At 37.9% G+C, this 144,179-nt stretch overlaps 6 protein-coding genes and 1 long non-coding RNA gene across 8 annotated transcripts; 5 read left to right on the top strand and 2 right to left on the bottom strand.

Annotated features, from left to right (window-relative positions):
- The first annotated feature begins 19,958 nt into the window (after positions 1-19,958).
- On the top strand, positions 19,959-24,455 carry LOC121741965 (hsp70-Hsp90 organizing protein 1-like). Its single transcript, XM_042134956.1, has 7 exons — positions 19,959-20,983; positions 22,807-23,095; positions 23,176-23,261; positions 23,351-23,574; positions 23,679-23,745; positions 23,829-23,888; positions 23,968-24,455. The coding sequence occupies exons 1-7, from the start codon at positions 20,075-20,077 to the stop codon at positions 24,079-24,081; spliced, it is 1,749 nt and encodes a 582-aa protein (XP_041990890.1). The 5' UTR covers positions 19,959-20,074; the 3' UTR covers positions 24,082-24,455.
- Positions 24,456-31,999: 7,544 nt separating this feature from the next.
- On the top strand, positions 32,000-35,507 carry LOC121742434 (hsp70-Hsp90 organizing protein 3-like). Its single transcript, XM_042135567.1, has 7 exons — positions 32,000-32,982; positions 34,006-34,294; positions 34,378-34,463; positions 34,548-34,771; positions 34,864-34,930; positions 35,012-35,071; positions 35,160-35,507. Exons 1-7 carry the CDS (start codon positions 32,113-32,115, stop codon positions 35,271-35,273), a joined length of 1,710 nt encoding a protein of 569 aa, XP_041991501.1. The 5' UTR covers positions 32,000-32,112; the 3' UTR covers positions 35,274-35,507.
- A 3,210-nt stretch (positions 35,508-38,717) lies between these two features.
- On the top strand, positions 38,718-41,528 carry LOC121741847 (red chlorophyll catabolite reductase). Its single transcript, XM_042134775.1, has 2 exons — positions 38,718-39,091; positions 40,792-41,528. The coding sequence occupies exons 1-2, from the start codon at positions 38,777-38,779 to the stop codon at positions 41,392-41,394; spliced, it is 918 nt and encodes a 305-aa protein (XP_041990709.1). The 5' UTR covers positions 38,718-38,776; the 3' UTR covers positions 41,395-41,528.
- A 3,730-nt stretch (positions 41,529-45,258) lies between these two features.
- LOC121742555 lies at positions 45,259-49,950 on the top strand. Its single transcript, XM_042135721.1, has 2 exons — positions 45,259-45,402; positions 49,109-49,950. Exon 2 carries the CDS (start codon positions 49,132-49,134, stop codon positions 49,654-49,656), a length of 525 nt encoding a protein of 174 aa, XP_041991655.1. The 5' UTR covers positions 45,259-45,402; positions 49,109-49,131; the 3' UTR covers positions 49,657-49,950.
- A 12,520-nt stretch (positions 49,951-62,470) lies between these two features.
- On the bottom strand, positions 62,471-66,800 carry LOC121742352 (primary amine oxidase-like). Its single transcript, XM_042135468.1, has 5 exons — positions 66,048-66,800; positions 64,424-65,094; positions 64,172-64,285; positions 63,165-63,712; positions 62,471-62,786 (listed from the first exon to the last, which is right to left on the bottom strand). Exons 1-5 carry the CDS (start codon positions 66,676-66,678, stop codon positions 62,576-62,578), a joined length of 2,175 nt encoding a protein of 724 aa, XP_041991402.1. The 5' UTR covers positions 66,679-66,800; the 3' UTR covers positions 62,471-62,575.
- Positions 66,801-69,509: 2,709 nt separating this feature from the next.
- Positions 69,510-74,473, bottom strand: LOC121741046 (primary amine oxidase-like). Of its 2 annotated transcripts, XM_042133730.1 has the most exons (6): positions 73,939-74,216; positions 71,207-71,880; positions 70,960-71,073; positions 70,660-70,764; positions 70,217-70,590; positions 69,510-69,952 (listed from the first exon to the last, which is right to left on the bottom strand). In XM_042133730.1, the coding sequence occupies exons 1-6, from the start codon at positions 74,069-74,071 to the stop codon at positions 69,748-69,750; spliced, it is 1,605 nt and encodes a 534-aa protein (XP_041989664.1). In that variant the 5' UTR covers positions 74,072-74,216; the 3' UTR covers positions 69,510-69,747. The 2 variants fall into 2 exon arrangements, with proteins under 2 accessions (XP_041989664.1, XP_041989663.1); XM_042133729.1 differs by having other exon boundaries at positions 70,217-70,764; positions 73,939-74,473.
- A 5,212-nt stretch (positions 74,474-79,685) lies between these two features.
- Positions 79,686-81,779, top strand: LOC121741216. Its single transcript, XR_006037808.1, has 3 exons — positions 79,686-79,866; positions 81,216-81,275; positions 81,747-81,779. It is a non-coding gene; the product is annotated as an uncharacterized LOC121741216 (long non-coding RNA).
- The last annotated feature ends 62,400 nt before the right edge of the window (positions 81,780-144,179 follow it).

The following is a 144,179-nucleotide window of genomic DNA, read 5'->3' on the forward strand; positions in this document are numbered from 1 at the left end:
AGTTAGATTAGCTCAATCTGTATTCATCTTCCCCAATTTCTAAGATTCGAGAGCTCTAAAAAATCAGGAATAAGAAATCATTTTACTGCTTTAGTTTTGTGAGTTTTGATTTACATTTTAGCACACTCGTTTTACAACAAGTGGCGCCGTCCGGTGGGAATTCTTGAGTGTGGATTCGAACTCACAATTACTGTAGTGTGTGAATGTGATGGCATAAGAGAATAAGAGAAGAGGTGGAGTTGTGACTGCATGCGAAGTGAAGTTCAACTCAAAAATGTGGATAGTCAGCTCGGAAGGAGTCCGGCAGCTCGGAAGGAGTCCGGCAGCTCGGAAGGAGTCCGGCAGCTCGGAAGGAGTCCGGTTATCCACGTCAGCTCGGAAGGAGTCCGTTTGAAGTAAGGATCAGGAGTAACAGCACGAGTTTGTTACTAGAGAATCCAACCTCTCTATGATTCTGTTGTAACCATTCACATATAAAAAAGCAGTCGACGCACACACACATACAAGTTAGTTAGCTCAATCATTTTTCCTCATTCTTGTTGTATTCATCAAGAGCTTCTTGCGGTTTTGCTCATTGAATAATCAAGAGATAGTAGATAGATTGAGAGATTGTAATCTTGAGAGTGGAGTGAATAAAGATCCATTTTGTTGTCCGTGGACGTAGATCATCTTTGATCGAACCACGTAAATCCTTGGTGTGTTTTAGTTCATCGCGTTATTGTTGTGTTTGTCGAGCTTCAAACCGCAACAACTGGCGCCGTCTGTGGGAAGCGGAGCGATGGCGACGACGAAATTGGAAACCGAGAAATTCACCGGGCGCAATGACTTCGGGTTATGGCGCATCAAGATGAAGGCCGTCCTTGTGCAGCAGGGTCTGGCGGAGGCGCTGAAGCCTATCGATAAAGATGCTGCAGTGGTGGAAGAGGATCCGAAAGCTGCGATCAAAAGGCAGGAGATGCTTGATCGCGCGCATAGCGCAATTATTCTCTGCTTGGGGGATAAGGTTTTGCGCGAGGTGGCCAAGGAGAAGACTGCCGCTGATGTGTGGTCTAAATTGGAGAACTTGTACATGACGAAATCTTTGGCAAATCGGCTGTTCATGAAGCAGAAACTATACTCCTATCGATTTCTTGAAGAAAGGGGCGTAGAGGAGCAGCTGGAGGAATTCAACAAGGCCATTGATGACCTTGAAAATATTGATGTGAGTTTAGTTGATGAAGATAAAGCTATTCTCCTTCTTAATGCTTTGCCAAAGTCTTTTGATCATTTGAAGGATGCGATGTTGTATGGCCGGGAGAAAACCATCACTCTTGATGAAGTGCAATCGGTTTTGAGAGCCAAACAATTGCAGAAATCCACCATCAAATCCACCACTGATCATTCAGCAGAAGCCTTGAATGTCAGATTCAAAGGCAAGAAGCCCATGCAGAAAACCAAGAATGCAAGGCTAAGTATCAGGGGAGTAAAGATCCTCAGAAAAGGGAAACTAGGGAATGTTTCTACTGCAAAAAGCCGGGACACTTAAAGAAAAATTGTCATTCCTGGAAGAAGAAGGTTGCTGAGGAGCAGAATGGTGCAAACGAGGCAGATATTGCTGAAGATCTGGAAATGCCTCAGATAATGAATGTAGTTGAGCAAGACATTGGCAACTCTTGGATTATGGACTCGGGATGCAGTTTTCATATGAGTCCTCACAAGTCGTGGTTCTTGAATCTAACCAAGAGTGATGGCACCGTTCTGCTAGGCAACAACCAAATCTGCCAAGTGAAGGGAATAGGAGACATCAAGATCCGAAATGAAGATGGCTCCTCTCTGATTCTTACTCAGGTAAGGTATATACCTGAGGTTAAAAGAAATCTGGTGTCCCTTGGTGTTCTTGAAGCAAAGGGGTGTGTGTTCATGTCAAAAGCTGGGGAGATGATAGTGTCCAAAGGAGGCAAGGAATTGTTGAAGGCAACAAGAATCAACACCCTCTATTATTTGCTTGGTGAGACTGAAGTCAGTTCACAGGTAAATGCTGCTACTAGCTGTGACTTGGATTTATGGCATAGGAGGCTCGGGCATGTCTCAGAGAAGGGCCTGAAAGAGCTCATCAAAAGGGGATTGATAAGATCTGGAACTCAGCAGAATCTGACAAGCTGTGAGGATTGTGCATTAGGAAAGAGCAAGAAGCTTCCATATCAGAAAGGTATTCATACTTCTTCCTCTCCACTTGATTATGCACATTCAGATTTGTGGGGGCCTTCACCTACTGTTTCTGAGGGAGGAGGGAGGTATTTTATGTCAATTATAGATGACTATTCAAGAAGAGTTTGGATATACATCTTGAAAGAAAAATCTCAAGCTTTTCTAAAATTCAAAGTTTGGTGCTCTGAAGTTGAATTGGAAAAGGGCAGATCCCTCAAGTGTTTGAGAACTGATAATGGATTAGAGTTTCTTTCGAATGAGTTTCAGAGTTATTGTGCTCAAAAGGGCATTAGAAGACACAGAACAGTGCCTAACAATCCCCAACAAAATGGCACTGCTGAGAGGATGAATAGAACATTATTGGAGAGAGTTAGGTGCATGATTCTTGGCTCGGGTGTTCCTAAGAGATTCTGGGGAGAGGCAGTGACAACAGCAGCAGTCTTGATCAACAAATGCCCCAGCTCAGCTATTGATTTTGATACCCCGGATTACAGATGGTATGGCAGGGACAGCAGCTACTGCCAGCTTAGGAGTTTTGGGTGTGCTGCATATGCACACATAAAGCAAAGCAAGCTTGAAGCTAGGGCCTTAAGGTGCATTATGTTGGGGTATCAGCCTGGTGTGAAGGGCTATAGGCTATGGTCCATTGAGCCCGGGAATCACAAATTGGTGATAAGTAGAGATGTCAAGTTTGATGAAGGCAAGATGCCATTCTCTGAGATTAAGCAACCTGCAGCAGGTATCTCTGATTATGGTGGTACTTCGACTGAGGTGGAGCTGGGCAGAATGCATGGTAATGATGATGATCAGTCACAAGAAGGAGCAGAGGAGCCAGCTCCAGTAGCTGCTGAGGGTCCTATTCCAGAAAATAATGAAGAGCCAGCTCCAGTAGCTCAAAATCTTGATAACTATTTGCTTGCAAGAGATAGGCCAAGGAGAGTACAGAAGCTACCTACAAGATACAGCCAAGCTGATATGATATACTATGCTTTGTGTGTTGCTGAAGAGATAGAGTATTCAGAGCCACTGACCTATGCAGAAGCCATCAAGAGCAAGGAGAAAGAAGCATGGAAGAAGGCCATGATTGATGAAATAAAATCCTTGTTGAAGAATGGAACATGGATCCTTGTAAAGAGATCTGATCTGCAAAAGCCCATTGGATGTAAATGGATTTTCAAAAGAAAGGTGGAGGTCACTGGAATTGAGAAGCTTAGATACAAAGCAAGGCTCGTAGCTAAAGGGTACTCACAAAAGGAAGGCATAGACTTCAATGAAGTCTTCTCTCCGGTGGTAAAGCATGCTTCTATCAGAATCTTGATGGCTCTCACAGCACAACTCGACTGGGAATTACACCAAATGGATGTAAAAACAGCTTTCTTACATGGGAGCCTTGAGGAGAAGATTTACATGCTTCAACCAGAGGGTTTCATAGCTCCGGGTGATGAGGATAAGGTGTGTCTCCTCAAAAGGAGTCTATATGGTCTGAAGCAGTCAAGTCGACAGTGGTATCTCAAATTTGATGAAGAGATGCACAAGCTGGGATTTATAAAGTCCAAGTTTGATGGATGTGTGTACATCAGATACAGGAATCAGGGAGCTGTGGCATGGTTATTGCTGTATGTAGATGACATGCTCATAGCTAGCCCTGATATCAAGGAAGTAGACTGCATAAAGAGGCAACTCAGCTCAGTGTTTGAGATGAAGGATCTTGGTTGTGCCCAAAGAATCCTTGGCATTGACATTGTCAGGGATAGGAAGTCTAAGAGGCTGTGGCTGATGCAAGGAGATTATCTTGGGAGGATGTTGAAGAAGTATCAGATGCATGAGTCGAAAGGTGTCTCAACTCCTCTGAGCCAGCAGTTCAAGCTCTCTGGAAACCAAGCACCTAAGGATGATCAAGAGAAGAAGCAAATGGACATGATCCCATACTCAAACATTGTGGGCAGCCTCATGTACACTATGGTGTGTACTAGGCCGGACATAGCTCAAGCAATGAGTGTAGTTAGCAGGTATATGAGCAATCCGGGCAGAAGCCACTGGCAGGCTGTGAAATGGCTGATGAGATATGCTAAACAATCTCAGGGCATTGGCATTGTGTATGGAGGAGTGGATGATGTGGGATCCGAGCCCTTGGTGGGATTTTGTGACTCAGATTATGCTGCTAATCTGGATAATAGAAAATCACAATCCGGTTATATCTTCACTCTATTTGGTTCAGCCATCTCTTGGAAGTCTGGATTGCAGTCAGTGGTGGCCCTCTCCACCACAGAGGCCGAGTACATTTCACTCACAGAAGCAGTCAAGGAGTGTAAATGGCTAAAGGGGATCCTTGAGGATTTCGGTGTGAAGCAGAAGGCTGTGGAGATCAACTGTGACAGCAGTGGTGCTTTGTGCCTTGCAAAGCATCAAGTATTCCATGAAAGAAGCAAGCACATTGACGTGCGTATGCATTTTGTCAGAGACGAAGTTGACAAGGGAGAAGTTAAAGTGGTGAAGATCAGCACAGACCACAACCCAGCCGACATGCTCACAAAACCATTACCAACTGCCAAGTTCAACTATTGTCAGGAGTTGGTAAATATGGTTGAGAAATGAATGCAAGGAAAGGTTGACAGCAAAGTGTTTCTATGCTTCACATTCAAGGTGGAGATTTGTAGTGTGTGAATGTGATGGCATAAGAGAATAAGAGAAGAGGTGGAGTTGTGACTGCATGCGAAGTGAAGTTCAACTCAAAAATGTGGATAGTCAGCTCGGAAGGAGTCCGGCAGCTCGGAAGGAGTCCGGCAGCTCGGAAGGAGTCCGGCAGCTCGGAAGGAGTCCGGTTATCCACGTCAGCTCGGAAGGAGTCCGTTTGAAGTAAGGATCAGGAGTAACAGCACGAGTTTGTTACTAGAGAATCCAACCTCTCTATGATTCTGTTGTAACCATTCACATATAAAAAAGCAGTCGACGCACACACACATACAAGTTAGTTAGCTCAATCATTTTTCCTCATTCTTGTTGTATTCATCAAGAGCTTCTTGCGGTTTTGCTCATTGAATAATCAAGAGATAGTAGATAGATTGAGAGATTGTAATCTTGAGAGTGGAGTGAATAAAGATCCATTTTGTTGTCCGTGGACGTAGATCATCTTTGATCGAACCACGTAAATCCTTGGTGTGTTTTAGTTCATCGCGTTATTGTTGTGTTTGTCGAGCTTCAAACCGTAACAATTACGGCATGGCATTTCGCTTCGAAGCAGAGAAATTCACCGGAGATAACGACTTCGGATTGTGGTGCATGAAGATGCGGACAATGTTAATCCAACAGGAGTTGTCCACAGCGCTGACGGCGAAGGATTCAAAGGGGAAGGAGAAAGAGGATGACAAGGCGCAGACTAAATTGGATGAAATCCAGGCCAAAGCCTACAGCGTTGTGATCATGTGCTTAGGCAATAAAGTGCTCCGGGAAGTGACCGAAGAGACTACAGCAGTTGGTGTGTTGGCTAAGCTCGAGGAGCTTTACATGACCAAGTCGTTGGTCAATATGCTGTATATGAAACAGCGACTGTAGTACAAATTTTCAGAGGAAAAGGAGATATGCGAGCAGTTGGGCGAATTGAACAAAGTCATTGACGATCTTGAGAACATTGATGAGCATATAAAATATGAGGACAAAGCCATCATGTGGCTCAACGCACTCCAATAATCTTGCAGCCAGATCCGAGACGCCATGGTGTATGGCCGGGAAAAGACCATCACCCTCATGGAAGTGCAGTCAGCACTTAGGGCGAAGGAGCTTCAAAAGGACCCTCCTAAGTCCCAAGAACGAGCTGCATAGAGCCTTCACATCAAGAAGATGCCGAAACAGAAATTCAAGAAAAAGTTCGATGAACCAAAGGTCGGTAAGTCAGAGCCGAAGGAGACAAGGTCTTGCCACTGGTGTAAAAAACCAGGGCACCTTAAGAAAGACTGATTCGCGTACAAGAGAAAGCTTGCTGCCAAAAATAAGCCGCAGAGTAGTGTGGATTGCACTGAAAGTGTAGAGATGTCGCACATCCTGAATGTGGTTGATGAAGGAATCAAGGAGTCGTGGATAATAGACTCGGAAATGGTTCTGCGTCTCAAATATTGTGTGTGCATGCGTGCATGCAGTGAGCGAGCGAAGAAGCTTCCAGATCCTAGCTCAACGGTCGTCAGCTCAACGGCTACTTTTAGTTAGTTAGTTAGTTACTTGCTTGTATGTAGTTTGTAGACGATGAGATCACCAAGTATATAAGGTGAGTTCTCTCTTTGTATTCAAAACTTTTCAATCAATAAAAACAACACAAAGCTTCTTTTCTTTTGGCTTAATCATGTTGGGATCATGAACTTTTCATGGTATCAGAGCAAAATTTTTCCTTCCGCTAGTCTCTCTGATTCGATCTAATCTGCTCGGATCTGCTCCGATCTACTCCGATCCACTCCGATCTACTCCGATCTCTTTTTGCTCCGATCTGCTTTCTCATCATGAATACACGAAATCGTGCTCCGATTCCTCCTTCGGATGACACCTCAAGTCCTTATATCCTACATCCAAGCGATAATCCTGGTGTAGTTCTCGTTCCACAACTGCTAATTGGATCAAACTACTCAACGTGGAGCCGCTCCTTCATCACGGCTTTACTAGCTAAGAACAAATTTGTTTTTGTGGATGGATCTATACTTCGACCGAATGGTGATGATCTGCTCTACCACGCATGGATCAGGTGTAATAGCATGGTCATTGCGTGGCTACGTAACTCTGTTTCTACTCAGATATGCTCAAGCATCATGTTTTTGGATAACGCTTATGAAATCTGGTCAGATCTGAGAGAACGCTTCTCAATCAGTGATTCAGCTCGTTTATATCAATTGAGGCAGCAATTGATGACTCTCAATCAAGGAACTTCTGATGTCAGTAGCTACTTTACTAATTTGAGAACCGTTTGGGATGAATTCAAAGATTCTCAACCTCACTCTTGGTGCAATTGTAATCGATGTACCTGCAATTCTGCTGCTAGATGGCATCAACACCAGGAAAATAATTGCACAATGCAATTTTTGATAGGCTTGAATCCTACTTTTTCACAGATCAGATCCAACATTCTAGCTAACACTCCTCTGCCTTCACTCTCTAAGGTTTTCTCCTTAGTTGTTCAGGAAGAGAGGCAACGGCGCATTGATGGAAAAACCATATCATCAGCCTACTCTTCATCTCCTATTCCAACATCAAGTGAACAACCATTTGCAAATGCTGCTTCAAACTTTGGCAGAGGAGGATTCAACAAGTTTCTATGCAGTCATTGTAGTAAAACTAACCATAATGTGGATAAATGTTTCTTTCTTCATGGCTTTCCACCAGGTTATGGCCGAGACAAGCCCAAACCTACTGGTTTTACTCAATCTGGTCCATATAAACAGAGATCTGTGAATTGTGTTGAAGAAGGTTCTGATTCTTCTAACTGGAGAGGATCACAGCTTGGATCTCAGCTTGTTCCTACAAACTTACCTAGCATGGACCAATATCAACAGCTTGTGAATCTCTTGCAGAGTCAGCTCCACACTCAAAGTTCTCTCACCAATCCAGAACCTGCTGCTCAACCAAATTTTCAGCCTCAAGCTCAAAATGCTCAATCACCTTTTTCTGGTACAGTTAGCTTCTCATCTTCTATTTACACTTTATCTTCATCATATTCTAGCATTTCTACATGGATTTTAGACACAGGTGCCACACACCATGTATGCTATGATCCATCACTCCTCACTTCAGCTTCACCAACTTCCAATGCTTCTGTAAATCTACCTAATGGCCAAACAGCACCCATAACTCATATAGGTACTGTCAATCTCACTCCAAACATCACTCTCACCTCTGTTTTACATGTCCCTTCCTTCTCTTTCAATTTGCTCTCTGTCAGTGCTTTAACCAAGAATACCTCCTTCACTGTTACTTTCACTCATAGTGATTTCCAAATCCAGGAAGCTTCACGGGGGATCATGATTGGGAAGGGTAAACGCATTGGAAACCTCTACATACTTGATCTATCTCAACCTCCACATCCTGATCCAAGTGTGCCTAAATTTCTCAGTTCTGATACAGTCAGTTCTGATACAGTCAGTTCTGATAAAGCTCTTCAACCTTCTGTTTTTGTCAATTCTGTAATCACTTTGGATGTATGGCATCAACGCTTGGGTCACCCTTCACTAAATAAACTCAAGCTTTTATCTGATTTCTTATCACATTCAAATTCTCAGATTTCATCTTGTCATATATGTCCTATTGCCAAACAAAGAAAGTTGCCATTCTCAGATTCTTCTAATAAATCTACTGCCATATTTGACTTAATCCACTGTGATGTATGGGGGCCTTTCCATACCCCTACACATAATGGCTTTAGATACTTCCTTACAATTGTTGATGACTACTCAAGGTTTGTTTGGACGTTTCTGCTCACTCAAAAGTCCGAGGTCCCTTCTGTGATGTCTCAATTCTTCTCTACCATCCATACTCAATTTTCTAAAAAGATAAAGGTGTTAAGAACTGACAATGCCCCTGAATTCAATCTTACCTCTCTTCTCTCCACCTATGGAACTATTTCTCAACACTCTTGTGTAGAAACCCCCCAACAAAATGCAAGGGTGGAGAGGAAACATCAACACCTCTTGAATGTTGCAAGAAGTCTTCTCTTTCAATCTCATCTTCCCATTGAATTCTGGGGAGAGTGCATCCTTACAGCCTCTTTTCTTATCAACCGGATTCCCTCATATGTTCTGCCTGATAAACTCACTCCCTTTCAACTCCTGTTCAACAAATCCCCATCCTATACCAATCTGAGAGTTTTTGGATGTCTTTGCTTTGCCTCTACTTTGGACAGAAGCAAAGATAAGTTCTCACCAAGGGCAGTAAAATGCATTTTCATTGGCTATCCTTCTGGATACAAGGGTTATAAGGTTATGGATTTAGACAACAACAACATTTTTATCAGCAGAAATGTTGTGTTTCATGAGAATGAGTTTCCACTTTCATATCAGAGACCTATAGTCTTACCAGATTTTCCTCCTCATGAGTCAGGGGATGTTCTGCCGCAGCAAAACACTTCTCTTCCCATTCTGCCGCAGCAAAATACTTCTCTTCCCATTCTGCCGCAGCAAAACACTTCTCTTCCCATTCTGCCGCAGCAAAATGCCCAGCTATCTCAGCCTGAGCAAAATTCAAACACCAACCACTCTACTTCAGGAAGAGTTCTCAAAACCCCAGCACATCTTGCTGACTACTTTTGCAACTCAGTGGTCTCCAACTCCAAATATCCCATCTCAGCCTTTTTCTCTCTAGCTAAACTATCCAAGCCTTACCTCAAATTCATCATTCTTCTCTCCACCCTCACTGAGCCTAACACCTACAAACAAGCCTCCCAACATCATGAGTGGGTGCTGGCTATGCAAGAAGAGTTGCAAGCTTTAATAAGGACAGAAACCTGGATAATTACATTGTTGCCTCCAGGAAAGATTCCTATCTCCTGTAAATGGGTCTATAAGATCAAGTTCAAGGCTGATGCAACAGTAGAACGGTATAAAGCTAGGTTAGTTGCCAAGGGTTTTACACAACAGGCTGGAGTGGACTTTCATGATACTTTCTCACCTGTTGCAAAGCTTACAACTGTCAAAATGGTGCTTGCTCTTGCTGCTATACATGGGTGGAAACTTGCACATCTTGACATCAACAATGCCTTTTTATATGGAGAGCTTGATGAAGAAATATATATGACATTACCACCAGGCTTGCTTGTTCCAGAGGGTTCCCCAGAGTCTGGACAACTTGTTTGCAAGCTTAAGAAGTCTCTCTATGGCCTTAAACAAGCTTCTAGGCAATGGTATTTGAAGTTTTCACAAGTCCTATCTGGTTTTGGCTTATCCCAATCCGCATCAGATCATTCTTTCTTTTACAGACATTCAAAGAATGGATCTTTCTTTGGGATTGTGATCTATGTGGATGATATACTTGTGGCTTCGAGTGATGATACTCAGATTGCTGATTTCAAGGAATTCCTTACAGATCACTTCAAATACAAGGACCTAGGCACACCCAAATATTTCCTAGGAATTGAAATTGCAAGAAATGACAGTGGCATATTCATCTCACAACACAAGTATGCATTGGATCTTGTCACTGACGCAGGTTTACTTGGCTGTAAACCCTGCAACATTCCTATGGATGCATCAAGAACTCTGCAACAAGATGAAGGAGAACCTCTTTTAGATCCTACTGCATATAGAAGGCTCATTGGTCGATTGGTGTATCTCTGCATCACCAGACCTGATATTACCTTTGCAGTAAATAAATTGAGCCAATTTCTATCCAAGCCTTGCTCAGGGCATATGCAAGCAGCTGAAAGAATTCTCAGATACCTGAAGTGCACACTAGGTCATGGCTTGTTCTACTCAACACGGGCGGTTCCATCCCTAAGCATTTTTTCTGATGCTGACTGGGCAGCTTGTCCAGACACAAGAAGAAGTATAACTGGTTTTTGCTTATTCTTGGGTAGTTCTCTGATTTCTTGGCGTTCAAAGAAACAACACACAGTCTCGAGATCCTCGGCCGAAGCAGAGTATAGGGCCATGGCTTTAGCATGTTGTGAAGTGGTGTGGATTTTAGCCTTGTTGAAGGATTTTGGAGTTTATGTGAAGCAGCCGGTTCCTCTCTATTGCGACAATCAGGCTGCTGTATATATTAGCTCCAATCCGGTTTTTCACGAGCGCACCAAACACATAGAGATAGACTGCCACACTATTCGAGAAAAGTTGCTTGAAGGAATCATAAAACCAGTACATGTGCATAATAGCCTTCAACTTGCTGACATTTTTACAAAGCCCTTGGCATCTACACCTTTTCACAATCTCTTGTCCAAGATGGATTTCACAACCGTGTATAGTCCATCTTGAGGGGGGCTCTCAAATATTGTGTGTGCATGCGTGCATGCAGTGAGCGAGCGAAGAAGCTTCCAGATCCTAGCTCAACGGTCGTCAGCTCAACGGCTACTTTTAGTTAGTTAGTTAGTTACTTGCTTGTATGTAGTTTGTAGATGATGAGATCACCAAGTATATAAGGTGAGTTCTCTCTTTGTATTCAAAACTTTTCAATCAATAAAAACAACACAAAGCTTCTTTTCTTTTGGCTTAATCATGTTGGGATCATGAACTTTTCACTGCGAAATGGAGGAAGCAACTGGCTCTGTTTTGTTGGGCAATGACCAAATATGTAAGGTAAAGGGGGTCGGTAAAGTGAAGTTGAGGATGTTCGATGGATCTGTTCTTATCCTTAGTAATGTGAGATACATCCCAGACATCAAGAGAAACTTAATATCTCTCGGGATGTTAGAATTGAAGGGCTGCACCTTCACGTCATCGAATGGAAAAATAGAAGTAAGCAGGGAAGGGCGGACTATCATGATGGCTGAGAGGAAGAACAATCTTTATTATCTTCAAGCTGAAGTGATAACTGGGGAAATTCTTGAAGTAAGGAAAGATGATATGAGATCTTGGCATGAAAAACTTGGCCATCCGGCTGAGGGCAGCCTCAAGGAATTGATGAAATTGGGGCTGATTTCTGGTGACATGAAGCGACCGTTGGGTCAGTGCGAACAGTGCATCTTGGGAAAGGCTAAAAGAGCTTCATATCAGCCAGGTAAACACACTTCCACTTCCCCTCTTGATTACGCCCATTGCGATTTATGGGGGTCTGCGCAAGTACCAATTTTTGGTAGGGGAAGGTACTATATGTCAATGATAGACGACTACTCGAGAAAGCTTTGGGTATATATTTTGAAAGAAAAGTCCGAGGCATTTTCAAAGTTTAAGGAGTGGTGTCTTGAGGTGGAGTTAGAGAAGGGCACTTGCTTAAAGTGCTTGAGAACGGACAATGGCATCGAATACCTGTCAAATGAGTTTGATGAGTATTGCAAGTCAAAGGGGATGAAACGACATAGAACTGTCCCTAATCACCCTCAACAAAATGGCGTTGCGGAAAGAATGAATCGAACAATCATGGAGAGGGTGAGGTGTATGCTCCTTGCTTCTGGTCTGAGTAACAGGTTATAGGGTGAAGCGGTTTACACTGCTGTCTACCTAATCAATAAATGCCCGACAACTAGCATCAAGGGAGAGACCCCTGACTACAGAAGGTATGGTGTGTGGCAAAGCCTTTGCTCATGTGAGGCAAGGAAAACTCAAAGCTAGGGCCTTGAGGCGTGTAATATTGGGATACCAAAAGGGTGTCAAGGGATATCGGTTATGGTGTGTGATAGAAATTCATGGGTTCCATCTTAAAACCAATTGGTGATAAGAGGAGAGGCCCATGAGACTTATATAGTGGATTAAACTCTTTGTGTACACTGATGTGGGATATTATTATATTTATTTTTATATTTCAATTGCCAACACCCTCCCTCAAACCCTTCAAGATGAATCTTGGAGGGGTTGGACTTTTTTATGATCGATTGAACAATCGGCCTAATTTTTTTTCGATCGGTTGGACCACTGACGTAAATTTTCAGCCCAGCTATACTGCTGGGTCAGTCATTTTTTTCGATTTCAGCCTAGATATACTGCTGGGTCAGTTAAATATGACCCACAGTCGATGACCCGCTCTGATACCATGATAGAAATCCATGGGTTCCATCTTAAAACCAATTGGTGATAAGAGGAGAGGCCCATGAGACTTATATAGTGGATTAAACTCTTTGTGTACACCGATGTGGGATATTATTATATTCATTTTTATGTTTCAATGCCAACAGTGTGTGGAGCCTGGTAAGCAGAAGATGATAGTGAATAGGGATGTCACTTTTGATGAGAAATGCATGCCTTACTTGATTGAAAAGGATGAGATAGTAAAGGAAAAAAATGACACAGCTCAGATTGATGTGGAGATATCCCCAGAATATGGCCAGAAGGAGGTGGAGTTTATAGAGCCTGATGATGAGGGAGATAGTCATTCACCAGCAGAGCCAAACTTATAGCAAGAAGCTGATTTGAGAAACTATCAGTTTGGCAGAGATCGGGTAAGGAGAGAGATCCCGCCTCCTGCTAAATATTTAGAAGCTGATATGGTGTTTTATGCTTTGTGTGTGGCAAAACAATTGGTGTTTTGGGAACCTTCTTCTTATAGAGAGGCCATGATGTGCTTTGAGAAACATAAATGGTGGGTAGCTATGGTTGAAGAGATTGATTCCTTGATCAAGAATGGCACTTGGGTTCTCATTGATAAAGACAGCTCGAGGAGAGTAGTGAGCTGCAAGTGGCTATTCAAGAAGAAAGTTGAAGTGTCAGCTGAGTCATAAACCATCAGATTTAAGGCTCAGTTGGTTGCGAGGTGATTTACTCAAGAAGAGGGTATATAATTCAATGAAGTCTTCTCTCTGATAGTCAAGCACAAATCAATTAGGATGTTTCTTGCAACTGTGGTGCATAAGGATTGGGAGATTCAACAGCTCGACGTCAAGACAACATTCCTCTACGGGGACCTTGAAGAAACAATCTATATGGAACAGCAGGTTGGATTTGTGAAACCTGGCGAGGAAGGTAAGGTTTGCTTGCTAAAGAAGAGCTTATACAGGCTGAGACAGAGTTCTAGGCAGTGGTATAAGAAATTCGATGAACATATGAGCAAATCTGGGTTTCAGAAATCGAAATATGATGCATGTGTATATATGAGAAAGAAGAAAGGGGTTCATGTGGTGTATCTACTGTTGTAGATAGATGACATGCTCATTGTTGGGCCGAGCAAGCTTGAAGTGGAGGCTGTGAAAACAGAATTGAAAACATACTTCGATATGAAAGAGTTGGGGGATGCGAGAAGGATTCTCGGGATGGATATAAAGCGAGATAGAGGCAAGAGGAAGTTATGGCTACACCAAACGGACTACATAAAGAAGGTGCTTAAGAGGTTCAACATGGTGAACGTTAAAGAGACTGCAACCCTATAGTCACAGGGGTGCAAGCTGTCTCGAGATCAAAGGCCGAAGACTGAGAAGGAAAGGCAGGAAATGAGCTTAATACCTTATGCAAATGTGGTGGGGAGCATAACATACACTATGTTGTGCACAAGGCCAGACGTGGCATATGCCATAAGCGTGACTAGCAGGTATATATCTGACTATGGACATGACCATTGGAATGCATTGAAATGGATCATGCGATATTTGAAGGGAGTTGAAAGGTGTGTGATTCTGTTTGAGCATACTGAGGTGGAGGAAGGAAGTGTCTTGGTTGGCTACTGTGATGCCGACTATGCCGCCAACATTGACAACAGATGCTCTCAAACGGGATACATATTCACAATGTATGGTACAACCATTTGCTGGAAGTCGAATCTTCAGGATGTGGTCGCTCTGTCCACAACGGAGGCCGAATATATGGCGCTAACATCCGCAGTGAAGGAAAGTTTTTAGCTAAAATGGTTAGCAAGTGACTTTGGTGAAAGGCAAGAATCGGTGACAGTGCATTGTGATAATAATAGCGCGATATCTTTGGCGAAGCACCAGATGTTCCACGAGCGTAGCAAACATATCGACGTAAGACTTCACTTCATTAGGGATGAGATTGAGAAGGGAAAGATAAATGTTGTGAAGATAAGCACAGATCATAATCCGGCAGATATTTTGACGAAGTCACTCCCAAGAGAGAAGTTCGAGCACTGCAAAAGGTTGGTGAGTATGTTCTGAGGCTTTGAATTGTGTGCTCAAGGTGGAGATTTGTGAAGAATGAGCGCACATTTAAATGCGCGAGTATTGAAAGTGCGACTTCTACTAGCCGTTGGGTTGCTAAGTGCTGTTGAGTTTGATACGAGCAGTTTTTGTAGCTGAAGTATAAAGCATGTGAGGGAGAGTTAGATTAGCTCAATTTGTATTCATCTTCCCCAATTTCTCAAGATTCGAGAGCTCTCAAAAATCAGGAATAAGAAATCAGTTTACTGCTTTAGTTTTGTGAGTTTTGATTTATAGTTTAGCACACTCGTTTTACAACATAAATAATGTATGATAACTCACAAATAATGTAATGATTCACTAGTCAATAATGTGGGCATTCACTACCTGCACGAATGTTCAAACTCCCAGGTCTTTGTGATGGTTTCATTTTTGAGTGGGTACTACAACGTGCATAACGGATTGTTAAACCCAAAAGGTTTGGATTCAACTTTCTTTGAACATTATTCCAGTAAATATGTACATCATTTTCAGTTACGAATGTACATTATTTACTGTATGAAATCAAAAACACAAAAAATTGAAATTTAATGCAAGTGGTGGTACTGCATCCTAGCCCTATGGAATGCTAAACCCTAGGGGAATGATTTAAACTCCATAGCCTTTGTGATTATTTCGTTTTTGAGTAGATACTACAACCTAGCCGATTGGATTGATAAACCCAAAGGGTATGGTTTCAACTTTCTTGGATCAGCTGATATAAGAATCGTGAATTAAGGAGTTGATTATTAATCCAAAACAGTAAAAATTATCCTACTATATTACATTATTTCGTGAAACACGTACATTATTCATCATTCGGACTGTACATTATTAAACATTATGCGTACATTATTTACCATTTGGACTGTGCATTATTACACATTACGCGTACATTATTTACCATTCGGACGGTACATTATTTGCATTTACGCATACATCATTGACTGAAAGCATCCCTAAATAAAAATTAATTACTTTCTTCCATCGTTGTTAACACCGAAAGATATGGAATGAAGAACTCCTATGCTTCAATTATGGAAGCCAAAAAATATTATGAATTGAAGCATAATCGTCCAAATCGTGTTACTTAAATGGAGTGAATCATGAAAATTCTTTGCATCGAAAATTGTGGAGGCAGGAAATTCTTTGCAATGAAAATCTATGGTGTAAAACATATTGTGAATTGAATCACCGTGATTATGATATTTTTTAATTAAGGAAAAAAATTAATCAAATATATTATACAACCATAAAGGAGGGAAACTAGAAATGACATTATCCGTGTAAAATATTAACTCCCAACAATGCCCTTTTCAGTTTTTATAAATATTAATTTTAATTACACATGGCAAAACAAGGGACCATTAGATTATAAGATCCAACGGATGGGAAGTGTTTTCTATTTTAACACTATTTAGCATAAGGATATGAATACACCCTCTATAGTAATTAATCTCAAATCAACATAGGAGTGTAATTGAACGTGAGAAATAACAATCAATCTCTTCCTTTGGATATCAATCTTATATTATGTGTCGCTAGAGCATTTTTATTTTTATTTTTATTTTATTTGAAAAGAATACTATTATCAAAATGTCGGCACTATTTTACACCTAAAATGAAACCTATATTATGCAATAAGATAATACATGCTCTTCCATAGATATAAGTAATTTAGAATTGACACATATTTTAATGTATAATTAGTAAAATAAAAGAAAATAAAAAAAAGTTATAGAAATTGTGTAGTGAAAGGTAGGACACATAAATGATAAAGTAAAAGAGAAGAAGAAAAAAGATTGTCATAATGGTCTATTTCTGTGAAACGAAGAGAGTATTAGTTTACAATGCAAAACATGTAATTTTACAATGCAAAACATATCAATTCTCTTTAATATCAACTAATACATTTTTAACATGTTTGGTAACATTTTTCTCATATTATTACACGACATTATTGGAGATGTCAGTTTACAATTAATATCAACTAATACATTTTTAACATGTTTGGTAACATTTTTCTCATATTATTACACGACATTATTGGAGATGTCAGTTTACAATGCAAAACATATCGGTTGACAATGCACAACATATCAAAGGGAGTATTTACTAAAATTCGTGCCCATATCAAATGTGACTCTTATTGTCGGACGGAGCGAGCAATATGGTACTTTTCAAAAATATCTAAACATGATACAATGTTTTCAAAATTCTTGACCTAAAGATATCTAATTGGGATCTCCTTAGATTCCTCACAAAATTACCTAAAATTTTATATTTTAGAGAAAAAATAATTTAAATCGAGAGAGTTAAGTTAAATTCAAAGTTACAAAATACTCCCTCCGTCCGCGAACAAGAATCTCATTTCTTTCCGGCACATATTTTAAGAAATGTTAAGAAAAGTGAGTGAAAAAAAGGAGTGAAATGACCGAAATGAAAAACGGGACTCCTATTCGCAGACGGAATGAGTACTTTTTTTTTGGAGAGAGAAGATAGTTACTAACTACGAACTATATTTTTCATTTTTTTATTTGACTCATGAACTGATATTCTTGTAACTATTAACTACTTCCTCCGTCCGTCATTAGGAGTCTCATTTCTTGGCGGCTCGAGTTTTAAGAAATGTTAAGAAAAGTGGGTGGAAAAAAGTTAGTAGAATAAGGGTCTCACTTGTATATATTAGTTTTAAATGAAATGTGAGTGGAATGAGTAAGTAGAATGTGAGACCATATTACCATTTATAGTAAAAGTTAACCGGGACTCCTATTCGCGGACGGAGGGAGTAATATCCAGAAAAATAGATCTACATTATCTATTTTTTAATCTAACTATCTAAAGTATAGATCTACACTATCTATCTATTTTCTAATCTAACTATCTAAATTGGTTCTTAGTTCTAACATTAATGGTTGATCTTAGGATACACACACCATAATTTATGAATAAGTAACTATTAGTTGTTTTTTAGCCTTTTTATCCTACTTGGCACAACTAAATAACGTGGCTTTCTACGTGGTATTTTATCCTACCATTATATATAGAGGACCACCAATTTAAAGGCTTGTTCAGTTTCTTAGAAATGGTCAGAATTTGGGTTATTTCGAGGCAATAAATAGTGTTTTGTATGCTTGACATAATTCTCACAAGTCTGAGAATTTTTTATGAAGCTCGGACAGTTGTGTGTTGAAATGGTTGAAATTTCAATTCTTCCACCAGAGGTGGTTTATGAAACTATATTGATTTTAGTATCAAGAAATGAAGGCAAAATTACTTTAGGATCCCTCCCAAATTCAAGCCCCCTCCCCCTCGAATTCCCAGGGCATGCTAGAATTTGTCAAAAGATATGAGGCATTTCCGTCAACCCACCAAAATTAGTGTCAATTAATAAAAGGGAAAATTGCCTGTAAAGTCATGTACTTTCAACATAGTTTGGTTTTCTCGTGAACTTTAAATGTTGCATGAAAAGTCATGAACTTTACCGGATTGTGTAAATTTCTCATCCGACCCGATCCGATAGATTTCCGACCAGATTGTCGGGTCGGGTCGGATAGAAAATTTACACAATCCGGTAAAGTTCATGGCTTTTCATGCAACATTTAAAGTTAACGGAAAAAACCAAACTATGTTGAAAGTTCGTGACTTTACTGGCAATTAGCCCTTAATAAAATAATAAATGTAAAACCTACAATCTTGACTTATTTATTGCACATTGAACGTCAGATTTCTGAAATAAATCTATGGGAATCTAGGGCTGGCAAATCGTGCAGATTTAGTCGTTATCAGGTTGACCTGATAACAACCCAACCCAGTAAGGCCTAACCCGAACCCGACCTGTTAAGGAAACTGTAAATACGAACACGACCCGCTACCTTCAAATCCGAACACGATCCGCACCCGACACGAACCCGTTATCGACACGATATAATATGGGTTGACACGACACGATAACGACCTGAACCTGATAATACACGATTAAAATCTGATATTACATGATTGAACCTTAATTTTAACCTAATTTACACAATTAAAATTCATTTTATACTATTTAAACCTAATTTATAAGAAGTTACAAAATTAAAGTAATACTTCCTCCGCCCCAGCCTAAGTGAGACGTTTTACTTTTTGATACGTCCCAACCTAAGTGAGACGTTTTCTTTTTTTGGCAACAATCAACTCACTCCTCTCTCCTACTTTTTCCTCTTATCTCTTATTTTTTCCTCTCTCTTACTTTATTGTCTCTTTCTCTGTCTTACTTTTTTCTCGCTCTATTACTTTATTCTCTCTTTTTCTTTCTTACTTTATCATCTCTCTTACTTTTTTCTTTCTTATTTTACTCTCTCTCTTACTTTACTATTAATAATTTAATTCACTAAACACCACTACCTAAATTCTTGTACCAAAATAGAAACGTTCGCTTAGGCCGGGACGGAGGGACTATATATTTTTTAAAATAATAATAATATTATTTTTTAATGGGTTACTTGTATCCGACCCGCATCCAACCCGAAATTATCGGGTTCTTACTGGGTCAACCCAATAAGGACATGGGCCTAATAATACTTGACCCCAACCCAATACTTTTGTGCGAATTCGTGTCTGATTATCGTGTCGTGTCGAAAATTGCCAGCCCTATGAGAATCAGACTCTTAAATCTGAACCTGATTCCTTTCTTTGCTTTCCATATTAACAAAGTTGAACAGGTCTTCCATATCGCACCAAATTAGTTCGATTTGATATCATTGAGTAGTATGTCTTGAGGACTGAAATTTTTTGTGGTATTGACGGGCCTGTTACCGCATCTGTTTCCATATCGCACCAAATTAGTGTGATTTGATATCTGCATAAAAGGAGAGGTCAAGCGGGCCGACCGAGTTATATAAATAATGCTACCAAACACGAGTTAAGCCCACATAACTCCTCTATCTGGGCTTCAGCAGGCCTAATTATTATTGATGGGAGGAGGAAATATCAAAATTAGTGGATTCGGAACATTCTAGAAGCCCATTTCAGCCTCTCAACTCTAATTTCGTCGTCTCTCCAATCCCAACTTCCTCTTTTCCCTTCTGTATAAACCTCAATCTCCGATTTCTTCTCCCCCAATTTAAACACTAGATTCCTCTACCTGAATCAGAATCATCCATCATGGCCGACGAAGCCAAGGCAAAAGGCAACGCCGCCTTCTCATCCGGCAACTTCTCCGACGCCATCCACCACTTCACCGCCGCAATCAACCTAGCCCCAACCAACCACGTCCTCTACTCGAACCGATCCGCCGCCTACGCTTCCCTCAACCAATTCTCCGATGCTCTCTCAGACGCGGAGAAGACCGTGGAGCTCAAGCCCGATTGGGGCAAGGGCTACTCGCGGCTGGGCGCGGCGCATATTGGCCTCCAAAGCTACAACGATGCCCTTTCCGCCTACAGAAAGGGCCTCGAGATCGACCCCAACAATGAGGCTCTCAAGTCTGGCCTCGCAGATGCCGAAGCCGCCCTAGCCAGGAGCTCCAGGCCTCGCCCCAGCCCGGGAATGAGCCCTTTTGGAGCTGCTTTTGGGCCCGAAATGTGGGTGAAGCTATCTAGTGATCCTACCACCAGGGGATTTCTTCAGCAGCCCGATTTCGTGAAGATGATGCAGGATATCCAGAAGAATCCGAACAATTTGAACATGTATTTGCAGGATCAGAGGGTTGTGAAGTCATTGGGGGCTTTGTTGAACTTGAAGTTCCAGACGGGGCCGGAGGAGGACGGTGCGGAGGCGCCATCGGCCTCGGGTGATGGATCGCCGGAGAGGAAATCGAATTCGGAAGCTGAGGCTGTGAAGGAGGATATAAGGCAGGAAAGGGAAGCCGAGACAGTGACGATACCGGATGAGGAGAAGGAGAAGAAGGGAGTGAAAGAGCAGGCTCAGAAAGAGAAGGAAGCTGGAAATGCTGCGTATAAGAAAAAGGATTTTGAGACGGCGATTCAGCATTACACTAAGGCCATTGAACTTGACGATGCCGACATATCATTCCTCACCAATCGTGCTGCGGTTTACTTGGAAATGGGCAAGGTACAACTTCTCTTTTCACCCAGTATCTGTTTATTGTTTTTTAAGGCTTCTGGTTAATCGTTTATGAATATTCATTTATTGCTGAACGTTGTAGACAGTAGACTGTCTTTCTATTTCATGTTCTCCCAGTCTACATTATGAGGCCTGTGTATAGTATTGCTATTGGTTGAGTTCTAATTTGGTGAAGTTGCAAAAGATGTTTGCATTGTCTTCTGTATACCTGTTTTCTATTTGGATGCTTAAAACTTTGACATTTGCATCCAGTGTTCTTTTTTCTAGGTTAGGATAGTCTTAGCAGTGGCAGTTTGACATCTTAAGGGCAATTGCAACTGGTGTAAGACACAAAACATTTTGCTCAACCATACCCACATTTTGGCCCTTATCTCTCTGTTGTTGGATTTCATTATGCCCTTCACTCTTTCAGTTAATACTGATATGTGCAAAGGAGTAAGTATTAACGCTATCCTTTCTTAGCATAAAGGGAAAAAGTGAATGCTTGTAAGTACGAATTCATTAATCAACATCTAGCTAGCTGGAAACTTGTGATTTGCCTTTATATTCCTTTTGAAAACATCCTGTTATTGTTGTTATCCTATTGTTTCTTTGTTTTAGCATAATATATTTCACTTTGTCTATCATCTTTTGTGAATATCAATGTTATCAATCTCGTATGGCGGCTTATGGCGGTTCGCCTAAAAACCGCCACAGGGATATGGCGGATATGGCGGTCAATTATTAAATAAATAAAATAATACTTATATATTTATATATAATTCAAAAATTAGAAAATAATAAAAATATAACATCTAAAACCATTAAAACAATTAAAAAGCATAAAATACAACTCTAATCTCCATGTTTCTTGCATAATGCCCCATTCCTAAATGCAGTACACACGCAATGTTGTCAAATGGCAGATATGGCGGTGCAATGGCAGCGCCATGGTACTATGGCGTTTCCATCACCGAACGCCATGCCATAGCGCCATGGCACCGCCATATCTGCTATTTGATAACATTGGTGAATATAAGATTTTCTAAGATTGTAGTTCACATTTCACTCTTCAGTGGTTTCATATTTAGGATAATATGAACCTTAACTTATTCTTTGTTATCGCATGAAATATAATTAAACTTATTATGGAAAAATGCAACTTAACTTATTCTTTGCTGTCCGGCTGTTCCATAAATTTTTGTTTGAATTTTAGAGTCTGAATACCTTTTCTTCACCCCTGTTTCAATTGCAGATAGCTACTTTTTGTAGTTCAATAATAGCAATGTAGAATTCTTTGTACTGGGTTGATTATACTTGTCTAAGCTTGCACTGCTGATGAACTAGTGTGAACCTCAGTTCATATTGAGTATGGCGCAATAGCAAGAGATGATATATTGGGTTTTCTTTTTCTCTTAATGGGTACCGATATGAACAGTTGATGGGTGGCTTTTTATGACCTGTATAATGCATTGGAAGTTAGGATACAGATACCTACCTGCTGTTATTGGTTTGTCACCCCTAGTAACTGTGATATTGCGTTATCAATTTTTTCTTGCTAGATGTTCTTATTCAGAGATCAACTTATTTATCGTTTTAGGTTGGGTTTCTCATTTTTCATTGCTGAATCCGCTTTGGTCATTCTTTATCTCTATTCCATTAATTAGGGCTGGGAAATCCCTTACTTCAAAAATTTTAGTTAGTAGTTGTAGTTAACTAGTTATGTGTTAGTATCTTTTATTTTTGTCTCTGCATTGGAGGATGTTGTATTTGGTCCAACACGGTCATAATTTTGGTCTGATACCATTTTCCATAATCAATTTTATATTCAGTATGAGGACTGCATTAAGGATTGCGAGAAAGCTTTTGAAAGGGGTAGGGAACTGAGATCAGATTACAAGATGTTAGCTAAGGCCTTGACGAGAAAGGGTACTGCCTTGGCAAAGATGGCCAAGTGTTCTAAGGATTATGAGCCTGCCATTGAGACATTCCAGAAAGCCTTAACTGAGCATCGTAACCCAGACACACTGAAGAAGCTCAATGATGCTGAGAGAGCAAAGAAAGAGCTTGAGCAGCAGGAGTACTTCGATCCTAAAATAGCCGACGAGGAACGTGAGAAAGGTACTGTAGCTTTTTCTTCCTTGTTGGTTACTCGTCTAGAAATCGTGTTGTGCTAAGTGTTATTGGCACGAAATCTGTAGGTAACCAGTTCTTTAAAGAGCAGAAGTACCCAGAAGCTATCAAGCACTATTCTGAAGCAATAAGGAGAAACCCAAATGACCCAAAGGTATTTATTTATTATCACAATTCACAACCTTTTATGTAAGACCTACAAACTTGGTTCTTTTGCTATGATACTAAATATTGAACTTCCAGGCATTCAGCAACAGAGCTGCTTGTTACACAAAACTTGGTGCAATGCCCGAGGGGCTCAAAGATGCTGAAAAATGCATTGAACTTGATCCGACATTTTCGAAAGGTTATACCAGGAAGGGTGCAGTCCAATTTTTTATGAAAGAGTACGAGAAAGCACTGGAAACATACCAGGAGGGTTTGAAGCATGATCCTCAGAACCCAGAATTGCTGGATGGCATAAGGAGGTAAAAGGAATAAAATATGTATTTCCATTTTTCTTAGATTTTTGGTGTGTATAACTTTACTGTGTTTTATATGATTACATTGAGTTCCTACCATGTTTGTGCAGATGCGTGGAGCAGGCAAACAAGGCTAGCCGTGGAGATTTAACCCCTGATGAATTGAAAGAGCGACAGGTTTGTTCTTCATCTTCGTCAGTTGTAATGTGGCTGTTAAGCTGGTATTACACAAGGGTATTAATTACTGCCATTCGTTTTAGGCTAAGGGAATGCAGGACCCAGAAATCCAAAACATCCTAACTGATCCAGTAATGAGACAGGTATGATAAAAAGTCGACCACTTCTATTATTGATTTTATCTTGATATGTTGTTTCTCATGCGTGATTTTGTTTCAATAGGTCCTGACTGACTTCCAGGAGAACCCAGTCGCAGCACAAAAACACATGAAAAACCCTGGTGTGATGGACAAAATACAGAAACTTGTCAATGCAGGAATTGTTCAAGTAAAATAAACCAAGCGCCAAAAGACGAGCATTTACAGTTCTTTTATGGAAAGAAAGCAATTGCTGATTGGATTAGTATCTTTTTGGCATTCTCATGTTATGGTGATGATGAAATGTTCTCTCTAGCTCTCAAGAGCATTGTTTCTTTGGTTGTACTCTGGTGCTAAATTCATTCTCTGCCTACAAAACCGTTTGAACCATCATTTCTTGGACTGAAGTCCTCTTTTGTCAATCTGATTCCATTTTTTGCTTATAGGATTCACTGTGTTGGTAAGATTGTTGGTATCTGTCTGTTGCTACTTAACTGTAAACAATTGGGATCCCCAGAAGACAATCGTGAGATAGTTTTTCGATATGTGATATCACGCGCTGTTTTGATCTTATGAACTTTAGTTCCGCTGGCGAGATGATGAAGATTGCTTGGACAATTTATATTTTGGTTGTTAATGTATGATATGTTTTGATGCATTGGAACATGGATGGATGAGCTATATCTTACAAGTTACATCTTCAGATTGAATGCAACTACTACTAGTTAGGCAAAGAAAACATTAGATTCCTACATTAGTTGTAGTGTACATACCATGTAGCCATTTTCTAAATAATTCTTCTCATTTACTCATGGCATAATTATCAATAACTTATTCGTCGATGCCGGGCACCCAGGGTTCGTCGACGCCAGGGGTACCAACCACCCAATTTTGATGTTGATGCATACGCCCGTCCCTCTGCCCCACGGTATTCGCATGGATTATCCCAGATTCGAGAGGATTATCCGGTTCAACCCACTCCGGAAAAAGGCCGAGGCGGGGGAAGCTCCAGGACAGAGGCCGAGGAGGAGGAGGATTTAGGCCGGCATCCGTACGGCCGCAAAGAAACGTTGGATGTGTACAACGCCTGGATCAGCGTCTCGTACGATCCCATCGTCGGGAATCAACAACCCCGGAAGTGCTTCTGGGAAAAGGTCACCGAGGCAGCGGGTCACAAGAGTTTGCCTCGCAGGAGGTTGAGACCTCGGCGAACGATGCCGGGGGATCCTCCCGTGGGCGCCGTCGGCCGCAAGGGAGAAATGCGGCGAAGGCGGCTAGAGGGAGGAGGGGCAGAGCCGAATCAAGCCAGGCGAGCTCTGGCTCGGGCTCGGGTGGACCCCCCAACTCCCTTATGGCCATGTACATGACCTCCACAATGGCGGACACTTCCCGCTTTACGCCCGCCCAATACCAAGCCTGGCTTAACGGAGTTGCGTTTATGGCGGCACAACTTGGCATTCCGCCTCCTCACGGCTTCAGTGCACCTCCACCGCCTCCGGGGGATGATTCGCCGGCGGAGTAGTTTTTTTTATTTTCTGTAAAATTGTATTTGAAATTATGTCATTTTTATTTTTTTAGGATTTTAATTATGTCTTTTTTATTTTTTGAATTTTAAGTTGTATTTTTTTATGTTGTAATTTTATTTTATTTTTAATGAAGTGTGTTTTTTTAATTGAATTTGGTTGGAAATAAAAATAAAAAATGAAATTGAATGAATAGTAATTTAAGGGACGGAGGGTTGCAGGTTTCGTCCCTTAGTTAAGGGATGGAGTAAAAAAGTACAGTGGGGGCCCGCAAATAGTAATTTAAGGGACGGTTTAGTGACAGTGTTGTGGATGTCCTGTCCAGAGCCTTTGTCCTAGCAGCAAGGAGCTTAGACATTATTGCATGAAGTGCCGAGTTACGAGCCCTTTTGACATCAGTAGGGGTGTACATTCGGGTTTCGGTTCGGTTTTTCGCCATAACCGAACCGAACCCGAAAAATCGAATTTCGCCTAAAACCAAAACAGAAAAACCGAAAACCGAACTTAAAAACCCGAACTAAACCGAAAAACCGAAATTATATAAAAAACCGAAAAAGCAAAAAATCTTAAACCTAAAAACCGTTTATAATAAGAAATATTCCGAGATACTTAGCAATCAATTTGCAACTTAACAATACATAATCGCCTGGAGCCATATGATGTCAAGGTAAGAGAACTGAGGGAGTAGCGGCGCTGGAATTCGGTGTGTGAACAGCAGCAGTTACTCAAAGCAGCGGGCTGTGCGGCGATGGCGGCGGCGGACAGCACCAGGCTGAACTCAGCAGCAGCAGGCACAGCTGCTCGGCTACGCGGTGGCGGTGCTTGATGCATCAGTGAACGGCGGCGGACAGCAGCGTCGGCGGAGAACGGTGGCAGCGGCGATGCCGAGTTTTGCCGGAGAGAATGAGTTTTAGAACGTGAAAGGGAGAGATTGTTTCTCTGAATTTGGGAATTTCAAATGAGAAGTAAAAATTGAGAATAGAGAGAGAAAGTGGTGACGTGAATTGGAGGTAGAAGAGAGATAGGGAGTTGTTGCTTACTTTTATTCAAAATAAGCGGACTCTTTTGGTAATTGGGCTACTGTACCAAGTATTTTTATTTGGGCCAAGTTGTTGATGAATTAAGTGGGCTGGAGTATTAAATAATAGTAACATATATATATAAAATAATTAATTAAATAAATTCGGTTATTCGATTATTTTCTTCACCCGAACCGAATCGCACCGAAAAATCGAAATTTTTGTATTTTCAAAACCGAACCGAACCGAAAAACCGAAATAACCGAACCGAATTTCAAAAAAAAATTTTGGTTCGGTTCGGATATTCGGTTTCCGATTTTTTTGCTCACCCCTAGACATCAGTTGTAATTTCCTCATATCTATAATATAGGAGTTTATTTGTAATATATCAATATCTAAATGGACAATTTTTGGGAGTCTATGTGGCACACATTTGAGCGGGAAAACTATTTATTGGGGAAAAAAAAGCAAATATTATTGGATAAAAATTGGCACAATGAGATGCAGAAAAAAATGGCTTCTGTGAGAAGTTTAAGACATTTATAAACTTAACCATTCACTAACCCTGGCCCTCATTCTCTCTCTCTCAACTGGTTTTCTCCAAAGACTGTGTTTATTCATTCATGTGAACTAATGTAAACTATTTTTTTGATTGCAGCTTATCTCATGGGAGTGAGTCAGCCCGGAATCCGTCGATCACTCCGGCGATAGACAAAGGTAGTATTTTTCAATCTACCTGTTTCTGAAAATTTGAACACCAAAATATCAAGTTTATTTTACAAATTCTGTAAAACATGAATATAATTAAGAGAAAGATTTCTCACCGTGAACAACGACAACGCCGGCATGAAGGAACAGAGAGTGACGGCAGCAAACCCAGCCACCGAATGCAGTAGCTGTCGGGGGCCGCAGCGGCAACAACTGGGGTGGGGCGTGAAACCGAGAGAGTTATGACACAATGGCGAGAAGAAGAAAAGTAGACGAAGGAGAAAAAGAAAAGCAGCGGAAAACGGTAGGCGGCTGACCGAGAGAGCTGTCGGAGGCGGCGGCTGGCCGAGGTTGGTGCGAAGCAAGCAGGCGTGAAGTACGGCGGATGAACCGGCGATGCAGGGCAGTGGAGCGATGAGGCGGGTGGAAGGAGCGGCTGCGCGTCGGGGCGGGTGGAAGGAGCGGCGGTAGTAGCATATTCAATTGGGAAGAGAGAGAGTGAGAGGGGGTAATGGAGGCGCCTCTTGTGTGTGAAGAAGTATTAGGGTTAGATTAAATATTAATTTATGTAGTTAAATATTTGGGCTTTTTTTCAGGCCTTTTTATGTATTTTCTACAATAAATAATAATAGTGATATAATAATTTTATACTAATTGATATTCTCTTTTTTAGTGAAGGGGGTTTAATTTGGTTGTTGGGACTTGGGACGATTAATTTATTTTATATCTGTCAAATTTTTAATAAATTAAGCAATATCCATGGCCAAAATAATTGTTAATAAAATATACTCCATGCAATAATAATTTGTTTTTTACTAAATAATATAATAAACTTAGTTAATTTCTCAATTAATATTACACACTAATATTAATTTTATGATAATAAATTTAATATTAAACTAAAGTACATAAATTAATTTTAATTATTCTTGAGTTTAACTGAATATTAAAATAATACTCCTACTATTTTTATATGAAGTTGTAGTATGTCATTGAAGTGTTTTTGCTCTATATGTATTATATATTTTAAAGTGTTTAGTTAATATTTATTTAAAAATGTATAGTTAATTAATTAAAATATTTTTTGAATTATCTAATATGAGTATATTGTTATTGTACGTTTCTTATTCCAATTTCTACTCTTTGATCTTTACTCACACATATTTTCTTTATTTGTATATTTATTCTAATTAACTTATATTCTTTGATCCTTAGTTACACATACTCCCTCCGTCCCGGACTACTCGCACATTTCCTTTTCGGCACGGAGATTAAGGAATGAGTGTATAGCAAAGTCAACAATTGCGGCTGTAGGTGATAATTTTTACTAAAAATGGAAAGAGTGCAAATAACTTGGGACGCCCAGAAAGGAAATAAGTGCAAGTAGTCCGGGACGGAGGGAGTATTTTTTTTGTCATTAATTTTATTGTTTTTACTCCACTTGGATCATAAATTAAAATTGTATATAGATAATACATCCATTAAGGAGTAGTACATTTTTTTAAAAATCTTCACATTGCTTTGAGTTCTTCTTTTCTATATTTTTATTATATTTTGTATTCATTATTTGGGCTTTAGTTTAGCCTTTTTAGGTATAAAGTGGGTTTAGTGGGTTGGATCTAATGGAGGATTTTAGATTTAAATAATTTGTAATTGTAAATTTTTATTTGAATAGAGTTTTAGTTTGGGTGTTGGGTTCTATTATTATGTATTTTAAATTTTTTATGTATTGGGCTTTGTAAATATATATTTTTTAAATTAAATTCTTTTTCATTAACTTTGATTTAATTTATTAGATTATATAATATTTTTAAGAATCTTACTTATATGTTTTTTAATACTTCTAATTTATTGAAATAAACATATATATAATATAATGTATATAGTATTATGTATTAAAATAATAATGATGAGGAAAATCGAAATCCTTTATTTCAATACTTATTTCCATATTACTAATCAAACTAAATGACAACACAAATATATAATCCTTTGTCTCATCCTATATTTACTTAATTGGAAATTTTAATATATTTTAGATAGTCGTATATATTTTCATAATATATTTTAATTAGTTTCCAATTTAATTAAACAATACTATAAAGTTTATCGAATAAATTACGAAATTATATGAAATTATAAATATTTAAAATTAATCCAAAAAGTTTGTATGAGTAGGAGTTCAATTAATGTTAAATAAAACTCCATTTGTAATTTAGACTAAAGATAATACTAAAATGAGATTTTACAAATATGTAAGAATAAAAATTAAACACAAAAAGTTGAATTTTTATTCTTACAAATTTGTAAGAATAAAAATTAAACACAAAGTTTGTATGAGTTCTTATAATATAAAGTGTAGTATAAATTTTAAGTGATGAACTGTTATCACTTATTTTAAGTGATAATTAACTTTTTATATGTATACATGGTGGAAATAAAAAATTATTTTTTTCGTGTGCAAAATTTGCATTTAATCTTTGGTCATGCATATCAAGTTATTCCATAGTCTGAAATTAAACATAAGAAAATAAGTAGTCAGCTAAGATGTAGTAATTAATTAAGAAAATATTTTAAAAAATCAACTTTTTGTGTTTAATTTTTATTCTTACAAATTTGTAAAATCTCATTTTAGTATTATCTTTAGTCTAAATTACAAATGGAGTTTTATTTAACATTAATTGAACTCCTACTTTAGATGTAGTTTGATGAAGTTAATTAGTTTATAATCTTTTTGGATAAATATGATGTTCGTGTTTATTTGATTGAGCTCTGATAGTATATCCAAGTTTGATACAATCTCTAATTATTTTGCTGAATAATTTGAAGTCGTTTTGTATTCCTAATCATGCATAGCTTTTGAAGGTTGGTTTTCATGTTTTGTTGATAAGGAACATTGATCATTCTAATGAGTTGTGTAATGGAACTTTGTTGATAATCACACGTTTTGGTAATCATGTTTTCGAGGCGAAAGTTTTGATTGGTCATAACGTTGGTGAAAAAGTTTTGATTCTTATAATTTCTTTAACTTCTGATCCAAAATTGTCATTCAAGTTTTACGCACTGTCAATTCCCTTTGACTATTGTCTCATGGGTGATTTAATTTGAAATATTTTAGTACGCAACCGTTGTGATTAAAGACATTAAGGTTACTATTGTTAATATTTTAATTATAATATCCGTGTTCCAAATTATTCATCATTTTGTATTATCATTTGCATTATGGGTATATAAAGAGGATAATATGGAAGCGATTGATAATTTTTTTTATGTCAACGTATAGATAGAAATATTTAAGTGTGCAAATGTGATTATAAGAATTTTGTTTAATGCTACATAAGATTACGTAAATATATATTTCCACATGCATAGAATTTATTTTTTGAATACATATGTTTTGTTGATTAAAATTAATGAACTATTTATTTATTTAAACTATATGATTTTTTCGTCTCATATCCTCATTTGCACATATATTTTCTTTTATTTATATATCTTATTCTAACTAACCCACTATTTATCATTAATCGTGTATCTCATGTTTGTCATTTGTTTTATTTTATTTTACTCCACTCATATCATAAAATAATATTGCATAAAATCGTTTGCCAAACATAAATATTACATTTCTCTTTTTGTTACTGTTTATAATATTTTTAATCCTTTATAATGTTATGAATACTTATTATAATTAACACATTTTTTTAATCATAAATATTATTAATTCTCTTTATCCACTTTTTTTTTTCTTCTTATCTTAAAATTTAACTTTATTATTTAAAAATCTTATGCCCCGTGCATAGCACGGGTGATAATACTAGTTTCCTCCTTATATAGGAGTTAATTTAAAAAAAAAAATCCTCCTATCTATAGTATAGGAGTTTATTTGTAATTTTTTAAAAAAAAGTGTAGTGGATGGCCAAAGTTTGAGTGTAATTTTTTAAAAAAAAGTGTAGTGGATGGCCAAAGTTTGAGAGAGAATTAAAATAGAGAGAGGTTTTTCATTTTAATAATGGGTTATCCAATCATTTTGGCCGAATGAAAATATGGCATTTGGAAAAACAATGCATGAATGAGCTCGAAGGTTCCAGAAAGCTAAGGAGAAGGTCTCCGAATACTGTGCATCCGTTGGGGTCGATGTGTGCGAAGAACCGGTGGAAAAATCAAAAGTCGGCCGATAGGCGTTGTCCCCCCCGTGCGTCGCCTGCGACTGTGGAATCATATGTTGCGCCGGTGGCATCATCTGCTGCGCCGGTGGCTGCATGCCGGGTGCCCACCCCGGCATCATCTGCATAGGGGGCTGCATGCCGGGTGCCCACCCCGGAATCATCTGCTGCCACGGGTACACGTTGTAGTACCCGCTCATTGGAGGCCAACCACCTCCCCCAGGAGCCGGGGAAGTATGGGACCCTGCCCCGGGAGTCGGGGGCGTCTGAGACCCTACACCGGGAGCCGGGGGAGTCTGAGACCATCCCCCGGGATTAACTGGAGTACCTTCGTAGTTGTTCTCCATTGCTCGTTATTGATCTTGTACAGAAAGTAAGGTAGAGAGAGAGTACTCGTTAAAACAAGTGGTGCGAATGAAAATGAGGTTCAACGCGCGTATATATTGTGTTTTGCGAAAAAAAAAAAAAAAATATTTAAATCCGACGCCGGTTTGGCGCCGATCCGGGAGCCACAATGGCGCCCGTGAGGATCGGCGTGGGAACCGGCGTCAGCGCGGGAATCGGCATGGCGACGCCGATTTTGACGCCGATTTCGCCCACGCCGGTTCCAATGGTTCGGCGTCAAACCGGCGTGGGCGAAAAATCGGCGCTCCGGTGGTGACGCCGACCATTGGAGATGCTCTAAAAACTCGTAGAAATCTCTGGTCTCTTCTTTCCCCTTTTATCTCCCTTGATCAATTATTCCATTCTCCTACCATCAGATTCAGTGATTCACTCTCCATAATCATCATCATCTGATCTCCAACGCTAAATTATGGCCGACGAAGCCAAAGCCAAAGGCAATGCCGCCTTCTCCGCCGGCAACTTCTCCGACGCCGTCCCCCACTTCACCGACGCGATCAACCTCGCTCCCACCAACCACGTCCTCTACTCCAACCGCTCCGCCGCCTACGCTTCCCTCAACCAATTCTCCGAAGCTCTTTCCGACGCGGAGAAGACCGTGGAGCTCAAGCCCGATTGGGGCAAGGGCTACTCCCGCCTCGGCGCCGCGCACATGGGCCTCCGCCGCTACGCCGACGCCGCCTCCGCCTACAGAAAGGGCCTCCAAATCGACCCCGCCAACGACGCCCTCAAATCGGGACTCGCCGACGCCGAGGCCGCTCTCGGTACGACGAGCCCCTTCGGTGAGGCGTTCGGGCCCGAGATGTGGGTGAGGCTGGCGAGTGATCCCAGCACGAGAGAGTATCTCCAGCAGCCCGATTTCGTGAAGATGATGCAGGATGTTCAAAAAAGCCCCAATAATCTGAATTTGTATTTGAAGGATCAGAGGGTTATGCAGGCGCTGGGGGTTTTGCTGAATTTGAAGTTTCAGGGGAGGGAGGAGGATTCTCAGGAGAGGAAAAGGCCTGCTGCTGAGCCTGAGGGTGATGATCCTGTCAAAGTGGAGAAGAAGATGCATCCTGATCCTGAGCCTGAGCCTGAGCCGATGGAGATTTCGGAGGAGGATAGGGAGAAGAAGGAGAGAAAAGCAGAGGCTCAGAAAGAGAAGGAAGCTGGGAATGCTGCTTATAAGAAGAAGGATTTTGAGACTGCCATTCACTGCTATTCCAAGGCGGTGGAGCTAGATGATGAGGACATCTCCTTCCTTACAAATCGTGCTGCTGTCTACTTGGAGATGGGCAAGGTAATTAATTTCCTTTTCTCATTGTTATTTCAATAAATCTTTGATTTTGAATAAGAAGAATATGATCATCGTGGCTTGTTAATTGGCTAACTATGGTGTCAATCTGTTTTTAATTGGCCTGACTTTGAGGCCTATTTGTTGACGTGGGCAGTTTTCTTTAATGACTCTATGATTTGTTGGTAGGGACTTTGGTGATCAAGAGATATATTTTGGATATAGTGGGATTGATTTGTTGGTAGGTAGTTTAGTGGTCAAGAGATATATTTTGGGTACAGTGGCATTGATAGTGTATAATCTGCTAGTGTACATTTCTTATCCACCAAACTAAACTAAGGCTGAGGCTTACTTGGAGCTTATGAGTTTGGTATGTATCACTCATTCTGCCCTAACTCTATCATTTGGGATGTGCCAATTTTCTGACCCTGCTCTTGATGGATGTTAAAGTAAGAAGTTTCATATTGGACTTTGGAGATTGTATAACCTTCTTGCGGTAGTTGATTGTCATATCTCTTCTTTTCTGTCCGCCGCCACCCAAGAAACTATAATAAAAACTTAAGGATGGTTAGCAGCTCTCTCAGTCTCTACTGGTTCTTCTGTCAGTTTCATAGTGCAGCAGGGAGGTGGTTTTTTTGGTGACATTGACTATTAGCTTCATGGAATTTTGTTAAATCGATTCCAAATAAACTGTTTGTTTTCTCCATGATTTGTGTTTCTTTACTTCCTGTAATGCTGCACCTTGTGTTGTTAGGATCAGGTATATCCAGACCTTTATTTTCTTTATTAGCAGTTACTTTCTGATTCAGATTAATAAGATAACGCTCTCTGTAGAGGTTCTGTTATTTTTATTCTGTAGCTCTTCTCGTTACTCTATCTTCGAATGGTATTGTGATACACGGGAGTATTATATTTTTTAGAAATCAGTTCAATGTAATTGTAGTAATTACAGTTATTGTGCAATGCATTTTATTGGGTGTTACTTGTTTCTTCCTACTCTGTATGATCGTCGTTTCTATTCCATGGCAGTATGAGGACTGCATTAAAGATTGCGACAAAGCTGTTGAGAGGGGCAGAGAACTAAGGTCAGATTTCAAGATGATAGCTCGGGCATTGACACGAAAGGGAACTGCCTTGGTGAAGATGGCCAAGTGCTCAAAGGACTACGAACCTGCAATTGAGACTTTCCACAAAGCCCTCACAGAGCATCGCAACCCAGACACACTGAAAAAGCTCAATGATGCAGAGAAAGCAAAGAAAGATCTAGAGCAACAAGAATACTATGATCCTAAATTAGCTGACGAGGAGCGTGAGAAAGGTATTGTAGCTCTTTTCCAGCACGCTGTATTGTTTCACCTTTGTAGTTCAAGGCATCTTAATTCGATAATATAAACTTCACAGGCAACCAATACTTTAAGGAACAGAAGTACCCGGAAGCTGTCAAGCACTACACCGAAGCTTTGAAGAGGAATCCAAATGATCCGAAGGTAGTTGAGACCGTATATGTATGTGCCCAACACAATGAGGTTCTTGTTTTTTTGTTGTTGATTGTGGTGTCACTGAATGTGCAGGCATATAGCAATAGAGCGGCTTCTTACACTAAACTTGGGGCTATGCCAGAGGGACTCAAGGATGCTGAAAAATGCATTGAGCTTGATCCAACCTTTTCGAAAGGATATACTAGGAAGGGCGCTATTCAATTCTTCATGAAGGAGTATGATAAAGCATTGGAGACGTACCAAGAGGGATTAAAGCATGATCCTAACAACCAGGAACTGCTAGACGGAATCAGGAGGTTTGTTTGTTCATTGGCCAATTGATCTCTCTTATTCTGTCTCTGAATAACGAAGGAGCCAATATCTTGACATATTTCCCATTTCTCTGCAGATGTGTACAGCAGATAAACAAGGCTAGTCGTGGAGATTTCAGCCCAGATGAATTGAAAGAGAGACAGGTTGGTCATCCTTTACAAACTGCAGAGTTGTGATTGTTTAGGTTGATACCGATTTTAAAATCAACTCGATATCTGTTTCAGGCCAAGGCGATGCAGGATCCGGAGATCCAAAACATCCTGACAGATCCGGTGATGAGACAGGTAACCGAGAGTTGTTGCATTGTTGATGGTTTTGAGATTTGAGGGTTGTTATCATGGTTGGACTTACTTTGGATTGGTGTGGGGATAGGTACTGACGGACTTCCAGGAGAACCCGAAGGCGGCTCAGGACCACATGAAGAACCCTCTGGTGATGAACAAAATACAGAAACTTGTGAGTGCAGGAATTGTACAAGTCAAATAGATATAAGCCTTGTTTTGTATGTCATACTTTTGGTAGGTTCGAAGCTTGCAATTTGCCTATACAACTTTTCCAACCTTGCTGGGATCTGAGCTTACACATTATTTGTATTTGGATAAACACAAGTTAGATTTCTTGTGATTTCGAAATTTCATCATCTGACCTGTTTGTATTGGCACATAATTGTTGGTTGTTTTAGCCTTGTGGTTGGAATGCTAGTGCAAAAAATATTATGCATTTGTTATTTTAAGCACAATTTAAATAATTAGATTAAGATTTTTTAATAAGTTATTATTTTATAATATTATAATAATAAACGGTATTATAATAACATTGAGCATTGAGTTGATTTGCTTGTGCTGCAATCTAGTTTCATCTCTTTTGTTTGATTTAGCATATTAACTTGTGTTTTTTCCTATACACTACAATTTTGGGTATTGATAAAATTAAACCTAATTTTTGAGATTGACAAAGTTAAACCTTAATTACCCCAAAATCAAACTGAAAATTAAACCTAAATTCTCAAATTGGTTACATGCTAAAAACCAAAATTGGCTTTAATGTATTTTTTACCATATTTAAACTTCTTAGCAAAGACCAAAATTGGCCAAAATGTAATTTTCGTCTATTATGCCAAATTAAAATTGTTTAACCAGTAACACAACCATTTTAGAATCCTCCAATTTCTTGGCATTCCTATTACTAATCTTTACAAACTTAGGCTAATTTATATTTTCAGAAAAGCCCAAAACTCTATCGTTTTTCTGGCCCAAGACAAAATTTTATATTTTCTGCCTAAGGGGTGTGTTAGAGTATCCACTATGGTTGAGGCGCGGCTATAGCCCCCGTCGGGGCGATCTCGGGGTGGTTATAGTGGAGGTGACATCCGCCCCCGGGGCGGACGAGGAGTGTGGGCACGGTAGGCGGCGGACGGGCATGCGGCGACTCTGGGGCGAGGACGCGGCGACTCCGGGGCGGACGCGGCGGATAGGCGGGGCTCTTATAGTGGCGCGGTGTCCGGCGCGGCTATAGCCCCCGATTTTTTTTATTCAATTTAATTCACCTATAAATACACCCCATTCCATTCATTATTTTCACACCATTCCAACTCTTCATCACTCAAAATTTTTCTCACTAGAATTTGTGGTCAGAAACGGACAATTTGTGGAGAGACACGTGGAATGCTCTGATTCAACAGGTGCAACACCAGGCCGCCCAGGAGGATGCGGCGCGCTTGGCAGAGGAGGCGGAGGCTGCGATCCCTCGTGCGATTACTCATCGGCGGACCATCCCACGAGACCACGTCGGTGCGCACCAGCGTCTAATGGCTGATTACTTTGTGGATAACCTCTGTTATCCACCCGAGATATTCCGTTGGAGATTCAGGATGTCGCTACTGCTGTTCAACCATATAGCGACGAATTTGGCAGAGCGTTACCGGTGCTTCACCCTCCGACGTGATGCCGCGGGCCGGATCGAGCTGTCTACGCAACAGAAGTGCACCGTTGCACTCCGGCAGCTTGCGTACGCCAGACCAGCCGGTATGTTCGATGAATACCTACAGATGGGTGAGACGACTGGCCTCACGGTACTTAGGCAGTTTTGTAAGGGGATCAGAGAAATTTTCGGTGGGGAGTTTCTACGGAAGCCCACCCTTGATGAGTGTCAGAGCCTGCTGGATATGCACGGTTCGATCCACGGGTTCCCAGGAATGTTAGGAAGCATCGATTGCATGCATTGGCAGTGGAGGAACTGCCCCGTGACATGGAAAGGCCAGTTCACAACTGGATTCAAAAGCAAACATCCAACGATGATTCTGGAAGCCGTCCGCCGTTTGAGGATCTGGCATGCGTATTTCGGTGTGACAGGTTCGAACAACGATATCAATGTTCTTCAGTCATCGCCGCTCTTCAACGATGAGTGTCGGGGGAGGGTCCAGAAATCAACTTCGTAGACAACGACACGCAGTACATTAGGGGCTACTATTTAGCAGATGGGATATATCCGCGGTGGCCCGTATTCGTCAAGACTGTCCGCCAACCGGTTGGACCAAAGAAACAATATTTTGCGCGCAAACAAGAGGGTGCTAGGAAGGATGTTCAGCGGGCTTTTGGTGTCCTCCAAGCGCGGTGGGCCATTATACGGTGCCCGGTACGAGTTTGGCACGAAGATGATGTCGCGAATATTATGTTAGCATGTATCGTATTGCATAATATGATAATAGAAGATGAAGGATTTGCGGCAGAGCGCTAGGCACCGGAAGAGGGCGCAAGTACAAGTCACGGTGTTGCCTCCGCGCCGATCCAGATGGGCGTATCACGGAGCAATGAATATTTGATCCAACGTTTCGTTGATATGCGCCGGACCACATCACATACCACACTCCAAGCCGATTTGATTGAAGAAGTGTGGGCACGTAGGGGAGGTGGTGGCGCAGTGTGAACACCTTTGTGATTTGAACTAGATTAAATTTTTGTTGTATATTTGATCTAGTTGTATTTTATTTTAAATATTCGTTGTATAATTTTACCTTTTTGCAATACAACGAATATTCGGGTCCAATTACCTCGTTTTCTAATTATTTACATTGCGATGATTTTAATTATACTTGATTGAAACTAAAATGAAAATTGATTATAAAATTTGGGGGCTATTAGAAGTGTCCACCATAGTGGTGGAAACAAAATTTTGGGGCAATGAACAAAAAAACTGCGGCTATGGACAAAAACTGGGGCGGGGCTATTGGGGTGTCCGCCTTATCGTGGACACCCTTATATACTCTTAGATTGCTAACTACAAACAACTAAATGATAAGCATTAGATCATTAAATCAAGTTACAAGATCATTCAACCACGAATATCAATACAGTGTATAAAAAATATCAATTAAGGGTATTAATGTCATTTAGCAAAAAGTTAGTTATAACTAACTTTTAAAAAATATATCAAAATTTTAAATGATTATAACTATCTCAATATAAATTATTTTTTAACACAATTTATATCAAATTAAAGATAATTTAATAAGGATTCTAACGAAATCTCACTTGCATATGTTCTGATGTCAAAATTTTAAAAAAAATCTTGATTTTTCGTGTTTTTGAAGAGCCAGCTTAATGTCAATGTAGCTATCATAATATGTCAATGTAATGCTTATACAATGTCAATATGAAATTGTATTGACATATTCAATTAATCGTATTGATATGTTTAATACTCTATATTGATATCCCGATCCAAAACCCTAATTTTATAATTTTCATATCTTTTTAAATTTAAATAATAATAAAACAAAATTACACATGTCAATTTATAAACCACTAGATCTCTATAAATCTTATGGTTTAAAACTAGAGGTAGTTAGCCATTAAACATAGACTTAGCAATGGATGACAACCCAACTGCGTAATATATTTAGAAGGCCGTATATAATCTAAAGCACGATTTCTATTATTTAAAGATAGGATTCTTGTTGGAATAAGACAAATAGTGAATGAACATATTTTATGGCTGTCATCTCACCAAATGTGTTGGTACATTTTCCGGTGATTACTACTCCAAAAGTCCGGTTTACAGGTTCAAGAAGTAAAGTCCGTTGCTCAAATTCCATGGATTATGGCAAAGCAAAAATGATGGAATTCCCTTATGCATCTGCTCCCATCAAGAAGCTGATGGTGGAACTGCTTTCCACTGTGGACGACAAGCTTGGATCCTCGCTGCACGCCACTTCTACACTACCCTCTCACGTTCAACATTTTGGGAATTCCACCCGCACCGCCCAAGCTTCACTCCACCTCAGATCCGGCCTCCCTTCTTCTCAGGTGCCCTTCCCTTTTTTTTTAATTACTAAGTAATTGATTTAAAGCAATGGAGGAGCCGTAATTTTCCTTACAGCTATTGATTTTGATAGAGCAGTTTTTAAGAATTGAAGAAGAGATATGTGAAATTGAGTTTGAGAATTGAAGAATGGTATGCGGGAAATTGATTTTGAAGAAATTCACAGAAAAAAAAATATGAAAGATGAGATGATATGTTGATCGCTCAGGGGATCAATTCTCATCCGACCCTCCGTCCACGATTAATTGCCACCAATTTCCTTTTTCGTTGATACCTTTATTTTTCACTCCCTCCGTCCCAGCTAAGATAACGTATTTATTAGTTAGCACGAGATTTTAGAGAATTATTGGTTAATGTAGTTAAGTCAGGTGTATGTATTAAATGGAGAGAGAAAGAGAATTGATAATTAAATTAGAGAGAGTAAAAAGTGGTTGATCGGAGAGAAAGTTACCAATAATAGATACCCACTCTGTCCCATATGGCCATTCACATCCTTGCCTCAATACCGTCTCATCCGTTCACTATTCATGGGCCCCACTGCACTTTTTACCCTGTCTCTTAACTAAGAGACAGCACATGCAACCCTCCATCTCTAAACCATCTCATCCCTTAACTATTCATTTAATTTTATTTTTTATTTTTTATTTTTATTTCCAACAAATTCAATTAATATTTCATTGAAATATTAAATTAATACTAATAATTCATAAAATCATTAAAAACCACGAAAATTACAACATCCGAAAATACGAAAATTACAACCGAAAATACGAAAAATTTGGGAGAAGATAATGTTTTGAGATAAAGAATGTAGAGTGTTTGAGTGAGAATAGAGAGTTTTTTTATGGTGGATAATTTGTGGGAATGATTTGATATTTATAAAAATGATTGGGGGCTTTAAAAAAATAGAAAAAAAATTAAAATATTGGAAAAAACAGATAAAACGACTAGTATTTTTGGAGGATTTTTTTTTCGGATTTTTTAAAAAAACATTTTTCAACGGATATAAACGACGCCCACTCGCGGTCCGGCGAGTGGGCGTCACGGATGCACGGGAGCTCGCCAGCCTCATCTCCGCGGAGTGATGTGGGACGCGACGGAGCATCCGCATCGCCGTCTCGATGCTGACTCATCTCGCCGAGACGAGACTGAGCCCGCATCGAGACAGCGATGCGTATGCTCTAATAGATGTCACTACTTTCATTTTTAATTTGTCCCATAAAAAGATGTCAAATTTCCATTTTTGGAAAAAGTTAGGACAAACTAAAAAGGAAAGTGTGTCATCTTAATTGTTTTTCAATCCAATTTTCACAATAATTTTTAAAATCCGTGCCAAGTTAAAAAGATTTAATTAATCGTGGACGAAGGGAAGAGAGTATATTATTGTTAAAAAAATTGAAACTACAATTTGGTTTTAGGATGAGCTAAATTCAACTGATCTAGCTGTACATAGGGACTGAAACTGAATTTATATTTAGGCCGATAGAAGCCTAGACATTTCAAAGAGTTTGAGGTCTGAAAAGTATGACCATTTGGTTCGACATGGATTTTTAATATATTAGGGATATAGTTAAGCTGAGGTTCAGTTACACATCCTTAGCTGATCATATATAAGCTGAGCTTCAATTACACGTTCTTTGATGGTCAAATTGTCAACATCTTGTAAATTTAAAGCATTTATCAGATTGATTTGGTATTGGGAGGTTGGATACACTGCAAATTGCCATCAGGTGGAGCTCTCAGCATAACGAGCCTCTCGGCCTACTTGACATCCTCGACTGACGCGCCACACTTTCTGCTGGAGCTCATCCAGAGCAGTCCAACGTCCCTCGTGCTCATCCTAGATCTCACTCCACGAAAAGATCTTATCCTCTATCCCGAATACCTCAAAAACTACTACGAGGATACTCAGCTGGACAGACATAGGCAACGCCTTCAAGCTCTGCCAGAGGTTACACCTTACTACTCTCCATCTCTTTACATACGAGCTGTTCTCTCTCCAACGGCCATTCTAGTCACCCTCGCTAGTGAATCCAAGAGCATAGAACAGTTGATTGAAGATGACATTAGTCCAATTGCCAAGGACTTGCTGCATTTTTGGATCGAGTCGTGTGCTTGTTTAGCGAGGGAGGTGGATGCATCCGAGAGGGCATACCTAGCCGAAAGGGATCGAGTGATTAAGAACAAAACTATTGAGGTGGATCTTGGCTCAAGTTTGCCAAGGTTGTTTGGGCAAGAAATTGCTGATAGAGTGTTGGATGCTTTAAAAGAATATTACAATAAGTAATCTTCTTTTGTAAATTGTCAATGTAGGGAAATGAGATATTCATCTGCATTTGTATTAAGTGTATGGTGTAATGCTTTGTATTAGTTCATATTTATGTAATGCTTTGTATTAGTATTCCATTCAAGTTATGCACAGTTGATGCCTCATTCATAATAGCAATTCATTTTATTTAGGGGTGCTTAAACGGTTCTCCGGTTCTCGGTTAACCGGAACCGGCCGGTTAATTGAGGAACTGGAACCGGATTCAGATTCCGGTACCGGTTCCAACTTTTTAAATAAAACCGGTTCCGGTTCCAAACCGGAACCGACCGGTTCCTAACTGGGAACAGGGTTATAATTCAAATTTATTTTTTTATAATTTAATATACTAATAAATCTAATTTAATTGAATTAATTTTGAAATAAAGTAAAATAATTTGAAACGTTGAGTGATTTTTAGATTTAAACAGTGTTAGATTTGCGAGCTCTGTTTTTTGAAGTATTTAAAATGTTTAAACTGTGATACATTGAATCTACAATTATTTTCCCAATCCATTTTTGATGAACTAACTACAATGAAAGTTTGTTTTTAATTTCCAAAAGAACTTATACAAATACAATATCATTTCATATGATAGAAATTTAACTTTATAACAAATTTATGTAACAATTCATTTAACATACGATTTTTACCTGTTTGTGAATAATTTATTAATTGTTCCGTTATAAATCAAAAAGTCACAACAAGACCAATTAGTATTGGAAATTCTATTGAATATTTGTTTAGCAAAAAGGGAAAATGGAATTAAATTTTAAAACTCATTTTTTAAAAAAATTGCTAAAGTTTAGAACTCCTATTTTTGTATTAAAAAATTGCTAACATAAACTAGTGTGCCCTACTACACTTTGCATCACTCTTACCCATATATGAATATTATTGTATTGTTGGTTTGTATTTTTTGTGTATTTATTTGAATTTTTAGTTATTATTTGTTATATTTCTAGATGTTGGATTAATATTATTTTAGCATTGAGCTATTTAATATTATAAATAAATTCGGATTAAAATTACATATCGGTTCCGATTCGGAACAGGAATCGACCGGTTCTTAACCGGCCGGTTCCAAATCGGAACCGATTCTAGGATTTATGAAAATTTTAAACCGGTTAATCGGTCAACCGGTTCGGTTAGAACCGGAACCGGTCGAATAAGCAGGCCTAATTTTATTATACTAATATTCTGCGCACTGATTTTAAACTGTTAATCATATAAAATTAAATAAATTTTGAAATAAAGTAATACGAATACTCATGTTGCTTAAAATATTTTTAAAAAATGACCAGTATTTTTATCTTCGATACTCACTCCTATTTAATTTTACATTACAAATAATCAAATTGCAATTTTAAAATCTAAAATAGCACATCCAGTTGCAAATTACCAACTAAAATAATGAATACATGACAATATCCAATAAAATGACAATCTATATTAATTAAGAGATAGATTAAATTATTGAAAAAAAATAAAAACTAATTATTCCCATACAAAATAAGGTAGCTAAAAAAGGTTTAAAAATAGCAAAAATTTTATTTCCACATATTTTAGATACACTAGGGTATTAAATATAACCTCCGTCCACCGTTTAAATAATCATTTTGATTCGGCACGAATATAAAAAAATTGTTTAACTATAAAGGAAAGAGTTAGTGGAAGAAAAGTGAAAGAAAACGTGAGTTCCATTTTTAAATACTCCTATTAGTTTTATAATGAATTGTGGCTTAGTTTTATAATGAATTGTGGCTGAAAAAGAGTTAGTAGAATGTGGAGTTTTTTGCGTACCAAAAGTGAAATCAAGTAGATAGTTCTGTAGTGAATATTTCAAAATAATAAAATGGTTCTTTAAATAGTTAACTGAGGGAGCATGTGTGTAGTGGCAACATCTACATGGCAGACAACCATGCATTTCAATTCTTTCTCATCCAACTCATACCATTTTATTTCAATCTATTCATCCATTTTAGTTTTTTTTTTTACTTTTCTCTCCCCAACCTCAAGGTTCATATCCTTCTTCACAATCCTTACGCCCTAAATTTAATGCACAATTAAAAAAATAAAAGAAAAATTGAAAGAAATAAATAATTGAAATATTGTTAGTAGAAAATAAGGTCTACCTCAATAAAGAGATAAAAGTTATCATAAAAACTGACTATTTAATAGGAGGGACCAAAATGAAAAAGAAAGTGTCAATTTTTATGGAATAGCGATATTGTAAATATTTAAACAATTATTATTTAGAAAAATAGTTAATTTATGAAATAAATTATAACTGAATAATTGCGTCATCCATTGTTATAAAAAAACACAAAATAAAACTAAATCAATGAATACTATATTTAATTTTTTAATTATTTTATTTATGAGATATATTTTAAAATCAAATAAGAGATCCATATTTATAAGCATTTAATATAAAAATAAAAAAATAAAAAGAAAATAATTAAATCTAAAGTCCAAATTTGGTCATTTAGAGCATCCACAATAGCGCCTAGCGCACCGTCTAGCCGAGCGCCGGCACTAGGCGGTCTATTGCCGCCGCCCAGCGATTTTTGCGAAAAAAAACCGCCTAGCGCTCGGCGGTTCCGTGGCGCTAGGAGCTATTGCAGCGTCCGGATCGCCTAGCGCACCGCCTAGCGCGAATTTTTAATTTTTTTTTGTTTCCGAAACACTATATATACGCGACTTGCCCGACATGCGCCAAACGGAGGCTCATATTCGACTCCAAAAGGATTTAATTGAAGAGTTATGGGCGCGGAGGACTGCACGACAGTAGTTTTTTTTGTTAATTATGTAATTTTTTTTAATTAATGTACCTTTTAATTTTTAATAATATTATTGAATTTTCTCGTATATGTATCGTAAATTAAATTGCGTATTTTGTGTGATTGTTAATTATTTGTTTTATATAATTTTGAGTGATGTGGCTGGGCTATTTATGATGTGACTAGGCTATGGCTGAGCTATTTATGATGTGCCAGGAGGATTTTTAGTGTTGATGATGTGGCAGGAGGAGTTTTTGGCTAGGCTATGGCTGGGCTATTGCTGGGCTATTCCTATTGTGGATGGCCTTAAATATGCTCTCAAAAACTTTTTGATCCTTTATATTAATTTTGTTACTTTTTGGTCTCAAACAATATGTTTTGATCCAAAGTTAATCTTTTCCGTTAAACTTAACGGTCAAACGTGATTTGACCAAATTAGTGACTTAATTATAAATCTAATTAACCGATTAACCTAACTAATTCAATATTAAAATTTATAAAATATTTTTTGCCTATCAAAATATATTAATATTCATAAAATATTTTTAATACATATAATAAAATATATTAAAAGTTATAAAATATTTTTTTACCTATAGTAACAATTAAATTAAATTAACATTTATAAAATATTCAAAGATTTAATAATATTAAAATTTATAAAAGATTTTTACCTATAATGAAAATAAAATTAATTAAATTAATAAAATATTCACAAATTTAATTTTTACTATAGGTAAAAGATATAGGTAAATATTGTGTAATGTTTGACCGTTAAGTTTAACAGAAAAGGTTAACTTTGGACCAAAACATATTGTTTGGACCATGTAAAAGATCAAATTTGAACTTTAGTCAAGTAAGCATAGTACTAAAAGTTACTGGTAAATTAGATAAAAATAAATAAATCAGTTAAATTACTATCAAATAGTAAAAGTTACTGGTAAATTATATAAAAATAAATAAATCAATCAAATTACTATCAAATAGTAAAAGTTACAGGTAAATTAGAGAAATTAAATCAAATACATATGACAAATTAATTAAGACGTTTTTAATTTTTAACCCGTTTTATTTTACCGGAAAACGATAAAAGCAGAGAAGTCTCAGTAAAGTCGGCGGCACGACCAAACTTGCAGGCCACGCCGGCGCGCCTTCGCTGGTCGACAAAGGAAGAAGGTAGATGCAATTACTCCCGCGGTGTTGAAGGTATTCGTCTCTTCCCCGTTAGTTCTGCTGAAATATTGAATATAGATAATCAAACAATAAAGGAAAATTGAAGGAATGGAACTCGACGAAATAGGATTCGATTTATTGCAAAATTCGACGGGTCTCTGTATTGTATGCCGAGTGGAATTCATAAATTTGATGAATATTACATAATTTAAATCTAGAAATGGGGCGTCAAACCCTCGAGCATTAGCGTAATTAAAATAATTTCTGGCGATGTGATGATTTTTCCAATAATTTTTTAGAGTGCAGTATGTTGTGTCTCTCATCTATATGTGTGTTAAGATACTGCAGTGATAACATTTATGTTTTTCTAGCACAATTAATCTGACATTATATTTTGGCGTTTGGATATATTATTGTGTGATCTGGTAAGTAAGGTGCCTCTGATTAGAAATGTTTAACAGTTTTAGCAATTTTTTATGAGCTGGGTAACCTGCAACACCTACTGTAGATGCACATCTGTGCAATACCTTGTAAATCACAATACAAAATAAGAGAGGGAAACCACACTTGAAATATCAGGTGAAATGAAGCAGTTTGCTCTAAAAGTTGTTAGTGGGATTCCCACACGCACCAACGCACGCACACAAAAACTAGAGCACACAAACTCATGCACACATACAGTGACCCCTTGTTTCAAAATTTCTATAGAGATCATTTGTAGAATAATTGGAAGACATTCGGTTGGTTTATTGAATACCATCATGATTGATTTAACGCTGTAGTTATGTTATGCCCTTCCGCTTGTTCTCTTTTCCAAAAATTAATTTCTGTAAAGTTGTTTGCCAAATTTATATCTGTTGAAGTAGAATGGTAGTAGTATTTATTGAGAGAAGTTTGACAATTAATTTGTGGCAGCTTATGTATTTTATATCCTAAAGTTAGTTTTGTTGCAATTTTCTGGATTTGTTTAAACTTTTTGTTGAACAAAGTGGAAAATTGCTAGATTGAGTTAGAACTCGTCATATACAAATACAATGTAGCCTTGGGCTATGATGAATTTTCTATTCACAAAACAAAACAATCACGCTAGACACAATTTTCTTCAACCATGGATGAAGTTTATATAGCTTGACTAAGTAGTACTACTATTTTGAATTCTTCGTCAAGAGTTGTGAGAAATTGAGAATATACAGGTGCTAATTCCATGTGTTGATTGATGATAATATTCCAGACCATAAACTGGTAATTAGAGATTTGGAAAGTCTAATTATTAGAATAGCTACTTTATCCACAAAGGTTCTGTTGAAATCCTAAATTGAGATAATCAAATGAAAAACAGAAGTTGATGTAAGATTCAACTGATTACATGTTTCTGGGGGTATCTATTTTTATGAAGACTAGAATTTGTTATTTTCCTTCAGTATTGCATGTTATAATCGAGAAATGGGATGTGAAACTCCTGCGCATTGACATCGAATGAAATGTACTCTGATAAGGTAGCAGATGTTAGAAAGTTATAATGCTTGATTAAGCAGAGGTTTATGTTATCTGTATCATTATCTGATTCACGAGAACTTAGTTATGGGTGAAACTTTCACTTTGCATATACATATTGGCATATAGAAGAATAATTGGTTCTAAATATTTGTCTTTATTCCAACTAGAAAATTTAAAATTGGAATATAGTCATCTTCAACTCTGCTTTTATCTTCCAATCGTGATGAAATAAGAGAAATGTAGTTATTTGAAGATAAAAAAAGGCGGTGGAAATTATTCATGGGAATATGTTGTTACTCAATATATCAAGTTCAGTATCATAAGGATATGTAATATGACCAGCTACCTAAGTGGTTTATTAGTTACAATTGATAGGTCTTGGGTGTTAGGAAAGTTCCCAAGCTTTTCCTGTCTTCAATTTTTTGCCAATGAATCAATGGACCTATACATCTAAAACTTAAGTGGATAATGGAGTACACTTCTAGTATGAATATGGAAGAACCACTGATGCTCATCTCCTGCACTGGAAAATAAAGATTCAAGAGAAGTACTAAGTTACGTGTGTTTTTGGTTTAGACTTAATCATGCACAGTAAGGCTGTTATTCTTTAAAATATAGATTCAAGAGAAGTAACAAGATCTTTCAGTATTAACCACGTAATAAAAAGCTGTTCTTCAGAAAGATGCATATTCAATGATCGAAAATAACCCATAAATAATTTTCTTTTGTACTCCCTCCGTTCCATAGTAGTGGAGTCATTTTGCTATTTTGGTACGTTCCATAGTAGTGGAGTCATTTCCCTTTTTAAGTAAAAGTCAACACATTTCTTCTCATTTACTTTACTCTCTCTTACTTTATTCTCTCTTCATCTCTCGACCTTTTTCCTTTCCTACTTTATTCTTCCGTTACTTGACTCACTTAACACATTTTTTCTTAATCTCCGTGCCGGAAAGAAATGCCTCCACAACAATGGAACGGAGGGAGTAAATATTTTTTTTAGCGAACTATTTCTCGCTTAGGTCTGAAGTATTTACAAATGTTACCTGTTGTAGCATAATCTCATAATGCCTCAGATATTCTTATTGAAAACTTTGAGAAATTGTTAATTTCTTTTTTTTAGAAAATTCTAATAAGTGCTAATAAACAATTGAATAACTATTCTTAATCAATGGACAAGGTGATCTATGTAGGTCTTTGAGATAATTGGATATATAGGTCTTTGATATAGATCATTGGATCAGTGCAAATCTCAAGGTATGCATCTTGAATTGTTCCTAGAGGTATGCATCTTCACTTTTTGAAATTTCTCATCTCCCAAAGGATTTCTGGAAGTCATGCAGCAGAAATTTCATACTGCCAAATTTAAAAATTCCTTAATCTAAACGTCACTACCTTATCCAGTTGGTTTTAAATTTCTCATGTCTTCAGCTGTAAGTGTCCAGAAAAATTGGATATGCTTTATTAGGACTGAAATAATTACTATGATAGCTGTGGCTTATATAGGATATCTGCAAATTTTCGATTGCTATTTGGAATGGATAGTCAGCAATGCAATATTGATTTGACCATGTGCCTTACCCTTCTTTTTACCCCTTCTTGGGGTTAGACTTGCACACACTGAAACAATGTTGACCACGTTTACGTCTCTGAACATTACTGAGTAATTGAGTGAGAAATTGTGATGTATGCTTTACAGTATTTGCTTCATAATTTGAATCATCAATGCTAGGGCAGCTTGCAATAATATTTTTATTTGAATCATCCGCTGCCCCTGTTTCTTGTGTAGATCTCCACTTTGTAGTCAAAATTGGACTGCTTCATTTCAAATGACTATCCACCTGGGCCCTATGCTTCTAATGTGAAATCTTCTGTTAATTTCTTTATGTTTTGTACATAGGATTGTTTTTATAACTTTTAGGAGAAAGAAACAACTTAGAATGGAAATAGAGTATTCGAGAATTGCAGTAATGGTGTGAATATTATATGCAGAAAGAGGGCTAACAAGGTAGGGTGACACAAGAAAGTTCAATTTTTTGTATTTCTAACGTGATTATGGTCAAGAAACCTACCATGTGCTTGTGATTAGTCATTTTGGTTGATGATAGAATCCTAATTCATATCCTTGGATTCTAGAGTCTACTAACCCATTCCCAAGTTAGGACAGTAAGGTGAGACCATGATAGAAAATTTAATTTCGAAAAGTTTACTTGGCTTGTTGGAATAAGTATTGTGTATATTTCAGGAGATAAAGAAGCAGCTGGTGTCATGGATGAATCATTCACAGTTCAGATCAGCAGCAACTTAGTTAAAAAACTTCTCAATAATGGTGAGGTGGTAAAGAAGAAAACCAGGAGGCCCGCGCCAAAAATTCCCAAAGAACCACAAGCGAAGCAGCTTCCTGATGATTCCGAGGCACTCAGAGGCCCTTCTTCAACTGCATGGCCAATTCAGCCTCCTCTTTACGTGCCACCACCACCTCCTTCACACAAAACACCAAATCCGGAGTTAGAGGCCATTCGGTCTGTCCTTGAGGAGAGTGAGAAAGTCGTGGAGAGGTTGCATAAGCAGGAGGAGAACATGTTACAGGAGGTCACTGAAAGAGCAAAAGATCTTCATGACAAAGAGTTCAAGCTTCCAAATAGCAAGCCCATGCCTTGTCTTGATGAGAAGGATGCGTGTTTGAATTGCTACAAGGAACATATCAAGGACCCTCTAAAATGTGCCCAATTGGTCAAAGATTTTGCAGATTGTGCTCGCACAGCTAGGCAGCAAGCCGGTCACAGCAACTAGCTTCTCAGCACCAAATATTCGGCAACCATAAAATATTTTATGGTCCATGTTTACTTGGATATGCCTTGAAACAGTTGAGTACTCGTTCGCGAGTGGAGAATGCAAGGTTTCGATGAGTTGTGACTGGTGGAAATTCATACCCAGGAGCCATGTTTTAAGTTATGGATGACTCCTATGTTTCCATGGTTTTTCATAACTGTGTGATCTTGTTAGGTAATATTGGAAGAGTGACTCTATCCATTAACTGAAATTACCAAAAAAAATCGAATAAGTTCATCACCATGTTTTCCTTCACTCCATCAAGGATTCTTTAGTTTTTTCGAAGTTCTTTTTTTTCAATTTTTTGAACAAATTCTGTGGCCAGATCAGAGGGGCTTTTAGGCTTGTGGTATTAACTAGTTCACCAATTGTGGTGCGAAGTGTGAAAACTGAAGAGAGAATACTCATTACGTTGCCATTTTAGAACTACAAATTCAAGGATTCGTCTAATTTTGAAGATTGATATCAAATAGCAAATCAAATTCTACTAGTTACTCTGTTCATCATCTTTTCAACAATTTCACTTGAAATTAAATTCCCATTGATTATTTTTTTGTCCATTTAAATATGTAACATAATTAGTTCTATAATGTTTGTTGGCATAAAAATTTAATAAGTTGGTGCTGAAATTTAATAGTAGAGTAAACTATAAAATCGTTGTTGTTTGCATGTATGCATTACAATCATTTACGATCCCTGGATTTTTATATTTGCACATTTTAGTCCTTTTGCACATACCCCCAAGCCATGGAGGGTATTTTAAAACTTTTCGTTATCAACTCAATGATGTTGACACACTTTAATTTCTCTCTTTATTGCATTTGAATAGTTTTATTTTCTGCACTTTCATTAGTAATATTATTGACTCACAAATTTAAAACTCTATCAATCTTGCCAGAATGAAATTGAAGTAGTTATACGAGCACTGAACTGACTAATAGGGATATTGGTCTCTAAAATCATAAACTTTTATCCAAAATTTGGTATTTCCCGCAAACATTAAAATTGTTTTGAAATATTACAAACTTTACATTTTGTTTCTTATATTACATGGCGGGTCAATCACCATATCCAACAAACTTACGTGCATTTTTTAAATCTTAATTGGCACTACTAAAATCCACGTGGTTTTCAACGTGACTTTTTATCCTATTTGTCACGAACTTAAAAATTGGTCTTAAATATCATTAATATTTCACGGTTGCCCACGTAGAATAAGTTTTTCGCCAAATACATCTTATTTGGATTGGATTGAGAAATAACAAACAGAATGTAAAATCGGCGAGCCATTGCAGGCTCCAGATCGGCTAGCTATCGACGAGCGGGATTTTTTTTTAATTTTCGAAACACTATATATACGCGATCTGCACGTCATTTTCATTTGCACCACTTATTTTTAACGAGTTTTCTCTCTATCTTAATTTCTGTACAAGATCAACAACGCGAAATGAGTAACGCGGGTGTAGTAGTGGTGGTAGTGGTGGGGATGCTGAGGAGTTCGAACGACGTTTGAACGAACAGTTGGAGGCCTATACGTCCCGAGAGATCGACTGGCTGATACAACGGGCCTTGCAGCCGGCGGTACCTCGACCTCGACCCGTTGTCCACCGCCGAGCAGTGATTGATCGGGATCACGTAGCTGCACATCAGCGGCTATTTGACGACTACTTCGCACCGGAGCCGCGATTTAACGCCAACATTTTCAGGCGGCGTTTTAGGATGAGCAGGGCCTTGTTTATGCGTATTGTTGACGCTTTGGAGCGTCGATATCTGTGTTTCCGCTTCAAGCACGATGCGGCTGGCAGGCCCGACCACACACCTATTCAAAAGTGCACTGCGGCAATCAGGCAGTTGGCCTATGGAGGCGCGTCAGACATGTGGGATGAGTACCTCCACATCGACGAGTCGACTGCCCTTGAATGTATGAAGTATTTCTGTCAGGGGGTGGTTGAAATATTCCGTGATCAGTACCTTCGAAGCCCTACCCCCGAAGACTGCTAGGAGCTGATGCAGATGCACGGGGCGAAGCATGGGTTCCCGGGTATGTTAGGCAGCATAGATTGTAAGCATTGGGAGTGGAAGAACTGCCCGCTGCCTGGAAAGGGTTCTACACGACCAGCTACAAGGGAAAGAATCCCACGATGATCCTCGAGGCCGTAGCTGATTACCGGCTGTGGATTTGGCATGTATATTTTGGGTAGCCGGGTTGAACAACGACCTCAACGTCCTCAACTCGTCGCCTGTTTTCAACGAGCAGTGCCAGGGCGTCGATCCGGTTATCAGTTTTGTCGCCAACGGGAACCAACATGATATGGGCTACTACTTGGCGGATGGGATATATCCTAGGTGGCCCGTCTTTGTGAAGACTATCAGATGCGCATCAGATGAGAGGAAGGCCTACTTTGCGGAACGGCAGGAGTCGGCACGCAAGGACGTGGAGCTTGCATTTGGTGTGCTCCAGTCTCGATGGGCGGCAATTAGGGGTCCAACTCGTTTGTGGCATCTCGACTGCATTGCTGATATAATGTACGCCTGTAATATCATGCACAACATGATTGTCGAAGATGAAGGTGTACAACTGACTAGTTGGGCCAACGACGATAATGAAGCCGGTCCAACCCACAGCATGGCCACCCCCAGCGTACGAAGTGGGGTACCTCACGATGAAGCCGGCCGCCTCCAAGCACATGCCGACATGCGCCAAGTGGAAGCTCATATTCGACTCCAAAAGGATTTAATTGAAGAGTTGTGGGCGCGGAGGACTGCACAAAGTTAGTTTTTTTTTTTGTAATTTTGTAATTTTTTTAATGTACCTTTTTTAATTTAAATGAAATTATTGCATTTTTCCGTATCTGTGTTGTAAGTTGAATTTCGTATTTTGTGTGATTGTTATTTTTATAATTTTGTTTATTGGCTGGGCTATTGCTCGTCCAGTTGCTTGTCCTGATGATGTGGCAGGTGGAGTTTTAGTGCTGATGATGTGGCAGGAGGAGTTTGTGGCTGGGCTATGGCTGGACTATTGCTATTGGAGATGCTCTTACTAATACTCCCCCTAGTCCCCATTAAATGTCTCATATTTGACCGGTGCGAGTTTTAATAAATTGTTTGACTTTGTGTAGAAAAGTGTGTGGAAAAAGTTTGTGCAATGTGAATCTCACTTTTATATATTAGGTTTATAATAATTATGATTTGAATGAACTAGTAGAATGTGAGATCCACTTATTTAAGAAATATAAGGTGAAAAAAGATAGTGGAATGTGAGTTCTACTTTTATATATTAGTTTTATAATAAAATGTGAGTGGAAAAAGATTAGTGGAATGTGAGGCCTATTACCATTTATGGAATATTCTAACCGGAACTCCTAAAGTGGGATACCAAAAATGGTAAATTGGGACTCCTAAAGTGGAACGGAGGGAGTAGTAAAAATGAAATGAGATATTTATTAGGATCATCCAAATAAAGAAATATGAGGCATTTAATGAGGACCGAAGGGAGTGACATACAAATAAAGATAAAGTCTATTTTGTTGATGATTTCATCTATTTATCAAGATATAAATATAGGATTGTGTTAAAATGACAACCATATTTAAAATGACAACATACCATAATGAGGACCCTTAGATTTAGGAGCAGATTCAATCTTAGCCTGCCACATGGCATGCTTGCTTGCTTATGTATCACATATTGCTTGATTATCTCTAATTTGGTATCGCAGATTGCTTGGAACTATATGTTGAGATGTTTGCCTATGTACCACATATTGCTTGCCTATGTATAACAGATTGCTTGCCTAGATTATAATTTTAACGGCTTTATTTGGAAATGTGAAGAGTTTAGAACTAGAGCGGACGCATAAAATTATTATAGTATAAAGGGCTGATTATTATAATAAAATTATTATAATAATTTTCTATATTTTGTTATTTTTATAGGGGTTTTAGTATTTCATTTTACACAAAATACCAACAAAATCATAATTGTCCGCCCATGACGAGAAAGAGTCACCCACTGTGAGTGCTCTAAAATATGTCGCCCTTTGGCACAAAATAATTGTCATTCGGTCCGTTCCACAATAAGAACCATATTTTAATTTTAGCATAAATGGTAAGTAAATCTCACATTACACTAACTCACTTCACTCACATTCTATTATAAACCAATATAAAAAAGTGATATAAAAAAATGATCTCAAATTCAACTACCTTTTCGAACTCACTATTCTTGACAATTCTTAAAACCCATAGTCACACCAAATGTGACTCTTATTGAAGTATTGGCCAACAATATTTCTTAAATTAAAATATGATGCCGTTGACTAGCATTAAATGCGTCGCATCTCAACGGAAAAACATTGATTTTGCAGCTTCTCAATTTTGAATAGCGTGTACGACTTGCAGTAATCAATTTCATAATTGGAAATGGAGAGGATACAACAATTAATAGTAGCACAAATTGTTAGTTAAAAGCGTTTGTAACATTAATTTGAACATCATTTTTATCAAAATTATACTCCCTCCGTCCCGGGCTACTCGCTCATTTCCTTTTCGGCTCGGAGATTAAGGAATGAGTGTATAGGAAAGTCAAAAATGACGGCTGTAGGTGAAATTTTTTACTAAAAATGGAAAGAGTGCAAGTAACTTGGGACGCCCAAAAAGGAAATAAGTGCGAGTAGTGCGGGACGGATGGAGTATTAAATTGGATTTTTTTTCCATGTGTCAATTTTCAAGATAATACTCCCTCTGTGCTCAAAAAAATAGTACTCCCTCCGTCCTACTGAAGATGATCCACTTTCCTTTTTGATTTATCCCAACAAAGATGACCGATTGCTAAAAATAGAAACACATTTATCTCTACTTTATTCTCTTCTCTTACTTTACTTTCTTCAATTCACACACAAAATAAAGTTGCATAAATTCCCTTGCCACCCAAGGAAGAGGTCATCTTCCTCGGGATAGAGAGAGTAAGAGAGACGGAGAAAATCTGATAAAGTAAGAGAGAAGTAGAAAAAGTAGTTAAAGTAGGAGATATATGGAGAAAAAGTAAGTAAAGTAAGAAAGAAGAAAAAAAATAGATAAAGCATGGGAGAAAGACTTTTCATTTAAAGAAATAAGACTATTTTTTGTGGACATTCTAAAATGATAAAATGAGACTATTTTTCATGAACGAAGGGAATATGTAATTGAAAAAAAAGCATAAACAAAGAAATGTGACGGATTATAAAAGTATGGTCGAAGCTAGTCTTTTCATATATCTCGTTGAAACAACAAACAATATGGATCTCCATCTGGAAACATCAAAGTTTGTTGACCATAAAAGAGTCTTTTGTAAAAAGAGTTACTCCATCTGGAGTATTTATGATGAAATTTCGTTGCATTGTGATTATACCCATTTCTATTTGATCTTGAGATGAATAATGATTTGACTTTGAATTCTATAATAGTAAAAAGAGAATTATGTTTTGAATATGAATTACTCTATACATTTAACAATAAGGATTTTTTTTTAATTTTAGGATGTTACATAGGGTCTATTTCCACTGACTCATTTTTACTCACATTCAATATGAAACTAATATTCCATTCGGCTCATAAAAACAAGCTAATTGAATGACATAAATTTTAATACGCAATGGTAAAGTAATAGAAAAGAAAAAAAAATAGTTAAAATAATATAATGGTCAGTGGAGCCATAAACGATTAAGTAAATAAAGGAGAAAAAGTTTCTATAAAACGAACAAAAAAGGAAATTCAGTCTATTTCTATGTGACAAAGAGTATATAAAAGTGAAATTTATATTCCACTGACGTTTCAATTCGCTTTATTTTATACTCCATTTCTTAAAACCATTTCGAGTCAAACAGGGACTCCTGCAGAGTACTATATCTTTTATTACACATTGTTGGAAAGAGATCACGAGTAAATAATCGAGAAGATTGGGGGAATCAAATCACAAGCAAATAATGAGGAAGATATGGAATTAATTGTAAATTACCAAGATTATGGTAATTAGAATTAGGGAAAAATCTTTCCTTATGTGTATAGCCGCTCTTCCTATAATACTCGATGTAATCTTTGTGACAATACAAGTTGAATAAATATTAGATTTTAACATGGCATCAGAGCAAGGCTCAGAAATAATTTCTTCATAGCCTTTGTTTACCTCTCTCGACCTAAAGGCAGATTAAGCCATGGCCGACGAAACCAAACCCCCAGTTCAAGACGACCACAAGCTACGGGTCAGCAAGAATGTGACCGTGGCAGTAAAGCTCAACGGAACGAATTACTCCATATGGAGCCGACTCATGAAGATCCAAATCGGGAGTAGACGAGTACTCCGCCACATCAACGGCAGCCCGCCACCACCCGAACCAGGGGCGGCTGGCTACACGGAGTGGGAGGAGACCGACTTGATTGTCTTATCGTGGATCTTAGACAACATCGAGACGGACATCGTCATCGACTTCGCTCACCATCAAACAGCCGAAGCCCTGTGGAAGAGCCTAGCCGTGACGTTCGAAAGCACGTCCGATCCGTTCTTGCTCTTCGATCTGGAAGAGAAAGCAGAGAATGTCAAGCAAGGAGAACAAAGTCTCGAAACCTATTGGCGTCACTTACATGGGATGTGGATCGACGTCGACCGGTGTCAAGAACAGCCGGTCACGTGTTGTGACAAGGGGATAGGGCAATTCCGAAAGTATGTCGAAACACGACGATTATTCAAATTCCTAACCGGCCTGAACCCGAGATACGACCAAATGAAATGGAGAAGTGCTTAAAGACAAACCGTGGCCCTCAGCCGAGGTCGCGTACGGTTGGATTAAGAGGGAGACCGCCCGGCTCAGCATTATGCCGGCAACCACCACTGAATCCGCCGTCGCAACCAACGGTACCACATCATCGGGCGGAATCGGGCTCGGATTCGCGGTCCAGAGTCAACAGAGGAGTGGACAACCGCCGCATCGTCTCAATACATCAACCGCCCCGAATCGCCGGCCCTTCAAGCAAGACAAGTCTAAGCTATGGTGCTCACACTGTGGGAAGTACAAGCACACCAAGGAGACGTGCTTCCTACTCGTCGGATTCCCGGAATGGTGGGACGACAACCAAAAAGCCAAGGCCAAATTAGCGATCGGTGTTACAGAAAATGAAGGGGACATGTTTCCAGCGACCGGAGCAGGCAACCAGGAGGCCGCCGACGCTCACGGTCGGCCGGATAATAGGGGCGGCGCGATGGGAGAGGCAGCAATCGCTGAATTCAGAAGGAGCGGCGGATCGTTCGGAGCAGGTAACGGGTTGGGGGTGTTAAACCCTAACCCCAATCTTGAATTTGCAAATGAGTCCCCCCAGATTAATAAACCCCACATTTTACCCCATTCTGATAATATTAGGAGATTGAACCCCATAAAAGCTGGAAATTCGAAATCTGCCCCCAAATCCTCAGAAATCTCGTTTATTACCCCAAATTATTTTGCACCCCTTCAAAATACCCATGTTGTGTGTATGGCAAAAAAATTACCCGGTAGTACTACAAGTGAGTGGATATTTGACTGTGGGGCTACAGATACAATGACGTATGATAGAAATGATTTTTCTGTTTTTAATGGGGCAACTAAAAGTCAAATTCAGACTGCTGATGGGGGATCAACGTCCGTAAGTGGGAGCGGAACTATTGAGATATCTCCAAACCTGAAACTCAATAATTGTCTTTATGTGCCTAAACTGTCTCACAAACTAATGTCTATTAGCCATGTGACCAAAGAGTTAAATTGTACCTTATTGATGCACCCGAACTTCTGCGTTTTACAGGATATCAGGACGAGGAGGATAATTGGGCGTGGCACTGAGCGTCAAGGGCTCTATTATGTGGATGAGATAGCTCACCAAGGTGGCGCCGCAATGCTTGCTCACGGATCTGCTGATAGAGAAGCTTGGTTGTGGCATCGGAGAATGGGTCATCCCTCAACGGGTTATTTTAAATTACTTTTTCCAAAATTTTCGCATATTAAAGACATTTCTTGTGAGTCGTGTGTTTTGGCTAAAAATCATAGACAATCTTACAAATCCAGTGATACTCGTGTTAAGGATATTTTTTCTATTGTTCACGCTGATGTGTGGGGCCCTGCGCCTATTGTTGGTGATCATGGTTTTAAATATTTCCTTCTGTTTGTCGATGATTGCACTAGAATGACCTGGGTGTATTTTTTGCGGAATAAATCTGAAGTTTTCGAAAAATTCGTCATCTTTTTTAAAATGATTCAGACACAATTTCGAAAAACCATCTCAGTCCTTCGGTCAGACAATGGGAGGGAATTTGTCAATAAAGACATGGAAGACTTTTTTAAAAAAAATGGGTTAGTTCACCAAACCACGTGCCCGTATACACCAGAACAGAATGGGGTAGCTGAGAGGAAAAACAGAATTCTTCTCGAAATTACTCGAGCGTTGTTTTTTGACTCAAATGTCCCAAAGTTCCTTTGGCCCGAAGCCGTGGCTACGTCAGTTTATCTTGTAAATCGTCTTCCTACAAAAATACTTAACATGAAAACACCCCTTCAGACCCTTTCGAAAATGACGAAACTTCCTGAACCTCTTACTCTTCCACTTAAAATTTTTGGATGCTCTGTCTATGTGCATATACCGAAACACGAGAGAACAAAATTTTCTGCATGCGCTGTGAAATGTGTCTTTCTAGGATATGGGATTAATCAGAAGGGGTATAGGTGTTATGATCCATCCACTAGGAAGATAATCACCACTATGAACTGTAATTTTCTTGAATGTGAATATTTCTACCACACCCATCTTCGGGGTCAGGGGGAGAGTAGTAGAAATAGCCTAAGGGATATCAGTGGAACCCCAAGTTGGTTGGTGCCTCAACCAAGTAACTCAGAGGTGGAACTAACAGAGCAAGCACGCCTCAATCCGATTCTCCTCCAGTGATATCCGAGGTAAATCCTGAACTCAACTCTGAAAGTACAATTACACCTGACAATTCTGAGACAGATGAGATCACCGCTATTGATGGGGATACTGGTCGATACATTCTTCCTCAGCGCAGTACTCGGGGAGTCCCTCCAAAAAGATACAGTCCAGAAAGGATAGGTGCTAAGAGCAGATACTCAGTTGCAAATTTTGCGAAAGCCAACCTCACAGAAATGGCTAAGGCATTCACAACCGCCCTATATGAAGAAGAAGAGATTCCTCAAACTGCCGAGGAAGCTATGAAGGTCACTCATTGGAAGAAGGCAATGATGGTAGAAATGAAAGCACTGATGAAGAGCAATACATGGGAGGTGTGTGACAAGCCAGAAGGAGTGCGAGACGTGGGATGTAGGTGGGTCTTCACCATAAAAAGGAGGCCAGATGGGTCAGTCGAGCGATATAAGGCAAGGCTGGTAGCAAAAGGGTACACTCAGACCTATGGAGTTGATTATGCCGAGACATTCTCCCCGGTTGCCAAGATAAACACAATCAGGGTACTCTTCTCAATTGCGGCCAACAAGGAGTGGCCTTTACACCAATTTAACGTCACTAATGCCTTCATGCATGGTGAACTTCCGAAACCAATCTACATGGAGGCTCCACCAGGATTCTCGGAAAACTTTGAAGGAGGGAAGGTATGCAAACTCAAGAAAACACTGTATGGATTGAAGCAGTCTCCCCGAGCCTGGTTTGGGAGATTTACCGAAGTGATGAAGAAGTATGGGTACAATCAGAGCAATTCCGACCACACGTTGTTTCTGAAGAAAAGGGAAGGAAAGATCACCTGCCTTATCATCTATGTGGACGACATGATTCTTACTGGAGATGACGAAGAAGAAATCAAGGAGCTGAGACAGAATTTGTTTTCAGAATTCGAGATGAAGGACCTAGGTTCGCTGAAGTATTTTCTGGGAATAGAAGTGCTAAGATCTCAACAAGGAATCTTCATCAATCAAAGAAAATATGTCCTGGACTTGTTAGCAGAAACTGGGAAGCTGGACTGCAAGCCATCAGACACACCTATGGTCCAGAACCACGGCTTGAGAATAGTAGAAGGAGCAGAACCCACTCATCGGTCGAGATACCAGCGCTTAGTCGGGAAACTAATCTACTTGTCTCATACTAGGCCTGATATTGCATATGCGGTCGGGGTGGTGAGCCAGTTTATGCATCAACCACAGGCGGCTCATTGGGAGGCAGCTCTGCGGATTGTCAGATACTTGAAGGGAACACCAAGACATGGAGTGTTGTTCAAGAAACATGGACATATGGACATACATGGATACACCGATGCTGATTGGGCAGGAAATCCGAATGATAGGAAATCAACTGCGGGGTACTTTACCTTTGTTGGGGGGAATTTAGTCACCTGGCGAAGTAAGAAACAGAAGGTGGTAGCTTTGTCAAGTGCGGAGGCAGAATTTCGAGGAATCAAGAGCGGGTTGACTGAGATCCTATGGCTTAAGAGGCTAATGACTGAGTTAGAGTTGATATCCCCTGGACCGTGCAAACTTTTTTGCGATAACAAGGCAGCTATTAGCATATCGGAGAACCCAGTACAACATGATCGGACAAAACATGTTGAAGTTGATCGCCACTTCATCAAAGACAATATTGAAGCAAAGGTGGTGGAACTACCGTTTATAAGATCAGAAGACCAGTTGGCTGACATTCTCACCAAAGCTGTGGACTCCAGAAGTTTCCATGAAGTATTGGGCAAGTTAAGTATGGACGATCCCCTTACTTAACTTGAGGGGGAGTGTTGGAAAGAGATCACGAGTAAATAATCGAGAAGATTGGGGGAATCAAACCACAAGCAAATAATGAGGAAGATATGGAATTAATTGTAAATTACCAAGATTATGGTAATTAGAATTAGGGAAAAATCTTTCCTTATGTGTATAGCTGCTCTTCCTATAATACTCGATGTAATCTTTGTGACAATACAAGTTGAATAAATATTAGATTTTAACACACATACATATAAAACAATCTTTATATGAACCAAAATTATGGTTAGTATCACATGCATATAAACCAATCTTTATTTGAACCGAAATTATGCTAAGTATCACATGCATTATAAAACAATCTTTATTTGAACCGAAATTATGGAAAGTCGAAAATATGGTAAGTCAAACATGTGGAATAGACCGTGAATAAAGAGATTTGGGCTTTGACTATGAATATACATGGGGCCCAATGAAGTTATTTCGGATCACCAATTTATAATGTGTGGCCTCTTATTAAAAATTAAATTAACATAACGTATTTATTATTCGGGCCACTGCAACTACTACTTTCATTGAACTTTATTGTGTGGAAACCTCTAAACCAGCAGTTACTTATTGTTTCAAATCTTTAAAATTTTCGAATTGTGAATATTGACAAAGTTTATTTAATAAATTAGGAAGGACGAGAAATTCTTGAAATTTGAAAAGAAATTGTTTACATTTATACAAAAGGGAAAAATAGAGAGTTCTAATTTGCAAAGCAAATGTCATAATATAACACGACAATATTTGAATATACTCCCTCTGTCCCAGATAGTTTGTCTCACTTTGATCGGGCACAGATTTTAAGAAATATAATGAAAAGTGAGTTGAAAAAGTTAGTGGAATGTGAGTCCTACTTTTATATATTAGTTTTATAATAAAATATGAGTAGGAATGAATTAGTAGAATATGAGGTCTACTACCAAAAATGGTAAAAAGTGAAATGAGACAAACCATGTGAGACAGACCAAAATAGAAAAATGAGACAAACTACCTGGAACGAAGGGAGTACTATATAAGACCATACTTGGTATGATAGAATGTAATGATATTCCTATTTCTATTCAAATTTTTTGTTTGGTAAATTTTTTTTCTTAGGATCACTATCCGTTTCCATGAAAAAAGTTATTCCTTCCATTTAGCTAAAGAATGGTCATTCCATTTCATTCTCCTTATTTTAGTTTTTAATAAATTAAACTATACTATTATATTGTATATTTCTCATGTACACAACAGTAAATAGTCTCATTTTGCTATTTTGTGATATCCACAAAAAATAGTCTCATTTCTAAAAATAGAATGTTTATCTCTTATACTTTACCCATTTTTTCATCTCTCCCTCATACTATACTTATTTTTTCTCTTTATCTCTCTTATTTTATTTATGTTTTTTCTTCTCTCTTACTTCACCATTTTTTCATTAAAACTCATGTCGTACAAATAAGATTATTTTTTTTGGACGGAGAGAGTATTATTTCAATTCAATATCATCTCCATTATAGTATTATTTTTACATTTAATAACAAAACTAAATTTTTTAATAATAATAGAAAATTCTAAACACTTTATACACTTTAACATAATGCGCGCACACACATATTATGATCCAAAATATTTGGCGAAATAATTTTTGAACAAAATTAATTTTTTCGGTCGAAACATATTAATTATTAACGTTTCATTTCATTCCATTCTTTTCCTATATTATTTGTAGTGACTAACCATAGAAATGGAATCAACCAAGGAATAACAATTTCTATTCCTTTTATATTCTTATTGCTACCAAGCAAAAGAATAGAATCATTCCATTCTTGTCTTATTCCATTTAGCATTCTAAGAAGGGCTTAAATATCCAACATACACAAAAGCCTATATACAATGAGAAATGTTTCACAAGACACAACTCATAACGGCAAAAATACCCTGTTTTGCACACAGTTTTGAATTGACCATTTAGGCACTTTTGGTACTATAAGAGTACTGAATATTGAAATCGAGTCTAATGAAAATTTCATCTGAGAAAAGAGAGACTTATTATTCCATATCCAAGCATTTATACAAGAAAACGAAGACCTCTGATTTGTCGAAGCATTCATTTCCTATCCACAAGTGGATATGTAATTAAGCTGATGCATCAGCTTTGCAAACAGGAAGATCATTCTCAAAGTTTGGAGGAATGTTAAGAATCGGATTACTCTCGAAGAAATTCACCGGCTTAAGATCGAAGCTCGAAGACACGGTGGGCATAATGGGGAAGTCTTCTTGGCATGGAACATGATGGAACCCTAATGTGTACCACACTACAATATCCTTCTTCTCTATGCTCCTGTCCCTGCATCATCAAAACTTGCCCTTAAAAACACATTTTGTTACGACGAGGGAAACGCATAAAGTACGCCCCGGGTAAAACCTATCCGCTCATGTGCAATAGCTCGCAAACAAACACAAACTACAACATTTTACATAATGCCATATATATGTACTCTCTCTGTTCCATAGTAGTTGAGTCATTTTTTCATTTTGAGACGTTACACTATAGTATAGTCGTTTCTCTTTTTAGCAAAAAGTAACTCATTTTCCGTTTCTTACTTTATTCTTTCTACTTTTTTCTCTTTCCTATTTTATTATCTGTTTATTTAATACATTAAATATATCTTTCTTAATATGGGTGCAAAAAAATGGCTCTAATATCGCAGAATTGAAGGAGTACCTGTTAGACCACACTTGAAGAGTGTCGTCGCCATGGCTCTGGCTGACGAACGCGCCCCCAGCCCATTGCTCGGAGGTGTTGTAAGGCGTGACCCAGATCTGGTTGTTGGTGAAGGCGCCCCGCTGCTGCGGAGGATCGTTGGGATCAAGGAGATTGGCTGCGGTGCCACTGGGGACGAGCTTGTACCCAACGGGGTTCCCCACCCTCGTCTTCTTGGTAGGGTTCACGATGTGGAACTCGGACGGATCATGGAGATTGATCTTGACTTGGGCATCTTTCTCTGTCTTGGCCACCTTCCTCACGGCTTTCAAGTAGCTCATCCGGGGGGACTCTGCCGGTGAGGCGTACTCGCGTTGGAGATTGACTTTGACGAAGGAGTTGTTGGCGCAGTCGACATCCATGTCAAGGTAGAAGGTGATGAAGTGGTCGTGGATAACGCCAATCACGTTCTCGGACAAGAGTGTGCCGTAGAGGTCCTCTTCATTGTTCACTTGGTTGGTGTTGGAATAAGTAGAGCCTTTCACCATCAGTATTCCACTTAGCCCAACCTAATACAATCAAAATTTTATTGTTGCCATGTTTATTATGACAGAAAGTCATGTCTAATCTTATCTCTTTTACAGAATGTTAAAAAATTTATCAGATTTTATTTATGAAAGTTCTTGATTATCAAATTGATCAATCAGTTATAGGTTGCAATAAAGAAGTTGAATGGAGAAATAGGTTTCCTTCTTGTGATTCTTTTAACTTCTTTATTTGATAATGCGTTCCTATTTAAAAAGACAACAAAGCTTTTATGTCATTTTCAACAATAGCCCCTAGTTTATGGACAAGTCTAGATCAAAGTATATTCTAAAAAAGTATTTTGGCCCATTCCTAATCAAAAGGTGTAAATAGTTTGGCCCTATATAAATAATAATGCAAGATGATGAGTGTATTTTCCAACTAGCGAAAAGGATTGACGGAGAAAATTAAACCAAGGTAGCAACAAGTGAACTCCTACTAACCTTGATTCTAATTAGTCCATCGGTTTGGAACTCCCAGTCCACAATGTAGTCGTAGTTGGCGACCGACGCCGCCATACGCACCACCAGTGTCACCTTTGGTCTGACCTCACGAATCTTCACGACCGTTTAGCAAAGAAGATAAATAAACATAAAATATGATAAGAACACACATTTTAAGATTATATTAGGCCAGATAACTCCTAGATACATGAAATTATTAGAAAAAGTAATTGCGACATTTTAAAACTATACCTCCATTCCGGTGATGGGGCTCTCAGCGTGCCTCCACGCTATGTCCCCTGCATAGCTCTCGAACACACAAACCATGCTAGACCGAACATATGGCGTCCCATCGGCCGCAGCAAACACGCCATCCATATAATAGGCGTTTCTTGGGCAATCGTTAAGCGGGTCGAGGGGCATGGCCTGCAGCCCAAACCCGTATTCCCCTGCATCCATATACGTCTTGAAGTACCAAGCATCCGTGGGGTCCATATATGGCACAAAGAGCTCTGATGTGAGTCCTTTGTACATAACATTTCTCATCTCCCCGGTCCAAGGGTCGCGGACCATGGCCCTTGAGATGATGACACCTGCCCTCGGGTCGGGTTTGAGGTGAAATTCCCAGTTCGCCCACTTGACCAAATGGTTGTCCTCCACCGTGAAACTCGGGCCCTTTGGTTGCTCGAGCGATATGGGATTCACGAGCCTTTGGTACGAATTTTGAGCCGTGAAACGATAATCGGTGTTGGCTGCATTTGGTATGGGTATGTCTCTGCCCTTCTCTGTTATTTCTAATATTTCGTGGGTATCGAGATCGACGACGACGGTTAGGCCTTCGATTGGCCTCATGTAGAAGTTTGCAGTGCCTTCGGTGGTGTAGCATTGGACTTTTACCAACCTTCTATTCTCCTCATTTTTGCCTGATCAATAAATCACAATTATCAACCAAAATTGAAGAAAAATTACGATAAGTTACCTACTATTATTCATGAATTTGATGAAGAGTCACTCGTCACGTCATTTTTGTAAAGTTTTAAATCTAACTTATGGCCTAAAACTAAAAAAGCGTCCAAAATTGAAATCATGAATTTGATTCGTGTGAGCATCTACACAGCATCACTGTTAATGGTAACTTGCAAAGTAGTTTTGGCCTAATTTTGAAGATATTGCCTGTATACTATAGTAAGCAATATACATGTAAAAAAATTACACTTTACAATTAAGAATGATTTACCCCGAAATTCATTTTGATATGACTGGCTGAATTTTGGTTTCCTCAAATATTCATTCATATTGTCATATCAGCATCAGTCTAATTAAATTAGTGGAATCATTTATGATACTACTAGTATGCAAAACAAAAATTTGTCAATTCCATAATTTTGGTACTAAAAATTAAAATTCATTAAATGTGGCAACAATAACAACCACCTTTTTCATTTTTCTAAAATCAATACTTCTTCCATCCCACAAAAATAATGACAATTTTTTTTCGATTGTCCCATAAAAATATCTCAGTCCCCTTATAAAAATTTCTCATTCCCACCATTAAACACTAATAATAATATGATCTCATTATTCACTGACACTATTTTAACTAAGTACTCCCTCCGTCCCATAGTAGATGTCACACTTGAGGATTGGCACGGGATCCAAAAAAGGAAATATGACATCTTTTGTGGGAAAAAATTAAAAAGGAAAGTGTGACATCTACTATGAGACGGAGAGAATACTTTTCTTTTCAATCTTTCTTACTTTATTAATTCATGTATCGTCCCTAATGTTCTTATTTTTTGGGGATGGAGGGAGTTGAATTTTTCAATAATTTTGGAAGTATATTAAGGTGGTAAAATACGAGACGGAAGCCACTAACCGAACCACCCAGTGGAAAGAGGCAGGCAGGCAAGGTCCGCCAAATCGACGCCGCGCGCCACCACCGTCCGATTGAATTCAGCGCTGGCGAGCGGGGCCCACGTCGCCGACGTCATGTCCTCCACCGTCATGGTCGGGTACCCCGACGGCCGGCCGGTTTCGTGGCGGACCACCTCGCCGGAGCCGACGTCCGCCGTCAGCACGAGGGTCGCCCCGCCAACGCGCGCCACGATTGCGGCCTTCCGCGGCGGCAGGGGATTCCCGTTCCTCCACCGGAGCACCGCTTGCTTCTCGGGCTCCTGGAGGACTACGGAGTGGAGGGCGTAGGCTTTGTTTATGAACAAGTGGTGGTTCTGGATTATTTCCTTGACCCGGTGAATCTCCGTCACTGTGAGGGGGTCGAGAGGGTGGTGGGGGACGGCGGCGGAGTGGCGGCGCCGGATGTACTTTGTGGGAGTTTGGAGGAAAGCGGGTCTCTTGCGATTGTTGGAGGCGTGGCGGTGGCAGAGGGAAGAGTGAGGTGCGCAGTCTAGCAGCTCCGCCTTGTGGGACGGCGGCGAGGAGAGGATGGAGAGAGTGAGGAGTGTGAGTAGGACGGCGGAGAAGAGGAACAAGACGTTTCTTGCATCCATTTTCCACTCAACTCTGTGCTTCTGTTAGAATAGTGATTGATACTATATCATACATATACATATATAATAGTGTGTTTGTATTTGAGCTTCAGGAGAGAGAGTTTATTCAGTTTATACACTCCACACTAGTCGTCGATGTGAAAAATTGAGTGCGTAACATTTGACCCCAATTAAAGGCCAACGTCCTTGTTGGTCACGGCTTGTTTTTTGTTAGGCCACCACTCTGAGTTTTCGTTGGTTACGACCACATTAGTCACGACGAATTCTTTGTCCGGCCATTAATTTGTGAGTCACCATTTGGAGTCGGCCCCAAACATACTCGTTGATCACGACGAGTTCTTTGCCCGGCTATCACTCCGAGCCATTTAAGCGCTCAATGAAAGCACTATATGATAAAGGCTATACAGAAAAACTCATCCAAAAGACTACTATTAGGAAAGAGAGTCAATCTACCTAGATTGTTCTCTATATATGAAATTGAGTCCATAATCAGAAAAATACAAAAGAATCTTTTCGGATAAAGAAAAATACCCGATGGAATTAGACAAATAAATGCACTCGTACTATATATACATATATTGCGTTTATCTAGAGAAGCTATCACATGAATCTGACTTTGTATTTAACCAAGCACTTAATATAAACTTATTCGTACGATTTGATGCTAAGATTTAGTTTAAAGAATTTAATAAACCTCATTTAATATAATTCACCTTGGTTTTATAGGTTTAACATGAAGATTATCAAACGTGAAGTTTTGAACTAGAACCTAGAAGGAGTTCTGTAATTTTGTTGGGTAAAAATATTTAATAGTGTATATTAATATTAACGATTTAACATTTCTATAGGGAATATCAAAGATAATTTTTTATGGGCAACATCGTTTTGCTTAGTCAATACAAAATCAAAAGTTCATGCAATCACACAAATTAAACGGTTTTGCTCTAACCTGAGTTAATTACTTATAGATTTTGAATTGTTTGAGACATTTTTGAAGAGTTTATTTTGACTAAAATGTACTCCCTCCCTTTGTTCCCCTAATAACATTCCAATATCATTTTTTTAGTGGTGTCATTTATAATGTCTTAAACTAAAAATTGCGTTTTAACGTGCGCTTCCCTATAATTTATAGGCAAAAATTTGCATTCCTTAATATTCATGTTTATAACTTTTCGTGCAGTGAATTAAGGAAGGGAATATATTTTTTAAAACTCTGACTATTGCTAATTAAAAATCATGACATGTCAAATTCGTTGGCGGACGTCATTAACATTATGAGGAGGAAAAAAATATCAATTCGAACAGGAAATCAGAATTGGATTGGGATTTTGTGTATTTTTTTCCTTTAATTTACCTAAAGCAGTATATTTATCACTTAAATTATCAAAATATGTAAAAAAATGGAAAAGAAGAATTAGATGAAAAAAAAATATAGAAATTATGAATAATATCGAATATGCCCATATCATAGAGCAAAAAACTGAAAAGGAAATTTATTGTCTTTTCGTAGTCGGAAAATTGACAATAACGATAACGAAAGACACTGCCCCTATAATTTTTGGAGGTTTTTAATTGTAATGGTGAACCTTTATTAGGCATATCCATCCACGCGTGATGTTTGGCTCTTTCGAGGTCATTCAGTATTTTCTGTCATGCACATATTTTACTAAATTTGGCTCCTTTTATGTACTCCCACCGTCTCCCAAAATTCGTCACTATTTGACCCGACGCGAGTTTTAAGAAATATAATAGAAAGTGAGTTGAAAAAGTTAGTGGCATGTGAGTCCTACTTTTATATATTAGTTTAAAAATATAATGTGAGTGAGAATGAGTTAGTGAAATATGTGGTCTATTACCAAAAATGGTAAAAGTGAAAGGTGACAAATTTTTAGGGACGGATGAAAAATGAAATATGTGACAAATTTTCAGGGACGGAGGAAGTAATTATTACGTGTATTATAGTAGAAAAAATGGTTTAATTCATTTTAAATTTTATTAAAGATAAAATGCAAAATTATATTACTCCCTCCATCCCCTATTTTTGTCCACTTTTGTTATTTTCGTCCGTCCCATATTAATTGTCTAATTTCACTTTTTACCATAAACAATAAGCATATTTCACGTTCCACTGACTCATTCCATTCATATTTTATTGTACACATAATATATAAAAATGGGGCTCACAATAACTAACTTTTTCAACTCACTTTTATTTCCGTTTCTTAAAACTTGTGCCAAACACAAAAGTGGACTAAAAATGGGAAACGGAGGGAGTAGTTCACAAATTTATTATTATACGTTCATTAGAAAAATGGGAAGCGGAGGGAGTAGTTCACAAATTTATTAACATCAGTTCATGTGTCAGTTCGTTGATTCATGAATATCAATTCCTACTCAATATCAAGAACTGATATTTTATGGTGTCACTACAATGATTTTGAATTCTCACTGGAACCACCCCATTATAGTAAAACTTATATAGTCATATGCGCGAAATAATTATAATTCAATGGAGGTTAAAGCACCACGTCAAGTCAAACTAGATGATTTGGGGTCAAATTATTGCATTAATATAGCATACCGAGAGGAGTCTAATTAAAATTCCCGCTTGAGTTCGTTACCAATTTAAAAATTATAAAGAAAAGTGAGTGAAAAAAGATAATGAATGTGAATCTTATTTTTATAGTAAAAGTGAACCATGATTCATAATCGTGAACAAACCAAAATTGCAAATCGAGACTTCACGGACGAAGGGAGTATTCATTAAGCGTTTTGTGGTTCTACTTCAAATGGAGTTTCGTGTTTCGCATATCTATAGAGAACGCAAGCAATCAGTAGATAAATTGACTTCATTTAAAACAATGAAAACAGGATTGTGGCTTTATAATTATGCTCATCCTAGCTACCCCCAATTTCTTGTTTCAATGTGGAATTTAAAGGTTCAGGTTTTACCAGAACCTCTTTGTAATCAAAGCAACATATTACTCAAAATACAAATTCCAAGCAAATTGAATTCCCACCCTCTCCCCTAAGATGATAAAATGGACCTGAGCTTGCGAATTCTCAAGCCTAAGCAGGAGCCTTGCAAACCGGCAGCTCGCTCTCAACGTACGGGGCGATCCTCAACACCGGATTCCTAGAAAAGAAATTCACCGGCTTCAGGTCAAAGCTCGACGACACCGTAGGCATGATAGGATAATCTTCTTGGCAAGGAACATGATGGAACCCCAATGTGTACCACAACACAATATCCTTGTTCTCAATGGGTCGGTCCCTACAAAAAAAAAAATGAAGTCAAATATACTCCCTCTATCCCTGTGATGCATATTCCTTTTTGAAATGTCTCAAGTTAAATGTATTATTTCCTCTTTTTTTGACATTATCTCTCTTACTTTTCCTTACTTTATTATCCTCCACTTAAATAGCAAAACCTCATACTTTTCCTTACTTTATTATCCTCCACTTAAATAGCAAAACCTCATTTTATTAAATCTCGTGTCGTAAAGAAATATCTCACTTAGTGCTAAGGAATGTTTACCTGTCGGACCACACTTGAAGAGTGTCCTCGCCGTGGCTCTGGTAGGCGAACAGGCCTCCCGACCACCGCTCACTCTTGTTGTACGGCGTCACCCAAATTTGGTTGTTTGTGAAGGCGTTTCTCATCTGAGGAGCATCATGAGGGTCGAGCAAGCTAGCGGCCGTCCCTGCGGGGACCACCTTGTACCCGGCCGGGTTGCCCACTCTCGACGTCTTGTTTGGGTTGATGATGTGGAACTCTGAGGGGTCCGTGAGCTTCAGCTTGATCTGCGCGTCCTTCTCGGTCTTGGCAACGGTCTTGTTGACCTTCATGAAGCTCTTCCTCGGAGATTTTCCGTTGGTGTAGGCCCGTTGCAGATGGACGTTGACGAAGGAGTTGTCGGAGCCGTCCACGTCCATGTCGAGGTAGAAGTTGATGTAGTGGTCGTGGACGACTCCGACGATGTTGTCGGATAAGAGGGTGCCGTAGAGCTCGGCTTCGTCTTCGTTCACTTGGTTCATGTTCACATAATTAGTTCCTTTCACTATCACTATGCCGGTCAGTGACACCTGCTCAATGGGACATTATTTAGATTTACCAAAGTGAAGAAAAGTATTCCCTATTTTTTGTAGACCTATTTTCTACTAACACACTTTTTCTTTCTATCTCTCTTACTTTCCCAATTTAGCATAAACTCGTGCCGTTTTGAAGTTTCTATTTTTAGGGACACAGAGAGTAGTAATAAAATAAGTATATGAACTTACCTTGACATTTATTAGTCCATCTGCATGAAACTCCCAATCCACAACATAGTCATAGTTAGCCAGGGATGCCACCATTCTGGCTACAAGTGAAATCTTTGGCCTCGCTTCTCGAATCTACAACCGCAATTAATTAGTTAATACATACATAGAGAGAGAGAGAAGAGTTGTGATCAAATGAGAACCACGTTCATTTTAGTGGCGGTCATATGAGCGTATAAAGAGAGAGTTATGTACAGCACAGTAGTACCAATTCGCCGGTAATGGGGTTCTCAGTATGTCGCCAGGCAGCATCGCCTGCATATCGCTCGAAAAGGCAAATCATATTCGATCTAACATAAGGCGTTCCATCAGACGCCGCAAAAACTGCATCCATATACTTGGCATTTCTGGGACAATCATTCAATGGCTCAAGAGGCAGGGCCTGAAGCCCGAACCCATATTCGCCCGCGTCCATGTAAGTTTTGAAGTACCACGCCTCCTCAGGGTCCATGTACGGCACAAACAGCTCCGATGAGAATCCTTGGTACATCACATCCCTCATTACTCCCGTCTCCGGATCACGGACCTTCGCCTGTGATATCACCACCCCGGCCCTCGGGTCCGGCTTCAAGTGGAACTCCCAGTTTGCCCACTTCACCAAATGCTCCTCTTCTATGACGAAGTTTGGGCCGTTGGGTTGCTCCATGGAGACGGGGCTCTTGAGCTTGATGACCGCTCCGTTTGCCACGTCTAATCTGTAGTCGGTTCCCTCGGCTTTGGGAATGGGGATGTGGTTTCCTTTCTCGACGATCTCAACCACTTGGTTTGTGTCCACATCGGTCACCACAATCACACCTTCAATGGGCCTCATGTAGAAGTTTGCAGTGTCCTTCATTGTGAAGCATTCTAGTTTTACCAGTCTCCTTCCATTCTCAGCCTCACCTGAACCATTTTGTTATATAAATAAGAAATTAGTATTTATGTGCAGGAATACATATTTCGAATATGACCGGTAGACACTCTTATTTAGAGTATGTTTTATTATTATTATTATTATTATTAGCAATATATAACCGCCATAAGGTGTACCTATTTCAGTTATAAAAAACTCTTTCTTAGTTGAAAGACATTTTGGTAAGTGTATAAGTGCAATTTATATATTTTTTACTTTTGATATTCTAAATTGGTGTGTACAATTCTTTAAGGGACGTGTCATTTTTTAAGGGATAGAACACGACACATTTTCATCAACTATAAATGCTAACTAACTACACTCTCAAGCTGGATAAATGCTTAGTAAAATAGTAAAATTAAAATAAATTAATAAAAACGAAAATAGAAACATCAAATAAATTGAGTGCCGATAATGTGGATAGTTGTGTATGCACACTATTAAATCTTTAACTTACTCTACGTGAAAAGGATGGCATGTTTTCCTTTTTTTATTTATCTTACAAAAATGTTACATTACCATTTCTGAAAAAAAAAACAAATCGCCATCAACATTTAATTCTATTGATTAATACTTCAATAATTTTTTCTATCAACATTAATATATCCAATTATCTTTCTCTCTTTACTTGACGCTAAACAATGGTATCTCGTAAAATCAAAAGCTAAGCCTAAAAGTAAACATTTATATATATGAAGCTAAAAATTAAAGAATAAAATGGATCGAAATTATTACTCCATAAAAAAAATGAAAGTGGGATACTACGTTCGGGCAAAATGTTCACGTGGGTCCTAGTGCAAACAAAGCTGTCCTAAGATTTAAAAATGTCGACAGCAACATATACGGACTAAGTATTACTCTCTCCGTCCACTATTAGGAGTCCCATTTGTGTACGGCACGAGTTTTAAGAAATTTTAAGAAAAATAAGTGGAAAAAAGTTAGTGGAATAGAGGTCCCACTTGTATATATTAGTTTTAAATGAAAGGTGAGTGGAATGAATTAGTGGAAGGTGAGAGAGACCCTATTACCATTTATGGTAAAAAGTGAACCGAAACTCCTATTCGTGGACGGACTAAAATGGAAAAACATGACTCCTATTCACGGACAGAGGGAGTACTTATTATTTTCAAAAATAAAAAAATTAAAAACATTCCATATAGTATTATTTTCAAATCACGTTAAGTCACTACCTCATAAGTACTCCCTCCGTCCCATTAAAGATGTCTTACTTTCCTCTTTAGTTTGTCCCAACCAAGATGACTCATTACTAAAAATGGAAACACCTTCTCTCTACTTTATTCCCTCTCTCTTACTTTACTTTCTCCACTTCACACACAAAATAAAGTTGCATAAATTCTCGTGCAATCCAAGGAAGAGGTCATCTTCCTTAACGGAGGGAGTATCTAACAATTCTATTGTTGCCTGCATGTATAAATTAGTAACCATATGATCCTGTCATGTGTATATAAAGTACCGCATCTTCGACACATAAATACAAACAGCTAAGATACATCCCATTCTATTTTGCGGGCCCAATTTATATTACTAGATCTTTAAATACGATCCCATAAGAATATACATTTTTAGTTGAATATGATTATAGGGTCCACCTCAGTAGTTAATAAAGAGTTTATAAATTAGAAAATGCATATTCCTGTCGGACAGACTAAAAAAATAATACATATTCTCTTGGAACGAAGAGAGTACAAAGATAAAATACAATTATAGTACTCCCTCCGTTCGTTATTAAATGTCTCATTTTTCCTTATCCATCCATCAATAAATGTCTCATTCCACTAACTCACTATACTTACATTTTATTAAAGTAGGACACACCTTCTACTAATTTTTTCTACTACTTTCTTTATAAAGTGAAATAATTTCTTAAATTCCATGCTGATAATAAATGAGATATCTATTGGCGGAGAAAGAAAGTATTTGATTTCGCATCAACTTGAATTAGTCATAACTATACTTTGAATAATGTTTTTGAACAAATTAGAATGAAGTTGATGTAGGTGTGAAAAGAATGAGTGGCGAAGTCTTACCAAACCAGCCAGGGGAGAAGGGCAAGCAAGCGACGTCGGCGAGATCGACGCCTCTGGAAAGAATCGTGCGGTTGAAATCGGCGTTGGAGAACGGCGCGTACATCACACTTCCCATCTCCTCCAGCGTGAGCATCGGATAGCCGGAGATGTGCGCGGCGTCGTGCTGCGTCACCTCTCCGCTCTCCAAGCCCACCGTCAGGACGTAGTTCGTCCTAGCGGCGCGTGCGATGACGGACGCCTTCCGCGGTGGCAGGGGCTGCCCCCTCCGCCAACTCCGCACCGCCTCCTTGTCAGGCTCCTCCAGCACCAGCGAGTGGACGCCGTAGACCTTCCCCGCGAAGAAGGACTTGACGGCCTTGTGGGCCTGGGTCATCTCCTGGACCGTCAATGGGTCGAGGGGGTGGTGGGGGATGTCGTCTTTGATGGGGTTGTTGGGGGGATTGGGTTTGGTGGGGAGGGCGATGAGGGTTAGAAGGACGACGGAGGCAACGGCGGAGATGAGGAAGAGGCGGCGGAGGAAGCTATTGCCCTCCATTTTTTTTGTATGTTTGTGACTATGACTACGTCTATGTGTATTTAAGGCAATCAATCTAGTGGGGTACTTTCATAGTTTGATTTTAGGGTAGCTTGTCATTATTATTTTAGGCAATTCATACGTCGGCTAATTTAGGGATTGTCAAAAATATCCTTCAACTGATTTGGGCATTTTCATCCAAAAAATAACTAAAAATTTCGCATTCGTATTTATATAAAATGTTAGGATTATCTGAGAATTTTTTTTGTTAGAAGTCCATGGTGAAAAAACCCTAAAGGGTTAGAGACTAATGACATAGTTCACTTTAAATAGATTTATACTAACTTGTAAGTCTTATTTTCCTTAAAGCTAATGAATATATTGATATTTTGACTCGATATAATTTGTCATCTAATAAAATGTCTCATTCTTTGGCAAGAATATTGGATTTTGACTAACTATTGTTATAGAGACTCATTGTTCTGATATAAAATAAATAGGATTTACGTTTTATTAATTTTTTTACATACTTTATTTTATGCAGTCGGATAATTTGTGACAGTTAATAGCGAATAGTGAGAGTAATACTAATATTATTTTAAAATATTAATATTTAAAAATTAAAGTAGAGAGATAATAAAATGTGATTAATATCTTTTTTACTGATCACTTAACCATAAGGCCCCAGATCTCCTAAACGCCATTAGAATTATAGAAAATGGAAAGATAATTAAATTAGTTCTCATCACAACACCCTAGAGCACGTGCACACGCCATTTTGATGGTGGTTAGTGGCCATACACTTTTAAATATTTTGGGATTTTTTTGATCATGTGGGCATTGACAATTTGACAGTGGTGCATTATCGATTAATATATGCATTAGCAGCAACTTAGTGCTAGTGAAGTCGCTCCAAATTTATGAAAATTCCAATTTAAATTATATATATACCGGTTGTAGAGCAATATGAATCTTTTCTTTTGATAGTTTATCCACACCTTATTTGGTGCACCTCCACCATAACTCATTGACCACACTTTTTTAATGTATGTTAAGATTTTTGAAATGTATCTTGGATTTCTGGTGGAAGCCATCAAGTATTTTTGAAAAGTTAAATACACTGAATTACATCAATTAAGATTTGAGTATCTTGAAGGACAAATAAAAGTATTGTAGTAATTTAGTTTACAGATATTTGGGTCAGTTATCCATCAACAATTTAAATAGAAGAATGACATATAAAAGAGTTATAATAAAATGTACATTTTGATGATAACTAGTCATTATGTTAATCTTATAAAAGGAGTAATTCTTTAGGAAGATATATGACCAAGACCATTTATTTCTAATAACATTAATAATTTTCGTGAAGTTGATTTTGATTCTGCTACATAAGTAATTAACATCAAACATAAATGGCAAAATTCCCCAGCTTGTTTAAATGGCACATTATATAAGGATTTCAAATTTCTTTTATGGCTACAATATAATACACTGATCATATTTTTCCTTTTTATGCAATATAACTATTTAAAGATTAGCAAAAGCACGATGAATGGAAAAGTAGCATCATACATACACCCACGAATTTCGTTCCCATATGTTGAATAAACATAATGGTTTAATTGATTGGAAATATATAAACAATTTTCCAGTTAATTTGTTATCAATCAGAATTATTGTCGAAACCGAATTTTGGGGTATTAAAATGTTAAGATCTATATACGCTTAAAGAAGTTTTTTTTGTTATATGCTATTTTCAATGCACCCACTATTAATTAATTTATGATCTCGATAACTGCGACTAGTTAGCTGGGTTTGCAATTGCATGTGCCTTTTCACAAAATATAGAGAATAAATGCTATAGTAGTAGTACTGTTGAGGTTTTTATATAAACGTTTGAAGTGTGATTCAGTTGATAATTGTAAAGAGAGCTGAAGTGAAAAAGATTTGATAATTACATTTTGACTAAAGTCCAAAAGTTATTTTAAACAATATATAAATGTTTTCTGGTTTTGGTTTAAAATATCTTATTTTGAACCTTTATATTTCGGAAAAATAAAATGGGTCCAGTTTTAATCTTTTTTCCTCAATTTTTGGCCGGATAGTTCAAAATATAATTAAATTAACTAATCAAATAAAATACTCCTACAAAAGTCCATGAAAATAAAAAAAATCAATCGAAAGCCTATGCAGTTAGAGTTTCTTTAACTTGAATAAGATGATGATTTTGCTTCATGATATATTATTCACAATTTTTTCATTTAAATAAAATTGAGGGAATTTCCAAATTCTACTAAATCACGATTTATTATACATTCTAATATACTGTCTCAAATTATTTAATTGTATTTGTGGTTAGTGGTGGGTAAAAATAACTAAAAAATGGTATATCGATCGTATCGTACCGAAAAATATTAAAAATTACTGAATTTTTGGTACGGTACAATACCGTACCGTAAATTTTCGATACGACAATGATATGAATTTTCTTATACCGTGGTATGCCGAAAATACGGTATATACCGGAAAATTGGTATACCGCATTATACCGAATCTTCGGCATATGCCGAAAATCGGTATATATATACCAAAATAATATACTCCCTCCGTCCCACAAAGTTGTCCCATTTTTCCATTTTCGTCCGTCCCACAAAATTTGTCTCATTTTACTTTTACCATTTTTGGTAGTGAGCTTCATATTCCACTAACTCATTCCTACTCACATTTTATTATAAAACTAATATATAAAAGTTGGATTCACATTCCACTAACTTTTTCAACTCACTTTTCATTACATTTTTTAAAACTCGTGCTCGATCAAAGTGAGACAATCTTTGTAGAACGGAGGGAGTATTTAATATATTTATCTATAAAATTGAATGAAATAGATTAAATAGATAAATTAGTAGTCCTTAAGCTAAGATGTTGGTGATTCTATTTCCACTTTATTTATATCACATCTAATTTATCAAATGGTAGGCTATAATTTGAACGATATATGTTTATGATATCTATACATTAATGTGTAACACGTCACAACTATGTCCATATATTCACTTTTATATTAAATAAGTAGTATGTCAATGTCAAAGATATACATACACTCGTACTAATATTTAACTCCGTGTTAGACATACCGCAAATTCATACACAAATCATATTATTAGTAGGGGTGAGAAAAAATACCGAAATACCACATTTATCGTACCAAAAAAATATCAAAAATACCGATTTCTCGGTACACCGCAATTTTCGGTACGATACCACACCATACCGAAAATTCGGTATACCGCGGTATACTGATTCCTCGGTGAGTACCGAAAAAATCGGTATATATTGAAATATTATATACTAGAAAAATAGAATTAAAAAGAAAAAATCTCCAAAAATCCTACTTTAAATATTTTCTATGTAAAATAGATTTTTTTTTTGCATAACGTTATTGCGGTATATCGTACCGTACTTCGGTATACCGCAATAATGATAAGGTAACGGTATAAAAAATTAACCACCCCTAATTGTGGTTGACTAGTTTTTTACAACTTTGTCAAAAAATGCCAAAAATGGATAAATTCATTTTGTTCGGACATGAAGGTTCAAAAATAGAATGTTATTTAGGATCACTTTTGGATTTTACTTAATCCATCCTATAAAAATAATTTTTTTTTTTATCAATTTGAATCGTCCTAAAAAATAGTCATCTTTTTTAATTATATTTATTTTTATAAGCTGTTAGGACTAAATTTATTTTTCGAATTAAGAGATCTTTAGTACCACATATATTATTAAGAATGAAGAAACTTCTTTACGATTTCTCACTGATGGAGAAATCGATCTCTTCTCTCTCTTCCCAAACCACGCCAGCTTTTTTTCTTACCGCTCTCTCTATTCGAATAATGTCTCCTATGCTTATTAATCTACTATTAATGTCAATTGATGCTTTTATTCTCGAACTTTCTTTAATTTTGAATTCATGCACATTCTCCGTGCTCCTTAGTTCTCCGATGTTAACCCCGTAGGATAGACTTAAAATATACTCTATCTGTCCAACAAGAATATGCACTATTTCTTTTTTAGTACGTCTCACAATAATATGCACTTTCTAATTTTGAAAACTCTTTTATCTATAATGAGGTGTGACTCATTCTCAATTAACAATACATTAATTACTTTTTCTCTCTACCCCTCTCTTACTGTACCAAATTTGCATTAAAACTCGTGCCGAACCCAAAGTGCATATTCTTTTGGGACGGAGTTTGATGCACTTTTTATTAGCACTAAATAAACCTGCAAGTATACAGAGTATATATAGTATAGCTAAAGGTCAGTACCGGATATCGAACACAGGGAAAACAATCACAATTTGGCTACCTTCTACTAACCTTTGTTCACTATTTGGAAAACCGAAAGTTTTGGAGATTTTGAAAACTAAAAACAGTTTGAAAGCAATAAACAACTAATTGCAAATAATTAAAGAGGTAAAAATATGAGAGATAAGAGAATTTCAGGGATGTGCGTTTGCAGTTATAGTTATACAAATTCCAACTACAATACCCTAGCTGTAACGACCCGCTAAGCCGATATTATTATAAACTACTCCCTCCATTCCATAGTAGTGGGGGCATTTCTTTTCGGCACGGAGATTAAGAAAGTAGAGAGATGAAGAGAGAATAAAGTAAGAGAGAGTAAAGTAAGTGAGAAGAAATGTGTTAACTTTTACTAAAAAGGGAAATGACTCCACTACTATGGAATGTACCAAAATGGCAAAATGACTCCACTACTATGGAACGGAGGGAGTATATTATTAGCTTGATTATCTATATAAGTAACTTTTATGCAATTAAATCCGAGCTACGATAGATTGTCGTTGTTATTTGTTTTAACGTTAAGTAAGTGAATAGAACACATAAATATATTACACCTATATGAATATAATAAATTTAAATAAATAAATAAATAAGATCCAAAAATTTAAAATCTTGATGTCCGATACATCCAACAAAATTTAATACATCCTACGTTCTAAGAACGCGGGTTCTTAAACGTGGACGACCACGAACTTGAACCGATTATATCTACACCAAATAAATAAACAAGTAAATAAATACTCAAATAATTAATTAAATAATAAAAAAAAAGAGAGATGGGCATCCTGGAGGATCAACTTTTCAGATACCCACAAATGCAAGATACGCCACTTGCATCTTATTCTTGCAAGACACGCCACTTGCATCTCATTCTTGCAAGATACGTCTTTTATATATATGTACCTATATACAAATCTTTTTGTCTCACCCACCTCACAATCAAACTTTCCAAAAAGAATTCCACATAGAACAGAGGAGGGAGAGTTGCAGATAATGGTAGAGTCAAGCACTACAATCCAACAAAACTTTATTCCACATCAAAAGGTAAACCCCAAACCTTCCTTTCATTCATATATGTACAAGCATGCATATATGTAGTTGGAAGTAGAATCTGCCCAAATGTTAACAATAAACACCAAGATTAACTTGTTTCACCATTAAGTCTTCCCAGTAGACACGATTGTTCAAAATTCACCAAATTTATAAAATATACAATTAAGTCCTACAAATAATAATAACCACTTAGTTGGAAAACTTATCTCGTGAGTATGATTCTGTGCTCTTCGGCAGCCCGGAGTCGACGGTGACAGCCCCCACCCCCCAAATCCATCACTAAAATCGAAGCCTTGACGGATCTACAATTAAAAACACCAAACTTTTAAATTCAAGATTAAGTCCTTAAAAATAAAACAAAAGGGGGAAATGATAAAAATTTATCATTACTTACCTGTCGGAAATCGGCGTCGGCGGCTGGGGGAGGTTCTCGGCGACGGTGGCGGATCCGCAGCGGCGGCAGAGGGTACGGCGGCGGCGTGAGGAAGAGAGAAGAGAGAGAAGAGGGAAAGAGGGAGAGAAGGGAGAGAAGGAAGGGACAGAGGGATAGCCGGCGAGCTCCGACGACAGGGAGAGGTGTCGTTATCACCGGAGGAGGCGTGAGAGTGAGGGAGAGTAGGCGCTGCTCGCTTCTTCAATTAGGGATTGGAATTGGAGAAGGAAGTGAAATGGGGGAAAGTCACGTATGGGGGAAGGAGTATATTGGGTCCTTATTCATTTTAGTTGGGCCACACTAAATAATGAAGAATTTGGGCCAAGGAAATTATTTTAGTTTGGGCCATTTTAATTTGTTGGACCTTATTATTTTAAAAATGGAATAAGGTGGACTCAAAGGAGTTATTAAGGAAAAAGTGGACCGTTTACCTTATGGACTACACTAATCATATGTTGGAATGTGAGCCAAGAAATTAATTAGTATGGGCCAAGGTTTTGATCGTTGGGCCGAGATTTATTTTGTAGAGCTTGGAATTGAATATGTTGGAATTTATTTAAGGGATGAGTTGGAGCTCATTTAAATAATTCCCGAATAAAGTATTAAATTTCTAGAGATGGAAGATGTTAAAGTTGGAGATGCTAAGAGCCGACCGGCATCGCCCCGCGACGTCTCGGGTGGCCGCTAAGGAAATGGAAAGAAAGAGGGAGACGACGTTCTCAAGTCACAGAAATAATTAAGTTTAATAAAGAAGTGCTATTAATTAAATTTCCCAATTTAATTAATATGCAAGTTTCTAAAATTTTCTAACGGTGAACAAATGATAAAAGAAATAAAGTAGGGGCATGCATTCCTATAAGTATGTGAATTTCTCGAGTCTTATTAGTACGTTGTTTGTTTTCAAAAGGCTATCTCCTCGAGTAAGGTCGGAGTAAGAAATTCAAGTTAAAGGAACGAAACGAACAAGGTGAGCTTTCTTATACTAAAATACAAATCGTATTTTATGAAAACACGAACACATGTTCGTGATTTTTAAAGATGTTGTTTTGCCATAAATGTTTTTGTATGATGCCTATTTGTTTGGCTAAGGCCAAGTGAATTATGAATGATGATATAAGTCGAATTTGGGTCCTAGTGAGGGTGGTGTCCCCGCTCGGACTAGTGTACACGGGATACCTCTGACATGTTGGGCAGAGAAGGTGACCGTGCGTGAACACCATCTCGACGACATAATGTGATCAGATATGGCTAAGTACAGGAAAAAGGGATTGCAGTCCAATGTAAATATTTTAGTAAGCTCGGGCCTTTTCAATAAACACCCCCGAGTGTTACTGTGATGATGGCTTGACAATATTTTCAAATGTATACTTGTATTTACGGCAATGTGTTCACTAAGTACTTTTTGTACTCAGCCCTGCATATATTTCTAAATGTGCAGGTTGAGCAGCGAAGTGGTGGAGGAAGTGCTATTAAGACAAGACATTTAAGTCAGTCAGATTTTGACTCTCGGAGGTTCATGTCTTCATACATAGAACCACGTTCATTTGCTTCCGTTGTGCATCTTAAAAGTCTTGGGTCTATTTTGTTCAAAACTCTGATATTTTAAAATTTTAACAAACAATTACTCGAGTTTTCATGATTGAGTATCTTTTCTTCTATGTATCATCACTTGATTAGTCATGTCTCGCAACCAATGCTTGATTTTATTTTCCCTTAATTCTTTTCCCGCTTCTTATACCCCCATCCCTAGTCACGGTTCCCCGACTATGCTATCCTTAGCAAGTGCGGTCGTGGCAGAGTGGTATCAGAGCATTCTTTCTAGCTCTGAACCCGAGAGTCTTCTTTGAAAATCTTTGGTCTAGCCTTGTTTCACTAGACTGTCTAATCGATGAAAATGCTCTTTGCACTCCCACCAATCGCACTCAATGAGGAAAAAGGTAACTTGTTCTTTTTCAAAAGAAAGTCAAGATGTTTAATAGTTTGAAATGGAGAAATAACTCAAGCAATTAATTGAGTGAACAGATGAAAATACCAAGTTTAAAGAACGAGTTGATGTTTCTTGATTTGGTAGCATGCTTAAAGAAAGAGTTAGTATGTCTTTTCTTAGCTAAAGACTGTGAATGTATGAATAAAAGAAGTAACTTTCCGAAATGGAAAAAAGGTACTGAAATATGAAAGTATAAGGTATACTAGTCTGATACCAATTATTGAAATGATGTCTCTTTTTGAGTTTGTGAAATGATACCTCTTTTTGAGTAGTCATTGAATCATGTTGTTAGAATGGGGAAATCAAAATTTCCAAGAACTTAGAATACTTAGTTATGCGTTCCTTCTAGAACACAATATGAACTCGAACTTAGAAATACAGTATGAACATTTCTCGCTTTCCCGAGCGACGAAAAGAAAGTACTCGATAAGAAAGAAACTTCGAGAAAAGTAATCCAGCATAGAACAAAACAAAACGATGTTTCTAGAAAGATGGTAGGGGCTAAAGGCCATTTTCTACGTCCCAATGACATGAATAATCTAGGTTAGCTTTTGTCTTTTGTGACAATCCAATCACTCTCAAGGGTCGTACCTTCGATCCAACTAAGTGATATATACATATTAACAAGAGAATTGACTGCAACGTAGACAAAGAATCCAGTCTTGCAAATAATAAGTAAACAGAAACGACGTGTTACGAGGATGAGCGTTATGACGAATCGAGAGTACCAAAGAATCGTAATCCCCACATAGGGTCATCTGACGTGATCGTAAGGTGAAAGTAGCTTGTGACCAAAGTTTCCCACAACTCATTTACCATCCTCTATAAAGACTTAAACAACGGAGTATCACCATCGTAGTTAACCAGGAAGATATATCAGCAACGCTTACTTGGATTCCCATGAATTTCATTTTCTCGTATCCCCCTTGATCAAAATATTGTTTATGAATTGAGACCTTAAATGACTCCTTTTGCAAGGTAATGTGCCATTATTTTCCCCTTCTATGTCAAGGTTGTAAATCACTTTCAGTTTTGAGCTTGCTCCCTCATGTTTTCTGATAACCTCCAGTGACTACGATCCTTCTTTACTCGTTTGGTATAAAAGCAATACTTTGACTCTCTGAATTCTTGCCACCAAACTCCTATACTAGGAGCTGCTTTATTTATAGCCTTCAGAATGAACATGTTTCCCTAAATTATTGTCTCTTCAATGATAATATATTCTTCAAAGATCATTAGTAGACCTTTAGTGTTTTCAAATGTGCTTACTGACACTCATTAATTTATAAAGAATAGTCACCTCTTCTTAATCCCATTATAATTATTCCATCATGCTTTGAGCTCTTTAGCAACTCCAAGTCTAAAGTAATTTGCTCTCTTCCCGAACTAGTTTGCTCTGGTTGTCTTCTCTGCTAGTTAATTTCCGTGATTTGGTTATAAACTTTGTGAATTCGTTAAAGTGATATAGTATCACGATATTGTTGACCCAAAAGGGTAGTTGCTTGTTATTCCTCTTCTTAAATCCACTTGAGACCAATCATTTTCAGTCTCATTATATTTGAGCAGCCATCTGGTGAGACCTTAAATTTTTTTTTATTTGACCTTTTGTGTTTTCAGACATACTTATTGACAAGCTCTTTCTTTTATATGAGGACTCTCATCTTCTAAATTCAAATATGACTATTGTCTCTTGATTTGAGCTTTTCTGCAGCTCCGGGGAGGCTTGTGGAGTCTGCTGCCAAGGCAGTTGAGGAGTTTCAGATGGCTGAAAAGAAGAGAAGGGGGAGGCAAGTTGTGACCCAAAGTAAGAAAAGGAAACCGGGACAGGCATCATTGAGTGTGGTTATCCAGGAGCAAGAAGAAGAACGAATGGAGACGAGTGAAAGCGAGGAGAGCGAAGGGGTATACGAGAAGCTGGAAGTTGAGGTGGACCAAAAGCTGCTGGAGGCTATGGTCTACTTCAAGGACCCCAAGAAAAGGAGAAGATGATGAGAGGCAAGCTTAGGCTGAAAAGAGACCAGCTTCGGCTGAAGAAAGGTCGACTTCTATCACACCTCAACCCCTCTGACGTATACTCTTTAATAAATAAATCCCTTATCATAAAAGCAATCAATACACGTGTATAATTCCTAGAACACTCATATTATATAAGTTCAAACCAACGCTTATCCGATACATATGTCAAAACATTCTACACAGTAGTGGAACCCTCCCACCAATCTATATACTATACATTTATCTACATGCAAAATGATGAGGAGGAGAAGGTTGCCAATATGCGTCAGCCGCCGAACCTGATAACACGTGGAGTTCCTATGACCCACGTCAGTCAAAACTTTACTGCTATCTTATTCCTGAAAAATTTAGTTGTTTATATGACCCACAACTCAGTATATATAAATTTCCACCTTTAATCTCACATGATACAAACATCAAGCATATTATTTTATCAATACATATAATCAGAAACAATATATAACATAATTTAAAAACAAACCATTTCATATTCATATGCATATGCCACTCTATTCAGTTTATTATTCTGTAACAGTCAAGGCTGGTATCTGCCCGGGATTTCCAATATGATTGACCCGTAGGTCCCAATATGTTTGACCCGAAGGTCCCAATATGTTTGACCCGAAGGTCCCAATATGATCCACTGTGATTTCAGATCCAGGGCAAAACCGTCACAGATCCTCTTTAATCCAATGATTCACATAATCGGTATCATAAACATATCCTTTCACCAATAACATATCCATATCATATTCCATCAAATTATCCAATATATCTAAACAAACATGTCCATTTCAGCAATCAAATATTCATATCATATTCGACCATCAAAATCAAATAATTCATAATCATATCAATTTCACACCATATAATCCAATAATTCACTCCAATTCAACATATAACAATCAACCACATAACACATGTAAAACTAAAAAGTGTGATTTATACACACCTGATAATGATGGGTAAACTTATTGAGCTCCTGATTTTGACTCTTGATTTATAACTCTCGATCCTATAAATGATTAAATAGAGTATATAATTTCTAAATGTGCAGGTTGAGCAGCGAAGTGGTGGAGGAAGTGCTATTAAGACAAGACATTTAAGTCAGTCAGATTTTGACTCTCGGAGGTTCATGTCTTCATACATAGAACCACGTTCATTTGCTTCCGTTGTGCATCTTAAAAGTCTTGGGTCTATTTTGTTCAAAACTCTGATATTTTAAAATTTTAACAAACAATTACTCGAGTTTTCATGATTGAGTATCTTTTCTTCTATGTATCATCACTTGATTAGTCATGTCTCGCAACCAATGCTTGATTTTATTTTCCCTTAATTCTTTTCCCGCTTCTTATACCCCCACCCCTAGTCACGGTTCCCCGACTATGCTATCCTTAGCAAGTGCGGTCGTGGCAGAGTGGTATCAGAGCATTCTTTCTAGCTCTGAACCCGAGAGTCTTCTTTGAAAATCTTTGGTCTAGCCTTGTTTCACTAGACTGTCTAATCGATGAAAATGCTCTTTGCACTCCCACCAATCGCACTCAATGAGGAAAAAGGTAACTTGTTCTTTTTCAAAAGAAAGTCAAGATGTTTAATAGTTTGAAATGGAGAAATAACTCAAGCAATTAATTGAGTGAACAGATGAAAATACCAAGTTTAAAGAACGAGTTGATGTTTCTTGATTTGGTAGCATGCTTAAAGAAAGAGTTAGTATGTCTTTTCTTAGCTAAAGACTGTGAATGTATGAATAAAAGAAGTAACTTTCCGAAATGGAAAAAGGTACTGAAATATGAAAGTATAAGGTATACTAGTCTGATACCAATTATTGAAATGATGTCTCTTTTGAGTTTGTGAAATGATACCTCTTTTTGAGTAGTCATTGAATCATGTTGTTAGAATGGGGAAATCAAAATTTCCAAGAACTTAGAATACTTAGTTATGCGTTCCTTCTAGAACACAATATGAACTCGAACTTAGAAATACAGTATGAACATTTCTCGCTTTCCCGAGCGACGAAAAGAAAGTACTCGATAAGAAAGAAACTTCGAGAAAAGTAATCCAGCATAGAACAAAACAAAACGATGTTTCTAGAAAGATGGTAGGGGCTAAAGGCCATTTTCTACGTCCCAATGACATGAATAATCTAGGTTAGCTTTTGTCTTTTGTGACAATCCAATCACTCTCAAGGGTCGTACCTTCGATCCAACTAAGTGATATATACATATTAACAAGAGAATTGACTGCAACGTAGACAAAGAATCCAGTCTTGCAAATAATAAGTAAACAGAAACGACGTGTTACGAGGATGAGCGTTATGACGAATCGAGAGTACCAAAGAATCGTAATCCCCACATAGGGTCATCTGACGTGATCGTAAGGTGAAAGTAGCTTGTGACCAAAGTTTCCCACAACTCATTTACCATCCTCTATAAAGACTTAAACAACGGAGTATCACCATCGTAGTTAACCAGGAAGATATATCAGCAACGCTTACTTGGATTCCCATGAATTTCATTTTCTCGTATCCCCCTTGATCAAAATATTGTTTATGAATTGAGACCTTAAATGACTCCTTTTGCAAGGTAATGTGCCATTATTTTCCCCTTCTATGTCAAGGTTGTGAATCACTTTCAGTTTTGAGCTTGCTCCCTCATGTTTTCTGATAACCTCCAGTGACTACGATCCTTCTTTACTCGTTTGGTATAAAAGCAATACTTTGACTCTCTGAATTCTTGCCACCAAACTCCTATACTAGGAGCTGCTTTATTTATAGCCTTCAGAATGAACATGTTTCCCTAAATTATTGTCTCTTCAATGATAATATATTCTTCAAAGATCATTAGTAGACCTTTAGTGTTTTCAAATGTGCTTACTGACACTCATTAATTTATAAAGAATAGTCACCTCTTCTTAATCCCATTATAATTATTCCATCATGCTTTGAGCTCTTTAGCAACTCCAAGTCTAAAGTAATTTGCTCTCTTCCCGAACTAGTTTGCTCTGGTTGTCTTCTCTGCTAGTTAATTTCCGTGATTTGGTTATAAACTTTGTGAATTCGTTAAAGTGATATAGTATCACGATATTGTTGACCCAAAAGGGTAGTTGCTTGTTATTCCTCTTCTTAAATCCACTTGAGACCAATCATTTTCAGTCTCATTATATTTGAGCAGCCATCTGGTGAGACCTTAAATTTTTTTTTATTTGACCTTTTTTGTTTTCAGACATACTTATTGACAAGCTCTTTCTTTTATATGAGGACTCTCATCTTCTAAATTCAAATATGACTATTGTCTCTTGATTTGAGCTTTTCTGCAGCTCCGGGGAGGCTTGTGGAGTCTGCTGCCAAGGCAGTTGAGGAGTTTCAGATGGCTGAAAAGAAGAGAAGGGGGAGGCAAGTTGTGACCCAAAGTAAGAAAAGGAAACCGGGACAGGCATCATTGAGTGTGGTTATCCAGGAGCAAGAAGAAGAACGAATGGAGACGAGTGAAAGCGAGGAGAGCGAAGGGGTATACGAGAAGCTGGAAGTTGAGGTGGACCAAAAGCTGCTGGAGGCTATGGTCTACTTCAAGGACCCCAAGAAAAGGAGAAGATGATGAGAGGCAAGCTTAGGCTGAAAAGAGACCAGCTTCGGCTGAAGAAAGGTCGACTTCTATCACACCTCAACCCCTCTGACGTATACTCTTTTAATAAATAAATCCCTTATCATAAAAGCAATCAATACACGTGTATAATTCCTAGAACACTCATATTATATAAGTTCAAACCAACGCTTATCCGATACATATGTCAAAACATTCTACACAGTAGTGGAACCCTCCCACCAATCTATATACTATACATTTATCTACATGCAAAATGATGAGGAGGAGAAGGTTGCCAATATGCGTCAGCCGCCGAACCTGATAACACGTGGAGTTCCTATGACCCACGTCAGTCAAAACTTTACTGCTATCTTATTCCTGAAAAATTTAGTTGTTTATATGACCCACAACTCAGTATATATAAATTTCCACCTTTAATCTCACATGATACAAACATCAATCATATTCTTTTACCAATACATATAATCAGAAACAATATATAACATAATTTAAAAACAAACCATTTCATATTCATATGCATATGCCACTCTATTCAGTTTATTATTCTGTAACAGTCAAGGCTGGTATCTGCCCGGGATTTCCAATATGATTGACCCGTAGGTCCCAATATGTTTGACCCGAAGGTCCCAATATGTTTGACCCGAAGGTCCCAATATGATCCACTGTGATTTCAGATCCAGGGCAAAACGTCACAGATCCTCTTTAATCCAATGATTCACATAATCGGTATCATAAACATATCCTTTCACCAATAACATATCCATATCATATTCCATCAAATTATCCAATATATCTAAACAAACATGTCCATTTCAGCAATCAAATATTCATATCATATTCGACCATCAAAATCAAATAATTCATAATCATATCAATTTCACACCATATAATCCAATAATTCACTCCAATTCAACATATAACAATCAACCACATACACATGTAAAACTAAAAAGTGTGATTTATACACACCTGATAATGATGGGTAAACTTATTGAGATTCTGATTTTGACTCTTGATTTATAACTCTCGATCCTATAAATGATTAAATAGAGTATATAATTTAATTGGGAATGAAAAATAACTACATAATTTACATCCACCTATAATCAAAATATACCATCATATATAATTAGAATAAAACGTGCAATTTTAATTAAGTGCGCTTAAAAAAACTTATAGTCTACTTACCAAAACTTTTCTCTCAACTTTTGTTTTCCCCTAAACTCTCTCAAACTCTCTGTTTTTATTTTTATTCAAAAGATATATTTGTACACAAATATGTACGTCGGCCACTTTGCTTACTCATACCAATTAACATTGAAAGTTATAAATGCAAGTGTCATGCCCTTAGTTAAAAATGCAACACGTCAAGTACACAAATATATCATGCATACTATATACTAACAACACGTACACTACACAATTGAATTTGTTTAATATATGGAACTCTAATCTATCCAAATACATGTGTGTGTATATATATATATATATTTGTTTATATGTACGTACATGAATACTAGTACTATATGGTACACATGCACACACAAATACATAATTATTATATATATATATATATATATATATATATATATATATATATATATATATATAGATGATCAAAATAAAAATGCATTTAAATCTAGAAATGCAGCCCAAATCTTGGCTCTAGGATTAGATGATCAAATGGCCAATAATTAACCAAAAACACGGAATGTCATAATTAAGCAATTTTACGTCATATTATAATATTTGGGTTTAATGTCATGCTAAGATCATTTTAGGTCATGCTTTATTAGCATGACCTAAAAATTAACTAACTATGCCCTAAAAGTGCCCTACATATGATATTGTTCTGCATTTCTGTATTTAAATCTAGTTTTGCATAGATCAAAACTCTATATATATATAATGATGTGATCATATGATAACCCATATTTATGGTGATAACCTAATAACCTATCATTCTATGGACGAAATATATCATTTTATAAAATAGAATATCATTTTATGGATTAAAAGTATCATTCTATGCATGCTGAAAAAATATCATTTTATAGTGTATAAATATCATTTTTAGTAAAATGATATTTTTGACCCATAAAATGATAGGTTATTAGGTTATCACCATAAATATGGTTATCATTTTAACGCGCCCATATATATATATATACTAATTTATATTATACAATACACTACACATCTATTTTAACAATTTCCGTAAATCAAAACTATCCATATATTCGACTATATTGAGTCGTCATAACAATAAATATATTATCTATGACACACTTAATATCTATGTAGTAAAAATGACAATTCAATATGCAATGACAATATAATATGATAATATGCAAAATAATGCATGTTTCGGGTTAGGGACGTCACAACTGCTACTGAGGAGAGGTGGCAAAATATGATGAAGGATATGTTGTGAAAGTCGGGAGAGGCCACTGCGGTGTACAAGGGGCTACTGGAGCTCCAAACTATAAAGATGACAAAGGCCCTCTCCCACATGGAGAAGATGGTTGCCATAGCCGAAAATTACTCCCAGCTAGCTCTCCAAATTGCAACCTCCTCATCCATGGAAAGCCAACCTCAGAAAGCTACCCCGGAGACCACCTCTTTCAAACTAACCATAAAGAGAAAGGATGTTACCACCACCACCACCACCACCACCAGCAGCTAGCAGACAGAGAGAGAGTCAGCAGAGCCAGCACAATCGGCTCTGAAGAAGGTCAAACTGGAGAGTACCACACAGTTGACCAAGAAGTCTGGCTCCCAAGAAAGCCAAAAACGGATTTAAACCCCCAAGTTACCAAGTAAATTTTAAGTTTCATGTTCTCTTTTATTAATTACATGTGGAAATTCTGGCGTATGCTTTTGTGTTTCCTATATGTTTTTTTTTATCAATGGTGTTCTTCTCCCACCTAGCCCACTTCTTGGTCTAAGTGTGAGAAGTTTTTATATGTACAACATGTATTTTGCTTGGCTGTTTTGTTTAGAGATTATTTTCCCACTTAGCCCAATGCTTGGTCTAAGTGTGAGAAGTTTTTCTGTGCATAATGTGCTTATTTTTCCTTACCTGTAATTGTTGGAGATTATTCTTCCACTTATCCTAAAGCTTGGTCTAAGTGTGAGAAGTTGTTTGTACATTATGCCTTTATGTGTCTGTCAGTGTGTTCATGTTTCGCCTTCTTCCACTTAGCCCAGTGCCTGGTCTAAGTGTGAGAAGTATGCGTTTATCTGTAGAACACTAACTATCATGTCTCCACTTCATCAAGTTAGCTTGTGGACAAGCTAGAATGTAGTGGGAGGGGAGAGGGACAGTTAGTGTAGTTACTGTTAATATGTGTTAATTTGTGGGTCGGTCTACAATATTAACTGGTTCATCTATGTAACTCAAATTCTCATAAATCTGTATATCAGGATCTCTCAGAACATGTGACGGATCAGACCGATAACGTCGAAGCATGCTGACGTGAAAAACATTATGAATCTGCTCTAACTCTGGAGGTAATGCTAACCTGTACGCTAACGGTCCAACTCTCTTGATAATATCATATGGCCCAATATAACGAGGACTCAACTTACCTTTATGTCCAAATTGCATTACTCCTTTCCAAGGTGAGACTCACAAGAAAACTTTATCTCCAACCTCATATTCCATCTCTTTTCGATGCTGATCATAATAACTCTTCTGTCTGTCTTGTGTCGCCTCCAATCTGTTAATGATATCAATCTTAGAAACGGTTTCTTGAACAATCTCTGGCCCTTCTAGAATCTCCTAGCCTTCTTTGTCCCAATATACCGGACTTCTGCATTTTCTTCCATACAATGCTTCATACGGTGCCATTCCAATACTGCTGTGATATTGGTTGTTGTAAGCAAACTCCATCAGCGGAATATACTTATCCCATGAACCCTGAAAATCAATAACACAAGCACGAAGCATTTCTTCTAACGTCTGAATAGTTCTTTCTGATTGACCATCTGTCTGGGGATGAAAAGCAGTACTAAAATATAGTCGGGTTCCCATGGCTATCTGAAAACTTTCCCAAAATCGGGATGTGAATCGCGGATCTCTGTCTGATACAATGGATATCGGAATACCATGCAAGCGTACTACTTTCTTCACGTACATTTCAGCCAACTGGTCTACGAACAACCCCATCGTATAGGCAAGAAATGTGCTGATTTAGTTAATCTGTCTACAATAATCCAACTAGCATCATTCCCTTTCCGTGTCCTCTGTTAACCCGTTACAAAATCCATCGTGATACACTCCCATTTCCAAACTGGAATAGATAAAGGTTTCAATAAACCGGCAGGAGCTTGATGTTCTGCTTTTACCTGTTGACATGTCAAACACTTTGAAACAAATTCTGCCACTTCTTTCTTCATCTTTGGCCACCAATAATGTTGCCTCATAGTATGATACATCTTTGTTATTCTTGGGTGCATTGCATAAGGAGCATTATGTGCCTCATCTAGAATCTGTCTCCGAAGATTATCAACATCTGGTACACACAATCTAGTGCCAAACATCAATGTATCATCTTGTAGAATGAACGGTGTGTCTTTACCTTTTCGTACCTCATTAATAAACTCTACAAATTTTTCATCTTTTATTTGAGCATCTTGAATTCGTTGTCTCTGCACTGGTCGAATTTCAAGAGTCGCTATTAACCCTTCACTCGTATCTAGCTGTAATCTTACATTCAAACTTCGAAGAGCAATCAACTCTGATAATGGGGTCATCTGCATGTGTGCTGCCATACTGCTTGACTTCCGACTTAACACATCTGCAACAACGTTTGCCTTCCCCGGATGGTATTAAATTGTACAATCATAATCTTTAAGCAACTCCATCCACCGTCTTTGTCTCATATTCAACTCCTTCTGATTCATTAAATATTTTAAACTCTTGTGATCTGTCAAGATTCGAAAAGTTTCTCCATATAAATGATGACGTCAAATCTTCAAAGCAAAAACAACAGCTGTCAACTCCAGATCATGAACATGATATGAAACTTCATGTACTCTTAGCTGTCGTGACGCATAAGCAACAACCTTTCCATTTTGCATCAAAACACAGCCAAGTCCCTGTCGAGAAGCATCACTGTACAGAACGAATCCTCCTATACCCGTCAGAATAGTCAATATGGGTGTTGTAGTCAATCGATGTTTCAACTCATCAAAACTCTTCTGACATTCTTCACTCCATATGAAAGGGTCATTCTTCCGTAACAATTTTGTTATTGATCCCGCAATAATCGAGAATCCTTCCACAAAACGTCTATAGTATCCAGCCATACCCAGGAAGCTTCGAACCTCTGTGACTGTAGTTGGCACTTTCCAGTTGACAATTGCTTCAATTTTTTGTGGATCCACTTCTATTCCTCGACCTGACACCACGTGTCCCAAAAATACCACATGATCTAACCAAAACTCACATTTACTCAACTTTGCATAAAGCTGTTTATCTCGTAGAACTTGTAATACTAACTGCAAGTGATTAACATGATCCTCTGTACCTCGCGAGTAGACCAATATGTCGTCGATAAAAACAATCACAAACTGATCCAGAAATGGTTGAAATACTTTATTCATAAGTGCCATAAAAGCTGCAGGTGCATTCGTCAAACCGAAAGGCATAACCAAAAACTCATAATGGCCGTATCGAGTTCGAAAGGCTTTTTTTGGAATATCATCTTTAGCAATCTTCAATTGATGGTACCCTGATCGGAGATCTATTTTTGAAAACACTTGTGCACCCTGAAGTTGATCAAACAAATCTTCTATTCTCGGCAATGGATATTTATTCTTCACCGTCGCTTGATTCAGTTTCCGATAGTCTATACAAAGTCGCAATGTACCGTCTTTCTTTTTCACAAACAACACTGGCGCTCCCCAAGGTGAAACACTGGGCCGTATAAATCCCTTATCCAACAACTCTTGTAATTGTTTCTTCAACTCCCGTAACTCGATCGGCGATATTCGATAAGGAGGAATTGAAATAGGTGCAGTACCTGGTAACAACTCAATAGTGAACTCTGTTTCTCGATCAGGTGGCAATCCAGGTAAATCTTCAGGAAAAACGTCATGAAATTCTTTAACAACAGTAACGTCTTTAACTTGATCATTAACTGTAGCACAATCTACAACATGGGCAAGATATGCTTCACATCCACTTTGAATCAGTTGAAATGCCGTTGTAGCAGATATAAGACAGGAGGGAACAATATGTAACTGCCGTAAAATATCACTCGATCTCGTCCTGGTGACTCTTTTACCACTTCTTTAGCATAACAATCGACCTTAGCCTGATGACGTGACAACCAATCCATACCCAAGATAATAACCGCACAATCTCGATATACTGTATATACTGAAATAACTTCACCCTATGGTGTGTGTACACCTAGTCTGTGATCTAGAGGTTCAGGTTCTTTATGCATATGTGATGTGATGACAGGTGATATAAATGAATGAGTAGATCCTAGATCTATCAACGTATATATCATAGCATCAACTAAATAAAGTGTACCAGTAATGATCTCTGGTGCTCTAGATGTCTCCTCCTGTGTCATAGCAAACACACGAGCATGTCCCCGGGGTGTACATCCATGTGCCCCTGACTGTCCTCGCCCTCGACCCATAGGTGCACTCATAGCTTGTCCTCTTCCACGACCTCGATTAATGCTTGCACTCGATGCTGTGGGTCGCACATTCTGTACTATTGGTTCCGTCATTGCTCTTCCACTTGATATCATATTAGACCGAAGTGGGCATTCCCTATAATAGTGTCCTTGTTGTCCGCAGTGAAAACAACCTCTTGTAATTGTTCGACATTCCCCTGTATGTGGTCATCCACAGTGCACGCATAAAGGTCGTGCACGTGCTGTCATACCAGATCCTCGTCCCCACTCATAACTGAAAGGTGGTGCACGTCCGCCTCTTTGACCCAATGGACCTCCTCTACTGAAACTCGATGCCGAAGAAAAAGAACTAGGCCTTTTTGAAATGCTCGAGCCTTATTCACCCCTATACTCCAGTGGTCCCCTCTTTTGTCTTTGAATATACACATGTCTTTCTTTCACTAGTCTTTCTGCTCGTATAGCCGCTGCACGTAGATCATTATAAGTATGAAGGTCTGAAGGTGTGATTTTTCTTCTTATCTCTTATTTCAATCCTTCTTCAAAACGTCTGCACTTATCTTGTTCTGTAGGTAACAATGCCGATGCATAACGAGAAAGCTGAGTAAACTTCACTTCATAATCTGCAACTGACATAGATCATTGTTTAAGGGACAAAAACTCTATTTGTTTCTCATCACGATACACTGGTGGCATATACTTATCACTGAACTCTCTGAAGAAGTCATCCCAACTGAGTACTGGAGGATGTAATATAGCTTGTGGGATAGTCTCCCACCAATAGTAAGCAACGCCTTGAAGAAGAGACATTGCATAATCAAAACGTTCTTCTGCAATACAACCCATCTGATTAAACAAACGCTCTGTCCTCTTCAACCATATCTCAGCCTCGGCAGGATCAGTAGTCCCAACAAAGTCAACGGCTCCCGTCTTTCGTAGTTCTTTAAAATTTCTACCCCTTGGTCTCATTTCTAGCCCCTATACTTCTTGTTCAACCCGCCTATGTATTGGCTGGCTACCCCCAGATGATGCAACAGGTGTATGAGATGCTTCTGCAGTTAATGAATTATGCGGGGCGGCTGACCCTTCTCTCCTTGATGACATAAGTTCAGGAATATCCATGTTCCTGATAATTCAAATGCAAATGCAACTTATACGCGATACGTATCATATGCAATGCATGGATGCAATGTCCCAGCGGGATCCTTATCCCTGTCTCTGATACCACCTAAACTATCACACCTCAACCCCTCTGACGTATACTCTTTTAATAAATAAATCCCTTATCATAAAAGCAATCAATACACGTGTCTAATTCCTAGAACACTCATATTATATAAGATCAAACCAACAGTTATTCGATACATATGTCAAAACATTCTACACAGTAGTGGAACCCTCCCACCGCTCTATATACTATACATTTATCTACATGCAAAATGATGAGGAGGTGAAGGTTGCCAATATGCGTCAGCCGCCGAACATGATAACACATGGAGTTCCTATGACCCACGTAAGTCAAAACTTTACTACTATCTTATTCCTGAAAAATTTAATAGTTTATATGAGCCACAACTTAGTATATATAAATTTCCACCTTTAATCTCACATGATACAAACATCAAGCATATTCTTTTATCAATATATATATAATCAGAAACAATATATAACATAATTTAAAAACAAACCATTTCATATTCATATGCATATGCCACTCTATTCAGTTTATTATTCTGTAACAGTCAAGACTGGTATCTGCCCGGGATTTCCAATATGATTGACCCGTAGGTCCTATTATGATTTTACCTGAAGGTCCCACTGTGATTTGACCCGAAGGTCATAATATGTTTGACCCGAAGGTCCCAATATGATCGACCCGAAGGTCCCAATATGTTTGACCCGAAGGTCCCAATATGATCCACTGTGATTTCAGATCCAGGGCAAAACTGTCACAGATCGTCTTTAATCCAATGATTCACATAATCGGTATCATAAACATGTCCTTTGCACTAATAACATATCCATATCATATTCCATCAAATTATCCAATATATCTAAACAAACATGTCCATTTCTGCAATCAAATATTCATATCATATTCGACCATCAAAATCAAATAATTCATAATCATATCAATTTCACACCATATAATCCAATAATTAACTCCAATTCAACATATAACAATCAACCACATAACACATGTAAAACTAAAAAGTGTGATTTATACACACCTGATAATGATGGGTAAACTTATTGAGCTCCTGATTTTGACTCTTGATTTATAACTCTCGATCCTATAAATGATTAAATAGAGTATATAATTTAATTGGGAATGAAAAATAACTACATAATTTACATCCACCTATAATCAAAATATACCATCATATATAATTAGAATAAAACGTGCAATTTTAATTAAGTGCGCTTAAAAAACTTATAGTCTACTTACCAAAACTTTTCTCTCAACTTTTGTTTTCCCCTAAACTCTCTCAAACTCTCTGTTTTTATTTTTATTCAAAAGATATATTTGTACACAAATATGTACGTCGGCCACTTTGCTTACTCATACCAATTAACATTGAAAGTTATAAATGCAAGTGTCATGCCCTTAGTTAAAAATGCAACACGTCAAGTACACAAATATATCATGCATACTATATACTAACAACACGTACACTACACAATTAAATTTGTTTAATATATGGAACTCTAATCTATCCTAATATATATATATATATATATATATATAGTAGTGTTAATCTCCTTTTCCTCCTTTAGATTTAAGTTCCTTCTTAATTGGAACCGTTAGATTTGAGAGATGGACGATCCGGATGAGAAGCTTACTAATGATCCCGTCCTTGCATTAATAGGGCCCTTTTGTGCATTATATGGGTAAATTAGTAAATGTACAGTACCAAAATCGCCCAAAAACGGAATGTGCGAAATTTAAGAGAGATTTTGCTATCACCTTCCATCTACTCCCTCAATTCATCACTGCAAATTGTCTCCCCACATTCCCACCACTCTCTAAACCCTAGCCGCCATTTGAAGCAACCGGAAATCTACAGAGATACCGCGATTTTTGGAAGGTTTGCCGTCCAAACATTATTCTCGTAGTGCGCGACCATCTTGTTGAAGGCGACGAAAAGGTAGGGTTTCAAAAAGGTTAATTTTTCTGTAATACTCACCGTGAATCGGCAATGTCCGCAGCAACCTCCCCACCTTCTCGTCGATTCAATAATTTATCCCCAAAAAAGTCTCTGTTTTCAAACTCACCTTGGTCTCGATTTGCTGATATTATAATTTCGTTTTCCTTTTTTGTTAGGGTTTGGCCTATTATTGGGTGTGGAATTATTTTCTGGTTTACCATGCTTTAGTTGCAGATTTTGTCGACGAAATCTTAGCGGGTTTTGATATTTGTTTCGTCTCGCAGATACATTATGATGAAGAGAGGCCGACCTTCAAGATCTCAACCAACGCTGGCTGAAGGTGAGGGATCTATTTCATTTGCATGTAGAATTCCTGGTGTTGATGTACATCATTTAGTATTCCTTGGTGCATTCGTCGACGGTTTTTTTGTAAATGGGGGGTAGGTGAATGTAATTTTCTGTTGTGCATTACTTGATTGATTGGGTACATTATTAGTCACTGTTTACACATTATTCGTCAAGTATTATCTATTATTTGACTGATTGTGTATACGGGTGATTGGGTGAATGCAATATTCCTATGCGCATTATTTGATTGATTCAATACATTATTCAACTATTAGTATTCATTATTTATCAATTAATATGTATTATTTGACTGCTTGTGTACATGGGTGAATGGGTGAATGCAATATTTCTGTGTGCACTATTTTATTGAATCTGTACATTATTTAGCTAGTAATTTACATTATTTGTCAAGTATTGAGCATTATGTGATTGCTTGTGTACATGAGTGAATAGGTGAATGAATGCATTATTCCTGTGTGCATTTTTTGATTGAATCTGTACATTATGTAGCTAGAAGTTTACATTATTTATCAAGTATTAAACATTATTTGACTGCTTGTGTACTTGGGTGAATGGCTAAATGCAATATTCTTGTGTGCATTATTTTATTGAATCTGTACATTATTTAACTAATAGTTTATATTATTTATCAAGTATTGGGTATTATGTGACTGCTTGTGTACATGGGTGAATAGGTGAATGTCATATTCCTTTGTTCATTATTTGAATGCCTTTGTACATTATTATCTATTTTTATACATTATTTCTCAAGTATTATGCATTATTTGACTACTTGTGTATATGAATCTAGTTGGTGCTATGTAATATTCCGTTGTGCTTTATCTGATTGTTTCTGTACATTATTTAGCAAGTATTATACATTATTTATCAAGTATTATACATTCAATATTCTTGTGTGCATTATTTTATTGAATCTGTACATTTTAGCTAATAGTTTACATTATTTATCAAGTATTGGGTATTATGTGATTGTTTGTGTACATGAGTGAATAGGTGAATGCATTATTCATGTGTGCGTTTTTTTATTGAATCTGTACTTTATGTAGCTAGAAGTTTATATTATTTATCAAGTATTAGACATTATTTGACTGCTTGTGTACTTGGGTGAATGGCTGAATGCAATATTCTTGTGTGCATTATTTGATTGTATCAGTACATTATTTAGCTAATAGTTTACATTATTTATCATGTATTGGGTATTATATGACTGCTTGTGTACATGGGTGAATAGGTGAATGTCATATTCCTTTGTGCATTATTTGAATGACTTTGTACATTATTTATCTATTTTTATACATTATTTCTAAAGTATTATGCATTATTTGACTGCTTGTGTATATGAATCTAGTTGGTGCAATGTAATATTCTGTTGTGCATTATTTGATTGCTTCTGTACATTATTTAGTAAGTATTATACATCGACCATCAAGTATTATACATTCAATCATGTTCTGATGTTGTATGTTGGACAACAGTCAAGCAGCTTAGATTGGACATCGACGAAGCGGTCGATGATGTAATTCCAGTTAGAATTGCCCAGAAATTCCGGGAGAGATTAGCAGAGGCAAGGACAAGTACAGCTGAGGAAGAGCCTGAGCATAGGAAACCAAGGGGGAGGAAGGTCGACCATCTATACTGCCTCAGATATGGCCACTGGTGGGGAAGTGCTGAGCAAACTAAATTATTGTATACAATCATAACAAAAACATATCAGGAAAAATTATACATTACAGTACATACATTGTACATCACTGATTAGATAGATTACATTTTACAGTATTATTTGTACATTACATTTATCGATTAATACTACCCCATAGTGGAGATGATAAATAAACCCCAGAGGAAGGACTGATACTTGTGGACTTTAGTTACGGTTGTGTTGCTTAAACCATACTACACACCCTAGCCCCAAGGATTGCTAAACCCTTGGGGAATAATTGAAACGTGCCCCAAACAAGCAACCAGTGCCAATCTTAAACTATTCATGAAATTGTATAACATAAACAAGCAAAACGGTTCAGAAAACATATACATTGCAGTTCACAAATCGTCCATTATATAGTCAATAACATGCATTACCTAGTGCAATTTGGTGCATTATGTGTATCGGCTTAAACTACTACCTTAGCGACGCTGATAACTAAACCATAGAAGAAGGACTGATACTCGTGTACTTTAGTTACGGTTGCGTTGCTTGAACCATACTACACCCTAGCCCCAAGGATTGCTAAACCCTTGGGGAATGAGTGAAACGTGCCCCAAACAAGCAAACAGTGCCAATCTTAAACTATTCGTGAAATTGTATAACATACACAAACAAAACGGCTCAGAACACTTATACATTACAGTTCACACATCGTGCATTATATAACCAATAACATGCATTACGTAGTACAATTTGGTGCATTATATGTATCAGCTTCCTCTATGGTGCACTAAATAATTTAAGCCAATAATACGGTTTCATTGCAGTGTGGAATAGGGAGAGAGAAAAAGTTCAGCGACGGAGTAGGAGAGAAACACGTTTAGTGGGTGTGATTTTAGAAGATAACCGCCAAGATCTTCAAAGGAGAAAATCATGGAAGTTACCATAACAGACAATTTAGTGATTCCCTTTTTTATCCTTTTCAGTTTTTTAGTGTATTTAATTTAATTGTAAAAGCCAATAATTTAGGCCCTAGGATCTTGGAAATAAACGGCTGAGATGAAGAAGGAGATTTGAGAAAATGTAGAAAAAGGATATGAATATATCCCTATAGAGTAGTGATCAAGGTATAACTATGGTGGATTCATGCGATTTATGCTATTCAAATTAAGATTACTATGAAATTGATCATTTTCACTGTTCGTAGAATCGAACATTTTGATCGCACCTCATTAATGGCGATTCTAGTTTGTGATAGATGGGTATAATTTCATTGGAAGATTATTGTAAACTGTGAGTATGAACTATTTTGGTATTGTTTGATCTACGCAGCTGGAAATTGTATGTTGTGATTGGAAATACAAGTAGGAATTTGTGTGCGTGTGAATTGTATTATATCCATCATTTCCGAATTTGTTGGCATTGTTGTTTGTGTGCACGATCGAATGATTTCCAACACAATCTTTGACATATGGAAGCTTCAGTCTATCCTGGAACACATCACTATTAGCATGATTTTACTTCACTGTTGTTAACAAAATACATCACTATCAGCATGATTTTACTTTACTCTTGTTTACAAAACACATCACTCTTATTCTGATTTTACTTCACTCTTGTTTACAAAACACTTCACTCTTAGCATGATTTTACTTCACTCTTGTTTACAAAACACATCATTCTTTTACTTCACTCTTGTTTACAAAACACATCACTCTTATTGTGATTTTACTTCACTCTTGTTTACAAAACACATCACTCTTATTATGATTTTACTTCACTCTTGTTTACAAAACACATCACTCTTATTGTGATTTTACTCCACTCTTGTTTACAAAACACATCACTCTTATTCTGATTTTACTTTACTCTTGTTTACAAAACACATCACTCCTATTCTGATTTTACTTCACTCTTGTTTACAAAATACATCACTCTTATTCTGATTTTACTTCACTCTTGTTTACAAAACACATCACTCTTATTCTGATTTTACTTCACTCTTGTTTACAAAACACATCACTCTTATTCTCAAAACACATCACTCTTATTCTAATTTTACTTCACTCTTGTTTACAAAACACATCACTCTTAGCATGATTTTACTCCACTCTAGTTTACAAAACACATCACTCTTAGCATGATTTTACTTTACTCTTGTTTACAAAACACATCACTCTTAGCATTATCTTACTTCACTCTTGTTTACAAAACACATCACTCTTAGCATGATTTTACTTCACTCTTGTTTACAAAACATCACTCTTATTATGATTTTACTTCACTCTTGTTTACAAAACACATCACTCGTATTATGATTTTACTTCATTCTTGTTTACAAAACACATCACGATTGTAATCAAGTATTCTAAGGTGAAAATTGAAGTAAAATATGTACAGTATATTGTTTACATATAGTATAAGGGAGTATCATTTTTTTAAAACCAACGACATTGTTTTAATTATTCAACTTTAATCACGTATGTTATGCGATTGTGTTTGTATTGGCTGATTAAATAGATTATCAAAGTAGTGATCAAATCTATAAAGTAAAGAGCGAAAATATATAAGAAGAGAGTGCAGAATTCAATCACAATAAAACAGTAAAATCAAGTTCCCTATTCATACACACATGCTCCTAAGTTTCGACTTCAATCATCTGGCTCAGCTTCTCGTTCTCTTCCTTTAGCCTGTCAATGTCATCCTCTCAGGCAACCACTCTGCTTGCTTGCTTTCGTCATCGTGATGTGGAGGACCTTGTACACGGTGCCGCCGGCGCCGTTCCCGATGCGGCTCACACGCTCCAGCTCCGAATGCTCTAATTGGAGATTGGACGAGCTCGGCGGTAGAGGGAGGGGGGACGGCCAGGGAAGTGTCTCGCTGTGACATCGGCAAGGTTAGGTCAGGGCGGCGCCGTTGCCAGATAGGCTGATTCGGCGGTGGCTGCAGAGGCCTCATGGTTGAGTAATGACAAACTGAGTAGAAATTGATTGAAATTAAGAATTAATCATAGGATTATTCAATAGAGAGAGGCTAGTAATAGTATAGTATTGGTGTGAAAAGAAGACGAGTCCATGGATATTCAGCAATGGAGGGAGAATGCCGGCAATGACCATTATACCCCCGCTTGGTTATTGTGGAGTAAATTTGTGTGAGAGAGAACTAATTTCTCCTTTAAATTCTAAAGTTACATGTATTAATACTCGCCCTTGATTTTCTTAATTTTGTGGCTGTGATTTGTTCTCTAGTTATGTCATTAGTGGGCACTTGCCCTAAATCACTACTATATATATATATATATATATATATATATATGGGAGCGTTATTCTCCTATTCATCCCTTAGATACTTTATTCTTCTTAATATGGGCCGTTAGATCTCATTCATCAACGGTCTAGATGATCTGCATTATTACACTATAATGGTGCATTATTAGTCGGTGTGCATTATTCAACTGAAAATCTGCATTATTACGCTATAATGGTGCATTATTAGTCGGTGTGCATTATTCAACTAAAAATCTGCATTATTAAATGACACGTGACATCAATCTAACCGTCGGATGAAAAAATCGTGGGGCTGAGATCAAGAAGGAAAAAGGAGGAAATATGCAAAAAGGAAATGAATACATCCCTATATATATATATATATATATATATATATAGGATTGTGTATATATATATATATACTAATTTATATTATACAATACACTACACAATTATTTTAACAATTTCCATAAATCAAAACTATCCATATATTCGACTATATTGAGTCGTCATAACAATAAATATATTCTCTATGACACACTTAATATCTTTGTAGTAAAAATCACAATTCAATATGCAATGAAAATATAATATGATAATATGCAAAATAATGCATGTTTCGGGTTAGGGACGTCACAACTGCTACTGAGGAGAGGTGGCAAAAGATGATGAATGATATGCTGTGAAAGTTGTGAGAGGCCACTGCGGTGTACAAGGGGCTACTGGAGCTCCAAACTATAAAGATGACAAAGGCCCTCTCCCACATGGAGAAGATGGTTGCCATAGCCGAAAAGAACTCCCAGCTAGCTCTCCAAACTGCAACCTCCTCATCCATGGAAAGCCAACCTCAGAAAGCTACCCCGGAGACCACCTCTTTCAAACCAACCAGAAAGAGAAAGGATGTTATCACCACCACCACCAGCTAGCAGACAGAGAGGGAGTCAGCAGAGCCAGCACAATCGGCTCTGAAGAAGGTCAAACTGGAGAGCACCACACAGTTGACCAAGAAGTCTGTCTCCCAAGAAAGCCAAAAATGGATTTAAACCCCCAAGTTACCAAGTAAATTTTAAGTTTCATGTTCTCTTTTATTAATTACATGTGGAAATTCTGGCGTATGCTTGTGTGTTTCCTATATGTTTTTTTTATCATGGGTGTTCTTCTCTCACTTAGCCCACTTCTTGGTCTAAGTGTGAGAAGTTTTTATATGTACAACATGTATTTTACTTGGCTGTTTTGTTTAGTGATTATTCTCCCACTTAGCTCAATGCTTGGTCTAAGTGTGAGAAGTTTTTCTGTGCATAATGTGCTTGTTTTTCTTTACCTGTAATTGTTGGAGATTATTCTTCCACTTTTTCCAAAGCTTGGTCTAAGTGTGAGAAGTTGTTTGTACATATGCCTTTATGTGTCTATCATTGTGTTCATGTTTCGCCTTCTTCCACTTAGCCCAGTGTCTGGTCTAAGTGTGAGAATTATGTGTTTATCTGTAGAACACTAACTATCTTGTCTCCACTTCATCAAGTTAGCTTGTGGACAAGCTAGAATGTAGTGGGAGGGGAGAGGGACTATTAGTGTAGTTACTGTTAATATGTGTTAATTTGTGGGTCAGTCAAAAGTCATATGCTAGTTTCGCTTAGGATTATGTTTTTTTTTTGTATTGACTGGTCAAATAAAAGGCAAGATTCCCTTAGTAAGAGTGAATGAAGAGAGGATACATGTGGATTTGTGAGACCCTCTTCCTTAATAAGTCAGAGTCGGTTTGGAAGATGTAAGAATGATGGAAAAGCCTTAATATGAACCATCTATGAAGCCCTCTAAAAAGTGAGTTAGAAACCTATAGTAGAACACTTTCTACTATACAGAGAAATATAGTGGCTGCCTAAGAGGGAAATAACATAGGCTAGTGAGGACTAAAGGCAATAGGAATAACCAGTTGAGCTTTATTCTTTCGAACTATCTGAACCAGCCTCTTTGTAAGGGCAAGCCCCTAGCACCCAATTTGAGCCTACACTAAAATTCACCCTTCCTTTGAAACCATGAGCCTTCATAAGGGGACATAATGGAACAACTCACCAACTGGGGTAGAAGGGATAGTATAGAAAGAACTATGGCCAAACAAGGCAGGAGAAGAAAAGAAAAATATATATATATATAGTCTTAGAGAAAAAGAATGAGAAAATTCTCAAAAAAAAAATAAATAAAATAAATAAACTAATAATAAGAGGGCATGAAAAAAATGTAACCTGACCCAGAGAAAAGAGAAAGAAGAAATAGAAAAAAATACGAGGCAAGCATGAAGTGTAAGCCTGACCTTGGGAACAGTGGCGGACGCAGAAATATTTCGTGGTAGGGGATGTACAGTAAATTTTTTGTAGTTAACATACAGTCCCTTCGTGTTTTAAAATAGAGATTTCTGCAGTGGCATGGGTTTTAAAGTGAAATTGGTACAGTGTGACGTGTAAATTTTAAGTATAAATAACATAAAAATATTATAGAACTCCCTCCGTGCACGACTAACTGGCATGTTTTACTCTACTCAGATTTTAAGAAATATAGTGAAAAATAGGTGGATAAAGTTAGTGAAATGTGAGTTATAATAAAATTTTAATGGAATGGGCTAGTGGAACATGAAAATCATTATCAACAGTAATAAAAAGTACTCCCTTCGTCCCACAAAAATATGCATTTTTAGTTGGGCACGAGTTTTAATGTACAATTGGTAAAATAAGAGAGATATATAAAGAAAATTAATTAAAGTATTGTTATAAGAGAATGGGTCACATCTAGAAAAAAGTTTCCAAAATTAGAAAGTGCATATTCTTGTGAGACGGACTAAAAAGAAAAAAAATGTATATTTTTATGGGACTGGTGGAATAAATGAGACAATTAATTGTGGAAGTGTGAAACAGAAAATTTACGCCAATTAATTGTGGAGGAGTGAAAAAGAAAATTTACACCTATTAATTGTGGACTAAACGAGTACTACTTTATAGAAAAATCTCTACCCAATAATAATATTACTACTATAATTTTGTGATCAACTCTTTTAAAATATACCAAGAAGGAAATATTACTAATAAAACTGAATAAATAAGGGCATCGCGAAGCTATAAACATTTGAACTTAAATTGAAGTATTAAACTATGTTTTATACACTAAAATTACTAACAGAAGTAGAACACGTGATATAGGCGTAGCCTATAGGTAGGGGACTTGACATTTTCCAATTTAATTATTATTATATTAATTTAATTATTCATAATTATCTCATCTTTTTCCTTAAATAGGAACGACAACCATTTTTTTCTAAACTTTCTTCTGCGATTTCAAATTCCAGCCCCTCCTTCTTATCTAGTTTTTCGCATTTTAGACTTCACGTACAGTAGTTTGGTGAGGGCTGAAGACATTTTTTAGAAATTTCAAATATTTTTAAAGTACAAAATATTAAAAAAAATATTGGGGGAGGGCTTAAGCCCTTCCTCCCTTGGCTGTATGTCCGCCAGTGCTTGGGAATAAGGCCAAAATGGCCAAAGGATATCTCCAAATTTTGGGAATTTTTGAGTTGCAAATAGAGAGGTTGTTCCAGTTTTTCCCTAAGTTCACATGTCCTTCATATATTTTACTTAAACTTTTGAACTTAGAACCCCTAGGACCCTCACCTATATAAATATATATATATATATATATATATATATATATATATATATATATATATATATATATATATATATATATATATAAACCCACAACCACATTCCAACCTAAAGAAAGACCTTAAGGAACTAGTCTGTGTCAATAGAACTGAAAACATCAGTGGTATGGAAAAATGAATGAGTGAATGGTCTTAACATTTCTGGTGAGGAATGAGTGACCGAGTGAATCCAATAGTTTTGTTAAAACTTAAGGTTATCCTGACAAACGGACAAACTGATCAAGATAGAAGAAGGGAGGGGAAAGAATTTGAAACTGTAAACAATTGGATTGATCTTAAGCTTGTGGGGACGGTTACCAAAAGTTGAACCAGTTTGATACATATACGTGCTTATGTATTTTCTATCTTTTGTGTATCTTGAGTTTTTCATGTTATTTATAAGAGTCAGTCCATTTTATGTTTGTTTTTGTAGTATGTGTTAAAGTGGAACCATGCATTGAAACTTGCCTTGTTTCTTTATTTTTCATACTTGAGGACAAGTATGGTTTAAGTGTGAGCAGTTTGATAAGGCTAATTTCATGCATTGGTTCTGTGGTGAAATTCTGCAATTTTTGGGAAACTAACTTGCGATTTTGAGCCAGATGTGTAGAAAATCCGCCGGAACAGAAACCGCATGAAGGAATCGAGCGGATAACGGATAAAGGAGGAAAATGGAGCAATTTTACACTGTGCTGCGAACTGATCAAGTGAGCCAGAGCGGAAGCAGCGAAAGGAGATAGAGCATATTTTAAAGATCCTCACTGGATGGGAAGAATGGCCTTTTAGGAAGGAGATGACCCTAGGGATCTGAGCCTCAAGCCTCCCTATAAATAGGGAAGGGAAGGAAGATTGAGGCAGCACTTATCGTCAGCTCTCTCCTGAGCTGAGTCTCGGAAGCTTAAATTTACTCTCCATTCCTACAAATCTCGTTCTACACACCTGGAAGAGGGGTTTCGTGTCTGGCTGTGGTGATGATTGTTTCAAGTTCATCGTGTCTATGTCCCACCGTCCGATAAGGGCGAAGAAACAATTGATTTAAATTTCTGTCGGATACATTTTCATTTTGAAGTATTTCCTAGTTTAGAACTTCGTATTGGTGAAACCTATTCTGAATTTGTTAATTTGCATCTGATGTTATGAAGTACTCTACTGCTCTGTTCGTTCAATGCGTGCTATTTCTGTTTTGAGCTAAATCCGTTGGAAGTCATTAAGGTTAAGTCATGAATGTTTTCGCTGAACTCGGTTGGTTTACATTTCGAATAGCTTTGTTGAAAATTCTTAGATCTGCTTTTGACTGTGTTGGATCTTGGGGATCTCTGTTAGATTACGTAGATCTGGAGCTTTGTGTTTGAGTTTGCATTAATTATGGTTTCCACTATTCATGTCATGTTTTAAGTTGATCAAGTAGGTTAGATGTGGTAGCTATAGTTGAGTTTACTCTTTAGATCCAATTTTCAGTCGTTTATTTGCTTGCTCTAAATTTTTAAGTTTCATATTACGACTGATGCACTTTTTATTAGCACTAAAAACTACCTGCAAGTATACATGGTAGATCTAGTATAGCTAAAGATTAGTACCGGATATCGAACACAGGGAAAACAATCACAGACTGTCTACCTTCTACTAAGCTTCTTTCACTATTTGGAAAACCGAGAGAAAGTTGAATTTTTTAAAATAAAACACAGAGACAAATATATGAGATAAGGGAATTCCAAGGATGTGTATTCACAGTTATGGTTATACGAATTCCAACTACAATATCCTAGCACAGTTCTTATTTCAGTAGGACGAGTCACCTAAGCTATGCTCATGCGATACAAACGTTGATTACCTCACTAGGGTTGTCAATCCTAGATTCGTAACTCCTAAATGCTCCTAAGACCCTTGAAAAGTCATCACTCTCAATTAACAGTGTCGTTTTAAGGGAAGCTAATTGTAGTGTCTACTAAGCAGATCTAACTCGCCATCCTCCTCTCACGATTATGTAGCAAGTTATATTAAATCATCACAGAATGTATCACTCAAACGTGAAGCAATTATCCAACACTTAGAAAAGAAACGAAGTAAGAACAAAACGGATATTAAATAGAAAAAGAATTGTATAACCAAAGTCGTTACTAACACATCACTAGAATTCTATGAGTTTAGTTACACATGATAGAATAATCTAAAAACATTGTTTGTAGGGAAAACAAATGGAACATAAGAACTAAAGCAATAAAACCCAAATGTTGAATCCTTGTAGCCTTGATCTTCTCTTGATTCCTTCTTCAAACCCTTGCACTTTGACTGACAAAGAAGAACTCTCAAAATATATGCTCTGGAATTATGTAGCAGAAAGAAGATCTCTCTTGAAGAGGTTTGAGGGGGTATTTATAGCTGCAATTTCGATCCTCATCAGTTTAGGCAAAAAGTGGCTAAGTATGGTAAATCTTGGGGAGAAAGTAGGTCAAAATCGTGCGCCGCATTTTCCCAGCGGGCCGCTGCACCTTGGCCAGCGGTTGCTGTGGGTTGATTCGTAGCTTCTGCCTCTTGAACAGCGGTCGCTACACATTGTTTCAGCGGTCGCTGGAAATCGTCCCGTAGCTTCTGGATTGTTCGGAGCAGTCGCTGGGTGTGTTCCTCTTTTCAGCACAACTTTCCCAGAGCGGACCGCTACTGGCTCAGCTGTCGGTGGTCGCCAGCGGTTGCTGGCTGTGTTGCAGCGGACCGCTGGACGTCTCGAAAGCTCCAGATTTCCAACTTCAACTTTTAGCTATCTTTTTAGGCTCAAATATGCACATTTTTACAAAACACGTAAAAATACCAAAATAGATAAAATATGCAAATAAATGACGTGTAATGGAACTTTGACACTCAAAACGGACCAAATAAGGGCCTTAAAATAGTGCAAAATCCGAGCGTATCAACGTCCTGTTGTTAGCAGATTTGACAACTTTTCTGATGTTGTTAGTTAAAGGAATTGATCCCTACTCCACTTTACCTTTTGTTTAGCTATTTCGGGAAAGTCTAGCATGTGTCTCTCAGTTAAATTCTAGATTGATCAGTTCGGAGCTAAGAGTAGTCAGTCAGTTTAAGATGTAGTCTAGTTTAAGTTGATCAGTTAGATAGGAGTCAGTTTCAAGTCGTTCAATTTGGTAGATCAAACTTAAACTTTGAAGCGTGGCAGCAGTCATTCCCCAAATGTCAACAACAAATGTGAAAACACTTCATCCATGTGGGATTCGACCCTTACTTCCCTTTACTAATTAATAGTATTGTGGGTTAAGGTCTTGAAAGCGGTTTTCATTCTAGTTTGTGCACCCAACGACAGGTAGATTGTGTATGAGTTGTCTTGATCCGTTGGTCAACGTCTTTTGTTCAATCTGTGTTACTTTCTATTGCTAAATTGCATGAACAGGAAACTAAATCCTAAGCTTTCACTATCATACTTTATTTTCTCTTCTACTTTATTTTCTCCATTTAACATACTAAATATCTAATTTGTAATCTCCGTAAAAAAAAAGACGTCCCTAATAATAAGAAAAGGAGAAAGCACTATTATTTGGAGCACTTAAAAGTTGAATATTGTAATTCTTTCAACTTAAAAAATATCCGGTACATAACTATAATCAATAATAATAATAATATTATCAACAGTCTAAAATAAAGAAAGAATAAAAAATGAACTTAAAGTGTTTAAATTTCCAATGTTGAAAAATATATGTTAAATATAAGAGCATTTAGTAGTGAGTTAACAGAATATCATTGTTCATTATTTAATTAACAAGTTTTAATTATTCAGTGGTGTTGAATAATTGATTCTAGGAGGTTAGTAAGGATTGGATTTGGAACAACGGGCTTAAAATTGTAAAGACTCTAACCCAAATAAATTGGGCAACAACTGAAATGCTGAGCCCAATAGCCAACAACTAAAATGGTAAGGCCTTCAAACTTCATTAGGTTTTGGGTGACAATGAGAAAAGTTATTCCTCTAATCTAATGGCATTTTGCTGTATCAAGTTTTAAATTGTAGCTAATCCATAATTTTGGGTAATGAAATATGGATGTTTTAAGCTTAAAGAGCGGAGGTGATATTTTTTATGAAAATTACGTAACTTACGAGTTCAAGTTCTTATGATTAATTGATTTATTTATGCAAAATTCATAACTTGTATTCTATTTTATGTTTACGTTAAGATTTTCACCTACAAATCATAGTAGATGAATGTGAAATGTGTCATTGCTTGGGTACTAAGCTAAAATCGTTAGTCTATTATTTTTTATTTTCATAAATGTCCTTATTTGAGTAGATCTCAATAAATATCTCATTCAGTTATTATTTTTAATAATAGATCACATATTTCACTAACTTGTTATCCTCACAATTATTATAAAATAATATAATAAGTAATTTTTTTCATTCATTTTCTTTCATAAAATTAATCAAATCATTTTTTAAAATATAATATTAATAAAATATAAGGCATCTATTGGAGGTCGGAGATAGTGCATAATTTGCGTAACAATCTTAGTAACATAGGTGTGGAATGCGAAAATGTGAGGGAAATAGCAGTATCCCATTATAAATATTCAAATGTGCGGTAAGTGTGATCAATTTGAATGTTGCTTTTTCAGCAATAATCATAGCTCAAAAGTGCCCATAATGATTAAAATGGAGATATGTAATGTAATTTTAGTCAAATCTTTCGATAATAGGCATAGCAATACATCACGATGAAAATGGTTATATTTATGGGATTTGAGAAATCATTAGGTTAATGCTCATGTCATTCTGACGATATAGGGTTTCTCTCGCACAATTTGAGGCAAATTAATTGCATAATACTGATAATTTAATTTAATTTAATTTTTTTGTGATTTCGTGTAGGAGCATTGCTGAACAATATTTTTTGTGTTTCTCCACTCTCTTAAGTAACCAGCGACGTTGTCTCGCACACAATTCCTATCTCATAATTTTTAGTTAATACAAATTATATTTTAGTTTATTTTTTCCAAGTAACTTCTTAATTATATAATTCTTCTGCTTATTTTAATTATGTAGTTTTATTGTTTTAATGTGATCATAGTATTTTTTTTTATTTAATGATAAATTTGAGAGTTAAATATTACTACTAGTATAAATTTTATGTAGGAAATTGAAAATGTGAAAAGTAAAATAATATAATAATCAACTTCTTATTGTTTAAAATTTGTGGACAATGAGCAAAATCACGTGAATAATATATCTTTAATGTTTTCGTAGATTATGTTAGATTAGATCTGTTGGAATAAGGAAATCAATTAATTGGAGAACAATAAGACAAGGGATGAAGTTATGGCAAGAATAAAGAAGGAAATTAATTATGGAAAATCAACAAGAAGACAAGGGATGAAGTTATGGCAAGAATAAAGAAGGAAATTAATTATGGAAAATCAAATACAAAGGATATTAGTATAATTAGAATATATTTTCCATGTATAGCTAGAATTAGAGCCTATAAAAGGTTGTGTAACCATTGAGATAATCAATTCAAGTCATTCACAATGTAGTATTTAAAGTTCTCCCCGTCTTTTACTTTCCGCAATAATTTTTTATTTTCCGCATTATATTTTCTAACATAGTATCAGAGCAGGTTTGATCACATGGATCGATCACTGTCTCTAAAGCAAAAAAAACAAAAAAAACAAAACCCTATCAGAAAAACATCAAAGCAGGTGGAGGCTTCTGCGATTAGCAACAGGAAGTTCTTCACCAACAAAGTGACGGCATAGCAAAACCCGACGGAAACGGCACATTGCAAAAATTCACAAGCTTTGCAAAAGTCAATATGTTTACCGCATTGCAAAAATTCACAAGCTTTGCAACAGGAAGTTCTTCACCAACAAAGTGACGGCATAACAAAGTGACGTCCAATCTTCAATTTTCCTCCGCCAAAAAGTCAATATGTTTACCGCATTGCAAAAATTCACAAAGACAGGGATGCTAATCCCACTGAATTTGAGGAGTCTGTTGCACAAGCTTTGTTTGATCTCAGGTAAATACCTATCACGTTACAAAGGGACTTCGCTGCAAACATGAGTGTGGTAGGTTTTGATGTTGGCAATGAAAGTAGTGTTGTTGCTGTTGCAAGGCAAAGAGGGATCGATGTTGTGCTCGACGATGAGTCCAAGCGCGAAACTTATGCTATCGTATGTTTTGGCGAGAAGCAGCGATTCCCTGGAACAGCAGGGGCTGCATCAAGTATGATGAATCCAAAAAAATACGATATCACAGATAAAACGTTTTATTGGACGTAAATTTTCAGATCCTGAGTTACAAGCCAGCTTCCCCAGCGCCTTCCGGAGGTGAATCTCCTCAAGCGACAGAGAATGGCCAAGCTGGTACCGCAAGCGAAGACCCTCAGCCTGCTGCGGAGCCAATGGAAACAAATAAACCCGAGAGCGGGTCGAGCTCGGCATAAATATGCAGGAGGCATTCTTTATTTTAGGAGTGTTTTGTATCTGCGGATTTTGGGACTTGCTGCAAGAGTATGTTTGATATATTCCTGTTGGATAAGGGAAAGGTGGTTGCATGCCCGACACCTCTCCTCGGTCAAGTTAAGAAAAGAAAGAAGAAGTTCACGGTTTGTCCGGCCGAGGGGGAGAGGAAGAATGCGACCGAACAACTCCTCTCCAAATCTATAATGGTCGTGAAGGCCAAAGATGACCGATAATGAGAGGGCGAGTAAGTTGCAAAGGCGCATCCCACATGTCAGTGGAGCCAGGAAAGATTGGTAGCAAGACAAACCGGAAAGGTAAAGCAGTCGAAGAATTATCCGACAGAGGGGGAGAGACAATACCCTGCCGGAAAAGATGGAGTCGCCAAGAGGGCGAGAAGTAATACGTGAATACTGGTGAAGCTTAATGGGCTCATAGTTTGAGCTGGAATGGACTGAGAATGGTCTTAAGATGGCTCCTAGATACGAGAAAAAACTGTCTAAATAAGCTCCTCGGCAAGAGTCAAAATTGTCTGAATTAGCTCCTCGACAAGAGTCAAAACTGTCAGAATTAGCTACTTGATATGAGTTAAAACTATCAAAGATGGCACCTAGATATGAGCAAAAACCCGTCTAAAATAGCTCCCGGATACGAGCTAAAACTATCTAAGTGGCTCCTAGATACGAGCAAAAACTATCTAAGATAGCTCCTAAATATGAGTAAAAACTGTTTAGACAAGCTCCTTGACAATAGTTAAGACTGTTTAGAATGGCTCCTTGACATGAGTTAAAAATGTCAACAGAAATTTGAAGAACTCCTTGAAACGAGTTTAAACTTTCAATGATGAATGAAAAGCTCCTTGAAACGAGTCTAAACTTTCAATAACTCTTTGATACGAGTATAAACTATCATTGATGAATTGAAGAAGCTCTATGATACGAGCATAAACTGTCAATTGAAATTGAAGAACTCTTAAATACGAGTATAAACTATTTATCAAACTAAAGATCGTGCAAGTTAAGTGTCGAAAAACTCGATACTTAACTTGAGGGGGAGTGTTGGAATAAGGAAATCAATTAATTGGAGAACAAGAAGGCAAGGGATGAAGTTATGGCAAGAATAAAGAAGGAAATTAATTATGGAAAATCAAATACAAAGGATGTTAGTATAATTAGAATATATTTTCCATGTATAGCTAGAATTAGAGCCTATAAAAGGTTGTGTAACCATTGAGATAATCAATTCAAGTCATTCACAATATAGTCTTTAAAGTTCTCCCCGTCTTTTACTTTTCGCAATAATATTTTATTTTCCGCATTATATTTTCTAACAAGATCCATAAACACAACCCCCACCCTGTACACACCAAAGGATCTAATTTGAAACTATATATTTCTTGTTCATGTTTGTTCACCTTACTACAGGGGTGAAGCCACATTGGGGCTCAGGTCATACTTTCTGTGTAAATTTATAGTAGGTCATGTTAAATGTATATAGTATCCAATCTACAATTAAGATCAATCCTACACCATTAAATCTTAAAATGAGTGGATGAGATTAAAGCTCACGTATTTCAATAAATAGTAGATAAAATATCAACAAAATGGTAAAATAGTCAATATGTTATAACATAATATTTTTCAAGATTTTTTATATCAACATAGGTGGTGTTCAGTTTCCATGATAAAATAGTACCAAGATATAATCTAGGATTGAGTTGTGAGATTATTTTAGTCATAAGAGGTTAGCTATGACTAATTATCCCATGATTATCCATTTAGGATTGAGTTGTGGGATTGAATCTCTTTAACCAAACACACTACAAATTTAATCCCGGATACAATCTTGCAAACCGAACACCCCTATAGTGTATTACAAATATCAATACAATGACATGAGAATCTCAATACTAGAAAATATCAACACAGTTTTATTGATATTGCACATGCATTATATTGAGATTGTTTGATGCATTTATTGATATAAAATCTGATTATCAACATATACATAAAATTTCATCATCCGATCATCGTCGAAACATATGCAATTGAGATATCGTTAGAATCCTTATTAAATTACCTTTAATTTGATATGTTTTTTAGGAAAAAATTTAAATCGGGAGAGCTACGTAAATTTAAAATTTTAAGATGATTTTAAGGAGAGAGAAAGTGATTAATTTTAACTACCTATATAAGAATTGACATTAATACCCTTCAAGTTTATTTAATAAGTAATTTTTTAATTTAAAATATAATTCATGTGACATTATTTCAACCACTAGATCTCATAATTCAATGGCTCAGATTTGGTCTTAATTTGTGATTGTTAATTAGTTAGTAATTGATCACTTTATAGTATATTTATATTTTCATCAAAACTAATAGTTTGGCGCAATGATATGAATCATCATAAGTAGATTCATCTTTTTTTTGTTTCCCATTGCTCTAGTATGATCCATCTCAATTGACACCAAAAAGGAATATGATCTAGCCAACGGAAATTAGATCAAAAGGATTTAGATAAAAGAAAAGAGATGGAAAAGGTATAAAAAGTAGGGTACCCTCGAGCTAAAAGAAGATGTTAATCCTAGGTTGGCATGCACACGGGTCGAAAACCGCCGGTTCCGATTCATGAACCGGCGGTTCACGGTTCATCATTCCCATGAACCAGAATCAGCCCGCCAAGGGTCTCGGCAGTTCCGGTTCCGGTTCAAAAAACCGTTGGTTCCGGGCCGGTTCTGCAGTTGGTAATTTTTTTTTTTGCACTTCATCTCGTTTTAGTGTTTATTTCAACGAGATTACAAGTCACAAGTCACAACTTATAAGTTACAATTTATTACACTTAATGTTGGACTTGAGCTTTTGGGTTGAAAGAGAGTGTATTGGATGATTCTCTTTATAGCTAAATGTTCTTGGATGTATTGCTCTTTCTTTCAATGTGAGATAAAACTCCTTATTTATAACTACATGATACATCTCCATCATCTTTGTTTATATTAGTTTATATCTTAACTATCTTCTATTATTATAACTTAACAACAAATAAAATTACATAAAGTATTATTCTTTAATTCTTTATCATTATCGATTTGTTTGTGTATAAGTTTATGCGTAGATTAACTAATAAATACCATTATAATTTATACACATTAAGAGAATAAATATTATACAAATTGTATTAATCTAGTGATAACTATAATATGAATAATTATTTATCTATATACAAATCATATTACTCAATAATTGTTTATTCTTATCTATCAAGAATATATTCACAAATAATAATTTTATTTATATAAATTATACTACATCTATTAGAATAACTAATATTATACAAAATCATACTATTAGTCTACTACTAATATATAAACTATATTATACCACTAAACAAATCATTCTTTAGTTATCTATTTTTATCATTATTATACCAATTATATTAATTGTTATTTTTTTCACATTTTAATCAATATATTGAGAAAAATTAACAACATACTTACATTTAAATCCAATTATTTGAACACGTCCACATTCTATAAATATACAAATTATTAGCAACATGCAACATTCAAATTTAATTAAACTATTCTAGTTGATGCTATTATTATCTATAAATTTGTCTTAGAAAAAGAATCATAACAAAAATAAAGATAAAGTTAGTGAATAATAAAATGTAGTAAAAAATAAAGAAAAGTAGAAAACAATAAAAGTTTTGTATCCCACATTGGAAAAAGATGAATGAATGATCTAAACATGTAGTTATAAAAGAAAATACTTCAACATATTTTGTGCCACATTGAGAGTGAAACAAAAAATATTCAAGGATGGTCTCTATAAAAGAGAAACAACCAAGAATGGTTTCTTAGAATTCTTAAAAGTGAGCACATTTAAATCCAATTATTATTATTATTTGAACACATCCACATTATATAACTATAGAAATTATGAGCAACATGCAACATTCAAATTTAATTGAACTATGCTATTTGATTCTATTATTATCTATAAATTTGTCTTAGAAAATGAATCATAACAAAAATAAAAGATAAAGTTAGTGAATAATAAAATGTAGTAAAAAATAAAGAAAAGTAGAAAACAAATGAAAGTTTTGTATCCCACATTGGAAAAAGATGAATGAATGATCTAAACATGTACTTATAAGATAAAATAATTCAACATATTTTGTCCCACATCGAAAGTAAAACACAAAATATTCAAAGATGTCTCTATAAAAGAGAAACAACCAAGAAACAAATAAATATGGGCTATTATGAAATTATTGTATTAACTTATTTGTGAAAATTGATTTTTATATATAAAAATTAATTTTATAAATAATAATTTTTTTAAAAATTTTATTGAACCGGCGGTTCGAACCGGTGAACTGCCGGTTACGGTTCGTGATATTTCCGAACCTGAACAGGCCCGCTTGAACCGCCGAGCCACTGCCGGTTCCGGTTCATGAACCGCCGGTTAACCGGCAGTCCGGTTCGGTTTGTGCATGCCTAATCCTAGGCTACTTTCACCAATGCTAGTACCACATTGGCTCCATAATCATAGTTACACTGAACTATGAAAATATACATTTACTTAATTTATCAAAAAGAATTAAACAAGCAATCTGCAATAAAGGAGTTAGATAAAATCTTAGATGAGTTAGTTTATAAAAGTCTTTATAAAATTCAACATTCAACTAAGTACTTATACAATTAGCTACGAGAGATATTTAGTTCTAAAAACATATGAAAATTTAAAAAAAAAACATCGATAAAAAAGTCACAAATCCCGAAAGGCACTCGACCTAGTGGTGTTGTGGTCAGTTGCCACTCGACTGAGTAGAGATCTCTGGAGTCCTCTCGGCTGAGTGGGAATATGTCCCTTTACGACTCGGTTGAGTAGAGCCCTCTAGAATGAGTCACTTTTCCCACTCGGCCAAGTGGGAACCTTTGGCTCTCCGTTTTAGCCCCAATGCTCGATCTGCACTCCAACATCTCTTCCCTCTTCCTTACGCTCCAACCAATCCACGGGTTGCAGAGTCGACGTGGCATTTGATATCGAACAACCAAGTTCAAATCATGCTGCTAGTCTCGACATTAATTAGGTGCGATTTCTACTATTGTTGGCCTTTATTTGTTGCATTTTTTTACGTTTCTCTTTTTATGTTCTGTGAGTATTTTTTTTGTTGTGTTTTACATTTACTATTTTCCGTGAACTTATTAATCATATGTATGTGATATGATCAATTGATAACTTTATTTTATTGATAATTGATACCTATGTCAATAACCTAATGTCAACACGAAGACATTTGCATGTCAACTAAATATAGTTGACATACGTATGCCTTTTGTTGACATGTAAATATAGAGTCAATGTAGTTGATATACAATATCTTCATGTTGACATCTATAACGTAAATTGTTGGCATAGTTGTCAGTTATCAATTTAAGAAACTTATCAACCTAACGGAACCTCATATGTACAATGTAGTAACTAGATAGTGGGCAGATTTGTTGCCTAGATTATTAGAATTTCCAAAACTAAATGAAATATGGTTTTGGAATTTGACAAAAGTACCCCTTTTTTAAGGCTGTAATGGAGATCGTTTGATCCTAATATATAATGAACATATGCGCGAAGAAAATGTTTTAATCCTAAATGCATCACATATATATATCTCTATTTTTGTTGGTAAAGGATATTGAATACGATCATTTTCTCGAAGCGTATACACAAAAAATTATTGAAAATGGAATAAAAATATAAAATACTCCCTCCGTCCATAAAAAATAGACTAGACTTGCCATTTTTGGCCATCCATCAAAATTAGACTAATTCTAAAAATTGAAAGTTTTAAATCAATACTAACCCTACACATTATTCTAAATGTGAATCTCATAATCTTCTAACACTACTTCCACTATATTTTCTCACCCTCTCTCGTATTTTACCAATTGCGTATTAAAACATGTGCCGTTTATAACTTTATCTATTTTTGTGGATAGAGGGAATAGATGCCCCATAAGAGCATCCACAATAGGAATAGCACAGCAATAGCCCAGCCATAGCCTAGCCACAAACTCCTCATGCCACATCATCAGCCCTAAAAATCTTCCTGCCACATCATCAAGACAAGCAAATAGCCCAGTCATAGCCCAGCCATAGCCTAGCCACATCTCTCAAAATTATATAAAATAAATAATTAACAATCACACAACATACGGAATTAAATTTACGATACATATACGGGAAAATTTAATAATACTATTAAAAATTTTAAAAAGTACATTAATTAAAAAAAGTACAATAATCCGGCGTCCCCTGAGTCGCTGGTACCCCTCCTGTCGGGGGCTGCATCGCCGTCCCCCCCGGCATCATCTGCATCCCAGGCACCCCCCCGGGCATCATCTGCATACCGGGTTGCATCCCCGGTACCCCCTGCCACGCCGGCATACTCCCCCCAGCTGCCATCCCGGGCATATTCCCCCCGTCTGCCATCCCAGGCATCATCCCCTGCCACGGGTACATGTTGTAGTACCCTGGCATCGGACCCCATCCACCTCCCACGGGTACCGGAGGAGTTTGAGACTCGCTTGTCACTGGAGTACCTTCGTTGTTGTTCTCTATTTCACGTTGTTGCTCTTGTACAGAAATTAAGATAGAGAGAAAACTCGTTAAAACAAGTGGTGCGAAAAAAAATGACGTGCAAAACGCGTATATATAGTGTTTCGAAAATTAAAAAAAAATCCGCTGGGCGATGCACACGGCTATCCGGACCCTGCAATGGCGCCGAGCGGATCACCGAGCGCATCGCCGAGCGCCCGTATATCGCCTAGCGCTAGGCGATTTTTTTTTCGGAAAACCGCTAAGCGGTTGCAATGGTTCGCCGAGCGCACCGCCTAGCGCCAGGGCTCGGCTAGGCGGTGCGCTAGGCGCCATTGTGGATGCTAAAGGCATATGATGGCCCTTGAAATGATCAAACCTATGTGAAGAAGAATTGAATATTATATTTGACTTTATAAATAAGGTCCCCCTTCTTGGTCTCTACTTTTGCATATTTTGGGAGTTCAATTTAAAGCTACAGAATGAAAGTGCACTTTTAGTTGCTTACATCCCCACAATACGTAATTACTTTAGCATATCATACTTCAATGTATACTACTTTCTAATTACTTGGAAAAATGGGAGTCGTAGAATTTGATGCCCATATCTCTCCAAATGTGGTAATATTTCATTTTTTGCAATTAAAAAATATTTAGAAATCTTATGTGCCATTTAAAAAAAAAATCAATTCGAAGCAAGTTTCTTCTCTGAACTTTGTCAATATATGATTGCTAATTTTACTAAATTGGGTTAATTGATACTCTCTTCGATCATAGATTAATATGTATAGAAGATAGTTTATAAATTTTATTACTAAAACTAATATTTAGTATATTTGAGAACTATATCTTAGAAGAAAAAATATAAAGTTTATTTTTCTTCATGATAATTGTGACTTTTTTAATTGAAGAATTGGATACAATCGTTCATTCTTATTCATTCTTCAATGTACAAGGTTATATACCTTTATATAGGCTACAATATCACAAATTAAGGTAACCCTAAATTACATTCATTGCATATCAATCTATTTATGGTAAGCTAGGATTGCATATCAATTATGTATCAATCTACTGATTTCTTTCCTACACTCCCCCTCAAGTTAAGTGACGGGATTCCCGATACTCAACTTGCCTAGTACTTCTCGGAATGACTTTGAGTTTACCGCCTTTGTCAGAATGTCAGCCAGTTGATCTTCAGATTTGGCATATGGCATCTCCACCACCTTAGCTTCAATGTTCTTCTTGATGAAGTGCCTATCTACCTCCACATGTTTGGTTCGATCATGTTGAACTGGATTTTCGGATATACTGATCGCAGCTTTGTTATCGCAGAACAACCTACATGGTTGAGTGGGACGAAGGTCCAACTCTGTCATAAGTCTTCTTAGCCATAATATCTCTGTCAGCCCACTTTTGATTCCTCGGAATTCTGCCTCTGCACTAGATAGTGCGACCACCTTCTGTTTCTTACTTCTCCATGTTACAAGATTACCTCCTATGGAGGTAAAATAGCCGGCGGTTGATTTCCTGTCAATCGGGTTGCCGGCCTGATAAGTCTCGTTCTCGGCCTTGGTTACTGGTCAGTATAAGGTGCTTTATCGGATAATATCTGCAAAATAGTTGTTAAAGTGTTCAGGTTGAAGTACTAAATCAGGAGGAAAGGTTCAGAAGGAATTCGAGTGAAAAAGCTGCGAAAAGTGTGCAAACTGGTTAGTATGAGCAGAAAATACGCAAACTGGCTAGGATGGATGCTACAGAAATTGACACGAGAAGGAAGGACTTGCTTGGAATAATCACCTATCTAAAGAAGGGCAAAATTGTCTTTCCACATGAAGAGAAAGCCTTAGAAATTAGGGCAAGCCACCCTATAAATAGGAGGTGAACATAAAGAAAATGGAGGAATTTTGACACCACTTCACTTAGTACTTATCATCACTACTACATCACTTTTGAGGAGAATAGCTCCACTAGCTCTTAGTTCCATCTAAATCCAGCAGCCTGACTTGAAGATTCCGGCCACCTGCCGGCGAGGAGCATCATGCCTGATTCATTCCAGCCGCTGTAGTTCCAGAAATTCCTCCAGTTTCAGTTTCCGATGAGCCAAACAATCTTTTACTTGCTTTGTTTTTAAGATTTCTTAGTTTAAGTACTTATTTTTGCTTGCCTTTGACTTGGATTCCAGTAGCTACTTAGTTGGAACAGCTTTTGGGTGATACTTGCTTTGTTTTTAAGATTTCTTAGTTTAAGTACTTGTTTTTGCTTGCCTTTGACTTGGATTCCAGTAGCTACTTAGTTGGAACAGCTTTTGGGTGATAATCTTGAATGCAATGAAGTTTATTGTGGTTTTATTTTGTGTTTCAGCTTGCTTATTATCTCTTTTTGCCTAGTAGCTAGATCTGGTAGTTTTACGTTGATTTCTGTTGTTTAAGTGCTTGAATCTGCTTTGGTTGGTTATATCTAGTTTTTCCTCAAGTGCTTACAAGTTTTAATCAGGTTAAGTTCCTTAAAAATGCATGGAATTCGTTTCTGCTTGTTTCTGCCACCCTGTTCCGCTGACCAGTTTGCGTAGATCTCAGTGTTCTTAGCTTTCGTTCTTGATTTCAAGTTAAATATTGCATTCACGAATTTTCAAGCTTGAGCATTCATCAATGGAGTTTGTCAGATCTTGTTAGTTTAGCTTGGTGAAGAAGAAATGTCACAATCAAAGAATGGGACCACTTGTGTTGCTTTTGTTGCTTTATGCTTTTGTACTTGCACTTTTTCTGCTTTTCTGCACACCCAGCAGATAGTCTGCCAGCATGTCCTTTGATTCCCTTTACCTTTTGTCTAGCCATTTTTAGTAAGTTTCGTCTAGTAGCTTTTCACATGCACACTCGCACCTTAGTTTACACACGCATTTTAATTTCTTTTAGCATGCAGCATTTAGAGCCCACCCTTACCTACTGGTCAGAAGGGGTATAGGTTCCATTTCATTTTCCGACTAGGTAAAACTCAACCCAAAAAAGCGTGGTAGCTAACCAACCGCTCCCAGAATGTCATCGCAAGTGTATCTCGCCTACGTCCATCTCTGTGGGATTCGACCCTTACTCCACTATACTAGCCAATAGAAGTGAGTTGAGGTATTTTTTTGTTGATAGAGAAGATAGACACAGACCCAACGACACAGCTAGGTCTAGGTACCCTCCTGGCTAGTTGACACACACAGAGTCATAGTCTCATCTTTTCCCTCTATCAAATGGCACCGTTGCCGGGGATGGATGGCGTTTTTGCATACATTTGTTGCATGACACTTTGGTGTACATATAGTTAATTGTTTTTCTTTTCTTTTGTTTGTTAGTTTATGAGGAGTTTTGTTAAGAACTTTGGTGTGAATATTGTAGATAAACTTTTCTTTATTTTTTGTGTTCCGCAGTTAAATGAAACTGAGTCCAACTGGCCAAGGGAAGAAGGGGTAAATCCAGTCACCACTCATTCAGAATTAACCACTGCCTTGCCTGTTGACTTGGATGCGAGCGGTGAGGAGGATCGCAGCACAACCATCAAGAGTGAACCAGAATCAATATCCGCAACTGAAGAGGAGAAAGCCAACATGGCTGACCAGGAAAATGATCCCGAGATAAGCTCGTTGTACGCTCACTTGGATGGCGAACCACCGCAAGCACTCGTCACGACCCTAGGACAAGAAGCAATCTACGTGGAGCCCCACATTATGGCCATCTTGCCTGTGTTCTTGGGAAGGAGTTGTGACAGCCCATACGAGTTCTTGCATGAATTTTGCAAAATCTGCAAGGCTCTAAAGCGGCCAGCGGGGTCGAGCTAAGACGACTACAGACTAAAGGCCCTTCCCCTTGCCCTTAAAGAGGAGGCGAATACTTGGTTCAAGTGGCTGCCACCAAATTGTATCAGAACCTAGTCTGACTTCAAGATGATGTTCTTGGATCAGTTCTTCCCAGCGGCCAGGATAAGTGCACTAAGAGATAAAATCCGAGGAGTTACACAAGGTTATGATGAGACCCTGAGTCAGTACTGGTCAAGATACATGGGTCTGTTGGACGCATGCCCAAACCACCATATATTGGAAGTAGAAATTTACTCAATTTTCTATGAGAGGATGAATGCGGAGAGCAAGGACTTAGTGAACTCATCAAGTGGAGGAAGTTTTTCCAAACTACGAGTTAGTGAGGCCAAGAGAATTATGGAAAGACTTCTCTACGCGAAAAGAGCCTATGACAATCCACATACTCTCCCGTCCAGAAGAGGTATGGCAAATGCTGCAGCAGTAGGAAATAATGATCAATTAGAGAGTCGGATTGACAAGCTCGAGAGGGCACTTTTTTCAGCAATTGAGAAGAGTAAACCGCAAGTTCCTCCAGTTAATGCCACCATGGTAACTGCCCAAGAGGATCACTATCCAAATACGACTGGGCTTTGGAATTCAAATAGGAACTGGAATCCTGAAAGGCAGGAGGACACGCCTTGGAGAGAACACCTGGACTTTAGATGGGGAGAGGGAAACTCTAACCTGCCCAATCCACCTCAGAATGCATACGATGGACCCCCAGCCCAAGATTCACAGCCGAACTGGTCAGGAAGAAACCAGCATAATCTGCACCCACCAAATCCATATCAAAATACCACCTAATTGCCACAATATCAGATGGGAAACCAAAATTACCAATCCCACTCACCCCAACATTGCCAAAATCACCCATGCCCTAACCCTAACCAACATCACCACCCCAACTAGTTCAGTCAGTACCCTTCACACCAAAATCAGCCAAACTACCCTTACAATCAAAACCATCCCATCTAACAGTCGCATCCCAACGGCCAGTATAACTCCCATCACCAGCAAAATCCCTACCTACACCACCTGAATCCCAATCACAGTCAACCCCACAACTCTAACCAATTCGGCCAGTACCCATCTCATCAAAATCAGCCAAACTATACCTACCACCCATACCCTAACACCCAGTATAATCCCCACCATCAGCAAAACCCTAACCATTTCCTACACCAAAACAAGTCAGGAAGATCTATGGAAGAGATTATGGGAGAGATGCTTGCTTACCAGCAAACCATGAGGAGTGAATTTCAGTCGAATAATGAAGTGGTGCAAGGCATGCAAAACACCCAGAAAGAGCATAAGGAAAATATGGACATGCTGAATAAGCAACTGTCCTACCTGGCAGTTCGATGAATGAGATTTGTGGGAATGCGAAAAAGCTCCAAGTTACGATGCACATACCTGAAAAGGCTAATGTGAGCAAGGTGACATTGTGGTCAGGAACATCCTACAAGGAGCCTGAATGGAAGGAGTCATTTTGGGAATCAAGCAAGACGAAGGATAAGGGGGACATACTGACCAAGAAGAGTGGTCCTGATGAAACTGAGCCAGTTGCTGAACCTCAAATCAATCAAGGTTCGGAAGAGAGTTCAAGGGAAACCACTAAAGAACCTGATGAAGAGGTGAAGGAAGAAAAATCATTCTCTTACTGTTTTGTAAAAAGGAGGAAGGAGGGAGAACCCGTAGAATACATGTCTATCTTTGGGAAACTTGAAGTGACCATACCTTGCATCCAAGCTGTAAAGCTACCTCCACTCGGTACAAATATAAAGGTGTACATAGTTGGAATTACAAGGGAGGAAGAAAAGATTGTGACAGAAGGCAACACTCCAACCATGGTCTTGAAGAAGCTACCACCCAAGAGGAGTGACCCAAGATGGTGTGATCTAACCAGTAGCCAAACGCTTACTGACCAGGATATTGAAGAGACTATTTGTCAGAAGTCAAGATTCGCTAGAGCCACTGGGGCTCACCAACTGGCCGAGAAGAAGGCAGAGAGAAAACAAGGGCCGAAGCGCGCATCGAGGCAAATCATCGGGCGTAGAATTGAGAATAAGAAGGGGCCAAACAAGGTTCATGATCTTGTAGAGATCTCAAGCGAGGAGGACAAGACTCCTTGCAACAAAAAGAAGAGCAAGGACACTGATACTGGCCAGGAAGATATTGGACCTCCTACAAAACCTGGGGAGGATCCAAAACATGCTACAACCAAGTCAGAGACCCCTGTTGTTGCTGGACATCCGTCATCGACCCTTACTATCCAGGAAGGGGGTTCTCCTACAAAACCTGGGGAGAACCCGACTGCAACTTTTGCCCAGCCAGTACAAGAGGCCAACATCAACAATCCACTTGCCATCCCTACTGCCCAGAAAGAGACACCAGTACCAGAAACCGACTTACAGGAAAATCAAGACAAAGAAGGAAAATGCAACCAAGAAAGAAAGAGAAAGGCAATGCGGCAGCGAAGCAAAAGAAGAAGACCAAGAAGCCCAGGGTGGTCCTATCGGCCATTATCATCAAGAAGCTGGGACAAGTGCCCAAACTGATCGGGAGCAAGGTCCCGAGCAACCATCGTCTGCGGCCCATGGAAAAGAGAAAAATCAAGGGGACTTTCAAGAATCATAAGAAAAAGAGTGACACCCCTGATGTGTACCAACAAAGGAACACGAGAAGTAAACTGCACAAGACTCCTGACCAAAGAGGATCCAGAGGAGAAGATGACCGACCCTACTAACTGACCAGTTAGCTTTCTTTTTATTTTCAGTAAACTTGAGTTTTTTTCTAGTTGTGTTGTTTCTATTTTTTTTGTACATGTTTTAGCATGCGTATACCCTCATTCATAACACTTAGCCTATTCCATAGTCTAAATGTGAGAAGACGAGGGTTTACAACGTTATATGCGTTTAGGATGTTTAGAAGTTGTCTTTGTTTTGTGTGTTTTTATGTGAGTCTTATACCTTCTCCCACTTAGCCTATTGCATAGTCTAAGTGTGAGAAGTTTTTGTTGACATAGTATGTTTTGCATATTAGTTCTTGTTCCACATTGTCTATGTGTTCTCTATGTTCGTTATTTTTCTCCCACTTAGCCTATTGCATAGTCTAAGTGTGAGAAGTTTCATATATAATATGTTTTCCACGTGTTATGTGTTTTCTGTTCTTTTGTGCTTCTATGTGTTGGATATTGGTCATCCTGTTTTCCACTTCACTAAACTTGCGTGAAGGCAAGCAAGGACGAAGTGGGAGGAGGAGATAATGGCCAGTATAATTGTATATATGTGTTGTCATGTGTCGAGTCAGTCCCTAGTGAGTCAGTTTAGGTTAAGTTTTGGTTTTTTTAAGACATGTGTTAAAACACGGGCTTAAAACTCAACTGATCCAATCTTAAGGCGAGATGATCGATGGAAATAAAACACACCAAGAGTAGAAACCACCTTTCTTAGTATCTCCTAGTCAGTATGGATGATGCAAGTATGAGAGAAAAACCCATCCTTAGAGCCAGATACAAAAGCCCTCTTAAATGGTGAGTTATAAGCCTAAGTGGAACCACTTTCCACCAATTTAGAAAAGAAAAGAGTGGCTGCCACATGATGCCTAGGGTAAAATGACCGCGTGTAGCAAGTCCTGAAGGCAGTAAGAAACCCCCTAAGAAAAACCATCCCTTAGAACCCCTTTTTTCTAGCCAAATCTATACCCAGATATAACCCAATAACCACAGGGACTGTGTGAGTGCGAGGCATAAAGCAAGAAGTCGACTGGCCAGGAGGACATACAAGAAAAACCAGCTGGAGAAAGAAATCGAGAGGAAAGGAGAAAATCAACCAGGAAAAATCCTAGGTCCAAAAAAATAAGAAGGAATAAGGGTGGCGAAGCCACATAAAGAAATGTTGAAGAAAATGGTCGAAAACACTTGACCACAAAAAGAAAGAAGAAGGAATAAGGGTGGCGAAGCCACAAAGAAGCTACTGACCAGTTGGAGTCCAATATCAGAAAACGTCCAGCCGAAGAGAAGCATCAGCCAAGAGCCCAAATGCACACAGTTCCCCCACATCGAAATAAAATAGTAGTTTTTGAACCTTAGAGCCTTAGCAACATCTACCCCATACACTACAAACCAATAGCCCCGTTACAAGCCTTAAAACCCTTCAGGAGCCGCACGTGAGATCTGAGTCTGAAGCATCTATGGTTCAGCATTTTGAGAGAAAACAGTGCTAACATCCCTAGTGAGGAATGAGCGACAGTGAATCTGGTGTTTGGCCGAGAATGTGGGTGATCTTGACGAGCAGATATACTGACTGGGAAGGAAAAGGGGGGTGGCAGAATTTTGAAGTTGTTTACAGCCGGATTAATTCAACCCAAGGGGGAGGATTGATTGAAAATATAGCCTGTGTATTGTGTTTATGAGTTTTTTTTTCTTTTGTCCGTTTTCTTGATTTTGTTTTCTGTGAGTCATCTATGTGTTGAAGAGTCTTTTAAGTTTTAGAGTCTTAGGTCGGTGAGGGGAGGTAATCAGGCCTGCGAACTCAACTCATTATTTTATTTAGCTTGTTTCTTCATACTTGAGGACAAGTATGTGTTAAGTGTGAGCAGTTTGATAAGTCTCGTTCTCGGCCTTGGTTACTGGTCAGTATAAGGTGCTTTATCGGATAATATCTGCAAAATAGTTGTATAAGTGTGAAGGTTGAAGTACTAAATTAGGAGGAAAGGTTCAGAAGGAATTCGAGTGAAAAAGCCGCGAAAAGTGTGCAAACTGGTTAGTATGAGCAGAAAATACGCAAACTGGCTAGGATGGATGCTACAGAAATGGACACGAGAAGGAAGGACTTGCTTGGAATAATCACCTATCTAAAGAAGGGCAAAATTATCATTCCACATGAAGAGAAAGCCTTAGAAATTAGGGCAAGCCACCCTATAAATAGGAGGTGAACATAAAGAAAATGGAGGAATTTTGACACCACTTCACTTAGTACTTATCATCACTACTACATCACTTTTGAGGAGAATAGCTCCACTAGCTCTTAGTTCCATCTAAATCCAGCAGCCTGACTTGAAGATTCCGGCCACCTGCCGGCGAGGAGCATCATGCCTGATACATTCCAGCCGTCGTAGTTCCAGAAATTCCTCCAGTTTCAGTTTCCGATGAGCCAAACAATCTTTTACTTGCTTTGTTTTTAAGATTTCTTAGTTTAAGTACTTGTTTTTGCTTGCCTTTGACTTGGATTTCAGTAGCTACTTAGTTGAAACATCTTTTGGGTGATAATCTTGAATGCAATGAAGTTTATTGTGGTTTTATTTTATGTTTCAGCTTGCTTATTATCTCTTTCTGCCTAGTAGCTAGATCTGGTAGTTTTACGTTGATTTCTGTTGTTTAAGTGCTTGAATCTGCTTTGCTTAGTTATATCTAGTTTTTCCTCAAGTGCTTACAAGTTTTAATCAGGTTAAGTTCCTAAAAAATGCATGGAATTCGTTTCTGCTTGTTTCTGTCACCCTGTTCTGCTGACCAGTTTGCGTAGATCTCAGTGTTCTTAGCTTTCGTTCTTGATTTCAAGTTAAATATTGCATTCACGAATTTTCAAGCTTGAGCATTCATCAATGGAGTTTGTCAGATCTTGTTAGTTTAGCTTGGTGAAGAAGAAAATGTCACAATCAAAGAATGGGACCACTTGTGTTGCTTTTGTTGCTTTATGCTTTTGTACTTGCACTTTTTCTGCTTTTCTGCACACCCAGCAGACAGTCTGTCAGCATGTCCTTTGATTCCCTTTACCTTTTGTCTAGCCATTTTTAGTAAGTTTCGTCTAGTAGCTTCTCACATGCACACTCGCACCTTAGTTTACACACGCATTTTAATTTCTTTTAGCATGCAGCATTTAGAGCCCACCCTGACCTACTGGTCAGGAGGGGTATAGGTTCCATTTCATTTTCCGACTAGGTAAAACTCAACCCCAAAAAAGCGTGGTAGCTAACCAACCGCTCCCAGAATGTCATCGCAAGTGTATGTCGCCTACGTCCATCTCTGTGGGATTCGACCCTTACTTCACTATACTAGCCAGTAGAAGTGGATTCGACCCTTACTTCACTATACTAGACACAGACCCAACGACACAGCTAGGTCTAGGTACCCTCCTGGCCAGTTGACACACACACACAGAGTCATAGTCTCATCTTTTCCCTCTATCACGGCCCAATCAGCATCAGTGAAGCCATGAATCTCCATATGCCCATGCTTCTCAAACATAAGTCCGTGTTCAGTTGTCCCCTTCAAGTAGCGTACTATCCGCAAAGCTGCCTCCCAATGTTTTTCTTGAGGTGCATGCATGAACTGACTTACTATTCCCCCTATCGGTCAATTTTCCTCATTCTTTCAATTGTAACCCATGATTCTGAATTATCGGGGTATCTGCTGGCTTGCAGTCTATCATTCCAATTTTGGCCAATAGGTCTAGTATTGTACTTCCTCTGATTTATGAAGATTCCCTTTTTTGATCGGAGTACCTCTATTCCCATAAAGTACTTAAGTAGCCCCAAATCTTTCATCTCAAATTCTCTGAACAGGTTCTTCCTCAACTCGCTAATTTCCTCTTCGTCATCTCCTGTAATGATCATGTCATCTACACATATGATAAGACACGTGATCTTGCCATCCTTTTTCTTGAGAAACAAGTGTGGTCTGAATTGCTTTGGATGTACCCATACTTTTTCATTACTTTTGTGAACCTTCCAAACCATGCTTGTGGGGATTGTTTCAATCCGTAGAGAGTCTTCTTCAATTGACAGACTTCACCATCTTGAAATTCTTCTGTGAACCCAGGTAGAGGTTCCATAAAGACAGGTTTTGATAATTCTCCATGAAGAAAGGCATTGGTCACATCAAACTGATGCATTGGCCAATCCTTGTTGGCTGCAATAGAAAATAGTACACTTACAGTGTTGATCTTGGCCACGGGAGAGAATGTTTCAGCGTAATCCACGCCATATGTCTGAGTGTACCCTTTTGCCACGAGTCGAGCCTTGTATCTTTCTATCGTACCGTCTGGCCTTCTTTTGATCGTGAATACCCATCTGCACCCAACAGTCCTTACTCCTTCAGGCAACTTGCCCTTCACCCACGTGTTGTTCTTCATTAAAGCCTTCATTTCAGTAATCATGGCCTCTTTCCAGTGTTTATGTCTCATTGCTTCTTCGGCTGACTGTGGAATTTCTTCATCCTTATATAAAGCGGCTGCAAAAGCTCTAGCCATTTTTGTCAGGTTTCCTTGCACGAAGTTTTCCACCCTATACTGGCTCTTCTTTCCTATCTTCTCTGGCGAGTATCTCTTTGGCGGTATCCCCCTTGTACTCCGAGGTGGAAGTACATATCGTCCAGTGTCTCCATCGATGCCATTTTCCTCATCTAGGGATCCTGTTTCAGTACTGTCACTGGAAATAGGTATAGACGAGGGTTCTGAGCCGTGAATTACCTCGGATATCATCGGAGGGGAGACTTGGGTTGGTGGTTGAGATGACTCTAGCAGTGAGACCTACTCGGCGGTAGTGACAACTGGTTCTGTTAGATCCTCAATCGAAGAGCTTGACGATGGCACAACCCAACTTAGGTAGTCGATGGTACTACCTGGATCACTCTCCCCCTGACTACTAAGGTGGGTTTGGTAAAAGAACTCAGTTTCCAGAAAGTTACACTTCATAGTGGTAACGATCTTTTTGGTGTGAGGATCGAAGCATCGATAACCCTTTTGGTTTTGCCCATACCCTACAAAGACACATTTAGTAGCACATGGGAAAATTTTGGTTCTTTCATGTTTTGGGATATGGACATAAACGGTGCAGCCGAAGACTTTTGGTGGGAGGTTTAGGTACTCGGGAATTTTGGCAATCTTGGATAAGGTGTCAAGAGTAGTTTTCATGCGAAGGATTTTTGTAGGGAGTCGGTTCATTAGGAAGATAGAAGTGGAAACGGCCTCAGGCCAGAAGAACTTTGGGACTTTAGATTCAATCATTAAGGCTCGGGTCATTTCTAGGACCGTTCTGTTCTTTCTTTCGGCTACCCCATTTTGCTCGGGTGTATAAGGGCAAAAAGTCTGGTGGATGTGTAACGACCCATTAAATCGTTACCTACACGAAAGAATAAACCACGTATCAAATACACTTTCGACAACAAATCGAGACGAAAAGTTGGATAAGAATCGCATCACATCAGGCACGTTTTCCAATTGGATAAGAATCGCGTCACATCAGGCACGTTTTTCAATGCTGCATTAATTACGCGTCACATCGAAACGAAAAGACGTGAATTTTTGTCTTTTATGAAAATATTTTCTATAAATACAACCTCCTTTCATTTCATTTCATTTCTTTCGAAATCGAGAATCCAAGAGAGAGAAGAGAGAGGAGGAGCCGATGGCGGCGGATCCGCGACGGCGGATTCGTGGCAGCGGTGAAGGGAGAGGGACGAATCGTGCCAACGTTTGTTTCTACCGTTCGTTTTTCTTGATTCAAGAAGGTATATTGTTCACTTTCTATCATCCTACCCGTTTTGACCATGTTCTTGAGTCCTACATGCATGTAGAGGGTGTAAGTTTGATAGATCGCAAGTTTAACGGGAGGGAAAGTGTGTTTCGTAAGAACTTGTTTGATTTTGCGCTGTTGATTGAAATCATGTGTGTTGGATTGAAATATTTGGTGAATAATATGAGTTTATGTGCAAATATGTGTATGAGGAACGTGTAAGCATGATTATGTGTTATCGAGCATGAAAATCGGTGTTTGTGTTGTGGAAGTTTTAAAAACCCTATTTTCGAACTTGAACCAGAAATCTGTGATGCACGACCAGTGACTTATGATCTGTATTTGACCCATCAAACGAACGAATTTTTCTATGAAATTTTTACTGAGTAAACTTCAAGTTGTTTTCTGTGTCTCGTATAAATTTCAGCTCTTTTTGTCGAAATATGAATTTTTGAAAAATGTTTGAAGCTGACTGCACAATTCTGCCAGTAACGTGTGTTCTCGGCCAGAATGTTTCGAAATCTGTTTGACCGACCAAATGACCTCCGATCGATGTGATTCTTGAACTAGATGAAAATATGAAGTGTCTTCTGAGTCTTGTGAAAATTTCAGCCTTATTGGACATCGTATGAATTTACGGTGAATTTTTCAAATGAACTGCGCAGTGCTGCTAGAATTTTATGTTCCGATCAGAGAGTTGCATAAATGTTTTGACTGACCAAATGATATGATTTCAGTGTGAAATTTAAACTGGGTGAACTTGAATGTATCTAATGTGTTGTGACCAAATTTTAGCGTCATATGAGGAAGGATGAATTTTTGGTGAATTTTTGAAGTTTACTGCGCAATACTGTCAGAAATTATATGTTCTGACCAGAGAGTTCAATATGTGAAATGACTGACTAAATGGCGTGATTTCGATATGAAAATTTTCATGGATGAACTTGAATGTGTCCTATGTATTGTGACCAAAATTTAGCATCTTTTGAGGTTGGGTGATTTTATAGTAATTTTTACAAAACGGTCGCGCAATTCTGCCAGTTTTCTGCCTTATTAAAATGACACCTAGTTTCAAGATTTAAAAGTGTTATATGATGCATGTATGTCCAAGAAACGTGTTTAAATGTTGAAATCACTTGTGATCAGTTGAAATGTGTTACGCGTGTCTTACACCTATGTGACGTATGCTGGGTTTGGGAAATTGAGGAAAACGACGAGAGAGAAGCGATAGGACATGCATAGTAAGATGATGTTGTGTGAGGCTGACTTGTGTTGTCATTGAGAAGGGTGTTGTGTACTCGTGAACTCGAGGATCGAGAGTTGCTAAGTTGGGGTGTGAATTACTAAGAGAACGAGGTGGGCTTTCTTTTACTAAACTCTTTTACGCTTTCAAAAGTATGATTATGGAGAAATAAGGGTGGTTTAAAGTGTTATGTCATGCCATGATGTTTTGTTTATGAGATTGTTGCCTGATGCCTAGTTCGTCTGAGCTTGCTCCGTTAGGCTATATGGCTGTAATGAAAGAATGAAACGAATTCGGGTCTGAGTAGGGCCGCAAACCCTATCAGGCTGTGTACACAAGTGGGATCGTGAGCCGTCCTTGCTAGTCGGCCGGTCTCGTGGGCGAATAGTGTGGCCACACTTTCGTCGCACTATGGAAAGAGAATGTGATTGAATGATTGATGAGAAAGTGGGGAGATTGATTGTCTGGCCAGACTTTGAAATATTTTTGTGTTCTCGTGATATTTCTTAACTACATAAAACTCGAGATCACTGGTATGGATGACATAACTGTTTTTATGAAAATGTTTTCGGCATGAGCCCATTGAGTACAACAAGTACTCAGCCCTGCATGTGTTTTCCCTATGTGCAGGTTGAGCGGGATGTTGCGGTGGATGTTGAGTCGGCATAGGGAATTTGGATGCGTTGTGTCTTCATACATAGGCGTCATCCTTGACTCTCTTTGAAACCGTATTTCCGCTGCTATATATATTTTTGAACTAAAATACTATTCTTTTAAGCTAATTGAGCATTTCTTATGAACTGTTATCCTTAAATGCTATACTTAAATGTTTGACCCTAGGTCACGATCGCCTCGTTTGTAACCCCCCTAGTATGGGCGGTCGTGACAGAGTGGTATCAGAGCTTCGTTCTTTCGCTCTGGTCCGAGAGTCTTCTTTCACCTTAAGTCTAGAATAGTAAACCTTGAATTGGAGTGTCATGAAGGCTCAACATCCAAAGCATCACGCTCAACCAAAGAAAGTGAGGTATGTTTTAAGTTGTTGAAAGAATGTGAGATAGATGTATGAAATTGATGATGATATGATGAGGATGTTTTGGCAAGTGTACGCATGTGAATGAATGCTATACGTGAAGCTGAATTTTGATGATATGATTATGTGGAATATGAGTACGATTGACATGAAAATTTAAGCACGTGTGGTATGTTGATCATGATATTGTTATGATGTGATTATATGGAGCATGAGCAAGACTAGTATGATGACTAAGTATGTTTTATATGTGTGAAAGTACTACGACGTGAGCATGTCAACATAGGATGATGGAGTGTTTTACATGAATGACGAAAGTTGATGAGTTGTTTTGAGAATGTTAAAATTTTTAGAAAATAAATGAGTAATCTAAGAATGTTTGTTTCAAACATATATGTGAAGTGCATGAGTGTTTTGTTTGGAATACAAATGTGTTATGAGTTTTGAAAGATTTGCATGGTTTGATATGTAGAAAAAAAAAATGGAAAAAGGATTTTGTGGTTGATGTTTTGTAATATTAATGACTCGTTGTCTAGTGGAGTTTGATTGAGGAAAAAATGTTTATGTTGTGGAAAGTTGTTAAAAAAAATGAAAAAAAATTTTGAAAAATAAAAATTTTAAAAAAAAAAAATTCCTTTTCGATTGGAAAATTTAGCTATGGAGTGTGATGTTATATATGTTATGAGGTGCGAAGTATGAAGCGTTACTCTATGGAGTGTTTTATACAAGTGATGAAAGTTGATGTGAAAGTATGTTTTGAGTTTTGAGTCAAAACTTTTACTCTAAAGTTGAAATTGAAATGTGAAAATTTTGAGGAAAGTGTGAGAGTCTAAAGAAAATTTTATTTCAAAAGTTTTGAATGATAATGTGAAGTGAGAAAGTGTTTTGCTTTGATATGTGAAAATGTTGTGTGTTATAGTACTTGTTGTGATATTTTGTTCTCTACGAGATGATGAAATGTGTCGTGAACTTAGAGTGCCGAAGATGTAGACCTAGTTGACCACGCGGACCGTAGTTCTAATTTGAAAACTCACCTATTGCTTTCCCGAGCAATGAAAACGAACGAGAATGAAAAGTGGGGCGAAATTTCCAAATTATCGAGATATGAGACTAGAGTATCGAGATAGAGGATGGAGACCAGTGGACCATGAAATTTTTCTATTTCTTGGAATGACGCTATGAACCTTGCATGCGAACATAGAGTGCCTAAGAAGTATGTTAGATTGAATGATATCGAAGTTAGTTGGTGACAACTGCAATATCACTTTTCCGAGTGATAGGACAAATGGAAATATGTGGTGTGAACTCGAACTTTATCGAATGATTACAAATTCAGAATTGTTTTTTTTTTCCTGAATGACGAGAACAAGGAGAATGCGAAAAGACGTAGCATATGATAAAGAGTTTAAGAAAAGAAGAAGTGCAAACTGAAGAGATGTTCCAAACGAGAAATGTTCGAGGCAAGAAGAGATGCGAAATGATGTAATCCTACAACGGATGTAGAGATCATACCTGCGATCTAGTAGATAAATCCGATCTTCGGTCAAAAGTGGCGATGCGGCGAAAACGACCGTTATATCATGTTGAGAGCGCGAGTATAACTACAACGCTTTAAGAAAATGACGATTATCACGTGCAAGGAATATATGAAGATATGGCTTTCGAATACTGTTATTAGTTGTAACGATACGATGAATCTTAACTTGGAATCAACAGTTTCGTAGAACGATGTTACCATGTTCGGCCTCAGAAAGATGAACGTGAGAGTGTGACCCTCGTAGCTAGAATGAATGATTTTAATCAACAGTACTTACTTGGATTATAAGAAATTCTTTTTGGAATCTTTCAATTAACGGTGAGCCTTTGTCTAATTACGACCTTGTTTGACTCACAATTCGCAATTATTGCACGTTATTTCTTTTCCTATATCGAGTCATGACTCACTTTCAGTTCTTGAAAATTTGTGGTTGCCTTCGTCATTTTTGGACATCTTGATTAGTAGTCTTCTTTGATTCATCTTTTGTAAGGACAATATTTTGACTTTATGAACTTCCGCCTTTGAGCTTCATTTCTAAAGTTGTTTGCAGTTATGACTTTCAGTACGATCCCATTCCCAAACATGTTTCTTCAAAGGATGGAATATTCTTCTTGGAACTTTTGTACACCTTTTTATTTCGTAACTATGCATGAGGCAAGTTCTTCCTTGCAGAAGTGAAATTTTTTTAGCTCAGTTTCACTACACATATTGTTTCATACTCAATGATTTTCTTTCTGCAACACCAAGTTAAGGCTATTGTGTCTCTTTTTCCTTAACGTGGTTGATCTAGCCGATCTTCCTTAAAAAAAAAAAGTTCACTTCACGTTGGTTGTAACCCTGTGAATCCATTGATGTGACATCATTATTCAATAACATGATGTCGTCGAACCATGATCAGTGCTACCTCATGACATTTGTCTATGCTTCTAAATCCTCCCACGATTGACCATCTCGTGTCATGACATGTGTGAACCATCATTCATTGATTTTGCAAATTTGATTTGACAATTGAAATATCTTATTTGGCAGCCTACTATGTAATTTGAGACCTGATTCAGTTTCATCCTGTTTTCAAGGCCTATCTCATATTCTTTCGAGCTCTCGTCAGAAGTAAAGTCTCAACCTTTATGAGTTTATTTGAAACCTTAATTTCCAGAATGAACATGATCAAGATCAATTTCTGCAAGTTGGTGATGAGATCTAAAAGAGTCGAACTAGAAGTGTTGTTCTTGTTTTCTTGATTAATTCTACAACCTTTCTGATTAAGACACCTTCAGCAGTGTTGCTACAATTTTGAATTCAGTTCATATCCAAGTAAGACTGCATGATCAATTTTCGAGTTCTTGATACTAGACTTGGAGAAAAGGGAGGGGTTGAGCTTTTCGAATGCACACGGGGGAATAAGTTTCTATACTCAAACATGCGTAAAAGTGATGCACCAGCCAGAGGCAAATTTCTTTTCAAACCTCTGGCGACGAGCCGACTTTTTTTTTGTAAGGGATTTCTTTAAATCGACAAACCTCTATAATCTCCGCATTGCAAGCAACCATGATGATAAGGAAAGGGCGTCCGGTGTATCTTGTGTACTTGAACGGAGAGGAAAGGAAGGAATTGAGAGTGGAAGAAGTGGCAGTAGTACTAGATTTTCTCGATGTGTTTTACAGAAGCTTTGTCTGGACCGCCAACCGACAGACAATTAGAGTTCACTATTGATTTGGAACTAGGGCCTGCGCCAGTATCGAAGGCGTCATACCGAATGGCCCCTAAAGAGTTAGCAGAGTTGAAGATTCAGTTGCAAGAATTGTCCGACCTAGTGTGACACCGTGGGGAGCGACGGTGTTGTTCGTAAAGAAAAAAAGGATGGAACGATGAGAATGTGCATCGACTATCGTGAGCTCAACAAGATGACCTTGAAGAATAAGTACCCACTGCCGAGGATTTATGATTTGTTTGACCAACTTCGAGGAGCGGGCATATTTTCAAAAATGGACTTGAGGTCGGGATATCATCAACTAAAGGTCCGACGAGAGGATGTACTTAAGACTGCTTTTCGCACTCGTTATGGCCATTATGAATTCGTCGTGATGCCATTTGGACTGACCAACGCCCCGGTCGTCTTCATGGACTTGATGAACCGAGTTTTCCTCGAGTACCTTGACAAGTTCGTGTTAGTCTTCATCGATAATGTTTTAGTATACTCGAAGAATGAGGAGGAACATGGAGGGCATCTGCAAACTGTGTTGGAAACGTTACGAAGGGAGAAACTTTATGCCAAGTTTAGTAAGTGTGAATTTTAGTTGACTCGAGTGAACTTTCTTGGTCATATCGTGACGGCAAATGGGATTCAAGTAGACCCCGCAAAGGTTGAGACTGTGCAAAATTGGAAATCGCAGAAAACGCCGAGTGAAATCCGCAGTTTCTTGGGATTGGCGGGATACTACCGATGCTTCATTGAGGGATTCTCTAAAATCGCGAGACCAATGACACAATTGTTGAAGAAAGGAATCAAAGTGGTTTGGACGCCGGAATGCGAGGCGAGTTTCCAACTGTTGAAAGAAAAGTTGACCACAACACCTGTTCTAACGGTGTCGGCAGCCAACAAGGACTTCGCCGTCTCTACTGATACAAAAAAAACTAGGACTTGGATGCGTGTTGATGCAAGATGGGAAAGTGATAGCATATGCTTCCCGACAGTTGAGATCGAATGAGCTGAATTTTCCGACCCATGATTTGGAACTAGCAGCAGTAGTGTACGTACTGAGAATTTGGAGACACCATCTCTATGAAGTGAGATGCGAGATATAAACGGATCATAAGAGTCTCAAGTACTTCGAGCAGAAGGAGCTAAACATGCGACAATGACGTTGGTTAGAAGTCGTGAAAGACTATGACTGTGGTATTCACTATCATCCGGGCAAGGCGAACGCAGTAGCCGATGCTTTGAGTAGGAAGAACCAACCGCAAATAGCATATTTCCTAACGCAAGAGGAAGCGTTGATTCGCGAATTCGATAGAATGAGATTGGAAATAGTAAAAGAGCCCGAGACAGTAGGAGAAAGAATAACGACGCTAGTGATTGAGTCAGATTTGAGAACCAAGCTCATAGAAGCCCAACGACGTGATGAGAAGTTGGAAGAATTTCGTGTGAAGGTGAGAGCCGAGAAGCTCGATCATTATCGTGAGGATGCGGGTAATGTTTTGACGTACGATGGACGATTAGGTGTGCCGAGCGATGAGGCGCTAAAAGATGAGATTATAAGTGAAGCACAATACGCCTTATACTGTTCACCTAGGAAGTACGAAGATGTATCGAGATTTGAAGCAACGTTTTTGGTGGAATGGGATGAAAGGAGACGTAGCGTCACATGTGGAACAATGTCTAGCGTGCCAACAAGTGAATGCCTTACACCAGCGGCCATATGAGAAGTTGCAACCACTCAAAATTCCCGAATGGAAGTGGGAGCATATAGCCATGGACTTCGTGATGAGTTTGCAAAAGTCACATAAGGGAAACACTGCGATGTGGGTGATTATCGATCGACTGACTAAAAGCGCGCACTTCTTACCGATTAAAGATTTCCTATGGATCGGAAAAATTAGCTAAGATCTACGTGAGTGAGATTGTACGTTTGTATAGAGTGCCAAAGACTTTTGTGTCCGACTGCGATACGAAAATCACATCAAAGTTTTGGATGAGTTTGCAACGAGATATGGGCACGCAATTGAACTTCAGAACTGCTTATCACCCGCAATCGGATGGACAGTCAGAGAGGACGATTCAAACGCTTGAGGATATGCTATGAGCCGTTGTCTTAGATTGAGGGGAAAGTTGGGAAACTGTTCTGCCATTGGTTGAATTCACCTACAACAATAACTACCAAGCGACGATCGATATGGCTCCGTATGAAGCTTTATATGGCAGGAAGTGTCAATCCCCACTATATTGGGATGAAGTTGGCGAGAGGAAGATGTTAAGACCCAACGCTATAAAGGAAATGACCGAAATTTTGCATCAAATCTGCGCAAGGATCAAGAAAGCTCAAGATAGGCAAAAGTCGTATGCTGACGTGCGTCGAACGGAAATCAAATTCTACGTTGGTGATAAAGTGTTCTTGAAAGTACCCCCGACGAAAGAAGTTGTGAGGTTTGGAATGAAGGGCAAGTTGAAATCGCGCTTTGTATGACCGTACGAGTTTATCGATGAAGTAGGTCCTGTAGCGTATCGTTTGGCGTTACCTCCCAGTTTGGCGTTACCTCCCAGTTTGGGAATGTACGTGTTTGACCCCAAGCATGTGATTCGTCAAGAAAAAGTGATCCTAAACCCCGACATGAGCTACGAGGAAAGGCCAGAGGCAATCCTAGATCGGAAGATATAAGAGTTGCGAAACAAGTCAATAGCATTCGTGAAAGTGTTGGAAACACCATGGTTCCAAGGAAGCCACGTGGGAGTTAGAAGATGGAATTAAAGAAAAGTACCCTGAGTTGTTTATGTAAGACGATCAAATTTCGGGACGAAATTTCTGTTAAGGTGGGTAGAATGTAACGACCCATTAAATCGTTACCTACACGAAAGAATAAACCACGTATCAAATACACTTTCGACAACAAATCGAGACGAAAAGTTGGATAAGAATCGCATCACATCAGGCACATTTTCCAATTGGATAAGAATCGCGTCACATCAGACACGTTTTCCAATTGGATAAGAATCGCGTCACATCAGGCACGTTTTTCAACGCTGCATTAATTACGCGTCACATCGAACGAAAAGACGTGAATTTTTGTCTTTTATGAAAATATTTTCTATAAATACAACCTCCTTTCATTTCATTTCATTTCTTTCGAAATCGAGAATCCGAGAGAGAGAAGAGAGAGGAGGAGCCGATGGCGGCGGATCCCGCGACGGCGGATTCGTGGCAGCGGTGAAGGGAGAGGGACGAATCGTGTCAACGTTTGTTTCTACCGTTCGTTTTTCTTGATTCAAGAAGGTATATTGTTCACTTTCTATCATCCTACCCGTTTTGACCATGTTCTTGAGTCCTACATGCATGTAGAGGGTGTAAGTTTGATAGATCGCAAGTTTAACGGGAGGGAAAGTGTGTTTCGTAAGAACTTGTTTGATTTGCGCTGTTGATTGAAATCATGTGTGTTGGATTGAAATATTTGGTGAATAATATGAGTTTATGTGCAAATATGTGTATGAGGAACGTGTAAGCATGATTATGTGTTATCGAGCATGAAAAATCGGTGTTTGTGTTGTGGAAGTTTTAAAAACCCTATTTTCGAACTTGAACCAGAAATCTGTGATGCACGACCAGTGACTTATGATCTGTATTTGACCCATCAAACGAACGAATTTTTCTATGAAATTTTTACTGAGTAAACTTCAAGTTGTTTTCTGTGTCTCGTATAAATTTCAGCTCTTTTTGTCGAAATATGAATTTTTGAAAAATGTTTGAAGCTGACTGCACAATTCTGCCAGTAACGTGTGTTCTCGGCCAGAATGTTTCGAAATCTGTTTGACCGACCAAATGACCTTCGATCGATGTGATTCTTGAACTAGATGAAAATATGAAGTGTCTTCTGAGTCTTGTGAAAATTTCAGCCTGATTGGACATCGTATGAATTTACGGTGAATTTTTCAAATGAACTGCGCAGTGCTGCAAGAATTTTATGTTCCGATCAGAGAGTTGCATAAATGTTTTGACTGACCAAATGATATGATTTCAGTGTGAAATTTAAACTGGGTGAACTTGAATGTATCTAATGTGTTGTGACCAAATTTTAGCGTCATATGAGGAAGGATGAATTTTTGGTGAATTTTTGAAGTTTACTGCGCAATACTGTCAGAAATTATATGTTCTGACCAGAGAGTTCAATATGTGAAATGACTGACTAAATGGCGTGATTTCGATATGAAAATTTTCATGGATGAACTTGAATGTGTCCTATGTATTGTGACCAAAATTTAGCATCTTTTGAGGTTGGGTGATTTTATAGTAATTTTTACAAAACGGTCGCGCAATTCTGCCAGTTTTCTGCCTTATTAAAATGACACCTAGTTTCAAGATTTAAAAGTGTTATATGATGCATGTATGTCCAAGAAACGTGTTTAAATGTTGAAATCACTTGTGATCAGTTGAAATGTGTTACGCGTGTCTTACACCTATGTGACGTATGCTGGGTTTGGGAAATTGAGGAAAACGACGAGAGAGAAGCGATAGGACATGCATAGTAAGATGATGTTGTGTGAGACTGACTTGTGTTGTCATTGACAAGGGTGTTGTGTACTCGTGAACTCGAGGATCGAGAGTTGCTAAGTTGGGGTGTGAATTGCTAAGAGAACGAGGTGGGCTTTCTTTTACTAAACTCTTTTACGCTTTCTAAAGTATGATTATGGAGAAATAAGGGTGGTTTAAAGTGTTATGTCATGCCATGATGTTTTGTTTATGAGATTGTTGCCTGATGCCTAGTTCGTCTGAGCTTGCTCTGTTAGGCTATATGGCTGTAATGAAAGAATGAAACGAATTCGGGTCTGAGTAGGGCCGCAAACCCTATCAGGCTGTGTACACAAGTGGGATCGTGAGCCGTCCTTGCTAGTCGGCCGGTCTCGTGGGCGAATAGTGTGGCCACACTTTCGTCGCACTATGGAAAGAGAATGTGATTGAATGATTGATGAGAAAGTGGGGAGATTGATTGTCTGGCCAGACTTTGAAATATTTTTGTGTTCTCGTGATATTTCTTAACTACATAAAACTCGAGATCACTGGTATGGATGACATAACTGTTTTTATGAAAATGTTTTCGGCATGAACCCATTGAGTACAACAAGTACTCAGCCCTGCATGTGTTTTCCCTATGTGCAGGTTGAGCGGGATGTTGCGGTGGATGTTGAGTCGGCATAGGGAATTTGGATGCGTTGTGTCTTCATACATAGGCGTCATCATTGACTCTCTTTGAAACCTTATTTCCGCTGCTATATATATTTTTGAACTAAAATACTATTCTTTTAAGCTAATTGAGCATTTCTTATGAACTGTTATCCTTAAATGCTATACTTAAATGTTTGACCCTAGGTCACGATCGCCTCGTTTGTAACACCCCTAGTATGGGCGGTCGTGACAGGATGACACCTTTTTCCTTACAGAATTGGGTCATGGCAGTATTCACAAATTCCCTCCCATTATCAGATCTGAGGGTTTTAACAGTGGTGTGGTATTGTGTTTGGATAAGTTTCACAAAGAAGACAAATCTATCAAATACTTCAGATTTATGTTTCAAGAAATAAACCCATGTCATCCTAGTAAAATCATCGACAAATATCACAAAATATCTAAAACCATTTCCACCCAAAAAAGGAGCAGGACCCCATACATCAGAGTGTACTAAAGAAAATATGGAATTCATTCGAGTATTTGTAGGTTTAAAAGATTGTCTATGGCTTTTGGCCAAAACACAAGTTACACAAGAAAAATCAGCAGGAATAGAAAGGTTCGAATAAAGAAGTTTAAAATAACCAGGGGAAGGGTGCCCTAGTCTTCGGTGCCAAAGCCAAGTTTCTTGTTTCGTAGATCCGTGAGCCAGCATCGCACTACCATGATGAGCTATCTCATCCACGTAATAGAGTCTTTGCTTCTCAGTGCCACGGCCAAGAATCCTCCTCGTCTGAATATCCTGCAAGATGCAAAAATCAGGATGCATTAGGAGTGTGCCATTTAAATCCTTGGTGACATGACTAATAGACATTAGCCTTTGAGACAAGGTAAGGACATATAGGCAGTTTGTGAGACGAAGAGTAGGAGATATCTCAATAGTTTCAGATCCTACAACTGTAATTAATTCCCCATTGGCAGTTCTAATATAGGACTTATCAACTTCCCGACTGAGATTAATAAAGTCATCTTTTTCTGGAGTCATTGTGTCGGTTGCCCCACAATCAAAAATCCATCCCTTAGTATGTGTACCATCCCTACTATTAACATGAAATGCAGCAGAAATATCTCGTAAGGGTGCAAAGGGGTTTTTTGACACAAAATCACATGTATTGGGGTTTATTTGTATTTTCTGGGAGTATTTGGGGTCAATTTTGTATTTCAACAAGTCTGGGGGCCGGTGTTTAATATGATGGGGCTCTATTTCTGATTTTGCAAACTTTTGGGGATTAAAAAGGGATATGTGGGATTTATTATGGTTTGGTTTAAAACCAAACCCTTTACCTCCTTTAGACTACGCCGCGCCGCTCCCGGTTCTTTCAGCGAGGTTTCCGGCGCC

Source organism: Salvia splendens, chromosome 7 (genome assembly GCF_004379255.2).
Source record: "Salvia splendens isolate huo1 chromosome 7, SspV2, whole genome shotgun sequence".
In the NCBI taxonomy this organism is placed as follows: domain Eukaryota; kingdom Viridiplantae; phylum Streptophyta; class Magnoliopsida; order Lamiales; family Lamiaceae; genus Salvia; species Salvia splendens.

What these genes read in the sequence shown, in the direction of transcription:
- LOC121741965 (XM_042134956.1), top strand. Translation starts at nt 20,075, where the DNA reads ATGGCCGACGAAGCCAAGGCAAAAGGCAACGCCGCCTTCTCATCCGGC. An exon ending in GAAACCCAAATGACCCAAAG is followed by an intron (nt 23,262 to 23,350) that starts GTATTTATTTAT and finishes TTGAACTTCCAG; the next exon opens with GCATTCAGCAACAGAGCTGC. An exon ending in CTGATCCAGTAATGAGACAG is followed by an intron (nt 23,889 to 23,967) that starts GTATGATAAAAA and finishes TTGTTTCAATAG; the next exon opens with GTCCTGACTGACTTCCAGGA.
- LOC121742434 (XM_042135567.1), top strand. Translation starts at nt 32,113, where the DNA reads ATGGCCGACGAAGCCAAAGCCAAAGGCAATGCCGCCTTCTCCGCCGGC. An exon ending in GGAATCCAAATGATCCGAAG is followed by an intron (nt 34,464 to 34,547) that starts GTAGTTGAGACC and finishes CTGAATGTGCAG; the next exon opens with GCATATAGCAATAGAGCGGC. An exon ending in ATGAATTGAAAGAGAGACAG is followed by an intron (nt 34,931 to 35,011) that starts GTTGGTCATCCT and finishes TATCTGTTTCAG; the next exon opens with GCCAAGGCGATGCAGGATCC.
- LOC121741847 (XM_042134775.1), top strand. Translation starts at nt 38,777, where the DNA reads ATGGCTGTCATCTCACCAAATGTGTTGGTACATTTTCCGGTGATTACT. An exon ending in CCGGCCTCCCTTCTTCTCAG is followed by an intron (nt 39,092 to 40,791) that starts GTGCCCTTCCCT and finishes AGCATTTATCAG; the next exon opens with ATTGATTTGGTATTGGGAGG.
- LOC121742555 (XM_042135721.1), top strand. Translation starts at nt 49,132, where the DNA reads ATGGATGAATCATTCACAGTTCAGATCAGCAGCAACTTAGTTAAAAAA.
- LOC121742352 (XM_042135468.1), bottom strand. Translation starts at nt 66,678, where the DNA reads ATGGATGCAAGAAACGTCTTGTTCCTCTTCTCCGCCGTCCTACTCACA. An exon ending in TCTTTCCACTGGGTGGTTCG is followed by an intron (nt 65,095 to 66,047) that starts GTTAGTGGCTTC and finishes TTTATTGATCAG; the next exon opens with GCAAAAATGAGGAGAATAGA. An exon ending in ATGGACTAATTAGAATCAAG is followed by an intron (nt 63,713 to 64,171) that starts GTTAGTAGGAGT and finishes TGATTGTATTAG; the next exon opens with GTTGGGCTAAGTGGAATACT.
- LOC121741046 (XM_042133729.1), bottom strand. Translation starts at nt 74,473, where the DNA reads ATGGAGGGCAATAGCTTCCTCCGCCGCCTCTTCCTCATCTCCGCCGTT. An exon ending in CTTCTCCCCTGGCTGGTTTG is followed by an intron (nt 71,881 to 73,938) that starts GTAAGACTTCGC and finishes AAAATGGTTCAG; the next exon opens with GTGAGGCTGAGAATGGAAGG. An exon ending in ATGGACTAATAAATGTCAAG is followed by an intron (nt 70,765 to 70,959) that starts GTAAGTTCATAT and finishes CCCATTGAGCAG; the next exon opens with GTGTCACTGACCGGCATAGT.